The sequence below is a fragment of the Pituophis catenifer genome, unplaced genomic scaffold (genome assembly GCF_029215685.1).
Source record: "Pituophis catenifer annectens isolate HBS135680 unplaced genomic scaffold, rPitCat1.0.hap2 SCAF_7, whole genome shotgun sequence".
Classification (NCBI taxonomy): Eukaryota; Metazoa; Chordata; class Lepidosauria; order Squamata; family Colubridae; genus Pituophis; species Pituophis catenifer.
Genome location: NW_027256887.1, coordinates 27,413,924 through 27,558,102, shown reverse-complemented (window position 1 = coordinate 27,558,102; position 144,179 = coordinate 27,413,924).

The window sequence follows — 144,179 nt, the reverse complement described above, 5'->3', positions numbered from 1 at the left end:
AAACTCAAGCCGCAGATTGCCAAAAGCCACCTCAAGCTGCTACAAGCGAAATTGGTGGATTTTGGAGGCCATCCAATTGGAATCCTGGGAAGGACCAAGCTCAGAGTCCATTACAAAGACTTCTCCGGGGACCTACCCATCTCAGTCGTCAAGGAGACCCGACCAACCCTTCTTGGAGTGGAGTGGTTCAAGCCTCTAGGGCTCACCATTGGCGGGATTAATCAGATTAGACAGAGCGAACTCGACAAGCTCCTAGGGGACTTCCAGGATTTCTTCAACGGGAGCCTAGGTAAATTTTTGGGGAAACCCATTTCATTCAATTTAGATCCAACAATTACTCCAATTTGGCTAAAGCCCCGCAGGGTTCCCTTCTCCCTCCGGCCTAAAGTTGACACCCAACTGGACAAATTAATCGCCCAGGGCATATTGGAGCCGATTGATCATGCTGCATGGGAGACCCCCATTGTGACCCCAATGAAGCATGATGGATCAGTGCGCATCTGTGCTGATTATAAATGCACCATTAACAGGGCATTACAGCAGAGCGCATACCCAGTTCCAGTGGTGCAACATCTGTTGCATTCGCTAGGGAGTGGAACCATATTCGCAAAACTGGACCTGGTCCAGGCTTACCAGCAACTGCCAGTTGATGAAAAAACTGCAGAGGCTCAGACTATTGTCACTCACTGGGACACATTCAAATGCAACCGCCTCCAATTTGGAGTCAGCGCTGGCTCAGGCATTTTCCAATCGATGATGGAACACCTTCTGCAAGGCATTCCAGGGGTGGTGCCATACTTCGATGACGTCTTGGTCTCCGGCCACTTGGAAGCCTAACTACTGGAACGTCTCAGGCTTGCCCTGCAGTGGTTTCAGGCAAAGGGTCTAAGACTCAGGAGAGACAAGTGTGTCATCGGGGTCCAGGAGGTCGAGTTCCTGTGCTACCTAATTGATAGCAAAGGCATCTATCCCACCAAAAGTAAAGTTAAAGCAATTCACGAAGCTGCAGCCCCCCAAAACAAAGCAGAGCTTCAGGCTTACTTGGAACTACTGAACTTTTACAGTGTATTTTTAAAACAGAAAGCCACAGTTGCTGAGCCGCTCAATCAACTTTTAGGGAAGGCGATTCCTTGGAAATGGGGAGAGGAAGAAGAGTCAGCTTTCCGGAACATCAAAAAACTACTCTCTTCGGACAGCGTCCTCATGCAGTACCATGAGACACTCCCCCTGTTTCTGACCTGTGATGCCTCACCATATGGAGTTGGGGCTGTCCTCAGCCACCAACTTCCCAACAGATCAAAAGCTCCCATTGCATTCTTTTCGAAAACAATGTCCACGACTGAGCGCAACTACAGCCAGCTGGACAAGGAAGCCTTGGCCATCGTAGCTGGCATCAAGTGCTTCCATGAATACCTATACGGAAGACCATTCACCATCGTGACGGACCACAAGCCGCTGCTGGGACTCCTCGCAGGAGACAAACAAACGCCCACCTACATGTTGCCCAGGATGACATGCTGGGCCATCTTCCTCTCCGGCTACTCATATAAGCTGATACACAGACCTGGCAAGTCCATCTGCAACGCCAATGCCCTCAGCAGATGCCCCGTCCAAGAACCAGTGGAAGACCTGGCACCCACTCTCGGACTGTTCCATATTGATGACGACCAGTTGTGCCCAGTTTCATCCACCACCGTGGTGAAGCACACCCAAAGAGAAAAAACCCTCAGGCAAGTCATGTCCTGGATCTTGAGGGGCTGGCCAACTGGGAGAGTGGGCGAAGAGTTCAGTCCGTTCGTGTGGAAATAAGAACTCTCTACAATGCAAGGATACCTCCTCTGGGGTGACAGGGTGGTGATTCCCCACACCGTACAGAAAAAGACCTTGGAGACAGTGCACAGCGGGCATCCTGGCATCGTCAGGATGAAGGCCCTGGCATGGAGTTGTGTCTGGTGGCCAATGCTGGACAAGGACATTGAAAAATAGATCGCCAGATGTGACCCGTGCCAGGAGGTGAGACCGGCACCTCACCGCAAGCTCAGCCAACGGGGTGGGAGATGCCCAGCAGCCCCTGGTCAAGAATACATACCGACTTCACAGGACCAATAGATGGCAAGTCTCTCCTCATCGTGGTGGACACGTTCTCAAAATGTCTGGAAGTAATCGCGATGCCCACTACCATGACGGAGGCCACCATCAGGGCACTCCGCCGGCTGTTCGCCACGCATGGCCTTCCAGAAGTCCTGGTCTCAGATAACGGCCCCCAGCTCACTTCCAAGACCATGGAAGACTTCTTAGCAGAGCTGGGCATTAGGCACGCCCTCATCGCCCCTACAGGCCAGCAGGAAACGGGCAAGCGGAGAAAATGGTGAGACTCACCAAAGATACACTTGCCAAAATGGGCGCAGGAGACTGGCAGGAGAAAATTGATAAGTTCCTGTTCGCCCAGCACATCACTCCGCACACCACCACAAAGAGCCCAGCAGAGCTCCTGATGGGGAGAAGACTACGATCACCTTTGGATCGGCTACACCCCCAGTACAATCCGCAGTGCCAACAAAACAGTGCCCAGCCGCCACGGACTTTCGGAATCGGAGATCCGGTCTTCACGCTAAATTTCCAGGGCCCTCCAAAGTGGCTGAAAGGACTGATCGGGAGAGTGACCGGCCCGAGGTCATACGAAGTGGAGCCGGAAGATGGACGAACCTGCAGGCGTCACATCGACCAGCTCCGGAAAAGGTGGAGGGGAGTTGAGGAAGACCAGCCAGACGAGGTAGGCCTGCGCCACCCCAACGAGGCAGGCTTACACCACCCCGACGAGGTAGATCTACACCACCCAGACGAGGTAGGCCTGCGCCACCCCAGCAAGGTAGACTTCCACTACCCCAACGAGGTAGGCCTACACCGCCCAGCCGAGGTAGGCCTGCGCCACCCCAGCGAAGTAGGCCTACACCACCCCAACCGAGTCGACCCGCATCAACCACAACCACAGCCGCAGGGACGCCCCGCCACGACAGTCCACCAGGGGCTCGGAGCGCAAGCCGAAGAAGGGAGAAAGAACCCAAGGACCTACCGCGGTTCAGCTGCCCAGCCCGGGTCCAAGGTGAACTTCAGCAGCTGAGTCTCCGTCATCCCGGCCAGGGAGAGAGATTCCACCACCCGCAGGACAATCCAACAAACCCAGCTGGAGATGCTAGGCCAGACCCAGCGCACTCCACGGCCGAGTTCCAGACAATTCCACGTCGGGAACTGGAGAGGGCGGGAGCCCTACCCGTCCGGATCAACAACAAAGCAAGGACTGAACCATGTAGGTCAAATAGGGTTAGTAGACGCCCGCCTACCTGCATGGCTACGTGACCTACGTCGGCCACGGATTGACAGACTGAGAACTAGGAGGGGAGGGGTGTTGTGTCCTTATATGGGCATCCGCCGGTGGTTGGCTAATCCACCGGCGGGAAGTTTAAATGAATGTCATTGGCCAGCTGGCTTGCCAAAGCTGTATATAAGGAGGGCTCGGCAGCTCAGCCGGCAGTTCTGCATGAGATGAATAAAGTGCTGAACGGACCTCTGCTGAGTCGCGTCTTCTTTTCCCTGCGCCAATCTAACACAAGGCACCATGGCCTGGTCCTTCACTGCTTTCAGGGTTGCCCCGTGGCCCAGATCTAACCACCTTGCACCCTGGATCCAGCCTGTGGGCCTTGAGTTTGACACCTGATCTACAAGGTCCCTTCCAATTCTGTTAATCTGTTAATCTAAAAATGTCCAAGTTGGTATTAATTTCAGGAACTGTATGGGACTAATCTATTTGCCTTTTAAACTGCATCCTTTCCATCTTTTCAAATACTTTACTTAATTAAGGAATAGTTTAACTAGTGTTAAGGGGAAGAAAACAGATTAGGAAAAATAGCAAAAGTATATATGAACTGAGTGCCAGAAGCTGAATAATTACTTACTTGTAGAGTCAAGTAAGTAAGTATTCAATGTCAATTTATTGTATATGTTGTCATTTTCACTATGTTTTCTTTAGGCCATGACCTATTCACTTTTTTTGGATTTACTTCTTGTTTTTCTTGATATCATGAGTATCCCCGGGATTGCCAAGGGGGTGGGGGGGGGAAAGGTTCCAAATATGACATCATTGACCAAAAGGAATGAATTACCATATTTTTCAGAGTATAAGACACACTGGAGTACAAGACGCACCTACCTTTTTTGATTATTTTTTTAAAAAAGTTTTTTTTTTATTTTTTAGACAAACACACATACAAACATACAATGTATTTTCTTTGAACAGAGTATTTGGCTGGTTCACAAATTTAAACAGTGTTTAGTCATTTCAATTAAATTTACAATTTCTATATTTCCTTTTTGCCATATTTATTCCTCATCCATTTTTTTAAAAAAAAACCAATATTACCCTTCAACCTCATCTCTAATCTTTATCAAATTCAATTTTTCCCTTCTATTCTATATTATACCCCTTCCCATTGTCATCTATTTTTATATCCATCCTCACATTGGTTAATTATGTAATATTCCAATTGTTTAATACAAATTCAACATTTTAATATAAATCAATTAGTTATATAACTATCTTTTTTGTATATTAATCAATATGAACATGAACATTCCAATTATTTCCATGCAATCCAATTTCATACAAATCAATTAATCGTATTTACCAATAATAATAAACCAAATAATTTTCCCCACTTACATTACTCATTTTCACATCTTAAACTGTCCCACATAGTTTTGCCCATATAATCCTCCAAATCACAACTTAATCATTTTACTTTCATCACAATATATAATTAAAAATATTTCAAACATCACAATTTCCCTAATTAAATTTAAAAATGTTCTAGCTGTTATCCAAGCTATAATTTAATCCTTTTTACTTTCACCACCATATACCATTAAAGGTATTTCAATTGTTACAGTTTATACTTATTCATATTTCTAAAAAAAATAAAAAAACAAAAACTTATCATTGTCTAGATTTCAAAAATACAAAGACAAATACTCCAATTATTATTCATTTCATTTTTACAATCATTATTTCCCATTTATTTCTTACTACTATTCATATTTCAATTCTAAATATGTATAACATTTTTATCTTTCAGTTCTTTTTCTTTTTCTCCCCATTTTTCTTTTTGCCTTTTTCTTTCTTCTTTTTTTCTTTTGTGTTTAAAATCTTGAACTCTCTTCTTTTGCCCTAAATTTCCCATTGTTTGCACCTCCTTTTTTTTGGTGAGGAAAAAGAAGAAAAAGAAATCTCCCTCTGCCTAATTTTGCCTCGTTGCAGCAAACAGCAAACAGCCTGCTTTACTTTCAGTTTCGTTTTCAGCATAGCTTGATTAGCACAAGGGGGAAAAAAATCTGCTCCAGCAATTTACCTCTTTGCAGCAAGCAACAGAGCCCCGCGCAAAACAGCTGAGAGCAAATCAGCTGAGAGTCGGGAGGCCGATCTAATCAACTTGTGCTAATTAGTCTATGCTGAAGCTGTTTTTTCTAGGAACTAGAAAGCAGAAGGATTAAATGGTTAAGGAATAAATCGGGCCATTTAATGGTCAGTAATGGGGGAAAAAAAGAAGTGGCGTATGAATTTTTTCAGGAGTTATATCGAAAAGAAGATACCAGTCGAAAGCAATTCAGTTTCCTAGAGAATTTTCCAGGGGTACCAGATCAGATAAGAGATATGCTAAACAGACATATCTCAGAAGGGGAAATAGAGGAAAGTCTGAAAAAACAGAAGAGTGGTAAAACCCGTGGAACAGACGGACTGCCTGTAAAGATGTATAGGGTAATTTGGGAAGTGATTGGGAACCAGTTGCGCGACGTCTTTAACGAAGTGTTGAATGATGGACGAATGCCAAAATCTTGGGAAGAGACGTATATCTCTCTCTTTTCTAAGGAAGGGGCCGATACAACTTATATTAAGAATTACAGACCAATAGCCTTGCTTAATGCTGATTATAAATTGTTTGCATCCATTCTAGCAAAAAGACTACAGGTTTTTTTAAATCAGTTTATACATAGAGACCAGAATGGTTTCTTACCACATAGATTGTTGAGAGATAATCTGAGAGTAATATTAAATGCTCTTGAGTTTTATGAACACTATCCGGACAGATGGCATTTCTCTTTTTAGATGCTTATAAAGCATTTGACAGCGTGAGTTGGGAATTTATGTTAACCCAGCTTCGTAAAATGGACCAACTTATTTGGTCAATCATGGCGAGGCCTGTTCTGAGTGGAACCTTTCCCATTAAACTGTTGTATGGTCTTGGCCACCATACTGCAGCTCAGTTTCAGGTCTTGGCAATCTTCTTATAGCCTAGGCCATCTTTATGTAGAGCAACAATTCATTTTTTCATGAAAAAAACTTTCATGAGAAAAAATTCAGAGAGTTCATTGCCATGTTGAACTTCAAGTGACCAGTATGAGAGAGTGAGAGTGATAACACCAAATTTAACACACCTGCTCCCCCTTCACACCTGAGACCTTGTAACACTAATGCATCACATGATACCAGGGAGGAAAAATGGCTACTTGGGCCCCATTTGGACATTATCACTTAGGGGTGTACTCACTTTTGTTGCCAGTAGTTTAGACATTAATGGCTGTGTGTTGCGTTATTTTGAGGGGACAACACATTTACACTGTTATACAAGCTGTATACTCACTACTTTACATTGTAGCCAAGTGTCATTTCTTCAGTGTTGTCACATGAAAAGATATACTTAAATAGTTAGAAAATGTGAGGGGGTGTACTCACTTCTGTGATATACTGTAGCTACTGTAGCTAGAATCTACTTAATTTCTTGGTGCTCCAGGCTCAGAGCCTCTAAAGAATGGGGCTGACTCAATTCTTCTTCCAGAATTACCATTCTGGAATGTTTGGAGCATCTGTTTGTAAAATCAAGTCACGAAAGTCTGATACAAATTACATATTTTTAGCGAGTGTATACTTATTTCTTGCCCATCCTATCATAATTAGTAAATTGGTTTAGTTCATGAGGAGGGTTATACAAATTCATTTATCATTTTGGAAATGTAACATTATGCAATTTGAAAGCCTTTATCTTTATCCATACTACTAGGTCTCAGACTGGTAAAGCACAACTTCTTTGTGCAATCATGTATTGTAATCTAAAAAACATGAATGAGCTGAGATGCCGTGCCTTTGAAATTTCTTGCAATCATTCTCATAACACAGTTGCAGCTCTTCATCAGAAGTTCTTCTAGAACACATTTTGATAAGTACATTATGACTCTTCAAATCTTCACCAAATTTACCAAATATTTAATGAAAGAGAGGTTGATTCTGAACAAGGGTATACAAAATTCTTGGTATACAAAATATGAAATTGTGTATGGGATCAAAATATTGGATATAAGACATTAAAATCAACCAAATTGCTTTCAAGTAAAAATGTCTGCTCCAAATTTGACATTTTCCTTGCAACATATTAAAACTAAGCAAGGAAATAATAAAAGTTTAATCTCCTACCAAAAAAAAAGAAATAAAGAAAAGGACTGTACAGTAGCATGCAGTTGTATTACCATTTTCATGATAGTATGATGGAGAAGTTACCATTTAGAATGAATTTCTGTGAATCTGTGGCTAATTCTGTCTGGGCTGCCCCAAGGATTAGACTTTTTTTTAAGATATAAAGAATTAGTGTCAGAATACAATATTTCTCATTGCAATTATTCTGCAGGCATACAATATTTACTTAAGTGTAATTTTCAAGAAATGGTCACTTGAAAGTCAGCAGTATGTGATAGAATCTGTTTTCCAGAAAAACGTAATATTTCTTCCAACAGATCAAAACAGTACTTCCATTAACTGACACCCATACAGATCTTTTTTATGTGTCAGATTAATATAAAAAATTCATGTGCCTGAACCAAGAAAAATCTGGAGGATAGGAGTGTCAGTTTTTAATATACCCAGTATAATTTTGTATCTGGTTTTTTAAATAGCTTTATATACCAAGTGTCAGATCCCTAAAAGTGATACTGCCAATCAATTGGGAGAAGGGGGAGACTTGGATTCGATTTACTAACATTGCCTGTGTCAACAGATATTTTACACCTATATCCTGGTGCCAAAGAGCCCTGAGATCCTCTTAATGTGGAGGAATGTTTATGATAGCCATATGGGTTGTTTCACATTAAAGGGTAATGGTGTGAATGCATGGTTGCTCGGGTTGTCAGGGAAACTAGTAAAGAAAACATCTTCATACTTGTGTATTGGCTAAAATCTGCATTCTGACTTAAAGGGAGGGGACTCTACTGCTTTAATCCTACTTGTCTTGCCTAAGGGTATTCAGATCTTGCTTTAACTGGGTTGCTATCACTTCTGCTTAATAAAAGGATCCTTTTGAACTATCACATTTCAAGAGTCTTTACTTTCTTAAGTTGGAAGGAGAGGCAATCATTACACCAAGCATTGTACTGATGTTTATGTAAATGTTTGTACACGTTTCAAATGACAGGAAAAAGATGGTAAGGTGGAGATATTTTGATAAAGAATTGAAAATTGAAACTACAGCCCTTCAGTTTAAACAATGATCCTTTTTCATCTTCCTTTCACATTCCTGTTTTAACTTTTACCACTGATGTAAGGAGGTTGGGTTGCTGAGAGGCAATTTGAGAGATATTAGGTATAGACTCTTATCTAGGTGAAAGATCAGGCACAAAAGTAGTGAATAACAGATTGAATTGGTTGTCTTGACAAACTGATGAGTCAGATCAACTGACTGTCAACAATCAATGTTTGTCCTACTAAATTCAACATGCTAAAATCTAGAGGATCATAACTCCTCTTATATTTCTCCAAATATGTTTAAAATATTCAAATTAGTCTATCACAGTTTCTCCCCAGTTCCTTTTTTCCACTTGGGATTTTCAGATGGTGGTTTGGAATCCATACTACAAATATTTAGTAGGTTAAACCATACTGACTGTGATTTCTTGAAAGTATAGGGCTATAAGATTAAAGGCAATATTTTTGAGATTTCATTTTGTATAAAGTTCACAAACTAAATGAGCTAGAAGGGTTTATAAGGAAGCAAGCTTTTTTTTCTAATTATTTTGTTGTTATGCTATGACAGCTGATCAACCATTTTGCTATTGTTGCTAACCATTAAGAACTTATCCTATTGGATTAGACAAAACATGTTGCCATGCTTGACACATTATCATTTTACTTCTGTATAATTTAGTTTACTTCAGTAGCATTTTTGTCTTATTAATTTACTACATTATTGTTCTTTGCAATGGAAGATACTCAGGAAATATAATATACAAGTGCACAAACGTCAATCAAATAAGGAAAATGCCAAAAAATATCATATATATATATATATATATATATATATATATATATATATATATATATATATATATATATATATATATATTCTGAGGTTTTCGCAGGTGTTTGTATGAAGGTCTTTGGTTATTTGGGTTTTCTTCCAATTTTACGCGGGAGAAATCCCGAATAACCAAAGACCTACATATATATATATATATATATATATATATATATATATATATATATATATATATATATATATATATATATATAAATTTTTTATTCATTTTATATTTTAAATTACTAACATTACAAACAACATATACAATATTTCACCCTGTGCTATACATAAGAAAGGAAGATTTGGTTCTTCGGATATATCCTCATGATCGCCAAAATCCACGTTCTCGGGGTACAGGTACCGAAGCATCCAATTTTCCCAGCGCATAGTCCACAAATGGTTTCCAAATTTTCCAGAAAATATCTTCTTTATAGTCACCATTTCTAATTTTAATATCACATGTCATTTTATCATTTAAAGCTAATTTCCACATTTCACAATACCATTCTTCTATTCTAAAATTCACATCTAATTTCCAATATCTGGCTATTATAATTCTACCCATTATAATCATAATTCTAATCAATTCTTTCTCATATTTTGTTGGTTCTATTTCCTTAATTATCAACAGTAATATAGTTTCTGGTCTCAATATTATTGCTTTCCCCATCATTTCAAATATAATTTCCTCCAATTGTTGCCAAAACTTTTTAACTTTATCACATTTGTACCACATATGTTCATAAATCCCTAATTCCATGTCACATCTCCAACATTGTTTACTAATTTTATTATCCATCAATGACAATTTTAATGGAGTCAAATACCATTTCCAAACAACCTTATAATTATGCTCTTTAATCCTTACAGATAAAGTCTTCATAATTCTACTCTTCCAATTCACGTTCCAATCTAAATCTGATATTTTAATATTAAGTTCTTTTTCCCAATTCATCTTCATCACCCTTTGTGGTTTTCCATCAAAATTTATAATCTTATATATGTTACTAACGAGTCCCTTTAGCCCAATTTCATCTTTCATAATTTGGAATACTAAATATTCAAATTCAGTTTTACTTCTACTTATCGAACAATTGTCCCTTACCTTCTTAGTCCATTTTTCTATCTGTATTTTTTCAAACCAGCCTAAACCCAATTTTTCAATGATTTCTTTTTTCCTCCTTTCATTTTCTGAAGTTTTTAACCAATCTATTATAGTTTGTATATTTTCATCTTCCATTACCCTATCACGACTTATATTAGTTTTAATCGGCCAATTTTCAATTGTCTTCCCTAAGAAAATTATATCTGCAATTAAAATTTTAACAAATTTGTTCCAAATTTTACTCAGTCCCTTTAACCAATAGCTATTAATTACACATTTTGATTTTGCTTTATCTAAAAACCATGTTGAGCCAAATCTCTTGATGTCCTTTAATTCTAAATCTCTCCAATGACTATCTTCACCTTTAAATATTTTTACCACAGTCCAAATAGCATAAACCCAATAATAATTGAGTAATTTGGGGATTCCTAATCCACCTTCCTTTTGATTTTGATACCACATTTTCTTCACTAATCTAGGTCTTTTCCCACCATTGCAAAATTTATCCAATTTCTTCTGATATCCTTCAATATCTTTCTCTGTCAAGTTTAACGGTAACATCTCAAATAAAAAATTAAACTTTGGCAACAACATCATCTTACACATTGCAATTCTACCAAACTAAGACAACTTTATCATTTTATATTTATCTATCTTTTTCTCAATTTCATTCATCACCACATCATAATTTATTTTTTTCATTTCTTTAACTTTGAGTGAAAGTGTTATGCCCAAATATTTCAATGTTTTTTTAATCCTTATCCCAAGTTGTTCTTGCATATTCTCCCACTCCTTACCATTATTATTCATTAATAATTCAGATTTTGACCAATTTATTTTCAAACCTGTCATTTCCTCAAATTCTTCCAAATTCCAAATCCGTCGGTGAGGCGTCTGAGGTGGCTCGGGAGTTCATGGCTTCCATGAGGGCCATGGACCTGACCCAGTTAGTTCATGGCCCTACTCACACGGGGGGAAACACGCTAGACCTGGTTTTTGTCTCTGGTCAGTGGTTGAGTGATCTTGAGATAGGGGATATAGTGATCGAGCCCTTGTCATGGTCAGATCACTCCCTCCTTCGCTTTGACCTTCGAACCGCCGCACCCCGCCGCAGGGAGGCGGAACCACTGAGGTGGTACCGCCCCAGGCGCCTGATGGATCCTGATAGGTTCCAGACGGAGCTTGGGCCATTTCCTGAGGCTCTGGCACACGGCTCGACTGAGGAGCTGATGGCCGCCTGGGATAGGGCGGCCGCTGGAGCTTTGGATTGGGTCGTGCCTTTGCGGCCTCTGACCCGGCGTCGATCTCGCCTGGCTCCTTGGTTCAGGGAGATGAAGCGCCGGAAAAGATGCCTGGAGAGTGGTTGGAGGGCCAGCCATTCTGAATCTGACCGAACACTGGTAAGGTCTCATATTAGGACCTACCTGGTGGCGATAAAAGTGGCGAAGTATAACTATTTTGCCACTCTTATTGTGTCATCAGATAATTGCCCGGCTGCCCTGTTTAGGGTGACCCGCTCCCTGCTCCACCAGGAAGCGCGGGAGGACCCCTTGGAGGGTAGAGCCGAGGATTTTGTACAGTATCTGTATGACAAAATCGCTCAGATTCGGGAACATCTGGACTCTGACTGGGTAGATTCAGCGGGGAGGACAGAGGCAGGTCTTGTGAGTATTATCTGGGAAGAGTTTGATTCTGTGACGCCCAAAGACGTGGACAGGATACTGGGCAGACTGAGCGCAGCCACATGTTTACTGGACCCGTGTCCCTCCTGGTTGGTGCTGGCCTCTCGGGAGGTTACACGAGGCTGGCTCCAGGGGATTATAAATGCTTCCTTGAGTGAGGGTGTCTTCCCTGCCGCCTTGAAAGAGGCGGTGGTGAGGCCTCTCCTCAAGAAACCTTCCCTGGACCCGGCAGTGTTGGCAAATTATCGTCCAGTCTCCAACCTTCGCTTCATTGCGAAGGTTGTTGAGAGTGTGGTAGCGCGACAGCTCCCCCAGTACCTGGATGAATCGTCGTATCTGGATCCGTTCCAGTCGGGCTTCAGGCCTGGGTACAGCACGGAAACGGCATTGGTCGCGTTGGTTGATGATCTCTGGAGGGCTCGGGACAGGGGTTGTTCCTCTGTCCTGGTCCTATTAGACCTCTCAGCGGCTTTTGATACCATCGACCATGGTATCATGCTGCACCGGCTAGAGGAGTTAGGGGTGGGGGGCACCGTCCTACGGTGGTTCTCCTCCTTTCTCTCTGACCGGTCGCAGTCTGTGTTGACAAGGGGGCAGAGGTCGACCCCGAGGCCCCTTGTATGTGGGGTGCCACAAGGGTCGGTCCTCTCGCCCCTTCTGTTCAACATTTATGTGAAGCCGCTGGGTGAGATCATCCGTGGTTTCGGGGTGAAGTACCACCAGTACGCTGACGATACTCAGCTGTACATCTCCACCCCGGACCACCCCAATGATGCCCTTGAAGTGATGTCCCGGTGCCTGGAGGCCGTGCGGATCTGGATGGGGAGAAACAGACTCAGGCTCAACCCATCCAAGACCGAGTGGCTGTGGTTTCCGACATCCCGATATAGTCAGTTGGCACCATCACTGACTATTGGGGGCGAGTCATTGCCCCCCACGGAGAGGGCTCGCAACTTGGGTGTCCTCCTGGACTCACGGCTGTCTTTAGAAGAGCATATGACGGCCGTGGCCAGGGGGACTTTTTATCAGGTTCGCCTGATTCGCCAGTTGCGTCCCTTTCTGGATCGGGACTCGTTAAATACGGTCACTCATGCTCTTGTTACTTCCCGCTTGGACTACTGCAATGCTCTCTACATGGGGCTCCCCTTGAGGAGCACCCGGAGGCTCCAGCTGGTCCAGAATGCGGCCGCGTGGGTGGTTATGGGAGCAACGTGGCGCTCCCATGTGACCCCCCTCCTGCGCGAGCTGCACTGGCTCCCGGTGGTCTTCCGGGTGCGCTTCAAGGTTTTGGTTACCACCTTTAGAGCGCTCCATGGCATCGGACCGGGGTATCTACGAGACCGCCTTCTGCTACCAATAGCCTCTCACCGACCAGTACACTCCCATAGAGAGGGGCTCCTCAGGGTGCCGTCGGCCAAACAGTGTCGACTGGCAGCCCCCAGGGGGAGAGCCTTCTCTGTGGGGGCACCTACCATCTGGAACGAGCTCCCCCCAGAGATATGGAAGATCCCGGACCTGCGCATGTTTTGCCGTGCTCTCAAAACTTTTCTATTTCAGCAAGCTGGCCTGGCCTAACTCCCCTCTTTTAAATTCTTAAATTTTAAATTTTTGAATTCGTGATTTTATAAATTGGGTGTTTTAATCTGTGTTTCGGCCGAAATATTTAATAATTTTAAGGGATTTTTAATATTTGTATTGTCTGTATTTTATCTTGGCTGTTCACCGCCCTGAGTCCTTCGGGAGTAGGGCGGTATAGAAATTTGATTAATAATAATAATAATAATAATAAATGCTTATGTATCTTTTTCAAATCTTTCTCTATATCTTTCAAAATAATCAAAGTATCATCCGCATACAGATTTATCTTATATCCCTTATACCCTTCCAATTCTTCATCTTTTTCTATCATTTTAGTCAAAATTTCCATAACCAATAAAAATAATGTTGGAGACAGGGGACATCCTTGTCTTGTACCCGCTTCCAATCTTATCTCTTCTGTCAGGCTTCCATTCATCTTCACTCGTGCACTACTTTTTTGATACAGTTTTGAAATAACATGTATAAACTTATTACCAAAACCTAGTACCTCAACAATTGTTTTAATAGTTTCCCATTGTACAGAGTCAAAAGCTTTAAAAATATCTAATGATATTATGCCTATTTTATCAGCATTATATTCAGCAACATCTATAATATTTAATACTCTTCTGACAATATCACTCATGTATCTACCCTTCACAAAACCTACTTGGTTATAACTTATATATCTATCTATAAATATACTTAATCTATTACTTATAATGGCAGTAAATATCTTTGCATCTTGATTAATCAAAGAGATGGGCCGATAGGACTCAATCCTTTCTAAGTCTTTATCTGGTTTAGGGATTATAGATATCACCATTCTGTTCCATGACAACAGAACTTCTCCACCATGTAAAATTCCGTTAAATAGTTTTTGCAATTTTGGTATTATTATTTCCTTAAATTCTTTATAAAACTCAGCAGGTAATCCATCTTCACCTGGAGCTTTCCCTAATTTTATTTTTTGTATTACTCCATTAATCTCGTCTTGTGTTATATCTTCTTCCATTAAATCTTTATATGTTTGGTCAATTTTCACAACATGTTTTTCCAAATAGCTTCTCAGTTTTCCCCAATCAATTAATTTTTTCGAATATAAATTTTGAAAAAAGTTCCTGACCACTTCACATTTTTCTAATTTTTTTATAGCGTCTTATACCCTTATCATCTATCAAGGCTCCAATTTCTCTCTTCTCTCTTTTATTTTTTGCCATCCTTGCCAATAACTTAGAGTTTTTATTGCTAAATTCAAAAAAATTCCTATTTAAATATCTCATATTCTTTTTTACCAATTCTATATCTTCTTCTATCAATTTATTTTTTAGCAAATTTAATTCCTCAAAAAAAATTTTTTCTTTAGTAAGCAAAAATTGATTTTCCAATTCCTTAATCTGGCTTTTATCTTTTTCAATTTTATTTTTATAATTTTTATATTTTCTGCTTGATAACTTGATACTTTCCCCTCTAAACACTGCTTTCATCACATCCCAAACAATTTCAAATTTAACCTCTCCATTATCATTCAATCTCCAACATTCTTCCCATTTTTTAAATATCCATTTTTTATCTTCCTCATTTTTATACAGTTTTTCATCATATCTCCAACAACTTCCTTTTTTCTCAAAATTAAAATCTATTTCCATCGTAACTTCTGCATGATCAGAATCCTTAAAAATTCCCACATCTATCTTATCCACATTATTCAACAAATCTTTAGAAACTAAGATATAGTCAATTCTTGAATATGTATTATGTATCTTAGAGTAAAAAGTGCACACTCTTTCAGTTCCTTTCACTTCTCTCCAGACATCCACCACACCGTTTTGAAACATCCATTTATTTAAGGTCCCCATTTTATTTGCTCCTCCACAACGAGTGGGGTTAGTACTATCTATTTTATCTCTAATTAAATTAAAATCCCCAGCCACAATTACTTTCCCTACACTTTCGATTTCCAAAATTTTAGTTATTTTTTCAAGAAATTCTTTTTGCTTCTCATTTGGTAAATATAAATTAACCAGTGTCACTTTTTCCTCGTTAATATTTCCCACAATTATTACATATCTTCCTTCTTCATCCACAATTACTTGTTCTTTTTCAAAATATACTCTATCTGATATCAATGTAGCAACTCCTCTAGCTTTTGAAGTTCCAAAAGATTTTTCATAAATTTGCATACCCTTTATATACATTTTATTTGAGTCTTCAGATTTCTGATGGGTTTCTTGCAAAAATAATATATCTGGTAGATCTCTTTTAATTTTAAGTTCCAATCGTCTTCTCTTGATCTGATTCCCTGTACCCTTCACATTCCATGTCATTATTTTTATTAAACCCATTTAAACTGTAACTTTTTAAATCCTTTCTCCTCCTCTTCCTTTCTGTGCCCAGATCCCAACACCAATCTCCCACATTCCAAACAACATTCAACATAAAAGAAAAAAAACAAAAAAGGACAAAAAACACATCAAACATTGAATAACAAACAATCTTCGTCCCCCACATCCTCAATTGGTTTCTGCCTCTATAAAGAGAGTGGGGGAGAGGGGACGTGCCAATGGTCGGGTCACTTCTTTCGGGTAGTCTACTTAAATTCATCTCTCAGAGAAAAGGGTGGTAACTTCTCCCCGCACTCAGCTTCCTGCAATTCTTTTTCAAGATCCTTGAATTTCTTATCCGCTCCATCTCCCATTATATCATCACGACTTTTCTTTTGTTCAAGCATCGCAGGTGAGATTTCCTTCCGCTTTAGTCCTTTAGGATCTTGTCCTCCAGCAGCCCCTTTTTCTTCTGGTGTTGATGTTTTTGTATATGTTCCACCCATCTTGAGCATTTGATCTTTTATCTCTGTTACGTCCTCATACTTTACAATCAATCCAAGTTCATGTAAGTATAACACTGCATCTGTTTCCAAAGTAATTATTTGCATTCTTCCTTTATAAAAAAAATTTAGTTGCTGTGGCGGTCTCCAGTTATATTTAATTCCATTGTCTCTCAGAACTTTTGTGATTGGTTTCAAAAAAAATCTCCATGCCCTTTCTTCTCTTGATATATCCGGAAAGACTTGAATAATTTTCTCCTCAAATTTCATAGCTTCACCCATCTCTCTCACTTTCACCATCACTTCCAATTTGTCACTAAGATTTGCAAATCTGACAAGTACATTTCTATTTAAGCCGTTTTGTCTTTTAAACCCAATTCTAAAAACACTTGCCAGATTTGTTGCTGTAAATGTGATTTGTGTATCCAAGTCATTGAGCCATTTTAAAACTTGTTGTTTCAAATTGTCCACTTTTTCTTCTTGAATTCCACGAATAACCAGATTATATTTTCTCGCTTCTTCTTCCAAAAGACAAATTTTTTTATCTTGTTGTTCATTTTTAAAAAAGATTTCTCCAATTTGCCGATCTATCTTTGCATCATGTGTATGAATCTGCTCAATTTCATCTTTAATTATTGTCATTTCTACTGTTTGCTTTGCAAAATTTTCATTCATTTCTTGCTTCATTCTTTTAATTTCCAATGTCATATTATCCATACTATCTGACAGTCCTGATATCTTTTCACTAATTTTGGTTAAGGCCACAGCAACTTGTTGCATTTATAAAGATTGTTGGGTCGCCACTTTTTAATAAGTTTTAATTATCCACTTTTGCCAAGAGGGTCTGTAATGAAGATTAAGGGACAGCAATCCAATATTGAAGCTGAGACAGCTTATTATTGCACTCAAAAGGACCAGCAATAAAAGTTTATAGTTCTCAATTCACGTAATTTCCATAAAAAAAAAAGCTAACAATCGTTGGAAGGCACTGCCCAGAAATGCGTTTTGCTGCTTCAACTCAGGCACTTTCACAAACAAAAGATCAACTTAAAGTTCACATATTCTTCCAAGAGAAAAAAAAAAAACAACCCTTCCACCAGTCTTTTGATGTTCCGTGCCTTTATCCCACAGCAAAAACAAACACAGATCGCGGTAATAATGAGAACAAAGGCAGCTATTTACTCCAAATATGCAATCGCGACTGCCTATCTGGTCACCCCTCACTCCTTCCACTTTCCCACGCTATGAAAAGCTTCAAAATTTGAGTCGTTCAGGGTGACCTACCGATTCCAAAGTCAGTCTGCTGGGCCAGTAGCTCTTCCGATACAATTTATAAAATTTTGGTCCTTATCGGTGCATTTCAAACACTTTAATCCACATTTATCTTCCGTAAAATGCCCTGCGAAGTGGAGAAAACGTCCTCACACCACCACGGCCATAACCACGCCTATATATATATATATATATATATATATATATATATATATATATATATATATATATATATATTAAAATGAGTGCCAAGACAATTAAAAAAAAATTGAATTGAATTTAGCTCCCCCCCTTCTTTTGGCTAGAAATTTCAGAGTGTAAGAGCAGTTATTGGGAAGACCGAAGTCCATCAGAGAAAATAGCTCTTGAAACATGAAGAGATACTTCCACAAAAAATAGTGATGCCACATTTTGTTCCTTCACTCATTTTTAGAGGACATTTGCCCAATACTATTTTATTATCATCTTTTATTCTGTGTTCTTTTGGCTTCCCAAATTAAAGAAATATCAGATTTCTCCTAAAGAACAGAAGAATTGGAAATTTCTATAACTGTAAGGGCCTCTAATACTTTTTAAAAACCATTTAAAATGTTAATGTTAACATTAATGTAGATACAGTTGACTTATTACAGCAATATAGATTGATTATAAACTTTACACTTTAATCTTCCCATTTTTTAAAAAAAAATATTTTAATTATTTAGAATTTTTTAATAAAAGGTTAAACCCTAACAGTATGGCAAGGGGCTAGGTTTCCAGTTGCAGCTAACAATGGAAACTAATAGTTCTATGAGCCAAATTTCTAAAAGAAGAAATTTAACAATGATCTTATTTTCTTTTATTTCTTGACTTGCTATAAAGGTATTAGGCTATATCAATATGTATCCATAATGGAATATACCATTAACACTGTTTGGATATAGTCCATTCAAAACACCTTTATATAGGTTTAAAGTTGGTGTTTGACAAGATGAGACAAAAATGTAGAACTCCAAATTATGATAAATAGAAATTATAGATCTCTTTGACAGCAGATAAAAACCACATTAGAGAACACCTTTTTATTCACTCTAGGCATGTAAATGTTTTTATACCCATGTTTTAATTCCATCAAACTACCGTTGCCAATTGATAGAAGCTCAAAGAATGGATTGGTATATGCACATTCCTGATTTTGCTCTTTCTGTCCCTCAGACAGAAGGGACATACACAAATATGCACTTAAATGTATCTAAATAATGATTTTCAATTCTTAGCTCTGCAAAGGTAAGTTTTTATTTCCAATATCTCTCCCTGTGTGGAATGCACACTTTCAAATACAGGTAGACATAGATGATTAGTTTAACTACGATTTGTACTTAGGCAGTATATACATAACAATTACTGTATTTAGTAAGGGAGGGGGTGGGGCTGCTGCTGCTGCCGGAGCATGTTTGCAGCAGTTCCTTTTGGTTTTATTTTATTTTATCAATTTTTAGTATATTTATTGGAGCCTTTTTATTTAAATAATATTTTTCGGAGACAATAACAGCATAGACCACAACACAGATAAAGTTTTGGCTGATGAGGACTAATAAGACATGGGGAAAAGAAAGAAGCACCATGGCACCAGCCCGGGAGCCCTCCCACCAATGAAGAATGCAAAACAACCAAAAATTGACAAGCACTTTACTGACAAGAGATTTGTAAGTAAAAATATTCCCCCATTTATTTCCAACAATCTGGAGAGGTTAGAAGGGGACCGGCAAAGAGATTTGACAAAACAGCAGATACTAGACTTTCCCGATCTGGGGGGAGGGGAGCAAAATGACAGCCAGCTGTTTTCACAAACAACAAGTCCAGCTACAGCTTGTATGGAGACTGAGATAAAGTCTAAAATGTTTAACAACAAACTAATCCAGAGTGTGGAGAGTTTACCGTGGGAGAATACAACAGAGTTTATGGCAAAGCAATGCCTTCTTACAGCACAAATGGTGGTTTCAATATTTGAGCAATTAATAACCATCCAACATGATGTAGAGACACTGAAAAAGATATAGTTGTTTTTCTGCAAGCACAACATCAGGTTACAGGCACCCCCACTAAAGTCCATTCAGCAGACTTGGTTTAATCCCAAACTCAGGATAAAGAAGAGAAAAAAGAGCAAAGACTCAGGGAAACAGTTAAAGAGCCTGCCAAAAAGTGGCAGCCCACTCGGAAAAACAGTCCTTCTCCAGACAGGCATCAAGAGGAGGAGGTATTAATAGAGGTATTAATAGAGAAGTTTCATTGGAAGACAGTAAAGCATCTCCCCTACAATTACAGCAATCACATTGCTCACTACAAACACATCAGATTGTGCTTAGAATCCATATGAACAGAATTAATCATGGATGCTGGATTACCAAGAGTGCTATACTAAATTCCCTAAGCCAGCTTCTTCACTGTCACTGGGGGCAGATTGATCTCCGTGCTACAGAGTGGCTTCCTGAGGCCCCAAATTGGAAGCGAATTCTTCTGTCTTTCAAACAGCCGACCATACCACTGATGATATTCAAGATGAAGGCACATCTAGCCTCCTTTCAAATCTTTCCCGTCAGAGTTTTCTGTGAGGAAAGGGTTTTCTGGATCTGATTTTTGTCTCTGGTCAGTGGTTGAATGATCTAGAAATAGGGGATATAGTCACCAAGCCCTTGTCATGGTCAGATCATTCACTCCTTTGACTAGACTTTCAAGCCGCTAACCTCCACCGCAGGGAGTCGGAACCGACCAGGTGGTTCCGTCCCAGGCGCCTGATGGACCCGGATAGGTTCCTGATGGAGCTTGGGCCATTCCCTGAGGCTCTGGCTTAGGACTCGACTGAAGAACTGGTGGTCGCCTGGGATAGGGCGGTCGCTGGAGCTTTGGACCATGTCGTGCTTTTGCGGCCTCCCTACCCGGTGCCAATCTCAATTGGCTCCCTGGTTTTCCGAGGAGCTGAGGGAGATGAAGCACCAGAAAAGACACCTGGAGAGTGATTGGAGGTCCAGCCGCTCCGAATCTGACCGAACACTAGTGAGGTCTCACATTAAGACCTACTTAGTGGCGGTAAGAGCGCCAAAATCAAATTATATTTCCGCTCTTATTGTGTCTGCAGAGAACCACCCAGCAGCCCTGTTTAGGGTGACCCACTCTCTCCTTCAATTGGGAGCGAGGGAAGACCCCTTGCAGGGTAGGGCTGAGGATTTTGTGCAATTCCTGCATGATAAAGTCACTCAGATTTGGGATGGCTTGGACTCTGATTGGGTAGATTCAGATGGGGTGACAGAGGTGGGTCTTGAGAATGGGAGGGGTTTGACCTTGTGATGCCTGACGACGTGGACAGGATTCTGGGTAGGCTTAGCGCTGCCACATGTTTATTGGACCCGTGTCCCTCCTGGTTGGTGCTGGCCTCCCAGGCGGTCACACAAGGCTGGCTCCAGGGGATTATTAATGCTTCGTTGAGTGAGGGGCTCTTTCCTCCCTCCCTAAAAGAGGCAGTGGTGAGGCCCCTCCTCAAGAAGCCTTCCTTGGACCCGGCTGTATTAGCGAACTATCGTCCAGTCTCCAACCTTCGCTTTGTGGCGAAGGTTGTTGAGAGTGTGGTGGTGCGACAACTTCCCCAGTACCTGGATGAAGCTGTATATCTAGATCCGTACCAGTCGGGCTTCAGGCCGGGGTACAGCACAGAAACGGCATTGGTCGCATTGGTTGATGATCTCTGGAGGGCCCGGGACAGGCGTTGTTCCTCTGTCCTGGTCCTATTAGACCTCTCAGCGGCTTTTGATACCATCGACCATGGTATCATGCTGCGTCGATTGGAGGGGTTGGGAGTGGAGGGCACTGTGTTGCGGTGGTTCTCTTCCTTCCTCTCTGATCGTACGCAGTTTGTGTTGACAGGGGGTCAGAGGTCGACCTCGAGGTGCCTTGTTTGTGGGGTGCCACAAGGGTCGGTCCTCTCGCCCCTTCTGTTCAACATTTATGTGAAGCCGCTGGGTGAGATCATCCGTGGTTTTGGGGTGAAGTTCCATCAGTACGCTGATGATACTCAGCTGTACATCTCCACCCGGACCACCCCAATGATGCTCTTGATGTGATGTCCCGGTGCCTGAAGGCCCTGCGGATCTGGATGGGGAGAAACAAGCTCAGACTCAACCCTTCCAAGACCGAGTGGCTGTGGTTTCTGGCATCCTGATATAGCCAGCTAGCTCCATCACTGACTATTGGGGGCGAGATCCTGACCCCCTCAGAGAGGGCTCACAACTTGGGTGTTCTCCTGGATGCACGGCTGTCTTTAGAAGACCATATGACAGCTGTGGCCAGGGGAGCTTTCTATCAGGTTCACCTGATTTACCAGTTGCGTCCCTTTCTGGACCGGGACGGCTTGCGTACAGTCACTGATGCACTCGTCCCGTCCCGTCTGGACTACTGTAATGCTCTCTACATGGGGCTCCCCTTGAAGAGCACCCGGAGGCTCCAACTGGTCCAGAATGCGGTCGCGTGGGTAATTATGGTGCGACACGGTGCACCCATGTAACACCTCTCCTGCGCGAGCTGCACTGGCTGCCGGTGGTCTTTCGGGTGCAATTTAAGGTGTTGGTTACCACCTTTAAAGCGCTCCATGGCTTAGGACCTGGGTATGTACGAGATCGCCTTCTGCCACCGGTAGCTTCCCACCGGCCAATACGCTCCCACAGAGAGGGACTCCTCAGGGTGCCGTCGGCCAAACAATGCCGACTGGCGACACCCAGGGGGAGAGCCTTCTCTGTGGGGGCACCTGCCCTCTGGAATGACCTGCACCTGGAGGTTCATTTGATCCCCGACCTTCGTACCTTTCACCGTGCCCTTAAGACCCTGTTGTTCCAACAGGCCAGGCTGGCTTAGACTACGAATTTTAAATTGGGTTGTTTGTCAATTTTTAAATTGTTTTTAAATTTTGTGAGTTTATGTGTGTTTTAAGATGACTGTACACGGCTAAATCCTCTTACCCTGAACAATTTAACCAGGAGTCGACACAGAATTTAGATGGGGTACCCCTCTTTTTAAAGAAGGCCAATTTCGTGCATGACGACACCTCAAGTCATTGCAACAACCATACAACTTCCCTTTGTATAAATCAAATGTCCTGATGAGCTGCAAAAGAGGATCCACTCTCCTGGAATAACCTGGAATATAGCAGGTTGGACTGTTCCATCAAAAGACCAACTTTTTTTTGACTATATATCACAATTTGACATTCTTTTCATACAGGAAACCTGGGCTTCCGCAGAGATACAATTAGATGGTTATTGGGTTAATTCTATCCCAGATGTCCCAAGTAAGGATGTATTCACTAATGTCACAATACCCTCCTTGCGATTTAAATGTGTATCACTGCCACCTTTGCAGCCACGGGTTGTGATTACCTTACTCTTATTTAAACAGGTGGAGATTTTGCTTTTCAATATCTACATTCCCCCACTCAATAAGAATAATTTGATCAACAAGATTTGGGACGGCATAGAAGATTTTATCCTGGGCTGCTTAGATAAATACCCTACAGCAGCAATAATTATTGGGGGGGCACTTAAACGCTAGGATGGGCCCAAACGATCAAGCATTATTTAATCAATTTAAGATCCATTATGATGAGAATGTACCAGGAGAACCCCTGCATCCCAGACAATTTAAAGGCACTAAGGCAAATCAGGCAGCGTACAGATGACTGTACGCTTGGACCTTTGTATCCTGAACGGTTCCATTTGGGGTGACTACCGAGCAGACTATACCTATTGAGGAGCAGGAAGAAAATCCACAGTTGATTACTGGATAATATCATATGACCTCCTGAAGTTCTTGCAGATGATGGAGGTAGACTCGTGTCTAGAAAGCGATCACGATGTACTTATCCTTACTCTTACATTACACCAGAAATTATTAAGGGTTGGCTCAAACTACCTACCCAGATTAGAGAGCCAAAATACCCAGGTAAAAATTAAATGGACTGAGAAAAATGCAAAGGAAGTTACTAAATGGATGTTAGTTCCAGAAACCATAGAATTACATACATCTCTACTAAGAAATAAGTTTGAAGGACCATACTTAGAGGAATTTGAAACTTTAATTTCAAATTTGAAATCAGTTTCACTAAGAGAATACTAGCTCACTCCAAAAAGCCAGTTTTAAAGAACAAAAAATGGTTTAATAGAGATTGCGTGCAATTAAAAAGGATATATAATAAGGAGTACAGAAGAAGTAAAAATGATCCTTCTGAGGATCACACTCGCTTCTTAAAACAGTTGAAAGCACAATATAAGACCCTCCTAAAAGAAAAGAAAAGTGCGGCTTTGAAGGAGTCTTGGCAGAGATTAATTACATCAATCAGGACAAAAAATATATCCCTTTTTTGGTACATCACCAGAGGATTGGGAATCACCCCTACCTCCAACTAATCAGGTACCGATTCAGGCCTGGGAAGAATATTTTATAGAGTTATATACAGACCCCGACTATGTAACTAAGGAGAGCCACATTAATTTGGACCAAACTGCTTACTGCCCCCCATCACACCAGAAGATGTATCCTGGCTGATCGAATCCCTTAAGGCTAATAAGGCACCTGGTGCTGATAATGTCCTCCCAGAAATAATCAAAAAGAACACCAGTTGGTGGGGCCCACTTTTAGCATCGCTGTTTACATTTATAGATAAAACGGGCCATATGCCAAGAGATTGGGGATTAGCAATTATTATACCAATCTATAAAAAGGGTAATAGAAATGATCCAGGAAATTATAGACCCATTAGACTTTTGAGTGTTATTAGTAAATTGTATGCTAAGCACCTAAACTATAAACTCCAGGATTGGCTAATTTCAGGGGGGATAATCAAGGATGAACAAGCCGGTTCTAGAGAAGGAAGATCTATGGTGGATCATATCCTGATACTTCACCATCTGGTGCAAAAATATACATACAAAAAAAAAATCTTCTCTCTACGTGACAATCCTTGATTTTAAGCAGGCCTTTGATTCAATATCCAGGAACACCCTATGGGAGAAATTAAAATGCACTACAATAGATAAATGCCTCCTTTTCCTCATACAAAAATTGTATGCCAATTCCACCTTGAAAGTGAGATGTAATCCCCAAGGGACTTTAACTGGCCTAGTAAGGGTTCAAAACGGGGTACGGCACCGCTGCATCCTGTCCCCCTCCCTTTTTAACTTCTATATTAACCTCCTGATTGATCTCTTACAGAACCCTGATCTACATCCTCCTAGCATAGCACAACGCAAAATCCCGTAATAAAGTTTTATTCTATTCTATTCTATTCTATTCTATTCTGTATTTAGTAATGGGTTCAGTGTTCATAGTTTTGCTTCATTTTTGACTAAAACATGACATAAAGCAGATAAGCAATCCATCCTGTCTACTTCTAACTTAATTTCTCAAATTTCAGTAAGACATTAAAAAAAGATTGTGAAGAGGGAAGAACCATAGTTGGAGTTATAAAAATAGCAAGCATTATCTCTCACTGTCATCTATTTTTAATACAATATTTCTTCTTTACTTAAATGGGAAAATTAAATTGTTACTGGAGGAAAAAGACTTTTTTACCCTAATTGAGAGTTTAGCGCATGAAAGAGTTTTGCCAATGTTGTTACAGTGGGCTTTGGCACTTAGATCATTTGATATGAGTACTCACTCTATCAAGGATCTTGGAGTACTCATATTTATTTATTTATTATTATTATTTATTAATTCAATTTGTATGCCACCCCTCTCCGAAGACTCAGGGCAGCTTACAATGCATTTAAAATCATTATAAAAAACATTTAAAAATTAAAAACATTAAAAACACTAAAACTCATTCACACCATTCATGGCCGGATCTCGCCGGATCACAAGAGCCAGATCAACAGCCACAGGCCTGCCGGAAAAGCCAGGTCTCCACCACTTTTCGGAAGGCCAATAGGGTGGGGATGGTCCGGACCTCAAGAGGTAACTGGTTCCAGAGAGCTGGGACAGCCACAGAGAAGGCCCTCCCCCACGGGCCCGCCAGCCGGCATTGTTTAGCTGATGGGACCCAGAGGAGACCAACTCTGTGGGATCTTACCAGTCGTTGGGAGTTATGTGGTAGAAGGCGGTCTCGAAGATACCCTGGCCCTGAGCCATGTAGGGCTTTAAAGGTAATAACCAACACCTTGAATTGTGACCGGAGACCAATAGAGAGCCAGTGCAGCTCGTGGAGAATTGGTGTAATGTGGGTGTACCTAGGTGCACCCACGACAGCTCGTGCGGCTGCATTCTGGACCAACTGTAGTCTCCGAACACTTTTCAAGGGTAGCCCCATGTAGAGCGTGTTGCAATAATCCAACCGTGAGGTGACAAGGGCATGAGTGACTGTGAGAAGAGCCTCCCGATCCAGGTAGGGTCACAATTGGTGTACAAGGTGAACCTGTACAAAGGTCCCCTTAACCACAGCTGCCAGGTGTTGTTCTAATCTCAGCTGTGGGTCAAGGAGGACACCCAAATTGCAAACCCGTTCTGAGGGGTACAGCTTCTCCCCTCCTCCCCAGGGCTAAGGATGGACAATCAACATGGTCCTTGGGAGGCAATACCCACAGCCACTCGGTCTTGTCTGGGTTAAGTGTGAGCCTGTTAACTCCCATCCAGACTCTCACAGCCTCCAGGCACTGGCACATCACATCCACTGCTTCACTGAAATGATGCGGGGTGGAGATATACAGCTGGGTATCATTGGCATACTGCTGATATCCACCCCATATCATCGGATGATCTCCCCCAGCGGTTTCATGTAGATTTGAATAGAAGGGGAGAGAGGACTGAGCCCTGAGGCACCCCACAAACGAGGGGCCTAGGGGTTGACCTCTGTTCTCCTACCAACACCGACTGTGACTGACCAGAGAGATATGAGAGAACCACCGTAACCCGGTGCCTCCCACTCCCAGCTCCCTTAGTCGTCCCAGAAGGATACCATGGTCAATGGTATCGAAAGCCGCTGAGAGGTCAAGTAGCACCAAGATGGAGAAATGACCCCCATCTCAGGCTCGCCAGAGATCATCCATCAGTGTGACTGTGAGAGTTAGTTCCTCTCAAGGTTTGCTGTGATCTATTGATTGGATCCTGGCTTGAACATTTGAATGAGCCAATCAGACCACAGCTTTTGGCTCTGAGTTTTTCCCGGACCTTTTCTAACTGACCATCAGCATTTAAGCAGCTGCTCGTTAACAGCACATACGGCCATTCTGAGCAGAGCAGAGCAGAGCAGGCCTCTGATCTACTCACCTTACTGAGATGCAAGCTGAGCTGAGCACACACACACGCTTGAGCTGAAGTCACTCCGGACTACTTCTGAGGAAGGAAGGAAGAGCTGGGCTCAAACCGCATGGAGAGAGACTCCAAGAGAGTTGAATGGACCTTTGCTAAGAAGAGAGATGACTATTGGTATTTTTATAGGCTTTGTTTTATTTGTTTGTTTGTTTCTATTAAACTAGTTTTAGTTTTCTAAAACTCCTCTCTGGCTTGTTTGTTTGTTTGATGTGTTTGTGTTAGGAAATGGGGTTGAGGGGTACCCCAGACCATGAACCAGCTCATGAGCAAACACACTGAGACTGAAATAAATCTGACAGAGGCGTCCTGTGTAAAAATATAATTTTTAAAACATTTAAAAAGCACTATGTCTTTTAAAAAACACATTAAAAACAAAGTCTTATCTCGGTTATGTGAAACAAGGCTATCTCCCTAGATTCCTCTCCACAATACCGAAACAGTTCACAAGAGAATAAAGCTAACATGAAGATAAGCAGAGGTTTGGCTTCCATCGCCGCCAGACGGTCTTTCGGGACCGCCAGCCTCGTCGCCCGTAAAAGCCATCTCTACAGTTGAGAGACGGCTCGAAAAACTCCGTCTCATTGAGGAGACATGAGAGAGAGCCAGCGAGAGCAGGTAGAGCCCTCTGCGAACTCCCCAGAGTTTTCTTTTTTACTCTTGGGGAGGAAGCAGAATGTGGCTCCCTATCCAGCTCGCCGCTACTCCGGGCTTCAGGGGAACTCTGCGCCTTGCAGAGCCAGGCGATGGGACCAATCCAATCAACAAAAACTAACAGATTGCCTGAACAAGCAGAATGAAATATGGATTTGGGACTCTAAATTGCAAGTATTTCTAACAACCCTATGAGTGATTTTAAAACTGAAGAAAGAGTGAAAGGGGGAAGAAAGAAAGTTTAAAATGGCGACTGGCTGAGGCTTGAGAAGAAAGCTGAAAGTGAAAGTCCTTCCATTTGAATAGTTTAATACGTTACAAAGTATCTGAAGCAATAGTGCTGGCTAGAAGTGAAGAGAAAAATTCCTATTTCATGCTTCTTCCTTCTTAGAGACTTGATATTGATATTGTTTGGAGAGAAGTCTTTTTCTTTAAAAAGAGTCTGTTTGTGTGGCAGGATGGCGTTAAAACTGATAAAGCCAGACAACCAAGCTGCGGGGGGGGGGGGGGCTCCCCCATTTACAAATCACATGAACAAGTTTTGAGCTTGCAAATGCAGAAGAATGGCTTTAAAGACCTAAAGGAATTTGTTTTGGAGGAGATGGCAAGACAGGATGAGATTGTGAACCAGAATCTTGAAAAATTTAGACAGGAAATTAAAGAGTTGGTACAACAAAAGTATGATAACCTGAAACGATATATTGTAACAGCTTTGAAAAGCTTTTCAGAAATAATTATAAAGATGGATAAAGATGGATAAAGATATCAACTCAGAAATAGAGTCTAAAATGAAGGAAGCTGATTATAAGATTCATAATCTGGATAATAAGATACAAAGAATTGAAAATGATTTGATAAATATTCAAGAAAATAGCTCAGAAGTAGAGTCCAAAATAAAGGAAGCTGATCACAAGACTTATAATGCAGATAATATAAAACAAAGGATTGAAAATGAAATCACAATGATGCAATTTAGATCCATGCAATTTGCAGTCAGAATAAGGGGATTACAGGAAAACAACAGAGATGATTTGAGAAAGATGTCTGCTGAAGTTCTGGCTGTGATTTTAAAGGTTAGTCCTGAAGAGGTATCCTGTAAGATTGATAAGGCCTACAGAGTAAATTCTTGGGTGGCAAAGCAAAGGCAGTTGCCTAGAGATGTGGTGATTTACTTTACTGATAAAGGAATAAGAAATGATATTGTGCAAAAGTCCTTTAACTCCACTCTAGAAATGAATGGAAGGAAGATTTGGATATACAAAGAGCTGCCGTCCAAGATGTTAAAAGATAGAAAAGACTTTGGATTTTTGGTGACTGAGTTAAAGAAACAAAATATCCCATTTAGATGGGATGCTCCAGTTGGTATAATATTGAGATATCAAGGAAAAAGATATCAACTAAATACTGTTGAAAAAGCGGAAGAATTTTATCACAAGGTTTTTAAAATGGATCCAACATCTCCACGTATGTCATCAGTGTTAGGAAAACAGGAGGGGGATAAAGAAAAGCAAAATGAACAAGAGATTGAAACACAGGCTAAACAGATGGAGATGGAGGTAATGGAAAAATAACAAGTTACAGAGGCCTTTTTGGATGAGCCACTTTTGGATTCTCCTTCAGAGGCTATAGCTGGATTACCTATAAATATAAGAGAGGCAGCTTTGGATTTCGATTTGATGTCTTACCAAGTTACAGACCAGCATGTAATTCAATCAGCTGATATACAAGTCCTAGAAAGGCAACCAGGATGGAGATCTAAACCACAACAAGTTAAGAAAAGAAGAAGCAGGTTCTACAAAACTAAAAAAATTTAAACTAAATAAAAAACTTTTTTTCTTTTTTTCTTTTTTTAGCCAACAGACTAATGCCAGTTATATAAGAGATGATTAAATATAATAAGCGGGATTTATAGAAGGCTGATACATGAAATATAATTGAGGCAAATTACAGACTTATACTATTTTGAGAAGAATAACAGATTTCTGCAGTGCTGGTGTTCTTGGGATGTGGAAGATGGCCTTTAATTGAGCGGACTGGAACTTTCTATTTTGGACTCTTTGAAAAATGGATTACGTATATGTTGAGTTATAAGGCAAGAGAATTATGGAATTGGGGCATGCAGAAGATCTGGTTGTTACCCTAACGTGGTGGTTGGAATTAATAATCTAGACAAAAGACACTACAGAAGATACTATATGGAATATAAATATAAAGTCATTCGGGTGGTTTTTTATATATGAAAACACTTATTATTGATGGGGGCAGATGGTAATTGAAGATACTGAATATACTGTTGGAAGCAGAACTTGATGTTACCCTAACATGGGCGATGGAATTAACAATCCAGTTGAAAGACATTACAGAAGATATTATATGGATTACAAACTTAAAGTCATTTGAGGATTTTATATATATGGAAATATCTTTTAGTGGTGTGGGCAGAAGAACAAAGATATTAAAAATATTATGTATGGTAGACCTGTAGGAAAGTGGGTGGAGATAGGTCAGGCTATTGATTGTTTAGTTTAGGAAAAGGGATGTTATGGGGTGGAGGAAATGGGTAGATTATGAGTTGAATAAATGCCAAATTAGGATTTATTATATAATTTTATAGCAGAATGTTGCTTTGAAATGTATAGTATAGAGGGGATATAATAATAATGTTAGAAAGAAATGGTTAGCATATGGGGGGTGGTGTAAAAGGATGGTAAAGTATTATACAATGTGATATTAATTTGGATTTTATTTTAGAGAAGCCAAGGGGGGAGGGGAGGGGGAGGGGGTCAGGGAGGAGGGGGGAAGGGGGAAAAATCTGTATTTGAAAAACTTTTTCAATTAAAAAAAAAAGATAAGCAGCTTCGGCGTCGATACATCATCGAGGTAATAGAAGGGGCGCAGCACAAACTTCGCAGCTAAAAGTCACCTGAAGTAAAAACAGTTCAAACAGCAAACATTGCTTGAAGTTTGTGGGAGGAAGAAGGTCCAGCAACAGCAGTCCCGATGATAGCTTGCATGCTACAAAACAGCAAAAGGCAAGCATCCGTGGGAGTTTCTCTGCAACAGCATCTGGAGTCCTTATCTGCATTCTTCTCCCATCTGCGGCATTTGCACTGAGCTTCCTGCAGGAGCTGTGCATTTAGGCCTAAACCAGGAGTCTAGGCCCGAGTAGCAAGCAAAAGGTCCTTGCTTATATGGGGAGTTAACCTGCAATTAACTAGGGCGGGGAAGGCTTGCAGGTAATTGCAAACAGGAGATGGCTTGATTGAAACCATACTGTTTGTGAGTAGGCAAGTAGCCACAGCAATCCTGGAAAAACTCGTGACAGTTTGCAAGCGAGTTAGGGTCACAATCCAGAAGGAACCTCCTAAATTTCTTGACAATTGGTAGCAGAGGATGGTTCTGGACCCAATTCATGTTGCAACGCATTAGACAAGCATGTCTACGATTAAGCCAACCCAAAAAGGGAAGATTGTAACACCAGGCCTCCACCAGAAGCAAGGCACAACAAAGCAGACCAATGGAAGCCGAAATCAGGAAGATATCGACTGAAGTGCTCCAGGCACCAATTCAGCAGGAGAGCAAAGGGGCGATGGCTTTGGAAGCAAACACCCTAGCTCTTGAATTGTTTGCTGTTAAATGCCTTCCATCCCCAGAAGATGAGACCAGAGGAATGCCCCTGTTGGCCTCAAATGTGAATTTGGGAGGAAAGGAAGAAATGAGAACAGCGATACTTCAGTTCTTTGGCTTGCCAGAAACAAGTGAGGACCCAATTGCTGATATTAGTGCCTTATTGCAGTTTGTGGCCACGAAAACAGCAGCAAGGGACAGGAGAGAAACCCAGGATGGTGCTAGACTGGTAAGAGATACCCAATCCTGTCCTGCAACCCCTTTTACTGACTCTAAACCAAGGGTCTGAAACAATAGACTGTCCACTTTAAATTTAGCGCCCGGTCAAACCCCAGTTCAGGGTGACCAAGTTAATATGGCGCTACCTATTGCCCGACCAGCTATTGATGGCTTAAGAAGTTTGCCCACCGAACTGGAAATCGCAAATGCGATAGAAGTTTTAACAGCGGCTTTTGGGGCTAATTTCCAGCCACCTTTTATCCAGTGCATGACAATGGACCCCTCAATGATTGCGACTCGCTCCTTGCCTGTTTCAGGCGCAGCGGATTCTTCTGTGACATCTCCAGCCTTTGCGGCCATTTCCGGGGCTGCACCAACTGAGGTTGAGGTCCCAGAGGCCAGCCAGAGGCTTTCTGCTGAGGAGCAACTGGGGAGATCTTCACATTTTGGTGTCCAAGCAAGAATGAGTTGTGAGCATGCTCAGTTTGGTATTTTGACCCCTCCCACTAGGGAGGAGCAATTGTTGAACAGCCAGCAAGTAGTTTTCAAGCCAGCTGCTTCAATACCAATGCCGTATTGTTCCTTTCGAAATTTGCAACATCATGAGCAGCAGCAGTTTTCTGTCTCCATGCTAACCAGTGCCAGCATTTTGCCGCCTGGTTTTAAAACTCTGAATATTAATGGTAAAATTTTAAAGGAATGGGTAAAAGGTATACAAGTAATATTAATGAAAGAAAATGTGTTATCATTGTTATTAGAGCCTCCTCCTAAACCTTGGACTCTGGAGATTGACTTGTTGCATCATAAGGCCTTTTGTATATTGTTATTGTCAATTGTTCCAGCACTGTACCCGAGTATTCCCAATGACTTAAGCATATGTGAGGTTTGGGAAAAATTGTTTAACCTCTTTTGCTGTAAAAACTCAAATGCAACTAGCAGGATTTCCAGGGAGTTTCATTCTGCTAAGTTGAAACTGGGTAGGGATATGAATGAACATCTTTGTGAGCTTAACATGATGAGAGAAGAATTGATTTTGAGGGGGGAACCTGTATCTGAACAGAGTTTAATTAGCATCATAATCAATTCTCTAGATTCTAGCTGGGATAACTTTGTTTCCCAATTGGATAATACCAGCTATGAGGATATGTCCCTGGAAGTCCTGTCTGGTAAACTCATTGCAGAGGATAATCTAAGGAAGGACAGGATGGCCTTCCATAGGAAAGGGAGACCATCAAGAAGGTCTAATAGTCCTGATAAGGTATATACTGTTGGGGAATGTTTTAATTGTGGATCCAGGGATCATTACAAAAGAGACTGCCCATGTAATGCTAACGCTAGGGCACGCCAGAGGGCACCTTCGGGTGACAGGTATAGAAGGAGATCACCTACCCCATATAGAAAGCCACAAGGTAACCCTTCCAGAAAGAGAAGGGGTAAATGGCCAGAGGAAGGTGACAAAAGGGATAAGTTTAAGTTTACTACTAATTTTGCTGCTGTAGTTGAAACTGTTGAATCAAAACTCTCTAGAAAGCAACATGAGCAATTGTGGCTATTGGATAGTGGGGCAAGTAGACATATTGTAAGCAATCAGAAATTGTTTACTGAATTGGAAGAACATAAGTCTATGGTCAAAGTTGCCAACGGTAAAAAGGCAAGGGTTACTGGTATTGGGAAGGTTTTTATCCCTGGGCTTGGGGAGGTTGGTGGTGTTTTATATGTACCTCAGATTGATCATAATTTGCTCAGCACTATGAAGATAAGTGAGGATACCGAAATAGAAGTGTTGTTTACAGGGGAAACTGCTGTTGTTACCAATGATAAATGTGTGGTTGGGGAAGTGTTGAAGATTAATGGTTTACCCTATTATTCCCCCATTATAAAGGCTGAGTAATTTGATGTTAGTAACCATGTCACCACTTTTGACAGCGATGATGAATCCGAGTTGGAATCAGATGGTGATTTCAAAGGTACTCAAGAAAAGAGGAGTTTTAACGATAATTGCAGAAATGTTTTAAAGTGTAAAAAGTATGTACATTTTAATATTGAACAAAATGGTGAGGAGCCTGACAACGCCAATTCAATTTCTATTGGCAAGTGTGCTCACCTTATGCATCATAGAATGGGTCATATGAGTTTCCCTATAGTACAAAAGATGTCTGAATGCTCAAATGGAGTTAGAATTAAGGATTGTAACACCTTTTTGGATTGTTCTATTTGCAGGAGTGCAAAATCCAAAATTAAACCCACACCCAGGAAGTATCAGAGATACTCTGAACACATATTCCAGTTGGTACATATGGACTTGGTAGGTCCTTTGAAACCCTCCAATGATAAGAATTGTTACTTCCTGACAATTGTTGATGACCATAACAGGTTTGGATTTGTTTACCTTCTTAAATCCAAATATCAGGCCTTATCTAAGTTTAAGGAATTCTGCAGTTTGATTGAGAACCAGCACAAGGTCAACATCCAGAAGAACTTGACCGACAGAGGAATTGAGTTTAACTCAGCTCAGTTCTCTGACTGGCTGAAGGAGAAGGGCATAGTCCATTTATGCACCGCACCCTACTCAGCCTTTCAGAACGGAGTGGTTGAAAGGAGGAATGGTGTACTGCAGTCAATGATGAGGTGCACTCTTGAGGATGCTGACCTAGACTATTCATATTGGACGGAAGCAGCTCTGTACACAAATTACACTCTCAATCGGGTATGATCCAGTGTGGTGCAAAAGACCCCATATGAGATAGTGTATGGCCATAAGCCAAGATTGACGCATCTTCATGTATTTGGAGTGATGGCCGATGTCCACATCCTAAAAGAACTTAGAAAGAAGGGGATAGAGTCTCAGTCCAACTGAGGTTCGTTGGCTATGAGACAGGTTCTAAGGCCTTTAGGTTTGTGGACTCAAATAGGAGAATAGTAATATCCAGGTCAGCTAACATTTATGAAAGCACAAATTGGAGTAGGATTCACGCTAACGAAATCCTGACTCAAAGCCCTCCTCGTGATCTGGACCAGCAGGTGGAAGATGTGCCAGGAAATCTATCTAGTGATAGTGACACATCTGGTTTTGAGGATGATGAGGAATGTGTATCCCCCACACCTTTAAAGGGTATATTAAAACAGAGAGCGGGAGTAGCCTGGAAAGAAGGACACTCCACTTTAAAGGTTCAAAATGATAGCAATGAGGAGGACAACTCATCAGAGAGTTCTTTTTTTTTTTTGAGAAAAAGTTTTTATAATTTTTTTATAATCAAACAAATAACATTTTCACTTGTCTATTTAAACATTTATAAACTCAAACTTCCACCCCCCCCTTCACACACCCCTCCCCCGACTTCCCAGAAGAGAAACAGGGTATAAATTTTACCAAACATACGCTAAAATATACTAAGTTAATGCAAGACTTAAAACTCCCTAGACCCCTTAACTCCCCTTCTACAGATTATTCATCAACCTCCCTAAACTCAAAATAACATATAATCCTTTAAGCCTAAGAATTTTAAAAACATTAACAAACAGTAATAGATCATTCAAAGCCTAAAATTCTCGTAATGCATCTGTAAGATATTCTTAGTTCATTTGCTTAATCATTTTACTCTCCCTCCTACTTTTATTCTCAAAATTCAAATATTTTTTCTTAAACCTTAATTAATCATTAATTGAATTCTTAATTCATTTACTTAATCATTGTAGTTAGTCATTAATACATCAATTATTAGACCAAAGAAAATTAATCTTCCATTCTTCCTTTCTTTCTGTATTTTTTCCAATCTTTTTTCCTCCCTCTTACTTTTATTTTGAGGAGGTTTTGAATTTCAACTGGGGGTTGATGTATCTTTAAAACTTGTCCCTTTCTTGGAACCATTTCCTCTGATTTGGAGCCCCCATATCGACTCTTCTTGCTTATATAGTCAGTTCATAGAACGAAGAGTTAACTTGATGAGTTTGCAAAGAAATGTCCAGTTGTTGCATTTCAATTAATTGTGTGAAAGCCTCTGCCAAATCTTCCGAAACCTCGTAGGGCTGGTCAGTTTCTTCTTCTTTCTGCTCCAAATTATATTTTTGAAAAGTTCTGTCAGTTAATTCCAAAAGAGCAGGAAGAAAGTTTGAAGATTCTTGAGAGTCAGCCAAATCCAGCTTCTCTGTTTTAGTCAAAATGTCTCCTACATTGTCATTGTGCTTTCCTTCAAAAACATCCTCATTTGCTTTTATATCCTCCACCAGTTCTATAAATTTTCGTTCCATGATTGCTGTAAAGTTATTAATAATTGCAATTTGGTTGTTCATGGCTTCCTTTATAAATTCTGTAAGGTCTCTAAAAAAATCCTCCTGGCTCTGTGAGTCAGTTCTCTGTGTCATTTCTGACGCCATTAGAGAGCTTCCCCCACTTTCAAGAACTCCTTGCTTGGAAGCGATATTATTTTAAAAGAATTTTTCTTTTCAAAGCCATAAAATCTCTTGAGCAGCTTTCTCAGATTTATTTGTAGTTTATCAAGCAAGATAGTCTTTTCTACACCCAGCTCTCAAATCCCAGCAGCTTAAGTCCAGTCTCTAAGCACAAATCTATTAACAAGCACTTAACTTTCACTTTTCCAGCCACAATGAAGACACCATTTCCTCCTCCAGCTCAGCAAAATCAAGTAGAAACAATGTATCCCAGGAGTTAAGCAACATACTTGCAAAGGCTTGTTCTCCTGCTTCCGTTCTGTCTGCTTTTGGAATCAATTAATCTTCTTGTTGAAAGCAGAGTCGGTTGCCGGCGTCTGGCTCCATTTAAAATGGAGTCACCACGGATCCAGAGCTTCAGTGGGCTGAACGGGGAGCTCTCAACCTCCAAGCCCCTGGAATTGCTCCCGGGGCTCCCAGGGAGCTCTACCCTCGCCCACCGGCTCTCCTCTCCTTCTTCTCCCGAAGAAGAGGTTTTCAAGCCGTCTGACAGCTGATTAGCACTGTCAGAATGGCTCCAACGGAATCGCGGGGCTGGCGGTCCAAAAAGACCGTCCGCGACGCCAACGGTGCCAACCGGAAGACCCCTCATCAGACAGTTCTGATGTAGATGAAGAACCAGTAAGTAGGCCAGTTTGGTCCACTAGGGGCAAGAAGCCAAAGAAGTATGAAGGTTTTGTCACTTCTGTTGACCAGTCATACCCCAGAGGTATGAAGATGTGTTAACGCTATCTGACAGAGAACAACAAAATTGACGTGCTGCAATGGATACCAAATTGGTAAGTTTGAAAAAGCTAGAGGTATTCACACCAACGGAATTACTAAAGGACAAGAAAGTAATTGGCACTAGATTGGTCTTTAAGAAGAAACCTATTGATAATGGGAAGTTTATTTATAAGGCGAGGTTGGTTGCACAGGGCTTTCACAGAGGTTCCCTGATGACTATGTTGACACCTTCTCGCCCACAGTGCACCCAGAGAGTGTGAAGACAGCACTCACCATAGCCGCTATCCAAGGAGAGAATGTGTATCAATTTGATATACAGACTGCTTACTTGCATGCTAAGTTAGATAAGAAACTATATGTCAGGGTTCCTCAAGGTGTAAATCATCAGGAAGGTGATGTTTGGCTTTTGAACAAAAGTCTATATACTACCAGGAGGTGATACGAATGTCTTACCAAAAGTTTAAAACAAATGCAAACAAATTTACAGCTTCATTGGCTGATGAATGTATGTTCATTAGAAACCACCAGGGTACTAAGGAAACAGTCTTGGTTTACATGGATGATATCTTGTATATCTGCAAGTCTGAGAACAGATGCAAGGTGTTCTCTAATGAGTTAAGTAAGAATTTTGCCCTAAAGCCTCTGGGTCGAATTGATAAGTTCTTAGGAGTCCAATTTGTAAAAACTGAGAAGGGGTTTGAACTTTCTCAGCAGGATAAGATCATGGAATTGATCGAAAGATGTAACATGACAGAGGCCAAACCTTGTGACACCCCTATGCAAACAGATTTTCTCAAGAATATGTACGTTGAGAGTGCAGCTTTTGAACAAAAGACACTTTATAAATCAGTGATAGGGTTGTTGTTGTATATCGCAGGCTGGACAAGGCCAGATATTAGCCTGACCATAAATGTTTTGTCCAGACATTCTGAGAATCTGAGACATTCTGAGACAGCATACGCTGTCTACGAGCGATTGCGCACTCCAGCCCCCAATGCGCGACTCGGGTCCTGGGTTGCACAGAGCCTCAGGCCCTGGGTCCGCGGCTGATGTTATGTAATGCCAGGTCTGTTGTTAACAAAGCCCCCCTCATTTGTGATCTTACTTTGGAGGGGGGTGAAGACCTGGCAGGTATTACGGAGACCTGGTTGGGCCACGAGGGGGGGTTCCCCTCATTGAAATGTGCCCACCAGGTTTCTGTGCATTTCATCAGCCAAGGGCCGAGGGGAGGGGTGGGGGAGTGGCGGCGATTATTAGGGAAAGTCTTAGTCCGAGGGAGACCACTGTTCCTCAGACAGCCGGATGTGAGTTCCTCCTCGTGAAGTGGGGCCATGGGAGGCAGATGGGTTTGCTGACTACGTATCTGGCTCCCTGCCACGTGGCAGCGACCCTGCCCGAGCTGCTCGATGTTGTTGCCGGGGTGGCGGTTGATACCCCCAGACTTATTGTCATGGGGGATTTCAACCTGCCATCTGCAGGTGAGGCATCAGAGGTGGCTCGGGAGTTCATGGCTTCCATGGCGGCCATGGACCTGACCCAATTAGTTCAGGGCCCCACTCACACAGGGGGACACACTCTGGATTTGATTTTTGTCTCTGGTCAGTGGTTGAATGATCTTGGTAGAGGGGATTTAGACATTAAACCCTTGTCATGGACAGATCATTCTCTTCTTTGCTTGGACTTTCCTGCCGTTTCCCCCCACCACAGGGAGACGGAACCGATTAAATGGTTCCATCCCAGGCACCTGAGGGATCCCGAAAGGTTCCTGACAGAGCTTGGGCCATTTCCTGAGACCCTGGCACACGACTCGACTGAAGACCTGGTGGCCGCCTGGGAGAGGGTGGCCGCCAGGGCTTTGGACCGCGTCATGCCTTTGCGGCCTCTGACCCGATGCCGACCTCAATTGGCTCCTTGGTTCTCCGAGGAGCTGAGAGAGATGAAGCATCAGAAAAAACGCCTAGAGAGCATTTGGAGGACTAGTCAATCCGATTCCGACCGGACACTGGTGAGGTCTTATATCAAGACCTACCTAGTGGCGATAAAAGCGGCAAAATCTAACTATTTTTCCGCTCTTATCGCATCTGCAGAGAACCGCCCAGCCGCTTTGTTTAGGGTGACCCACTCCCTTCTTCGGGGGGGGAGTGCAGGAAGATCCCTTGCAGGGTCAAACTGAGGATTTTGTGCATGATAAAGTCGCTCGGATTTGGGAAGGCTTGGATTCCGACTGGGTGAGTCCAGGGGAGGAGACGAGGGTAGGTCTTGAGAATATTATCTGGGAGGAATTTGATCCTGTGGCTCCCGAGGATGTGGACAGGGTTCTGTGTAGGATTAGTGCCGCCACATGTTTATTGGACCCGTGTCCCTCCTGGTTGGTACTGGCCTCCCGGGAGGTTACATGAGGCTGGCTCCAGGGGATTATAAGTGCTTCTCTGAGTGAGGGTGCCTTTCCTGCTGCCTTGAAAGAGGCGGTGGTGAGGCCCCTCCTCAAGAAGCCTTCCTTGGACCCGGCTGAATTAGCCAACTACCATCTGGTCTCCAACCTTCGTTTTGTGGCGAAGGTTGTTGAGAGTGTGGTGGCACGACAACTGCCCGGGCACCTGGATGAAGCTATCTATCTGGACCCGTACCAGTCGGGCTTCAGGCAGGGGTACAGCACAGAAACGGCATTGGTCGCGTTGGTGGATGATCTCTGGAGGGCTCGGGACAGGGGTTGCTCCTCTGTCCTGGTCCTGTTAGATCTCTCAGCGGCTTTTGATACCATCGACCATGGTATCATGCTGCAGCAGTTGAGGGGGTTAGGAATAGGGGGAACCGTTTTGCGGTGGTTCTCCTCCTTCCTCTCCGACCACTCGCAGTTCGTGTTGACAGGGGGGCAGAGGTTGACTTTGAGGCGCCTTGCATGGGGTCAGTCCTCTTGCCCCTTCTGTTCAACATTTATGTGAAGCCGCTGGGTGAGATCATCCGTGGTTTTGGGGTGAGAGTCCATCTGTACGCTGATGATACTCAGCTGTACATCTCCACCCCAGACCACCCCAACGATGCCCTTGATGTGATGTCTCGCTGCCTGGAGGCCGTGCGGGTCTGGATGGGGAGAAATAGGCTCAGACTCAATCCCTCCAAGACCGAGTGGCTGTGGTTCCCGGCGTCGCGATATAGTCAGCTGGTGCCATCGCTGACTATTGGGGGTGAGTCTTTATCCCCCACAGAGACGGCCCGCAATATGGGCATCCTCCTGGATGCACGGCTGTCTTTAGAAGAACATATGATGGCCATGGCCAGGGGGGCTTTTTATCAGGTTCGCTTGATCCGCCAGTTGCGGCCCTTTCTGGACTGCGACGCCTTGCGCATAGTCACTCACACCCTTGTCACCTCCCGACTGGACTACTGCAATGCTCTCTACATGGGGCTCCCCTTGAAAAGCACCCGGAGGCTCCAACTGGTCCAGAATGCGGCCACGTGGGTGGTTATAGGCACAACTCGTTGTGCCCACGTGACACCCCTCCTGCGCGAGCTGCACTGGTTCCCAGTGGTCTTCTGGGTGCGATTCAAGGTGTTGGTTACCACCTTTAAAGCGCTCCATGGCCTTGGACCTGGATACCTTTGAGACCGTCTTCTGCCACCAGTAGCCTCCCACCGGCCAGTTCGCTCCCACAGAGAGGGTCTCCTCAGGGTGCCATCGGCCAAATTATGTCAGCTGGCGACACCCAGGGGGAGGGCCTTCTCTGTGGGAGCCCCTGTCCTTTGTGAATGATCTGCCCCCAGAAATTCGTAAAATCTCTGATCTCCGTGTGTTTCGCTGTGCCCTCAAAACCATGTTGTTCCGCCAGGCTGGGCTATCAATGTAAAGATTTTAATTGGTTTTAAATGGGATTTTAAATTTGGGGTTTTATAAATTGGGCCTATTATTTAATAATTTTAATTATTTTTAAATTTTGTCTGTCTTTGTGTTTTTAATTAGGCTGTACACCGTCCTGAGTCCTTTGGGAGAAGGGCGGTATAGAAATAAAATTAATTAATAATTAATTAATTAATTAATAAAATCCCACTCAATATCACTGGAATGGAATTAAAAGGGTTCTGAGGTATTTAAAGAACACTGTAAACCATTCCCTTTTGTTAGAACCAGACATATCAGACAAACCGAGTTTATACTGCTATTCAGATGCAGACTGGGCAGGAGACGTTAAGTCCGGAAAGAGTACCTCAGGTTATGTCATATTTTTGAATGGAAGTCCTATTCATTGGTACTCAGGTAAACAGAAGTTAATTGCTACTTCCACTGCCGAGGCAGAATGTGCATGCTTATCTAAAGCATCTAATAATTTGATATGGTTTGATGATCTCTTAACGAACTTGTGGAGAGAATCAGTATATCCCATAGACATTCATGAGGACAACATGGCTGCTATCAACATATCACAGGCTGATGCTGTGGGACAAAGGTCACGTCACATTGACATTAAGTATTAGCATGTCAGGCAATTGTCAAGGACAGGTTTCATTAGGATAGTTTTCTGCGAGACCAAGGAACAGGTAGCAGACATACTCACAAAACCATTACCCTGGGATCAACATCAATATCTCCTAGATAAGATATCTATGGTTATATGAAAGTGTACTATTTATCATTGTGATGTATGTATCCAATGATTTGTATGTATATGTATTTATAATCAATAGCCACAGAGAAGGGGATTGTGAGAGTAAGTTCCTCTCAAGGTTTGCTGTGATCTATTGATTGGATCCTGGCTTGAGCATTTGAATGAGCCAATCAGACCGCAGCTTTTGGCTTTGAGTTTTTTCCGGACCTTTTCTAACTGACCATGACTCAGCATTTAAGCAGCTGCTCATTAACAGCACATATGGCCATTCAGAGCAGAGCAGAGCAGAACAGAGCAGAGCAGGCCTCTGACCTACTCACCATACTGAGATGCAAGCTGAGCTGAGCACACACACATGCATTTGAGCTGAAGTCCGGACTACTTCTGAGGAAGGAAGGAAGAGCTGGGCTCAAACCGCATGGAGAGACTCCAAGAGAGTTGAATGGACCTTTGCTAAGAAAAGAGATGACTATTGGTATTTTTATAGGCTTTGTTTTATTTGTTTGTTCGTTTCTATTAAACTAGTTTTAGTTTTCTAAAACTCCTCTCTGGCTTGTTTGTTTGTTTGATGTGTTTGCAAGCGAGTAAGGGTCACGGTCCAGAAGGAACCTCCTAAATTTCTTAACAGTAACCAAAGAAGTTTTCATGCTGTAGCCAGGCCTGAAGCCAGACTGAAAAGGGTCTAGATAATCCATTTCCTCCAATGACCGCAGGAGCTGAAGTGCCACCACTTTCTCTACAACCTTTCCCACAAAGGGTAGGTTGGAGACTGGACGAAAGTTCTTTAATTCTGCTGGATCCAGGGAAGGCCTCTTGAGGAGGGGTCTTACAACCGCCTCCTTTAATGGTTGCAGAAAGGCCCCTTCCCTCAAGGACGTGTTAACTAAAGCCTGGAGCCAGCCTCGTGTCACCTCCCTGCTGGCCAAAACCAGCCAGGAGGGGCACGGGTCCAACAAACAAGTGGAGGAACTCCTCGCTCCTACAGCCTTGTCCACTTCCTCAGGAGTCACAGGCTCAAACTCATCCCACACAATAGGACTAAGACCTGCCCCCATCATCTCGATGGGAATTGCCCAATCAGAGTCCAGGTCCATCCGAATCTGAGCAACTTTATCCGACAGAAACTGCACAAACTCCTCAGCTCTACCCTGCAAGGGCTCCTCCACTCCCCCTACATTAAGAAGGGAGCAAGTCACCCTGAATAGGGTGCTTGGCACGAATCCGTGGATGCAATAAGTGCGGAAAAATGCGAACATTTTGCTGCCCGTATCGCCACTAAAAAAGTCCTAATAAAGGCTCTTAAGAGTGTTCGGTCAGATTCAGAGTTATTGGTCCTCCAGCGTCGCTCTAGACGTCTCTTCTGGTGCTTCATCTCCTGGAGCTCCTCCATAAACGAGGGAGCTTTCCTGGATCCACCACCATGGAGAGGTCGCAAAGGCGCAATCCGGTCCAGTGCCCCAGATGCCGCCCTATTCCAGGCAGCCATCATGGACTCAGCTGGACTGTGGACAAGGGAGTCAGGTATCTCCCCAAGCTCCTTCTGGAACCCTTCAGGGTCCATTAGGCACCTCGGGCGGAACCACTTAATCGGTTCCGCCTTCCTGCGATAGAAGAATAGCATCCTGAAGTCTAACCTCAGCAGGAAATGATCTGACCACGGCAAGGGAGAAGCATCTATACCCCTTAATTCCAGATCATATCTCCACTGCCCCAAGAGAAACACCAGGTCAAGTGTGTGTCCCCACCCCTATGAGTCGGACCCTGAACTACTTGGGTCAGGTCCATGGTTGTCATGGAAGCCATGAACTCCTGAGCCGCATCTGAGGATTTGCCAAGTGACGACAAATTGAAGTCCCCCAGTACCATAAGTCTGGGGAACTCCACCGCCAGCCTAGCTACCACCTCTAGCAGCATAGGCAGGGCTGTTGTAACGCAGATGGGAGGCAGGTACATCAGCAACAAGCCCAACTGAACCCCTGAGTCCAACCTGAAAAGGGGAGACTCACACCCAACAATCTCAGGGGCAGGGATCCTGCGAGGGCAAAGAGTCTTCCGGACAATGGCTGCCACTCCTCCACCCCTTCCCTGGAGTCGTGGCTGATGCAATATCTGGAACCCATCTGGGCACATCTCTGAGAGGGGCACACACCCCTCCTGGCCTAGCCAGGTCTCAGTTATGCATGCCAGGTCAGCCCCCTCCTCCAGGATTAAGTCCCAAATGAGGGGGGCCTTGTTAACAACAGACCTGGCATTAAACAGCAACAGCCTAAGGCCAGGGCCCTGACATCCCAAGTCACCAGGTATATGAGGCAAGCCCAGTGAACCAGACCCAGAGGGGCTGGAACAAGTAATCGCTTTGAGACAGTGAGTCCTAGTTCCCCAAGAGCGGCCTATCCCTCAGCTCCTGCCATATCTACCTCTCCCAGTCATAACCACAATACTCCGGCTCTCCAATACCCCAGAGATCCCCTCTCCCACCTCAATGGCCTCCCTCCTCCCCAGCAGGCAAGGCACCCCACTCATTCCGAGCCAAGGGTCATATCTGAGCCCCCATTTGCTTCTGTTTGCACACTCAGCAGAGGGAGCTCCATTCCTTGCCCCCAGCTCCCTCATTCTCTCCAAATTCAGCCACTTCAAACCCATTCCTTCCATCCCATCCATCCCAATACCCTCACACATACACACACACACACCCTCCCCAAGATAAAATTAATGTATTAAGCCAAAGGTGTTAAGTGGATTAAAACACATCTAAAACTAAAGTCTAAAAAATGCTCCTTCTGAGATCCATGGGTCTCCAGCTCCTGGATGGGAAAAGAAGTCCTTTGGTATCCTGGGAGCAGAACTAGATCTCCCCCAGGCATCCTTCCTATTGAGATCCATGGGTCTCCAGCTCCCTTCTCCAGTAAGAGTGCAGCATGCCTGGATGTGCCACTGGTGATCTTTAATAGATGTTAGTTTCAGGAACTGAGAAATTTCAGCTACTGTCATGCAGTTTTTAACATCAACAAATGATCTAAGTGTCAAAGCCCACTGTAACAACATTGCCAAAAAGTCATTAAGGGTTGTAAACCTAATCTTGTGTAGCTTCTTCTCCGGTAATATTACACTACTAACCAGAGCATACAAAACATTTGTTAGACCAATTCTCAAACACAGGTCATCTGTCTGGAACCTGCACTGCATATCGGACATTAATACAATTGAATGTGTCCAGAAATATTTCACATGAAGAGTCCTCCACTCCTCTGCTCGCAACAAAATACCTTATGTCACTGCGTTTTTTTTTTTTTTTGTATTTGTCAGCTGTGCTCCCATTCTAAGACTTACGGTAGATGCAGAGCTTCTTATCTCTGATGCTACCGCGCATGTCCACATTCCTTCTTCCACATTCTTTCACTTTCTTCTAACTTTCTTTGTTCGCCTGCCAAGAGGTCCGGCAGGAATGCTGCCAAGATGTAATTAATTAGCTAATAAGATGTTTTTACTTTCTTTATAATGAAATGTGTTTATTAGAATATATCTCGGGTTTATTTTCTTAAGGTATACTTGCAAGGAAAGGCCATGATCCATTCTCTAATCAAGGTGCAATTACCCAAAAGCAGAATGGGATTAATTGACACCCTGACACGTGGTAGCAGAGGATGGTTTGGATTAAATTATGGCTTTCTTCCTAGCTTGTTACTTTGATGATAAGCAAATAGGCTATTTAGGCAATTATTTTTGGCGACTGAGGAACGCTGATTATTTTTTGCAAATATGCCGAGAAAGAAAAAGATCAAAACAAAGTTCAGAAAACAGTCTGCTGAAGACATAGATATCTCTGATGAAGCCATGGAAAGAACCACAAATAGGTTTTCAATTCTTCAAATGCCACTTCCTTCAGCCACACGCCTGGAACAAGGAGCCATGGGAGGAGAATCAGATGAAATGCTCTTACAGACGCTTCAGGAGGAAGATAACAGAAAAGCTGCTTTTGAAGGCAACGTGCTGCAACTGAGGTCAGTGACATCTCCTTCTGAATATGCATGCTCTCAAACAGTCCTCCCCGAACCTTCTGAATTTGAAACGCTTGGTGCAAGGCCAAAGTTTTCACAAACTGCCGAGCATTTTTCCTCCCATGCAGAGAGAGAAGTAATCTATTATTCTCCTCAAAGCTCTGAGCTCACCCAGCGTGAGAAAGCTATAAGAAGCTATCATGACCGTATAGAATTTTTTGAACGTGAGCTATCCCAGGCAAAAATGGCTTTATTTATGCTTGAGCAAGATAAGAGAGAGTCTCGTGCTTTTAAAATTCCTGAAACCGCCATCTTAGCTTCTTCTTAGAAACCTAAGACACACCCCCTAGAGGATATTGTGCCAGGCCAATCAGAACAGAGAGCTATACTCATGTCACATTTGCCCCATGATCTGGTGTCTCCTCAAATTACACATGCCACGAAGGCAGAAAAATTATCTGAGCTGCCCGAAACTAAAGGTGCAGCACCATCTGCTGGCAAAAGTAATTTACTAGATAAAGCTGAAATGTATTGCAGCTTGCAAGAGCGATTTCAAGTATTGCAACGGACTTTATCAAACATGTCCTTAATTCACTCAGATATTCAGACTGCAATGCCACAAGTGTCTCCACAGGCCCAATCTTCAGCACCCCCTGGTGGTGCTGATGTCCTTTTAGATGGAGCACAACAATGCTTAATGCAGCAAAGGCAAATGACTGTGTCTCCAGCAGGCCATGTTAATATTGTAGCTCAAATGCAACAGCTCCAAGCTCAAGCACAAATAGCAGCTGGAGCACAGCAGATCCCAATGCAACAGCCTCAGCCACAAGTGCACGCACAAGTGCCTCCAGCCGTGTAACCAGGACCATTTGTTGGTCCACAACAAGCACAGCAAATACCACAGGTATTTTTACCGGCACAGCCAGCATACCAAATGCATGTTCCACACCAGGCATTTTCTGTTGCTCCACTAGCTGGTGAGTCCAAATTAAAGATGTCAGGACAGAATTATAAGGCCTGGGTCAGTGAGATTGGATTGTTACTTCGCAGAAAAGGTACTCACTGTATGGTTTTTAATCCTCCTGCTCAGCCATGGACTCCTGCAATAAGAGACTTAGAGACTAAAGCTTGCACAACATTATTGATGTCCATGGATACTGAACTGCAGGCTACCTTTTCACCTGATGCAACAGCCCAACAAATTTGGGCCCAATTAGAAAATTGCTACAGGCCTCTTTCAATTGAATCTTCATGTTTGCTCATGTCTGAGTTCCATGGTTCGAGATTGAAACCTGGTGAACAAATTGGAGGACATTTAACCAAACTGAAAGGAGAGAATTGAGAGAAAGAGGCTATCTTATTGATGATATTCAAATGATCAGCATTATTATTAACTCATTGAATTATGAATGGAAAGATGCCATTACAAAGATTAATCTAGTGCCTATTGCTCAATGCACAGTGGATCATATATGCAGACTTTTAATTGAAGAAGAAGCACTTATGTTAGCTACTCCACATTTGAGAGGACCACCCGCATCAAGAGCTCCAGCGAGGCATCCCTTCCGAGGAAGAGCCTACGTTCCAAGGATGCCAAGATGCTACATCTGTAATTGTGTGGGACATGCCACCTGGGATTGTCCCCAACAAGTTCTAGCTCCCGTCTCATACCAACCCAGAGGAACAGATTCCAGAGGAGGCAGAGGCAGAGGCGGAAGACAAGGTCGTCGTGGTCCCAGGCGTGATCCGCAAGCTCCACTCGCCACATTGGCGTTAACCTATGATCCACAACCTCAACCAGAGTTCGACAGACGACGCCTGTGGACTTCGGACAGTGGTGCAGCGTTGCATGTTACCTACAGAAAGGAACTTTTCACAGAGATGCACGAGCCTGAATCTGAACTATGTGAACTTTATTCTTTTTCCAATCATCCTTGTCAGGTCAAAGGAAAAGGAACTGTTTATGTTGAAGAGCTCGATGCATTCATTCCTGATGTTTATTATATACCAACAGCAAATAGTAATTTGCTTAGTCAGAGTCACTTGTCTAGGGCATTAAAGTTCCAGGTTCACCACCTTGAAAAAGCAAGTTACTTAGTTAAAAATGGAGATATTGTTGCTGAAACCATGCTAATTGGTGGTGTTTATTACCTAAAGCCAAAGCCTAAATTGCAAATACAGGCAAGTATACAAGCGCCAAAAGAGGAGAGCACAGGCCCAGAGAGAGATGTCCCAGTGAGAGATCCTGTTGCTACTCCAAAGGCTCCTAAAGCCAAAAAAAGAAAATTAGAAAACAGGTTGCTCAGAGCAAGCCTGAGGTTCCTCATAGAACTGTTAATGTTGAGAATTCACTAACTGGTAAACCTTTGCATTCCAGGTGTATCCATAAATGGCATAGTAGATTGGGGCATGCCAGTTTCCGTGTTCTTAGGAAGATGCCGGAGTTCGCAAAAGGTTTGGATCTAAAGGGGTGTAAGGAGTTTTTGGATTGTGCTGTATGCAAAAAGGCCAAATCCAAAGCAGCAGCAATTCCCAAATGCGCTACACGCCTGTCAACAAGCATTTTTGATTTGATTCACACTGACATAGTTGGTCCTTTTCTGCCACACTTGGTGGTAGAAAATATTTTCTAACAATTGTTGATAATTACTCTAGATATGGATATGTATATCTTATGAAAGAAAAATCTGAGACTTTTCTTGCACTATGCAAGAAATGCATTATTAGAGGCAGAAATTCCTAAATCCTGGACTGAAACCATCATTACACTTATCCCTAAAGAAGACACAGACCCCACACAAATTAAAAATTATAGGCCGATTTCACTGCTTAATGTAGATTATAAACTCTTCATGCTGGTCATAACGCAAAGACTGAAAACAATTATTCATAAATACATACATACGGATCAGAACGGTTTTGTTCCAAGAAGACAGATCAAAAATAACATAAGAACAATTATTAATGTCCTGGAATATTACGAGAAAAGAAACGATAAACAAGCAGCCTTACTCTTCTTAGACGCACAAAAGGCCTTTGATAATTTAAACTGGAACTTCCTCATATCGCAATTAGAAATTATGGACTTTGGTGCTAAATTTTTACAAATGATTAGAAGAGTATATTCCCTCCAAATGGCCAAAATTATGATTAATGGAGATATGACTGGAAACTTAGATATACAAAAAGGAGTGAGACAAGGCTGCCCCTTATCCCCACTATTGTTTATAATCTCTTTGGAAATATTATTAAATGAAGTCAGGAAAGACCCCAAAATAAAAGGTTTGAGAGCACGGAAAGAGGAGTACAAATTGCAAGCCTTTGCTGATGACGTGGTGTTTATAATGGAGCAACCGGAAACAACAGGAGCCAAACTTTTAGCGAGGATAGAGGAATATGGAAGAGTCGCAGGGCTTAAAATTAACAAACAAAAAACTAAAGTGTTAACAAAGAACTTGACAAAGGTACAAGAGATACAACTAGAAGACAAATTAGGAATACAAATTGTAAAGAGAATAAAGTATTTAGGAATCTGGCTTACTGCCAAAGCAATAACAATCAGAGAAGATAATTACAATAAATTAATGAAACAAATTAGAAAAGACCTGGAAACGTGGAATAAATTACAACTGTCATTCCTAGGGAAAATTGCATCCATAAAAATGAATATACTCCCTAGATTACTCTACCTTTTTCAAGTAGCCCCAATCTGGCCAGGAAAGAATTTCTTTAAGGACCTTACTAAAATAACAACAAAATTTATTTGGAATGGGAAAAGGGCCAGAATTAAAATAAAATGTATGCAAGATACCCGGGAAAAAGGAGGCCTAGGCCTACCGGACTGGGAGCTATACTATAAAGCAGCATCGCTAAACTGGATAAGGGACTGGATAGATCTTAAGAATAAAAGAATGTTAACACTAGAAGGCTTTGATTTACAACGCGGATGGCATGCCTTTCTCTGGGAGGGAAAGGATAAGCACCATGGGTATTTTCAGCAACATATCATTAGACAAGCATTGTACAAATCATGGCAAGAGGTTAGGAAACATTACACCAAGATCCCACGATGGTTATCGACAATGGAAGCACAAATATACCCCAATGCCATGGACATAGCGAAAATGAGGACTTATAAAGAACTACTGAACAGTGAAGGAGAATTACAAACAAGACAAGAATTACAAAATCAGGGTATAGACATTGATTGGTGGCCATACATGCAAATAGAATCAAGATACAAAACTGATCGGGCACAATTCGGATTCCAAAATGAACCAAATGAATTGGATAAAATATTACAAAGTGCAGATGAGAAAATGATTACCAAAATTTATAAGTACCTATTACAATACAAATTGGAAGAGGAGGTTGTCAAAGAAAGCATGATAACATGGGCCAAAAACATAGGAAATACTATTGAATTGGATAAGTGGGAGAATTTGTGGAAGATAAATTACAAGATGACATTGTCCATACCCTACAAAGAAAACCTTTATAAAATGTTCTACCGATGGCACCTCCCACCGGCGCGTCTAGCCAAGATGTTCCCAAATACATCTCCGATGTGCTGGAAATGTAAATCACAGAAAGGGACATATTACCATCTCTGGTGGCTATGCCGAAGGGCAAAACAATACTGGCAACAAATCAAAACAATGATTGAAGAAATTACGAAACAAAAACTTGAAATGAGACCGGAAATCTTTTTATTGGGAATTATCACAGCAAATTATACCAAAGAAATAAAATATCTAATCATTCATATCCTCACAGCAACACGTATACTCTTTGCCCAACATTGGAAATCCGAACAGTTACCTACAGAAGACAAAATAATAGCTAAAATTACAGAATGCGCAGAATTAGATAAGCTTACAAAAGAAATACAAGAGAAAGATGATACTGATTACTATTTAGTATGGCAAAGATGGTACGGCTGGCTGGAGGCAAAAATAGGAATACAAAGATAATTTATGACTAATCAATAGAAATGTATAGTTGTAAATAAGGAATCAATTATATATATATATATAAAACCATGTAAACAGATGATTATAGACATTGATACAAATAGAAAAATGGAAAATATCCCACCGTTATAGTAACTTCTAAGAGTCAGTCATTGGACTGAATCGATGTTTGTTAGTTTTGTATGTCATTTTATGTACTTATGTTGGTTTTGTTTTTTCTTTTTATTATTAATAAAAATTTATAAAAAAAAAAAATCTGAGACTTTTCAGATCTTTAAAGACTTTGCAACCCTTGTTTCTACCCAACACCAAGTTCGCGTTGCCAGAATTCAGAGTGATCGTGGTGCTGAATTCATGTCTCAGCGTTTCCAGGACTGGATGCATAAGAATGGAATTCTTCATTAGACGTCGGCTCCTTACATACCAGCTCACAACGGGGTCATAGAAAGACGACAAGGGATACTGCAAACCATGATGCGTTGTCTCCTAGAAGACGCCAACCTTAGTATGCCATACTGGGATGAAGCTATCAAATATGCAAATTACATTGTCAACCATACTTGGAGCAGTGTAATAAATCAGACTCCTTTCTTCATGTTGTACGGGTACAAGCCCGATCTCAAAAACATCCATATTTTTGATTCATATGCTATGGTGAACATTCCCTTAGCTCAAAGAAGAAAAGGAAGTCCAGCAGCAAAGAGACTGAGATTCATGGGTATTGATGATAATTCAAAATGGAGCAAATTTATTGACTCCAAACATGTAATTATGATTTCCCAATCGGCTAATATTTGAAGAAGATGTTGACTGGTCCAGGATTCATTCCAATGATCCTGGAGTTTATTTTCCTAGAGATGATACTGCTGATGCCGCGCAGATCGATGATCAAGATTCCACTAGTTCTTCTCAACCTGATATTCCGTCTTCGCAAGCCACAGATGCTGATGCTAGCGACGAATGTGAGGATGAGGACAAAGCAGAAGAATGGACTGTTGTTCCAAGACGTTCCAAGAGGGTCACAAAGGGAATCCCTCCGCAACGATACTCGTGGCAACTGACAACAACACCCTTGCCTTTGATTTGCAATGTTATACTTCCACCTGATACGTTCACACAAATCAAACATCTTCCTGATTCAGAGCAAGACAAATGGTATGAGGTAATGCAGATTGAAATGGACAAACTAAAGAAACTTAAGGTGTTTACACCTGCAAAACCTCCAGCAAACAAAAGGGTCATTGGCACTCGATGGGTCTACAGAATCAAAAAGAAGCCAAATGGTGAGTCATTGTACAAGGCCAGACCTGTAGCTCAGGGTTTTGCTCAATGTTATCCTGAGGACTACACAAATACCTATTCACTGACAGTCCGGACTGAGAGTGTAAAAATTGCTTTAGCCACAACTACTATTCTTGGTTTAAAAGTTTTCCAGTTCAATGTTGACACGGCTTATCTACATGCTGACCTAGATGAAGAGATCTACGTGAGAGGTCCTCCAGGGTTCCGACAGCAAGAAGGGGATACCTGGTTTCTAAACAAAAGTCTTTATGGTCTGAAACAGTCTGGTTTATTAAGTCCAAAACTGATGAGTGCGTGTTCACAAAAAGATCTAACAATGCATATGAGATAGTTCTTGTTTATGTTGATGATATTGTTTACATTGGTCCAAATGAGTGAAATTTTTGCCAAAGCTTTGCAGATAGATATTTCACATTGAAATCTTTAGGTCATATTAGCACTTATTTAGGTGTTCAGGTTGAAAAAACACAGAAGGGGTTTAGTTTTTCACAAGAAGATAAAATTGAACAAATTTTGCATCATTGCAACATGAAGGATGCTAACACAACAAAGACACCCATGCAAACAGATTTTCACAACTTGACACATGAATCAAGTCCTGAGTTTGAGGATCAAACACTTTATCATTCAGTTATTGGGTCACTATTGTACATTAATAGTTGGACCAGACCCGACATTGCACTTAGTGTTAATTTTTTATCTCGACACGTAGAGAAGGCAAAACAGTTTCATTGGACATGTGTTAAGAAATTATTGAAATACCTAAAACACACTAAACATATGAAGTTATTGTTAGAACCAACACATACTGATTATGCAGAATTATGTTGTTATGCAGATTCTGATTGGGCGAGTGATAAGAAATCACGTAAAAGTACTTCAGGTTATATGATGTTCTTAAATGGATGTCCTGTTTATTGGCAAGTGGGTAAACAGAATTTTGTTTCTTGTTCATCTACTGAAGCTGAATATGCTTGTATTTCAGACATAATTCTCTAACATGGTTTGATGCTTTGGTCACAGATATCTGGACATGTCCGATCCAACCGATTACCGTGATGGAAGACAATGAATCGGTAGTTTATATTTCTGAATCACATTTCACAGGTTCTAGGTCCATACACATTGACATCTGTTATCAAAACATAAAACAATTAGTGAAAAAAGGTTTTGTTAAATTGCAGTATGTATCTACACATGATCAAATTGCTGATATGCTCAACAAACCGCTTCCAGCAGCTCAACACGAGTATCTGCGTAAGAAGATGTGCCTTATCTGATGATGTACCTGATGTCCGCTCAACTGACAAAAGAAGGGGATTGTCACTGTGTTTTTTTGTATTTGTCAGCTGTGCTCCCATTCTAAGACTTAGGGTAGATGCAGAGCTTCTTATCTCTGATGCTACCACACATGTCCACATTCCTTCTTCCACATTCTTTCACTTTCTTCTAACTTTCTTTGTTCGCCTGCCAAGAGGTCTGGCAGGAATGCTGCCAAGATGTAATTAATTAGCTAGTAAGATGTTTTTACTTTCTTTATAATAAAATGTGTTTATTAGAATATATCTCGGGTGTATTTTCTTAAGGTATACTTGCAAGGAAAGGCCACAATCCATTCTCTAATCAAGGTACAATTACCCAAAAGCAGAATGGGATTAATTGACACCCTGACACCTTATGCCACCAGACTTGAAATTTTGGGCTTAGAAAATTTAGAACTACGCCACCTTCGGTGTCACCTAAGCATAGCTCATAAAATCATCTGCTACAATGTCCTACCTGTCAATGGCTACTTCAGCTTCAACCACAACAATACACGAGCACACAATAGATGGCTTATGTTTAATTCTTGAATATTTACAACCAGCATCTAAATCGTTAATTCACTTGAGTATTTACAACCAGCATCTAAACAGTTAATTCACTTGAGTATTTACAACCAGCATCTATGTTTTTTAAGTCAGCGTACTCCACAGGGAAAGCCAACCCCTCTCCCCCCTTACATGCGGTCCTATGCTCCTACCAGCTGGGCCCCCGGCATGTGGATGGCTTTCATGTGGGGGTGGATCAGGACCTAGCCCTATCCGTAGATGCTGACAACCGCCTCCCCACCATATGGTGGGGCCCCATTTATCCAACCAAGCCAAACTGAGGACTATCTCCTTGGTGATTCTGGGTATTACAATGAAGCGTATTTCCTCCCTATGTCCTCCCTATTTCCATTATCATTTTGCTGGTGACATGGGTTGCTGTCTGACCCACCCAACAAAGACCCATCCATCTGTTCAAAACGGATGGGCTGACCTAATTGATGTAATCTGACTCCTAGATCAGCAGCCACCCTCATGCTTATTAGACACCGTGTGCAACCTGAGTCAATGAGGGCTGCACACCTTCTACATCACTCAGCCTCTAAGACGAAAGGCACCACAAATGGTTTTATGGACATATGCACCATTGGATCGATGTCACCCTCACTATCACTGGTCTCCAAGTCCTCGGTGGGAGGGGACCTCTTCTCCAATGGGGTTACTGGGGTCTTCAGTACCTGTTGTGTTCCCCGGGACCATTCTGGTGTGGGTCGGATGGTTTTCCTAGCAGACCTCGGTTTGTACTGCTAAGACCCAGTGTAGTCTTGGTTCCATCCTGGCAGTCCGTGGCTCTGTTTCCTGGTTTTCCACACATCATTACTGGTCTCACTGGTTGTACCATTGATGTTTGGGAAACCTGAGCCGGAGAAGGTGGTACTAAGGTTTGACTAGGTAGCCTAGGTGTTGAACATTGGCCCCTGGAACCCCACTCTCTCCATTGGCGATCGTCTCGAAATTCAATGTCCAGTTCAGTGGCCACTTGGAACCAAGCGGCCAACTGTGGAGCCAGGCCCCTGCATGCACAAGCCTGATGTAAGGTCTTATCTAGGCCCACCTTGAAATGGTGTACAACCAGTCTCTCAGGCCACCCCCGTACTTTACCAGCCAACCTTCTAAATTCCCTGATGTACTCTGCCACAGGTCTCCCCCTCTGTTTTACCTTCAGTAGAGCTCTCTTGGCCTGTTGTGCTCCAGTACAGTCTTCAAACCCCTCCTGGAGGCCAGATAGAAACAGGCCTAAATCATCCAACTCGCCACATGGTCTCTATATAGATCTGCCACCCAGTCTGCCACCTCCCCTTCCATGACTGTTGTCACTGAAATAATCATGTCCCACTGGGAGGTGTACAGTCTGCCGTAGTGGTCAAAGTGATTGAGGACCTGGCCTAGAAACAAAGGCACCTTCTCGGGTCTACCATCAAATGACGCTCGCAAAGGTGGCAGGTCCCACCTGCCCATATATACAGGAACTTGCTGGGCTGGTTGGTCAGCTGGGAGGTTGGGCAGTTGACCCATGCACTCCTGTACCCCTGGCACCTACAGTTCATATTGATGTCCTGTTGGCCCAGCATCCTCTGGGACAGGTTTTCGTGGGACCCCTAAAGCCCCTGGGAGGTCATATGGCCTGCCCTTCCCAGGCAGTCTGGATCGAAGCAGAGGACCTTCTATTCCTTGGGTCCTGGGCGAAGGAGGAAGTCCCACTCCTGGCCTCTGCCACACATTACCTAGGGTCGGCTCTCGGAACCCAGCCGCTCCATACATCTCCTGGAGCACTTCAATGGTCTGGTTTCCCAGCGCTGTGGAGTAACTCCAGTCATTGTCCTCGGAGATTCGTCTTTCCCGCCATTGAGTGAAATGTTGTCCCAAAGGTGTGAGTAGTGGCCCAGGAAGTGGCCTCCCTCGTTGGTCTGCTATCTTGATTTCCAGCCACCAATCCCTGGAATCACCTTGCTATGCCTCTACTGCTACTTGCAGCCTTCTGTCCAGTGAGCTCTTCCTACCTGACCTGTCCTTTGGCCTGACCATGGCCACAGACTTCTCTGTAGGAGAAGAGGTCTCGAGCACAGTAGCTTCGGTTGGAGCTACTGACTCTTCAAGGTCAGCTGCCTCTAACCCTGGCACCGTGCTCTCAGCCATTGAAAAGAAATTAGCTCTAACAAATCTGTCAGGTTCCAAACAGAAGGAAATAAAAGGAGACAAACCTGGAGGGCTGCTACCTTAGTTTAATCACTTCTTGGCACTCACTGACAACCACAGATGAAAATCTTGTTAGGGCTACTGCCGTGTGCTTCCTACCACCATTTATCCATTAGTTATTACTACCCAACCAATCACACGCGCTGCTCCCTCCCATGTGACCCGGAAGTTGGCTTATGTTTAATTCTTGAGTATTTACAACCAGCATCTAAACAGTTAATTCACTTGAATATTTACAACCAGCACTTAAACAGTTAATTCACTTGAGTATTTACAACCAGCATCTAAACAGTTAATCCACTTGTTATTTCCGGCTGGCCATGATGATGTCATCCCCAGCTATTCTCTCCTGTCAATCCTATCAGTTCCTGGGAGGCTTGACGAAGCAGATGCTGGGCTGAAATGAGGTTTGTGCATTTCTCCCCCCAAGAATGGCAGCTCCATGCCGACAGCATATTGGAGCTGACACAAACATTATTTCTCACTGTCATCTATTTTTAATACAATATCTCTCCTTAAATTAAATTGTTACTGAAGGAAAAAGACTTTCTTGCCCTAATTGAAAGTGTTTAGTGCATGAAAGAGTTTTGCTGATGTTGTTACAGTGGGCTTTGGCACTTAGATCATTTGATACTCACTCTGTCAAGGATCTTGGAGTACTCATATCAAATGATCTAAGTGCCAAAGCCCACTGTAACAACATTGCCAAAAAAGCATTAAGGGTTGTAAACCTAATCTTGTGTAGCTTCTTCTCCGGTAATATTACACTACTAACCAGAGCATACAAAACATTTGCTAGACCAATTCTCAAATACAGCTCATCTGTCTGGAACCTGCACTGCATATCGGACATTAATACAATTGAACGTGTCCAGAAATATTTCACATGAAGAGTCCTCCACTCCTCCGCTCGCAACAAAATACCTTATGCCACCAGACTTGAAATTTTGGGCTTAGAAAATTTAGAACTACGTCGCCTTCGGTATCATCTAAGCATAGCTCATAAAATCATCTGCTACAATGTCCTACCTGTCAATGACTACTTCAGCTTCAACCACAACAATACACGAGCTCACAATAGATACAAATTTAAAGTGAACCGCTCCAAACTCGATTGCAGAAAATATGACTTCAGCAACAGAGTGGTCAATGCCTGGAATGCACTACCTGACTCTGTGGTTTCATCCAAAAAAAACCCCAAATTGTAACCCCAAATTGTAACCTTAGACTAGCTACTGTTGACCTCACCCCATTCTTAAGAGGTCTGTAAGGGGCGTGCATAAGAGCACCAGCATGCCTACCGTCCTAATGTTCCCTTTATTTGCATTCACTTTATGTATTCAATTAATGCTTATACTTATATATATTATCTAATACGTACTCGACAAATTTTATGTGTGTGTGTGTGCGTGTGTGTGTGTGTGTGTGTGTCTGTCTGTGTGTCTGTGTGTCTGTATGTCTGTGTCTGTGTAAATATGCATGTCAAATAGTTCAAACATGTCAAAAGTTGTTGCAATAAGTCTTTCTGACATCTCAGCACATATCAAGTCCTCTCTTCTGCCAATTTTCAGGTGAGTCATGCAGAAATATTTTAATTAATGTTGAACTTCTTAAAGTTGAAGCAAAAATACTTTATCTCCTCTTGTTCATCATATTCCTTGCCTCCTCCCTCCCTGTTAGAGTGCTTCATTTCACAGTATCTGAACTGTAACGATGTATTTTGTAAAGTTATATGCATGTATATGTTTATGTATATCTGAAAATGAAGAGGTCAATATGACCTTGTTTTTCTCTCCAAATCCAAAAGCTTCAGAAGGACAAGTACTTATCCTTCATTGAATTCTACAACCACAGTGACTTCTACCATTAACAGTTCATTCCCTATCTGTGACCCACACACACATGCACAGAGATTCTGCAAATGGACTCCATCACTCCCTTAACATTTGTTTGTGAATGGACTTCCTGTTGGTTCCGCGAGCTTTGAAGACGCTCTTTTACGAGCGCCCGATCCCCGGTTCCGTAAAAGCCCCAGAACAGCCAAAAAACAGCTGTCTGGAGGTTTGGAACCCTCTCCCTGGGCAAATGGGAGAGAGAAGAGTCAACAGGCAGAGGTAGAGCCCCCCAAGTGTGCTAGGAGAAATCCTGGAGCGCAAAGGGTGTGGACTCCCTATTGAAGCCTCTCAAGCTGCTCCGGACCAGGGACGACTCCGCCAAAGCGGAGCTAAAAGCTGTGACCAAAATCTGCTGAAAATCAATAGGGGGACATTTAACATCTTTACTTTGATTGCAGACAGAGCAGATCAGGAGAAAACAAAAAGGAAAACTTGCAAGTAACACTTTAACTCTGTTTTAAAATTCAGAAAATGGCGCCTGAGGGCAGGAGGAGGAAACTACTAGGGAAAGTGCTTGTTAAGGCTTGTTAACGTTTGCAACAGTGATACAGCTACTGGATTACACCTTAAGAGAAAGTTTTAAAGTGGAAGCAGCCAGGAAAAGAATTTGGTATTGAGGGAAAGAATTTGGTACTGACTTTAACTAAAATCTTGTTCTTATACTGTATGGAAAAGAGTTGAATTGTTGTCCTGATAGCTGGATGAATACAAAGTGGCTGAAATATGGCTGACAATAGGGCTGGGGAATCAGCAAATTCTCAAGCCGTGACTGCTCAGGCTTTTCAAGAACTTCTAGACTCTTTTACTTCTGCCCTGTTGGATACAATTGAAAGGGCTTTTTCAAAAAACAGCTTGGGAAAATATAAGCAGTTGTTAGAGGAACAGCAGGAAATTATTCAGAGGAATTTGTTTTTGGAAGATCAAGAGATGGTCAGGATTAAGAGACAGGCTGGCACAGTTGAAACAAAGGTTTTGCTGGACGTTTCCATTCAATTGACAGAAAAGCAACAAATAGTCTCTTTATTGCAAGTTGACAATCTTTATGGCAACAAATTCTGGCTATATGGACAAAGAAAAGGATTGAATGATTATACAAGCAAGAAGAGACGGAATGGGGATTTCAAGTTAGAAAACGCAACCTCAAGAAGAGAGCGAGTATTTCAGAAACATCAACCTCAAATCACCATTTTAAAAGTTTCAAAAATAAAATTGGGGGGACTGTTGAAAGAATTTATAAAAAAAAGGATTGGAAAAAATATAGAAAGAAGAGAAGAACAGAAGATTAAGAAAGATATCTTCCTGTGGATTTTGAAATTGGCTTCGGGCAAATATGTGTTTTAATGGTATTAAGAGATTTTTTAAAATGTTTAACATAAGATTATATTATTTTAAAAGATATATGAGATAAATTGTATAAGCTTTTAAGATGCCTAACCTTTTGAAGCAAAGAGGATTAATGTTAAATTCAGAATTTTATTGCAAAATGATAATTAGTTTTGGATAGTAAAAGGGCTGCTCTCTAAAAAGGTAGAGGTATTAAGACGGTTAATTGAAAATTTGAAAGACATCCTCCTGTAGATTTTGAAATTTATATTTGGTAAATAAGTGTTTTAAAGGTATTAAGAGATTTTTGAAATGATTAACATAAAACTTTATTATTTTAAAAGATATATGAGATAAAATGTGTAAGATTTTAAGATGAAATTTTTTTCTTTTTTTTTTCTTTGAAGGAAAGAGGATTAATGTTAAACTCAGAATTTCACTAGGGAGTAATTTTTAAAAAGAATGATGTTCGAGGGTATAGAAATGGAATTTATTCATGATTTTTACTGTTTGAAAGACTGCTAAAGTATCGGATTATACATTAAGAAAAAGGTTTTTTTTTATAAGTAGGAAGAATGAATTTAATTTAACTGGTTTTGAGAATTTATAAAAGGGAGGTTGATGAATTGGAGCAAGGGGAGTTAAAGAACATGTGGGAGTTTTGAACTTTATAATTAGTTAGTTTATTTTAGCATATGTTTGTTAGATGCTATACCCTGTTTTTGCTCTGGGAAGTCGGGTGGGGTGGGGAGGGTGGGATAAGGGATGGGGGGGTAAAAAGGGTGAATAGAGAAAGTTTTAGCAGAAGAAAGTATCTACGAGTAGAATACAGGAGTTGCTCAGACACTAAAGGAGGAAAATATTTCACAGCAAAGAAGTTAGAAAGGAGAGAGGAGGAGGGGGTAGGAAGAGGAGAGGGAGGGTGAGGAATGGAAGAAAGGAGAGGAGGAAGGGAAGGGAAGGGGACAGGAGTAGGAGTGAAGGTGAAAAGGGGGAAAAGAAGAGAGAAGTGGGGGAAAGGAAAGGAAAGGAAGTAGGATGAGGTGGGGAAAGTAGGAGAGAAGAGGAGGGAGGGAAGGGAAAGAAAGGAGGAGAAGAAGAAGGTTTGTTGTGGAATGAGGGAAGAAAGAGAAGAAGAGCAACTCCGAATGTAATTAAAATGTCTTATTTTAATGCTTTCTTTTGTATAAAAAAATGTACAATTTCTATTATGTGAGGAAGGGGAAAGGGTGGGGGGAGAAAATTGTTTGTATTTCTTATAAAACTTTTCAATAAAAAAAAAAAGAAGCAAGACAGGAGTTTTAAAAATAACAGACCACAAGCAATATAGATTTTAAGCAGAGATGTAAGAATAGGAAATGCAAATGGGGGGGGGGGGAAATCCCTGAATGTGAAATATGATGTATTTGTTCTCCTCCAACTTGGGAAACCACCTGTTCCAAGACACTGATATTAAAGCAAGCATAATTATGTGTGTGTGTGTGTGTGTGTGTGTGTGTGTATATATATATATATATATATATATATATATATATATATATATATATATATATATATATATATATATATATATATATAGAGAGAGAGAGAGAGAGAGAGAGAGAGAGAGAGAGAGAGAGAGAGAGAGAGAGAGAGAGAGAGAGAGAGAACATTTGTTTGTGAAGAAAGTTCATAGCGCACATCACATGTATGTTAGATCTGTAAGTGAATAGATCTGCAGTGCTGCTAATTAGATCTAAATTCTTGATTTACTATTTATAAAACAAAATTGATTATTACTTCATCAACAACATTTAAAGCATCATTAAGAGAGGTCTGCTCTAGCAGCCTCAGGTTAATTTTTTTAACAAGCACTTTAGTTGCTAATCTGTGTTATTGCCAACATATGTAAACTTCCTAATGCTAATTGCATTCAGCTGTGAATCAAACAATGTCTAATTCTCCTCAGGATTAATTATGCACATGTGCTGCCTGCATTCCTAAACATGGTTCTCATAAATAATAAGAGATATATCTGGGCAGATGGGGTTTTTCCAACTAAATGATCTGTTTACCATGAATAAAATAATTGACATACAGTAGACTCTGAATACAAAGGTCTCCACAACATTCACATTTCCCCCATAAATAATTACCAAGACAGTTGTTTGTGTGACTAGACATTAAACTCAGGCTCTAAAAAGCATATTTGTAATCTCAACTGCTTGCCTCTTTTTTGGTGTCAAGTGCGGGTACATTATAAAGTAGTCTATATTGTATAGTAGACAAATAAAGATACAGTAGGTGGCTTTAAAGCAAGCATAAATTTGGTAAAGCCAAAGAAGCCAGAGTAAGTGGACTTCAGATGAGACCAATTCTAAAACAAATATTATGCTTGTACAGGCTTGAAAATGCATAGAAAAAAAGTCAACCACATTTGAGCCCAAAATATCTGTTGCTAAATAAGACAGTTGTTAAATGAGTTCTGCCCCATTTTATGACTTTTTTGCCACAGTTGTAAGCAGTTGTTAAGTGAATCATGTGGTTCTTAAGTAAATCTGGCTTTCTCCATTGGCTTTGCTTGTCAGAAGCCAGTTGGAAAGGTTGCAAAATTTTTCCTGGGATGATTGCATGATCCCAGGAAAATGCAATGTCATAAATACATGCCAGCTGCCAAGCACCTGAATTTTGATTACATGGTCAGTCATAAGTCACTTTTTTCAGTGCTGTTGTAACTTTGAACAGTTACAACAATAACTTTGAACCTGCTTTTTCAGAAAAAAAACACCTTTCCCCTTCAAAAAACTATCATTTTCATTTAATTTTTTCAGTTTTTAGGATAGTATTGCTAGATCTCCATGTGGACTCATTATAGACCAAATCTGTTCCCCATATGCTTGTTGGCTTATTATTTATATCTCTATGTTTTTCCCTTTTTCTGTGAAAATCCCTATGTACATGATATTTTCCTCACTTCATCCATTGATAACACAAATCCTGTGTGGTAGTTGGATGTAAGAAAGTACATAAGGACATAACTAACTTATGAACTGCTTAACTGAATGAGGACATGTAGCTTGATTGCCACAGTTAAATCCAACTAATGTAGCCAGTAAAATTATGAATTGTGCTGATTTTAGTTAATGTTGATCTTAACTTTGGTGTCTTAATATAGATAATGTGAATTTTTTTCTAACTTCTAATTGGTTAGAGTGCATTGTTAATAGAGGCTGTATAATGTCATAAATGAGAAAATAAATAAAATCTCTAAAAATATTCTATTTGCCATTACTGTTTAAATAGTACCATTTTGCCCCTCTGTCAGCCAGAAAAGAGAACAAATCTGAATAATTAAGTACTAAGGGCAGAAAAAAAGATGGAATGTTGATGAAAAGTTGAAACTGCTTAGCAGCAACAAGCTAGTTCTCAATAGGATAGAATAAGAATATATAGTTAACAAATCAAGGTACCATATCACAGTTTGAAATAATAAAGCAGATGGTAGAATATTTTACCCTGGAGTGAGGTTATATCCTCCAAGGAATGATACGTGCTGAATTATGGTGTGTATCTGCTGAATTTTTTCCAAATTAAACTTTATTTGTGGAATGTGACGCAATTAAGTGAGCCAGATTCCCAAGTGGTATTAATTGTCACAACAGCATTTGTTTTGAAAGATTTTGCTGGTTTGGTTCCTTTGGGTTTATGACCAAGTTTTTTTTCCCCCAAGAAAATCATTGCCTGTGGCTAATTTTTGCAAGCAAATGAAATTGTTCTTACTGAGATTCCCTTGTTTCGAAATGGCATCAAACCAAATAACTAGATTGTAAGGAACTACTTAAGCATATTTGTGAGAAGAGCAATAGTAATAGCACTTAGACTTATATACCACTTCACAGTGCTTTACAGCCCTTTCTAAGCAGTTTATAGAGTCAGCATATTTCACCCAACAATCTGGGTTGTCATTTTATCAACCTCAGAAGGATGGAAGGCTGAGTAAACCTTGAGCTGGTGAAACTGGAACTGCTGACAGTTGGCAGAATTAGCCGACATTCTAACCACTGCACTGCACTGCATGGTTCTTCTTGTAGAAGCTTTCCACCATTTTTTCTGCCTTTTTAGGGGGGGAAACCTCTCACATGAGATAATAAAGGTCATTATTCTTTTCCTCATTTCCTTAAGTTGGTGTTGTTGTCATCATCATCTTAATGTATGTGCTATGTGATTGTTTTGAATTCCTGTTCCTTGTCTTACTAATCTGGACAATGATCAGGGGTAAAGATCACAATCTTGGGTAAACTGAAAATATTTGAAGAGCTCAAGCCATCAAAACCTTTTTAGTTATCCATCTTTAGTATAAACTCTATATGTTAAAGGTGGGAGTGAGAATAAGCATATAAATTCTGCCTCCATCACTGTTCTCATTGTCAGCATCCTTCCGCACTTCTGAGCATTGCAAAATGACATCCATATACACACATGTCCAAACCTGTAGTCATGTAATCTTGATCTGGTTGCTTGGGTATCTATTTGTACTTACGACAGGTTGTCATATGCCCTGGAATCATATGATCCCCACTGCCAACTTCTCTGCTGGCTCCCCCATGAAATCAATTGGGAAGTTGGGAGAAAAGGTTGCAAGCTGATGCCGTTGGCTAATAGGACTCTCTCTTGTCTCTGGGGCTGGTTGAATGAACTCCCTGCCGAAATCCAAGAAGGCATGGAATTGAAATCCTTTGGCAGAGATTTCTTTCAGCCAGTTTCCATAGATGAAAGAGAGCCAAAACCCAGGAAGGATTTTTCAGCCCCTGAGTGGAGAGGCAGTGCAGAAAGGTAAGGAGTGTGAAGTGGTTCAGGTGGGGTGGGGAATGCATGAGTGTCTCTCTGCTCAGGAGCTGAAAATCCTGCTTGGATTTTGGCAGGAGGATTTTCAGCTCCTGAACAGAAAGAAACTCTTTCATGGCTTGTGCTGGATCTCCCAGGGTCTCCCTAACCCCATACAGCACATCCACTCCTTACTTGGGAATCCATCCACTTAGCAGCCCATGAGATCATTTAACAATTGCTACTAGGACTGCCACAATTGTGGTCATTGAACAAGGCAGTCATTTGATATCTAGCTTACAAACACTTTGCTCAACAACCAAGATTCTAGTTCCAGTTGTGGTTGTAAGTTGAGATCTACCTGTAGTTGTTAGATTATTAAAGAGTCATATGCTTGTTTCCTTTGGTTTCTGATTCACTGTGATCTTGGCGTGCTCAGTGGGACACAAATAAGGGATTTAGGGCTTAAATATAGCCTATTATTTTTTTATTATTTATTTATTTAATTTCATCAAGCATGTATTAGATTAGGGGCATGCATAAGCGCACCAGCATGCTTATCGTCCCTGTCCTAATGTTTTCTTTTATTCGTATCCTTTTCATGAATTTATAATTATGTTTACACTTGTATCTGTCATAAAATATATGCTTGACAAAATAAAATAAATAAATTAATTAAATAAATAAATAAAAGAGGAGGAGGAGAAGAAACAAAAGGAAGAAAAATCATAATAACAAATTTAAGTATAGACATAATTATGAATACATGAGATGGATACAAATAAAAGGGAACATTAGGACAGGGATGGTACACGCCCCTTAAAGACCTCTTAGGAATGGGGTGAGGTCGACAGTAGACAGTCTAAGGTTAAGGTTTTGGGGATTTGGGGAAGAAACCACAGAGTCAGGTAGTGCATTCCAGGCATTGACCACTCTGTTGCTGAAGTCATATTTTCTGCAATCGAGTTTGGAACGGTTTACCTTAAATTTATATCTATTGTTTGCTTGTGTATTGTTGTGGTTGAAGCTGAAGTAGTCATTGACAGATAGGACATTGTAGCAGATAATTTTATGTACTATGCTTAGGTCAGACCGAAGGCGGCGTAGTTCTAAGTTGTCTAAGCCCAAAAGTTCAAGTCTGGTGGCATAAGGTATTCTATTGCGGGTAGAGGAATGGAGGACTCTTCTCGTGAAATATCTCTGGACTCTCTCAATTGTATTAATGTCTGATATGAAGTGCGGGTTCCAGACAGATGAGCTGTATTCAAGCATTGGTCTAGCAAATGTCTTGTATGCTCTAGTTAATAGTACAATATTACCAGAGAAGAAGCTACACAAGATTAGGTTAACAACTTTTAATGCCTTTTTGGCAATGCTGTTACAGTGAACTCTGGCACTTAGATCGTTTCCCTGAGTTTCCACTCTTACATTAAATAAACAAAAAATAACAATTGATGAAATTGGAATTAAAATATAAATAGAACAAAAGGATGAAACCTGTCTCACATACAGGTCATATCTATATGTATGCTGGTTTACCATTCCATGTGAAATATAGGTGCTACATATTAGAGATAATGATTAGGGTGATTTGTGGTAAATAAACAACCGTGTAGACTTTTTATGAGTAAATTACAATAACAGACTGCTAACAGAATGCTTTGTATTTTATTTTTTACTGTTTATCCTCTTAACTACTTTTCTTTTATATATGTATTGTATGACAGGTCAGTTGGGTTGCAAATAGATATGTAAGTTTATAAACTTTAGACCTGCTTTGCAAGGGGAGAAGCTATTACTGTTGCAATAGATTTGTCAATATTCAGCTGGGGGGGGGGATAATATGTGTTTTTGTTCTGGTTGTTTCTTTGTTTAAAATTCACATTTCTTTTTAATGTTTTCCTTCAGTTTTGTTTTGTCTGTTTTAATTTTGAATTTTAATCTTATGAATGAAAAATAAAATTATAATAAAATATTTATAATTAAAAAGAACGAATTATTGGTAGCTTTGTTTAGGGCATGAACTCAATTCACATAGTTATAATCTAAGACAACTGAGTGCAGAAACTATATTAATACATGGCTGTATTAGAACTGCTATTGCAGAGGACTTCCAGCAGTGACATCATCGCGGAGTGGGAGAGGGAATGGAAATCCCGAAAATTCTCCACCAGGAGCCGGTTAAGGGCAGTACCAATCCCATGGAGATTGGAAAACTAAAGAGGAAGCTCTGAAGATGACGGACTAAAAGCAATTGCCTGAGCGGACAGGAGCAATCCTCTTAAATCTGGCGAAGAAGGAGTTGGCCTTTAAGGTGGATCGGGAACGATGGCTGCTGCATAAGAAGGAAGCAAAAAGTAGAAAATGACAGCTTTGTTTAGCAGACAAGAAAACCCCAGTAGGAGGTGAGGAATATTTTGTGAAATGGAGGCGCGGAAAGAGTAAAGCTCTAAGGAGAAGGACAAAATGTGTCTGGAAGAGCGGCAACTAAAATGGAGTAGAGCAGAGAGTGGTGTGACAGATCGGAGAGAGATTAGCGCAAAACAGTGAAGAGCTCAAAAAGTGGATTTTTAAAACGTGAGGAATTAACACTAAATGTGACAGGACTCTAAGGATTCTGAGAAGCGGAGATTGGAGAAGTGGAGACTGGAGAATATGAGGATAGCCAGTAGGAGATTGATTATTATTAAAACCCTAAAGTATATACATTTTTGAAATATTATAATAGTGAACAGTAGAAAATTGGAATATTGGACATATAAAGGTAAAGAAAGAAAGAAGAGGCGACATCGTGTGGATTAGAGGACTTGATTAAAAGACTGAGTAAGACTGATGTAACATTGCTTCATAGAGGTATAAGCAGAGACTGAATGACAGGAAGTAACGGCTTGGAGAAAGAAATGACCAAAAAAAAAAAAAAAGAACATTTATAACCATTGGAGTGATAAAAGGCAATGAATTAATATATATTTGAACACTGATAATAATTATAAAAATAAGTAATAGATTTGAGAAAGTAAATTGTAATAGATTAATGAATTATAGATTAAGTAGATTATTTAATGTTATTTATAAACGTATATAGGATTGATATTGATTGAGATTTAAAGTGGTGATAAAATTCCAAGAGATAAGAATTGTATATTGATACTAACTGTGGACAGATAAAATAATTTAAGAATATTAATAACTATATTATACATTATATAACTCTAGAGTAAGCTTATATATAGAATCTATAGATATATATATTGTTGGGCAATTAGATATATCTATATAAATAAAAATGTAAATGTCCGTTTGTACATAACCGCACATCTCTGAAAGTTCTTCACTGATTGCTTTCAAAATTTGACACAACGTTGCATTCGACTACGGTCATGTTTTTATATACATATATTATATACATGTCACACCTGTAACAGGTAAAAACATGAAAAACATTGGAAAACATTGAAAGACATTGACAAACATTGAAAAACATTGAAAAACATTGAAAAACATTGAAAAACATTGAAAAACAGCGCCACCTGCTGGATGTAAAACCAACACACCAACATTTTACCATATGACTTTTGAAAATTAAATCACAAATTTTTTACTAGGTATAATTCCAAAATATATCAACAAAAAAATATCAGCAGTCCAGATACAGAAGACTCAGGTAGCACATACATTTACACGTTTAAAAATGCTATAAAAATTGTTGCTCTGTTCTCTGAGGAAACATACTACACCACAGCTGCAGTTGTGTTTTTACTGAATGAAATGTCTAAAAATGGGCATTTGCACATATATATCTGAATACTTATAGGAAGCACAGATGAAGGGAATTTTGAGGAAAAGCAGACTGGTTATGAAATGTCACTCCATCAATAATTTCCAAGGTAGATAAATCACTTAGTAACAAATCTTGGCAATGCCATTAAAAAAAATGAACATTTTACCACATGAATTTTGAAAATTAAATCACAAATTTTTCTAGGTATAATTCCAAAACATATCAACAAAACAATATCAGCAGTCCAGATACAGAAGACTCAGGTAGTCCTCGATTTGCAACAATTCATTTACTGACCATTCAAAGTTACAACAGTACTGAAAAAAGTGATTTATTACCATTTTTCATGCTTATGACCATTGCAGCATCCCCATGGTTATGTGATTTACATTCAGCTGCTTGACAACTGACTTACATTTATGATGGTTGCACTGTTCCTGGGTCATGTGATCACTTTTTGCAACCTTCTGACAAGCAAAGTTAATGGAGAAACCAGATTCACTTAACAACAGGGTTACTAATTTAACAACTGCTGCGATTCACTTAACAAATTTGGCAACAAAAAAGGTGGTAAAATGGGGCAAAACTCACTTAAGAAATTTCTCACTTAGCAACGTAGATTTTGGTTTCAGTTGTGGTTGTAAATTAAGGACTACCTGTATTAAAGATTGATTGGATTCAATTGGAAAGATTTAAAGAGCTCAAAACCAGTTAAGAAAAATATAGTGCTACAAACATAGCAATAGAAACTTAGATATAGAAATTCATAATTCTATAAAATATAAATAGTTGTAAATTAAAGTAATGGGCTCTAGCTTAAGATAGGTAGGAGAGTAGAAATAAATATATTGTTAACATAACATGCTGTGGTGCGGAGAGCTGCGAAGGCCTGGCCTAAAAAGGTAAGGGCAATGGCGGGGGATGCAGAAGAGGCCGGGCCAGAGACGGAGATAAACAGAGAGAGAGGGAGAGAGATACATAGAGAAATACAGAGAGATGGGGGGAGAGAGAGACACATACAGAGATACAGAGAGAGAGGGTGGGAGAGAGAGAGACAGAGAGAGATACAGAGAGAGGGGAGAGAGAGAGAGAGACATAGAGAGATACAGAGAGAGGAGGAGAGAGAGACACATAGAGAGATACAGAGAGAGGAGGAGAGAGAGACACATAGAGAGATACAGAGGGGTCGGAGAGAGAGAGACAGAGAGAGTTACAGAGAGAGGGGGGAGAGAAAGAGACAAAGATACAGAGAGAGGGGGAGAGAGAGACACATAGAGAGATACAGAGGGGGGAGAGAGAGAGAGACATAGAGAGATACAGACGGGGAGAGAGAGAGACATAGAGAGATACAAAGAGAGAGGGCGAGACAGAGAGGGAGGATTTTGTGGTTTCCATTGTTTTTTAGCAACTGGTTCTCTGCCCTAATCACCAGCTGCGTAGGCGTGGCTCGGGAGCTGTCATATGACTGATGAAAGTGAGTGACTTCGAGTTGGCCATGCCTACCAAATGTTTGTGGAGAGTTTGGAACTTCAGCCTCACTCTTTTAGCCCAGCGGAAGCACCAGACTGGGCCATAGCAACGCATGGCTGGGTACAGCTAGTATAGAATACATTTTTCTAGAGGGTACTGATAGAATAAATAACTAGTATATAATAACGTGTATATAACGTGCTATTATTTGTTATATGATATTGTGGAAGAATATTGCCCAAGCGATAAAAATGTCGAACACGGCAACTATAACCAAAGCAGGGAAAAAACCAGTCACAAACCCTATCTCCATAACAGTGTCACCCTCGAATCAAAGAACGATAGAGACCATGCTGGGAAAAGAAAAATCAGAATTGACATTGAACATTCAGAGTATACTGAGTATGCTCCAAATGATCCAGGAAACAATGATGAAGATGCAAGAGAAAATAGCTGACAATCATGAAGAGATGAAAATACATCACAAAGAAATTAAAAATGAAATTGGAGAAGTGAAAGATGATATTAAAAACATGCATGATAAAATAGGGAGCATTCAACAAGCAATGATGGAAAACGAGCAAAGAATAAAAAAATGGAAACAAAAATGGATCAAGTTGATAGTAAAATGGAAATGATGGAACAGAAGTCTCTGCAAGTAAATAGGGAGCTGGCTGAGTCAATTGAATTCCTGGAGATGGAAAAAGCGTCATATTTTCTATGATTTCAAAATATTCTGGAAGAAAAAGATGAGGACTTGGGAGAGAAAATGGTGGAGATATTGGCAGAGGTATTACAACAGGATAAACAAGAACTAAGAGGACATATAGACAAAATTTACCGAGTGCATACAAATTATACACGAAGGCATCAACTGGCGAGGGAGGTACATGTAAGATTTACTAAATGAACAATTAGGGACGAAATATATAAAAAATCAAGAGAAGAATCGATAATGTATAAGGATAAAGAAATTATAATACTGAAGCAAACACCACGTAGAATTCGAAACCAGCGATGGCAATACCAATTCTTGACAATCCAATTAACAAGATATAAGGTCATGTTTAGATGGTTGATACCGGAAGGCATACTTATAACTTGGCAAGAAAGAAAATATAAGGTGGATACATTGGAGAAAGCGCAGGAATTTTACAAACATCATTTTGCACAGGAAGAAGACTAAGAAAGTAGGGAAGAGCCAGAGAGTAGAAGTCAAGACAAAGATCAAATAGAGGAAATAGAACGAGAAAGAGGAAAAAAAGACACAAGAAAAAGAACGAGAAGACGAGAAGGCACGAAAGGAAGAGTATTGAGAGACAAGAAACACACACACACACAAAAAAACAACTTAAGTAAGAAATGGGAGAGGCAATCAAACTCTTCTCTGTAAATATAAATGGCCTAAACTTACCAAGAAAAAGAACACAAACGTTTGCCAAATTGTGGAAGTTAGAAACAGACATGATATATCTACAGAAAGTACACATTAAAAAGGAATATAGAAAACTGTTTGAGAACGCAAAAATAGGAACACTGCATACAACACTAGTACAAAAAAAGAAAAGAGGAATTTCTATATAAGTCAAAGAAAGAATAAAATCAAAATTAATATACTCGGACGAAGAGGGTAGAATCTTAATGATAGAATTAGAAGTTGAACAAAAACAAACTTTATTCACGACAATATATGCCCCAAACAAAAAACAACATGAATTCTTTAAAAAGGTACACAATAAAATAACAGAATTAGAATATGAAAATACCTGCTTAATCGGAGATTATAACGCAATTGTGGACATCAAAAAAGACTATAAAAGCAACAAGAAAAATAAAAAGAAGAAAAATACACTACCAAAATCATCTTTCGATATGTCATCAGAACTAAACCTTCAAGATGTATGGAGTGAGACACACAGGACAGATAACCAATACACATTTTATTTGCACCCGCACCAATCCTAGTCCAGCATCAACATGGCCTGGATGACAGCAGAATTACGAAATGGGATAGACAAAATAGAAATAGGAGTTAATGACTGGACAGATCATAACCCAATAATTATAAAATAGAAAGGACAAAAACAGTTTAAGAGATGGACAATGAATCAAAGCATGTGTAAGGATAAAGAATATAGACAAATGCTAGAAAAAAGAGTTGACACTATTTTTCATGGTGAATAAAAAGGAAGACACCTCAACACAAAACCTATGGGACACTGTAAAAGCATACATCCGCGGATTGACAATAGCATATAAAGCCAGGAAAATCAAGGAGAGGAAATACCAACAAGAAAAACTACAAGAAGAACTTGGAAAAGTAGAATGCAAACTATAGGAAGACTCTCAAAATAACAAAATAAAAGAAGAATGGAATATTATAAAACACAAAATTAATTTGACAACTCAAAAGGAGATAGCTCAGAAAATAAAGATGGTAAAACAAAACTATTTTGAACATGCGAATAAAACTGATGGTAGAATTTATAAGATGGTTATCTTATAAATTAAAAAAGGAAAAGGATAAAAGAATGATATACCATCTACAAGACAAGAGCGGGATAATGCAGTATAGAAGGGAGGAAAAAAAGAAAATAATTCAAAAAAATTTTTCAAAGCTATACCTTGAGGAGGACATAGCAGAAGATAAAGTTAAACAATACATAGAGGTAATAAATATGAGCAAAATTACTGAAAAGCAAAAGGAACTGTTAAATAGACCAATAACCACGATAGAATTTGAGACTGCATTAAAAAACGAAAAAACAACAAATCACCAGGCCCAGATGGGCTCCCCGTTGAGCTATATAAAAACACACAAGATGTATTAAACGGGATAATGCTGGAGATATTCAATGAGGCTCTCAAGGAGGTGAAGATACCGGTAACATGGACAGAAGCAATCATCACTCTTATTCCTAAAGAAGACAAGGACCATCAACAAATTCAAAATTACAGACCAATTTCATTATTAAATACAGATTACAAAATATTTGTATCAATAGTAGCAGAGAGAATTAAAAAAAATTCTGAATAAATATATCCATCCAGACCAAAATGGATTCCTGACAGGACAACAGATAAAAAACAATATGAGGATTATATTGAACACTCTGGAATTCTATGAAGCACATCCTGAAAGACAAGCTACACTGGTTTTCCTTGATGCCCAAAAAGCATTCGATAATTTGAATTGGACATTTATTATGCAATTGAAATTTATGGAATTTGGGACAAAATTTGAAAGGATGGTTGAAAAAATTTATGCTAAACAAACAAAGCAAGGGTAATTATGAATGAGAATATTATAGAACAATTTGATACAACCAAAGGAGTAAGACAAGGATGCCCATTCTCTCCGCTCCTATTCATTTTAACACTAGAAATACTTTTGATAAAAATTAGAGAAGATCAAGAAATAAAAGGTTTAAAAATCAAAAAAGAAAAATATAAGATCCAGGCTTTTGCTGACGATTTGGTATTTATATTGGAAGACCCGTTAGAAACCGGGCCTAAACTGATTAAGAAAATAGAGGAATTTGGTGAGGTAGCAGGACTTAAGATCAACAAAAATAAATCTAAATTAATAACTAAAAATCTCACAAAGAAACAAGAAATAGAATTAGAAAATAGAATAAAAATGCAAATAACCAAGAAAATAAAATATTTAGGGATTTGGCTTACAGTTAAATGCTCTTCAATTAAGGAGGACAACTATGATAAAATTCTACAGCAAATAAAAAAAGACCTAGAAAATTGGAAAAACTTACAGATTTCATTTTTAGGGAGGATCACTACGGTCAAAATGAATATATTGCAGAAAATGTTATTTTTGTTTCAGGTTATCCCAATAAAATTAGGAAAAATATTTTTTGAAGCCCTAAACAAATTAATTACTAAATTTATATGGCAGGGGGAAAGGCCTAGAATTAGACTAAAACTTCTACAAGACACGAAAGACAAAGAGGGATTAGCACTTCCAGAATGGGAAATATACTACCAAGCTTCTATCTTGGTTAAAAGACTGGATGGAACTAAGAAATAAGAGTTTTAGCAATAGAAGGACGTGACCTACAAGTGGGTTGGCATGCATTCCTATGGGATGAAAAACACAAACACATAGCTATTTTAGAAGGCATATACTAAGGAATGCATTGCTACAGATTTGGATAAAAATAAAAATAAAAAAATACTATACAAAAATCCCAATGTGGATATCCACAATGGAACCACTGAAAACACCCAAATTTAATTGATATAGATATTAGACATAAGAATATATTTAAAAAACAAGGAAATTTGAAAACAAAACAGGAATTAGAACAAGATTTAGGCAGGGAAATTGCTTGGTGGACATATACACAAATCCAGTCTAAATATAAAGAGGACATAAAACTATATGAAATGCAAAATGATCAGCAAGAGCTGGATAAAATTATACAAGGGACAGAGGAAAAACTAATCAGCAAGATATATAAATATCTATTGAGATACAAGATGGAAGACGAGGTCATTAAGGAAACAAATGATTAAATGGGCAAAAAATTTCAGATATAACATAGAACTGGAGAGATGGGAAAAATGTGGCAAACAAATATAAAATTGACTATGTTTGCAGCATTCAAGGAAAACCAGTTAAAGACTTTTTATAAATGGCACCTCCCACTGGCAAAACTTGCTAAAATGTTCCCGAACAGCTCCCCAACATGCTGGAAGTGTAAAAAGGCTTACAGAATATACTACCATCTTTGGTGGACATGCCAGTCTGCAAAAAAGTATTGAGCCAAATTTAGGAAATGGTTGGAAGAGATAATTGACCAACCCATGGATTGGAACCAGAGACATTTCTGTTGGGAATATTCACTAGAAAATACACTAAGGAAATAAAATATCTAATCCTACATATAATAACGGCTGCAAGAATATCATATGCACAGAATTGGAAAAAAGATTATACACCAACTGAAGAAGAACTGATAAAGAAAATCTTAGACTGTGCTGAGATGGACAAATTAACAAAGGAAATTAAAGAAAAGGAAGATACAGAATACTACGTAGTATGGAACAAATGGTACAACTGGCTGGAAATTAGGAACAGTAAATAAGAATATTATTTCTTATATATTTCTTATATATTATATTTCTTTAAATCTGCTTAGGTCACGCCTCCTCTGCCTTAGAGACCCTCAGTTGTTTCGCGAATGCCTCGTCCACCAACGTGACCTATGAAGGAAAAAACAGGAAAACACTCCCCGGCCCCAAGCCCAGGCAGCCAGAAGGGAGGGATGAATTGAGATGCAGCACAATGAAAAGGGACGTTCAGATAAGCCAACGCCCATTTTCCATTGCGCTGCTTACTCAATTCGTGTGTGGGATATACCCAAGCAACACACCCTATTGGGAGGGTGGCTGACTGGGACCCATGGCACAATCAGAATGTACTCACTGTAAAACTCTACGCCCAAAGGACGCGTCAGCTGATGTCTAGTTTATAATGTCTTACAAATGGAGTCAATGAAGTCCATGTAGCCACTTTGCAAATGTCCAGGACTGATGCCTGGATGGCCCAGGCCGCCGAGGTAGCCACACTTCTCGTAGAGTGAGCCCACACCCTACCTGGGACTGACCTACCCCTGGAACTATAAGCTAAGGAGATGCATGTCTTAATCCAACGGGCAACTGTCCTAGAGGAAACCTTCTGGCCCATTGAAGCAGGGGTAAAGGAGACTAAGAGACTCTCTGTTCTACGAAAGTGTGCTGTTCTAGCTATATATCGCAAAAGAGCCCTTCTGACATCTAACGTGTGCCATTGGGTCTCCAACTGATGTTTGGGTGAAGGACAAAAGTCCGGCAGCACTATCTCCTGGGCACGATGGAAAGCGGAATTCACCTTAGGAATAAATGAAGGATCTAGCCTAAGGACTACCATATTGGGTCTAAAAATACACAAATCCTTCCTGACTGACAAGGCAGCCAGTTCTGAAACCCTCCTGGCAGATGTAACAGCCAGGAGAAAAGCCACCTGAATGGATAGAATCCGAAGACTAACTGATGCCAGGGGTTTGAATGGGGCATCCGTGGAGGACTAAAGTTAAATCCCATGTGGGAAACCTGTGGATGACTGGAGGTCTCATATTGGTGGCCCCCCGCAGGAACTCTCTAATCTTGGGATCCTGAGTCAGAGAGTGAGAAACATCATGGGTCAAGACGGTCAATACGGCCACCACCTGCCTCCTCAGCATTGCTGGTGCCAGCCCTTTGTCAAGACCATCCTGCAGAAAGGTCAAAACATCAGAAATAGAAGCCGATGTAGGGTCCACATGGTTGTGGGAGCACCAAACACAAAAAATCTTCCATATATTCATATATTCTGGTGGTGGAAGGCTGCCTGGCGGCCTGGATGGTGTCAATCACCTTCCCTGGAACATTGTCTTTCCTCAGGAGGATCCTTTCAAATGCCACATGGTTAATTGCAGCCACTGGGAGTCTGGGTGTATGATGGCCCCCTGGCTGAGAGAGATCTGATCCTGAGGAATTCGCCAAGGACATGACATGGACAGGCCCACCAGGTTGGCATACCAGGGATGCCTCAGCCAATGAGGGGTGATTAGTAATAGTTCCGCCCTCTCCAGCATCAGTATCCGAATTACCCTCGGAAGGAGGGGTATTAGAGGGAAAGCGTACAACAGGCCCTGATGTCCCGTTGCTTGTCTGGCAACAGAAAAACCTGGCCCATTGTAGAGTCGATCAATGCTCCAAGGTGAGCAATGAAAGTCGTGGGCTGCAAGTGACTTTTCTTCCCGTTGATGGAGAAGCCATAGCGACAGAGGATGTTGCTGACAATCTGCAGGTCCAGCTTGGCCTGATGATGAGAAGGGGACAGGAGCAGTATATCATCGAGGTAGCATAAAACCCTGACCAGGATTAGACGTACGGAAGCAGCAACTGCTGCCAGCAGTTTGGTAAATGTCCTCGGGGCCGATGATAGGCCAAAAGGCATGGCCCGGTATTGGAAGTGCCGGTTGGCATAGGCAAACCTGAGAAATTTGCGATGTTCCAGGTGAACAGGCACATGCAGATACACCTCCTGCAGATCTAGGGATGTCATGACATCCCCTTCCTGTATGCAGCCTAAGATAGTCTTTAGGGATTGCATCTTGAACCTCTTGTATAGAATGAATTTGTTGACAAATTTTAGGTTCAGAATGCCTCGCCAGCCTCCCGATGATTTTGTAACCAGAAATAGTCTGGAATATACCCCTGTCTTTTCCTGCCCTGTTGGAACCTGTTCTATGGCTCCTATGTCTAATAAATGTTGTATTTCCATGGACATAGGGTGACGTTTCATTGACTGTCGGGAAACTGGACATTGGATGAAACGGTCAGGAGGGATGGTGCTGAATTCCAATTTGAGACCCATCCCTACCGTCCGACCTTCTCCCAGCACCCAGACAGACCTTGCTGAGAAGAGAGAGGAATGATTTCCTCTAGTGCTGCCTCTCACATTAGCCATCAAATCAATGGGTTCAAACAAATGAAAACCCTTCACTCCGTTTTGGGCTGTCAAACCTTGCCACCAAGAGGCTCTCAAAGCAAGTTCTCAGTTCCACTCACTGTCCAGAGCTCCAATCTCCTCCTCAGCCGACCAGCGTGAAGTGGCAATAAACGCTAGAGCTAACGCTCTTCAAGCACTAAGAGGCAATTTAATTTCACCGACTTTGCCTTTGAAATGCGATCTTCGCAATAGCTCAGAAGCACGAGGTGAAAGGCACTAGAGCTAAACGCTCCTGCAATGCCCAGAGGCAAGTCGATTCCACAGAGTTTGTCTTGGAACTCCGAGCAGTGACTCTGGAGCCGTCCTAGTCTAATGGGAGTGAAAATGGTGGGGCAGTTATCCCAGCAAGCCGGTAACCAACTCTCCCGCTGGCGGCAATATAAGTGGCAATAAAGCCTTTGTAATTGCTCAGCCGGGACAATCCACAAACATTGGAAAGTCTCTGGGAAGTGAAAGTGAACTGGAGCCCCAGAATCACTCACCCCCACCAGCAGCAAAGACTCAGCTGCAGCCGCAAGCTGTCCTATAATTATCTTCTGCTCCCCCTACAAATTAAAACCCAAATAAGGAAAATGAATGCCTACAAAAACTAAGAAGTAACAAACTACAAACACAAACTGCCAGAGCCGTTGCTGAACAGGTCCCTACAATTAGACCGAGCGAAACAACTGAGGGTCTCTGAGGCAGAGGAGGCGTGACCTAAGCAGATTTAAAGAAATATTATGCTCAATCCCCGACAATCAACCGAGGAAATCCCACACATGAATTGAGTAAGCAGCGCAATGGAAAATGTATAGAATTAATGTCAGGTGTGCCTCCTTTCAGTACTCAAGAAAGAAAAACCCCGACTCCATTTTCATAGAGAAAGGTACTTTTACTGAGTATGAACTGAATGCAACCAAAGAAAAGCAAGGTCTGAGGCAATAGGCGCAAAAATCACATATAGAAAGCATCCCTAAAACCCTTCCCTCAATCGTCCAGTCAGGATTATCCAATCCACATCCCCCCCAAGAGTCATGTGGGGTGCAGCGTTCGATGATGCCCTCCTCCTGGTATGCCACGAAAGTTGACCTTGAATGGTTATCAGCGCTCTTCTCAGCTTCAGAGAAAACGCTGAGGAAAACTTTCTCTCCTTTTCTCCACCAGCTCACTTCCCCCCTCCCAGACATTCAAACAACTCCCCCCTCCCCCCGTTACAATGGTAGCCGAGGAAGCAAGCAATAAAAAAGTGGAGGCTGACATTCAGCCCTCCTGCAGAAGAGACATTATTCCTACAAGAAAAACAGAATAAGGGAAAATAGATAATTACAGAACCAGGAACATGACTACAGCTCCAAGATTAAGGTTTATCAGGATATTTGGAATAAAATAATTGCAGCTGCTTCAGAGCCCGAACATCTCACTTATTTTCCTATTCAGCCTGAACTAACGGGAAATGTTTCCAGGCCACCAAGTACTGCACCTTACTGCGATGTTTCCTCGAATCCAATATTTCTTTGACTTCAAATTGCTGTTCCACTTCAATGAGTACGGGGACAGGAGGAGATTCTTGGTCTGGACGCAAAGGGGACAAATGCTCAGGTTTCAGCAAACTGACATGAAACACCGGATGAATCCTTCGCAAGGTTTTAGGCAACTCTAATTGCACTGTAACTGGGTTAACTATGCATACGATAGGGAAAGGACCCACGTATTTGGGCCCAAGTTTTTTTTACTTTTGGGTAGTTTGCAAGTACTTGGTGGAAAGGAAAACCTTATCTCCTACCTTATAATCCCTACCCTGAAATCTTTTCTTATCAGCTTGGACTTTATGAGCTTGGTGAGCCTCGTCCAGGGCCTTACATGTTACTGACCAAGTACCACATAGCTGTTCAATCCATTCAGCCAAGAAAGGTATCTGTGGGTTTTCCTGAGGCAACTCCATGATGGGCACAAAGTCTTGGCCGGAGGCTACCTTAAAGGGGGTAAACCCAGTACTGCTGTGTATAGAGTTACTATAGGTGACCTCTGCAAACGGATAATTTATATAACATCTGAGGTATTGTTCCAACACTGAGTTAGTTCTTTCAAGCCCCATTGATCTGAGGGTGGTGAGCGGAGCTTAACCCCTGGGCGGAGCCTAACAACCCCAGGAACTCCTTCCAAAAGTGGGAGGTGAACTGGACCCCTCTGTCCGAGATTATTCTCTCTGGAGCCCCGTGTAGTCTGTACACATGTTGGAGAAACAATTTAGCCAGAGTTTTAGCTGAAGGGATCTTGGGACATGGGATAAAATGTACTTGTTTAGAAAACAAATCAGTAACCACCCAAATGACTGTATTCCCTTCACTTTCGGGCAACTCAACAATAAAATCCATGGAGATTTCCTTCCATGGGGCTCTTGGCCTGGTTACACTCTGAAGCAGCCCAATATTTTACAAATTTTACAAATTTTATAAAATATTACAAATTTTGACAAGAATAAGGAGGAGGAGAAGGATGATGATATTCCCAAAAGAGATTATATAAGAGAAGGGTGCATGTAAATTTCTAATTTCACTTCCCTAATCAGCATACAAATGGCATGGAAAAATATTTTTCCAACATGTCGTCATGAAGTGCCTTTCATGTCATCCTTGGTTCAACCTTTATTTTATGTACACTGAGAGCATATGCACCAAGACAAATTCCTTGTGTGTCCAATCACTCTTGGCCAATTAAAAAAAAAAAATCTATTCTATTCTTTGGTGGGATGACAGCAGAATCTAAGGGCCATTTCAAGCTGATACAGATCTGTTTTCAAATTTATTTGTTAGTGTTCTGTTGTTGCCTTCTAAACAGCTGGTTACAATAGCAATAGCACTTAGACTTATATACTGCTTCATAGTGCTTTTACAGCCCTCTCTAAGTGGTTTTACAGAGTCAACATATGGCCCCCAACAATGCGGGTCCTCATTTTACTGATCTCGGAAGGATGGAAGGCTGAGTCAACCTTGAGCCAGTGAGATTTGAATTGCCGAACTGCAGCTAGCAGTCAGCTGAAGTAGCCTGCAGTGCTGCACTATGCCACCTTGGCTCTAACAGTGTTGTGCCAGTGCTGTGCTAGAGTATGTAATAGTTCTAGACAGCTCAGCTGGCAGTAATATAAGTGCTTTAGTTCTATGGTCCTGACTGATTCAGAGCATGGCTGAAATGATATAATGAATTAGGATTACAATGACATCCTATTACAGTAATAGTATGATAAACTGAAATGGAATAATACTAAAATGATGGGACCAAATCCTGTTCCAAAATGAAACAGAGGACTCTACATTTGAAGCCATATTATTCTTCCCTTTGCTTGCCCATTGTAAGGATCACCTCTCCTTCCAACTTAAGAAAGTACGAACTCTTGAAACGTGGTTGTTCAAAAGGATTCTTTTATTAAGCAGAAGTAACAGCCATCCAGCTAAAGCACAATCTGAATGCCCTTAGGCAAAGCAGTAGGATTAAAGTGGTAGAGACCCCTCCCTTTAAGTCAGAATGCAGATTTTAGCCAATACACAAGTGTGAAGATGTTTTCTTTACTATTTCCTTTGAGAACCCGAACAAACATGCATTCCCACCACTTCCCTTTAAAGTGAGACAACCCACATGGCTATCATATAAATTCCTGCAGGTAAAGGGAATCTCAGGCCTCCTTGGCACCAGATATAGGTTGTAAAATATCTGATGACACAGGCCATGCTAATAAATTGAATCCAAGTCCCGCCTTCCTCCACTTGAATGGCAGTATCACTTTTAGGGATCTGACATGCTACCCTCCTTAGAAAACAAAAGGGTCCACCTGTAAAAAAAACAAATATACACAAGATTTCAAGATTTTCTGATAGTATATCAACAAGGTTTGTTAGGGTGTTGGGAGTGAAATTTTTTCAGTAAGATTGGAGCCCTAACATGGTGTTTAGCGACCCATTCATTGTGTGCTGATGGTAAATGTTTCCAAGCAACTAAGTATTGGACTTTCCCTCTGTGGATCCTAGAGTCAATGATTTCCTTGATTTCAAAGTGTTGTTCGCCTTCAATCATGATGGGAACAGGTGGTGTAGATGCAGGTGGTCTGAGGGATGAGATTATTTCTCGTTTGAGTAAACTGATACGGAATACTGGGTGGACTTGCCTGAGTGTCTTTGGAAGAAGTAGTTCAACTGCTACTGGATTGATGATTCTAGTGATGGGGAAAGGTCCAATGAACTTTGGCCCTAGTTTTTTCAATGGTTGTAATGATTTCAGGAATTTTGGAGATAAGTATACTCTGTCTCCAACATGAAAAGGTTTGGGTTCCATCCTTTTCTTGTCAGCTTGAATCTTAAAAGCTTCTCTAGCTTCCTGTAAGGCTAATCTAACCACTGGCCACGTGTTTTGCAAATTATCCATCCACTCCTTAAGTGAGGGGATGGTGGGTTCTTCCGTGGGTAGTTCAGGCATGGGACTGAAATCCTGGCCTGTTGCTACTCTAAAAGGGGTAAAACCAGTGCTTGCATGTACAGCATTATTAAACGCAACTTCAGCAAAAGGCAAAAGTTCAGTCCAGTTATCCTGTTGAAAATTAATGAAACATCTTAAATATTGTTCTAACACTGAGTTTAAAATTTCAGAATTACCATTAGGACAAGGATGAAAAGATGTGCTCAACCCCTGGCCAGTACCAAGTAAGCCCAAAAATGCCTTCCAAAAGTTGGAGGTGAATTGAGCCCCTCTGTTGGAGATGATCCTTTGTGGAGCACCATGAAGTCGATAAATGTGTATTAGGAATAATTTGGCTAAACTTCTAGCAGTTGGGATCTTTTGGCAGGGTATAAAATGTGCCTGTTTTGAAAATAGGTCTGTCATGACCCAAATAACAGTATTTCCCTCACTGTTTGGCAATTCCATGATGAAATCCATAGCAATCTCTCTCCAAGGCACTGAAGGTTCAGCTACTTTATGCAATAGACCTGGGGATTTCCCCTGGCGTCTTTTTGCTGCTGCACAAATGGGGCAGCTAGCTACATAGCTTTCTATGTCCTTTTTTAGTGATGGCCATCAAAATTGTCTTTTAATCAAGTGTAAAGTTTTCACAAACCCAAAATGTCCAGCTAATTTGGAGTCATGGCACCTTACCATTAAGCATAGTCTTTGGCTTGCAGGACATACAACTTCCCACCCACCCACCCAAGCCAAGTCTTCTTTCATCAAATAGCTGGATTTGTTGTTCAAAAACCATTCATCAGTGGCCAATGCTTGTTTAAAATTTTGGGTGGTGTCATTGCCCATCAATGTCTCTTGTATTGTCTGGGATCTGGTGACTACTTTAGCAGCTAGTTGATTGTTTTGTACTATGGGTTTGATTACATCTGACTTTGCACTATGGTATTGCAATTTTCTGGATAGTGCATCTGCCAGAAAGTTTTTTCCCCTTGGGAGATATTTCAGAGTAAAATCAAACTGTTTAAAGTACTGAGCCCATCGTACTTGTTTTGGGGAGAGTTTCCTTGGGGTCTTTAGGGCTTCTATTTATTTATTTATTTATTTATTTATTTAAATTTCTATACCGCCCTTCTCCAGAATAGGACTCAGGGTGGTGAACAGCCAGAGTAAAAAACAATACATACAAAATTTAAAAACAATTTAAAATAATTAAATATTATTGGCCGTAAATTAAAATAACCCAATTTAAAATCAATTTAAAATTAACTCAGGCCAGCCCCGCTAGTTGAAATAAATGGGTTTTCAGGGCCCGACGAAAAATCCGGAGGTCTGTTATTGTACGTATCTCTGGGGGGAGGTTGTTCCAGAGGGTGGGCGCCGCCACAGAGAAGGCTCTCCCCCTGGGGGTCGTCAGCCGACATTGTCTGGCGGACGGCACCCTGAGGAGGCCCACTCTGTGCGAGCGTACTGGCCGGTGGGAGGCTATTGGTGGCAGAAGGCGGTCTCGTAAGTACCCCGGCCCTAAGCCATGGAGCGCTTTAAAGGTGGTCACCAACACCTTGAAGCGCACCCGGAAGACCACCGGGAGCCAGTGCAGCTCGCGCAGGAGAGGTGTTACGTGGGAGCGCCTCGTCGCCCCCATAATCCCCCGCGCGGCCGCGTTCTGGACCAGCTGGAGCCTCCGGGTGCACCCCAGGGGGAGCCCCATGTAGAGAGCGTTGCAGTAGTCCAGGCGGGAAGTGACGAGTGCCTGAGTGACTGTGCGTAGGGAGTCCCGATCTAGAAAGGGGCGCAACTGGCGTATCAGGCGGACCTGATAAAAAGCTCCCCTGGCCACGGCCGTCAAATGATCTTCTAACGACAGCCGTGCATCCAGGAGGATGCCCAAGTTACGAGCCCTCTCCGTGGGGGCGAGTGTTTCCCCCCCAATAGCCAGCGATGGCGTCAGCTGGCTATATCGGGACGCCGGAAGCCACAGCCACTCGGTCTTGGAGGGGTTGAGTCGGAGCCTGTTTCTCCCCATCCAGGCCCGCACGACCTCCAGGCACTGGGACATCACTTCAAGGGCATCGTTGGGGTGGCCTGGGGTGGAGATGTACAGCTGGGTGTCATCAGCGTACTGATGGAACTCCACCCCGAAGCCACGGATGATCTCACCCAGCGGCTTTACATAAATGTTGAACAGAAGGGGCGAGAGGACCGACCCTTGTGGCACCCCACAAACAAGGTGCCTCGGGGTCGACCGCTGCCCCCCTGTCAACACAGATTGCGACCGGTCAGAGAGGTAGGAGGAGAACCACCGCAGAACGGTGCCCCCCACCCCCAACCCCGCCAACCGGTGCAACATGATACCATGGTCGATGGTATCAAAAGCCGCTGAGAGGTCTAACAGGACCAGGATAGAGGAGCAACCCCTATCCCGAGCCCTCCAGAGATCATCCACCAACGCGAACAATGCCGTTTCCGTGCTGTGCCCAGGCCGGAAGCCGGACTGGAGCGGGTCTAGATAGACAGCTTCATCCAGGTACCGGGGAAGCTGTTGCGCCACCACACTCTCAACAACCTTCGCAACAAAGCGAAGGTTGGAGACTGGACGATAGTTAGCCAAAACAGCCGGATCCAGAGAGGGCTTCTTGAGGAGGGGCCTCACAACCGCTTCTTTCAAAGCGGCCGGCAGGACCCCCTCACTCAAAGAAGCGTTAACAATCTTCTGGAGCCAGCCTCGTGTCACCTCCCGGGAAGCCAGTACCAACCAGGAGGGGCACGGGTCCAATAAACATGTGGTTGCGTTCAGCCGTCCCAGGACCCTGTCCATGTCCTCGGGAGCCACAGGATCGAACTCCCCCCAGATAACACTCTCAAGACCTGTCTCAGTCATCCCGTCCGGACATACCCAGTCAGAGGCCAGCCCTTCCCGAATCTGAGCGATTTTGTCATACAGATACTGCACAAAGTCCTCAGCTCGGCCCTGCAAGGGGTCATCCCGCACTTCCAGATGGAGGAGGGAGCGGGTCACCCTAAACAGGGCGGCCGGGCGATTATCTGATGACACGATAAGAGCGGCAAAATAGCTAGATTTCGCCGCTTTTATCGCCACTAGGTAGGGTCTTAATATGAGACCTCACGAGTGTTCGGTCGGATTCGGAGCGGCTGGTCCTCCAACTACTCTCCAGGCATCTTTTCCGGCGCTTCATCTCCCTAAGCTCCTCGGAGAACCGAGGAGCTAGGTGAGTTCGGTGCCGGGTCAGAGGCCGCAAAGGCACGACACGGTCCAAGGCCCCGGTAGCCGCACTATCCCAGGCGGCCACCAGGTCTTCAGCCGAGTCATGAGCCAGAGTCTCAGGAAATGGCCCAAGCTCCATCTGGAACCTATCAGGGTCCATCAGGCGCCTGGGGCGGAACCACGTGGTTGGTTCCGCCTCCCTGCGGCGGGGTGCAGCGGTTAGAAAGATTTTTATGATCAGTCCAGACTTCAAAAGGAGTCTTACTACCTTCTAGGAAGTGCCGCTAGGTTAACAATGCCCAACAATGCCCAACTGCATAAGTCTCTTTCTCCCAAATGGCCCACCTTTGCTCAGTCTCATTCAACTTTTTGGATGTGTAAGCGCAGGGTTGTAGTTGGTCTTGCTCATTCTTCTGAAGCAGGACCACTCCTATTGCCACATCGCTGGCATCTGCTTGTATGACAAATGGTTTCTCCATGTCTGGGTGTTTTAGAATTGGTTCTGCTGAGAACAGTCGTTTAAGTTTTTCAAATGCCGCCTGGCATTCCAGTTTAATGGCTGCTTTGGTTTAGGATTGTCCTCCCCCTTCATTTTTAAGAGCTTGGTGATGGGGAGGGCAATCTGAGCAAAAGCAGGGATAAACTGGCGGTAAAAGTTGGCAAACCCCAGGAAGCTCTGTAACTGTTTACGTGTGTGTGGAGGGTCCCAATCAAGTACAGCCTGCACTTTTAGAGGATCCATCTCAACTCCCTGGTGTGAAATGCGGTATCCCAAATAGTCAATCTTCTCCTGGTGGAATTCACATTTGGAAAGTTTGGTGTAAAGTTTGGCAGCACAGAGTTTGTTTAAAACTGCCCTGACTAGATTTATATGTTCTGCTTTGGTCTCAGTATAGATTAAAATGTCATCCAAGAAGACCAGGACCCCCTTATATAAATGCTGATGCAGCACTTCATTTATTAACTGCATAAACACTGCAGGAGCTCCTTGCAACCCAAAGGGGAGCACCTTGAATTGGTAGCAGCCGAGGGGGGTGTTAAATGCCATTTTCCACTCATCCCCTTCCTTAATTCTGACACCGTAGTAAGCCTCCCTTAAGTCCAGCTTTGAAAAAATTTTCCCTTTAGTGAGGTGTGCTAACATATCTTTCGTAAGGGGGAGGGGATACATGTTCTCCACACTGATAGTATTCAAATTATGAAAATCAACACAGAGACGTTTTGAGCCATCTTTTTTCTCTCTAAATAGCACTGGCGCTGCGATTTTTGGTCGGGCTGGCTCGATGAAACCCCTTGCTAGGTTTTTCTCAATAAATGTTCTCAGCTCTTCCAACTCCCTTGGTGACATGCTGTACATCTTGGGTTTAGGGAGTTTCGCACCGGGTAAGATTTCTATTGCACAGTCCGTGGCGCGGTGAGGGGGGAGCTCATCTGAGGTTTTTTCGCTAAAAACCTCAGCTAAATTCTTGTATTCTATGGGTATGCCCTCAGTTGGTGTGGCGTGGCCAGGCATGGCTGTTTCTCGATTCTCTGCCCCCTCAGTTCCTTTATGTGGATTCTCAGCAAAAGTCACATTCCTCTGGAAATTTATGATGCCTTGTTTCCAATTGATTTTTGGGTTCCATTTTTTCAGCCATGCAAGTCCCAGAACTAACGGCCATTCCATGCCAGGTGCCACTATAAATGTAAGCCTTTCCTCGTGGCTTCCGATGCCTATATGTAGAGGCTCAGTGGCAAAAGAAGCTGGCTCCCCTCCTGCTATTGACCCATCTAGTTGGCAGAAAGCAATGGGGGTTTTCAGCTTTCTTACATTAATCCCTAACTTCGCTACTAGGGTTGGGCTGATCAAACAACGAGTGTACCCTGAATCTACTAGAGTGGAGATACTTATCTCCCTGTCCTGGTTTGGGATAAATAGTCTTAAGGGGAGGGTAAGCGGTTTAATTGGTTTGCTTACCAGTGGCTCATCATCTGGATCGCTTCCAAAAGAGTGTGATTCCTCCTGTTCAGATGCCAGGGTTTCCTCCCCAAAGGGAGGAGGGGATGGAATCTCTGTGGTCTGCCTGCTCCTCATGGCAATCTCCTTCCCATGCCGATCCGGTTTTGCCGGGTTCTCCCCTGGTAGGTGGTTCCAGCCAGGTGTTTGCGAGTGACACCCTGCAGCTTGGTGCCCTTCTTTTCCACACTTGAAACAGGTCGAAGATCTCGGGGAGAATGAAGTTTGTGATTTGATGGGCTCTTGCTTCCATTGGGGGGGGATTTCTTCCTTGCTCGCCCCGCTCAATACTGGTTTCTGGCCATATCAATCTCAGCTTCTTCGGTAGTGACATACCATTCATGTAGGTCATTCAGTGCCGCTCGGGCTACGCAGGCATTGTATAGATCATCACTCAGCCCGTCCTTGAAACAGCTCACCAAAATATCTTCCAGCCAGTGCACACGACATGCGAGGTCCCAGAATTCTTCAGTATACTCTGGTACTGGCCGTCGCCCCTGCTTCACCACCTTAATGCGGTCGCGTGCTTTGCGATCTGTCACGAGTGTTTCCAGGATTGCTGTGGCTATCTGCCTACTCACAAACAGTATGGTTTCAATCAAGCCATCTACTGTTGCCAATTACCTGCAAGCCTTCCCCGCCCTAGTTAATTGCAGGTTAACTCCCTATATAAGCAAGGACCTTTTGCTTGCTACTTGGGCCTAGTCTTCTAGGCCTAAATGCACAGCTCCTGCAGGAAGCTTGGTGCAATGCCGCAGATGGGAGAAGAATGCAGATAAGGACTCCAGACGTCGTTACAGAGAGACTCCCATGGATGCTTGCCTTTTGCTGTTTTGTAGCACGCAAGCTATCATCGGGACTGCTGTTGCTGGACCTTCTTCCTCCCACAAGCTTCAAGAAATGTTTGCTGTTTGAACTGTTTTTACTTCAGGTGACTTTCAGCTGTGAAGCTCGTGCTGCTCCCATTATGATGGCCTTGATGATGTATCGACGCCGAAGCTGCTTACCTTCATGCTAGCTTTATTCTTTTGTGAACTGTTTCAGTATTGTGGAGAGGGATCTAGGGAGATAGCCTTGCTTCACATACCCAGATAAGACTTTGTTTTTAATGTGTTTTCTTAAAGACATAGTGCCTTTTAAATGTTTTAAAGTAAATTATATTTTTACACAAGACGCCTCTGTCAGAATTATTTCAGTCTTAGTGTGTTTACTCATGAGCTGGTTCACGGTCCGGGGTACCCCTCAACCCCATTTCGTCACAGTTGGTAGCAGAGGATGGTTTAACGAACTTACGCTCATGTGGTAGCACGCTAGACTGGAATGTCTGCAGTTGAATAGATGTTGACTAGGGCAGCAGCAGCAGCACAAAGTATGAAGTCACAAACTGGACTGTCTGGGGCTCAGGCCAAAAATGTTTTGGCTGAAAAACCCCAAACTCTAATTGATTTAGAGAATAGTGGAGCTGTAAGTTTTGGAGCAGAGGCCTCAACTGCTGAAGGACCTACGATAGTGAATAAACCATCATCACCTAAAGAAGTAGAGATTGGAAGAACACCAGTTCAGGTCTTGAAAACAAATACAGAGGTGGATGATGAGTTTAGGAAGGCAATCCTTCAGTTTTTAGGTTTGCCCACAGTAAGTCAGAACCCGACTGCTGATTCTAGCGGATTATTAAAGAATCCAGCCGTGAAAGGAAAGAAGATCGAAGTCCTAGAAAACACCGGATTGGTAAGAGACTTTCAATCTTTTCCTAAAACCCCCACCTCAGACCATAAGTGGAGAATGGGGATAACAGACTGCCTGATTCGAATGTTCCTGCTTCTTTGTTAAACCAGCATGGCCAAGTTGATGTTGCGCCACCTGCTGTTGAAGCCATCATAGATCAGGCCATAAAGACTTTAGCTCCCTTGATGACATCAATGACTTCTGCTAAAAATTTAAGAGACTCTCATGTTGAGTGTAAGGTTGCAAGTGTGATAGAAACTTTGGCAACCATTTTAGGTGATGGTTTGCAGGCACCATTGGCTCAACAAGTAGTAGCTGCACATACCAAAGTACCCCTGATGTCTGCGACTAATTCAGCGCACGCCACGAGTGGGATATATCCATCCGTGATGACATCGGCATCCAGGACGGTTCCGGAGGCTGCCTCAACTGAAGATAGGAATTTGGGAGCGCGTCCAAAAATTCCTAGAGATGTGCACCAGAGAGGACCCTCGAGCTTTTGTGATCAAGCCAGGATGAGCTTTGCATCCGCACAACCTGAAGTTTTAATCCCTCCCATTGGGGAGGAACGATTGCCAGAATGCCTGATGGAAGACACTGTGCTGTGTGCTTCCATTCCAATGCCTTATTGCCCGTTCCAGGATGGGCCACATTTTGAACATCAATTAATGTCTGTTTCCATGTTTAATAATGTACAGGTCCTTCCTCCTAATTTTAAAAGTTTAAGTGTGGGTGGAGGAAATTTCAAGGAATGGGTTAAAAGTATTCAAGTAATTTTAATGAAAGAAAATGTTTTATCGTGGTTTTTAGAACCCCCACCTAGACCATGGTCCTTAGAAGTTGATTTTTTACATCATAAGGCCTTTTGTATTTTATTGATGTCTATTGACCCTGCATTATATCCCAGTATACCTTGTAACCTGACCATAACAGAAGTTTGGGTGAAACTGCATAAGCTATTTTGTTCAAAAAGCTCCCATGTTACAAACAGAGTTTATAGGGAGTTCTATTCCGCAAGGCTGAAGGCGGGAGTAGATATTAATGAACACTTATGTGAGTTAAACAGGTTAAAGCAGGAATTGATGTTGAGGGGGGAAACAGTGTCTGAACAAACCCTCATTACTGTTATACTCAATTCCCTTGATCCTAGCTGGGATAATTTTATATCGCAATTGGATAATGTTAGTTGTAATAACTTATCCTTAGAAGTGTTATCTGGCAGATTGATTGCAGAAGATAACCTGCGAAAATTCAGGGCGGCTTTTCATAAAAAGGAAAAACCTTTAAGAAGGCCCGATAGTTCAGATAGATCATATGCTATCGGAGAATGCTTCAATTGTGGTTCAAAAGAACATTATAGAAGGGATTGCCCACAAAATGTAAATGCTAGGGCAAGTGTAAAGACACTTTCTGATAATAAATGTAAAAGGAGATCACTTCCTCCAGGCAGAAAGCCAAGTGGAGACGTTCCTAACCACAGAAGGGGTAAAAAGCCAAATGGAGGCAACAAAGGGAACAATCCCAGGTTTAATGATAGCTCTGTAGGTATAGTGGAAACTACTGAGTCAGAGCTTACAAGGGAACAGCGAGAACAACTATGGTTAATGGACAGTGGAGCCAGTAACCATGTTGTCAGTGACCGAAGGTTGTTTGTTAATATGAGAAGGCATCAATCCATGGTCAAAGTTGTAAACGGTAAAAAGGTGAATGTTGTTGGCATTGGAGATGTTTATATTCCTGGGATAGGAAAGATTCATGGAGCATTGTACGTACCAGAGATAGATCACAATTTGCTAAGCCTAATGAGGATATGTGAGAACCCTAGAATGGAGATTCTGTTCTCAGGAGGAACAGCTGTGATCAAAAACAACAAATGTGTGATTGGGGAGGTTTTGAAGATAGGTGACTTGCCTTATTATTCCCCCAATACGAATGCTGAGTCCTGCAGTGATAGCAATTATGCTATCTCATTTGGTAGTAACAATGAATCACAGTTAGAACTAGGTGATGAGGATCAAGACTTTCACCAGAGGAAGCCTTGTAAAGACAAATGTAAAGTTAATAAAAAGTTTTTAAATTTTAACTTAGAGTCAGATAATAGGGAACCTGAAAATGCTAATGCAATTGCTACAGGTGAGCCGCTGCATAATGAATGTGCTCACTTGATGCATCGTAGATTAGGTCATGTGAGTTTTCCTATAGTGAAAAAGGTAACCGAACACTCAAGGGGAACCAAGATCAATGATTGTAACACATTTCTAGACTGTTCAATTTGTAGGAGCGCAAAATTGAAGGTGAAATCTGCGCCCAAGAGGTCTCAGAGGTACTCTGAACACCCGTTTCAGCTCATCCACATGGATTTGGTGGGTCCATTCGCACCTTCCGTGGGTAAGAGACGGTACTTTCTTACCATAGTAGACGACCATAGCAGATTTGGATTCGTTTTTCCCCTAATGTCTAAGAGTGAAACGTTGACTAAGTTTAAGGAATTTTGTAACTTAGTCCAGAACCAGCACCAGGTCAGAGTTAAGAAGATCTTAACGGACAGGGGGACTGAATTTAATTCCAGGCAGTTCTCCAGCTGGTCAAGGAGTAAGGGCATAGTCCACTTATGCACCGCGCCTTACTGTAAGTTTCGAAATGGCGTTGCAGAACAGCACAGCGACGTATTACAAATAATGATGCGGTGCGCCCTAGAAGATTCCGGATTAAACTTCGCATATTGGGTAGAAGCAATTAGATACGCGAACTACACCTTGAACCGAGTGTGGTCTAGCGTGGTGCAGAAGACCCCATACGAGGTGCTATATGGCCATAAGCCTAGCTTGGCACACCTCCACGTTTTTGGAGCAATGGCCAATGTTCATGTCCCGAAGGAGCTCAGGAGAAAGGGAGACCCAATCTCTGTTAAACTGAGATTCGTTGGTTATGAGCAGGGCTCCAAGGCATTTAGGTTTGCCTACCCTAACAGGAAACTAATGATATCAAGGTCTGCCACCTTTCATGAAGGGGCCAATTGGAGTAAGATCCATGCCAATGAGATTCTTACTCGGAACCCTTCCCGTAGTTGTCATAGGCAATCAGAGGATGTATGGGAAAACCTATCTGAGGATAGGGATACATCTGGTTCTGGGAAGCGTGCATCCCAGGCACCCTTGAAAGGGGTATTGAAGCGTAAGATGGGGGTAGCCAGGAAGGATAGGCACCCAGCTTCTGAGACGCATAGTGATAGTCACAAGGTAGATGACTCATCGGACGACTCTGATATGAGTGACTCTCCTAAAGGCAGACCAGTTAGGGTTACCAGGGGCAATAAGCCTAAGAGGTACAATGACTTTGTTACCTTAGTCGACCAGGTTTTGGCCACCCCTCAGAGATATGAGGATGTGTTGGCCTTACCTGACCATGAACGACAGAAGTGGCTGGCCGCTATGGATACAGAATTAGATAGCCTGAGAAGGCTCGATGTATTCATGCCAACAAGATTGCCCAAGGACAAGAGGGTGATCACCACCAGGTGGCTTTTCAAGCAAAAGCCCATTGAAGGTGGGGGCTTTATCTATAAGGTGAGACTAGTGGCGCAGGGATTTTCGCAGAGATTCCCTGACGATTATGAGGACACCTTCTCGCCCACGGTGCACCCTGAGAGCGTGAGAACAGCTCTCACCATCGCTACCATGCGAGGCGAACATGTATATCAGTTCGATATTCAGACCGCGTACCTGCACGCCCAGTTAGACAAAGAGCTGTACGTGAGGATTCCTCAGGGAGTAAGCCATCGGGAAGATGATGTGTGGTTGTTGAATAAGAGCCTCTACGGCTTAAAACAATCTGGTAAACGATGGTATGAGTGTCTCACAAAAGGCCTGATTGAGATGGGCTTTTTACCATCGTCGGCTGACGAGTGTGTTTTTGTCAAGGAAGATCAGGGCATTAGGGAAACAGTACTGTTGTACGTCGATGACATACTATATATTTGCAGATCAGAGAACAGGCATAAGAAGTTCTCTGAGGACCTAAGTAAGAGTTTCGCCTTAAAACCATTAGGTCACATTAGCAAATTTTTAGGGGTGTAATTCGTAAAAACCGAGAAGGGGTTTCGGCTCTCTCAGGAAGATAAGATTCAGGAATTGCTTAAAAAGTGTAGCATGGTAGAGGCGAAGCCATGCGATACCCCTATGGCAACAGACTTCCTTAAGAATATGTACAATGAGAGCACGGAGTTTGAAGATAAGACCCTTTACAAGTCCGTGATTGGGTCATTGTTGTACATTGCAAATTGGACTAGACCGGACATCAGTCTAAGTGTAAATGTGTTATCTAGACATTCTGAACATCCCACACAGTACCATTGGAGTGGAATTAAACGACTCCTGAGATACTTAAAGGGTACTGTGAACTATTCATTGTTATTGGAACCAGAAGCAACTAGAGAATTGAGATTGAGTTGTTTTTCGGATGCCGATTGGGCAGGGGATGTTAGATCTAGAAAAAGTACCTCGGGGTACATTGTATACCTAAATAGTAGCCCCGTGTATTGGTACTCTGGGAAGCAGAAGTTAATTGCAACCTCCACAGCGGAAGCTGAGTATGTGAGTTTGTCCAAAGCTTCCAATAACCTAGTTTGGTTTGACAATCTTCTGGTAAGCTTATGGAGGCAGCCCATGCAACCTATAAAAGTTTATGAGGATAACATGGCTATCATTAACATATCGGAAGCTGATGCTGTAGGCCAGAGATCACGCCATATTGATATACAAAACAAACATGTGAGGCAATTGGTGAAAACAGGTTTCATTAAGACTGTGTATTGTGAAACCAAGGAACAGGTAGCGGACGTGTTTACCAAACCGCTGCCCCGTGACCAACACCTCTATCTTCTGGGTAAGATGTCGATGGCTATGTGAACGTACTTACCATTGATGTATATATGTACCCAATGTAGAATGTATGTTTGTTAACCAGTCAAATAGCCGCAGAGAAGGGGATTGTCACGAGTGTTTCCAGGATTGCTGTGGCTATCTGCCTACTCACAAACAGTATAGTTTCAATCAAGCCATCTACTGTTGCCAATTACCTGCAAGCCTTCCCCGCCCTAGTTAATTGCAGGTTAACTCCCTATATAAGCAAGGACCTTTTGCTTGCTACTTGGGCCTAGTCTTCTAGGCCTAAATGCACAGCTCCTGCAGGAAGCTTGGTGCAACGCCGCAGATGGGAGAAGAATGCAGATAAGGACTCCAGACGTCGTTACAGAGAGACTCCCACGGATGCTTGCCTTTTGCTGTTTTGTAGCATGCAAGCTATCATTGGGACTGCTGTTGCTGGACCTTCTTCCTCCCACAAGCTTCAAGAAATGTTTGCTGTTTGAACTGTTTTTACTTCAGGTGACTTTCAGCTGTGAAGCTCGTGCTGCTCCCATTATGATGGCCTTGATGATGTATCGACGCCGAAGCTGCTTACCTTCATGCTAGCTTTATTCTTTTGTGAACTGTTTCAGTATTGTGGAGAGGGATCTAGGGAGATAGCCTTGCTTCACATACCCAGATAAGACTTTGTTTTTAATGTGTTTTCTTAAAGACATAGTGCCTTTTAAATGTTTTAAAGTAAATTATATTTTTACACAAGACGCCTCTGTCAGAATTATTTCAGTCTTAGTGTGTTTACTCATGAGCTGGTTCACGGTCCGGGGTACCCCTCAACCCCATTACGTCACACGATCTGCCAGTGGGTCCTTGAACCGACGTCGCAGGGCCATCATGAAACGGTTGAAATTCTGCAGTTTTGGTGTGTTGGCGTTATGTAGGGTCACCATCCATCTGGCTGCAGCACCCTCGAGGACTAGGGTCACAACTCGCACTCGGGATCCTTGGGTTTGGAAATCCCACCCATACTCTTGCACATGTGCCACAAAGAATCCTAATTGTTGCAGATTCCCATCAAACTTCTCCCCAAGGGGGGGGGAGTTTCTCTTTCCAATTGCGGGACCCGGGGCTGGTTGAGAATGGGTGCCGGTGTGTGTGCTGCCTGGGGGGGAGGGTTTGCTAGGTCTTCTCCCACTTCTGCTGCACCCTCTGCTCAATAGGCGGGCTCCAGAAGGCGGGTGCCTCCTGTGGCATCCTCTGCAATGGCTGCCCCTTCCATGCCCTTTGATTGTTGTCCTGGCTCCCTTCGGATGTTGAGATTTTCCAAAGTCTCCATCACCAATTGGGTTATATGCCTCTTCGGATAATCCTCCCTCAGTGGTGCTTCGGTCAGTCGCCCTTGGTCAGCAAGGGCTTCTAGTTCCAGTTTCCACCCCGGTTTTCGGTTGCCACAGTTGAGGGTGACTCCCCTGGTTCTCTCATCCCAGCTGTCTTTCTTCCCGATGCCCATTGACCAGCGGGGCTTTTCAGGATTCTCCAGGGTTACCTCATCCTCTCCGATGAGGTGCATGAAACTGGCATCCAACTGGGTGGTGGTTGCTGTCTCTCCCCAGCAATCGGTTTCTCCCAGCTCTCTGCTTCGTTCAGACATGGTTTGCAGGGTCCCCTCAGTAGAGTGAAGATTGCTTCTCTGGGTTGACCATTTTGCAGATTGTGCTTTCTGTAAGGATCGCCTCTCCTTCCAACTTAAGAAAGTACGAACTCTTGAAATGTGGTTGTTCAAAAGGATTATTTTATTAAGCAGAAGTGACAGCCATCCAGCTAAAGCACAATCTGAATGCTCTTAGGCAAAGCAGTAGGATTAAAGTGGTAGAGACCCCTCCCTTTAAGTCAGAATGCAGATTTTAGCCAATAAACAAGTGTAAAGATGTTTTCTTTACTATTTCCTTTGAGAACCCAAACAAACAAGAGCCTTGGTACTACAGTGGTTTAAAGCACCCTGTTATTAACACAGCTGCCTGCAATTTACTGCTGGTTCGAATCTCTCCAAGGCTCAAGGTTGACTCAGCCTTCCATCCTTTCTAAGGTAGGTTAAATGAGGACCCAGTTTGTGGGGGCAATAAGCTGACTTTGTATAAATATACAAAAGTATGAAGGCTATTGCTTAACACACTGTAAGCCGCCCTGAGTCTCCGGAGAAGGGCGGCATATAAATCAAATTAAAAAAAAAAAAAAAAACATGCATTCCCACCACTACCCTTTAAAGTGAGACAACCCACATGGCTATTATATAATTTCCTGCAGGTAAAGGGAATCTCAGGCCTCCTTGGCACCAGGATATAGGTTGTAAAATATCTGATGACACAGGCCATGCTAGTAAATCGAATCCAAGTCCTGGACTTGAATGGCAGTATCACTTTTAGGGATCTGACACCCATAATAGCTAATATTCTATCCAGCTAGGCAATGAAATAATGCAAAGAAGAAAAAGATAAAACAGACATCTCCATCCCATTCTTTTTTTCTCTTACCATGTTTTCTCTTCAGAGTGAAAAGGAAACCGTTTTTTAAAAAATTAATTGGGAAGCAGCAAAGCTGGATCCTCAAAAAAACTGGGGTGGATGATGCCTTATTTGAAAGGAAGGAGAAAATCTCAGGAGGAAGAAGGAGGCAGCAGTGGGAAACTCCAGAGCCAATGTTGAAAAACTGCACAGTGTCTGCAGTATTGCCCTGAAAGTGGAGTCCAACTGACATATAGTAGCTACTTGACTCAGCTTCAGAGCAAATGATTCAGCCTTGTGTGATGGGACCTTGGATCTTCTGACCCTTGTACATTCATTAATATCTGTCTAAGGAGATTCTTAGTCATCCAGGTCATGGTTGTCCCAAAGGTACTTTTTCAAGAGGTAACTGGACTTTCTGGTTTTTCTTTGAAAACATTTCACTTCTCATCCAAGAAGCTTCTTCAGCTCTGACTGGATGGTGGGGGATGAAAGGATTTATACTCCTTGCAGACAGCTGGTCATTTGCATTATTTTAGCCAGTCATTAAGGCCACCTGGAGGATTATCTCTGTCATTGGTATAGGTATGTGAACAATACTTGGGTTAAGATCAAAACACAGGAATTGGAAGCGTTCACCAAACGTATCAAGTCTGTGGACAGATACATCAAATTCACATGGGAAAATGTTAAGGAAAATAATTTAGCCTTCATGGACTGTGCAGTACACATTAAAGAAGACAGAAGCCTTAGCATTGAAGTTTACAAGAAACACACACAGAGAGATCAATATTCACATTTTGATTCCCACCACCCACTGGAGCACAAAATGGGAATCATCAGAACCCTACACCACTAAGCTGAAGACCTGCCTACCAGCAAAGATGAGAAAGAAAAAGAACTAAAACACATCAAGGAAGCACACAAAACGTGTGGCTATTCCAAGTGGGGCTTCATCAAATTTCAAAAAAGACCCTACAGGAGCTCCTCCATAACAGACAACGAAGTGAACAATAAATGAAATAGTGTGGCATTCCATACATTGCAGGAATATTGGGAAAGCTCTGGAGGATCTTCAGCCAATACAACATACATGCAAACTTCAAACCCAAGAATACACTAAGGCAGAAGCTTGTTCACCCCAAGGATAAAACACCCAGACACAAACTGAGCAGCATGGTATATGTAGTACAAAGCATATCTGTACATTGAGGAAACAAAACAACCACATGGCTCAACGTAGGAGAACAAACCCATCAGAACTAGATTTAGCAGTCTGCCTGCATTTAAAAGTTACAAAGGCCATTCTTTTGAAGACAGTCAAAGAGGCCATCTATGTCAAAATTGAACAGCCCTCTCTCAACAGAGGACGAGGCATGCAACATCATCTATATCCAGTCTACAACACAGTCCTTGCAACAGTTCCAAAAATGCTCCACACTCATTTCCACCACTCAGTTGACCCTCAGGATAAATCTTCAGGTGGCTTTAACAACTTGCTAAAAGAATGCAAATGATCAGCTGTCTGCAAGGAGTATAAATCCTTCCATTTCCCACCATCCAGTCAGAGCTGAAGAAGCTTCTTGGATGAGAAGCAAAACATCTTTTTTTTTTAAAGCAGAAAGTCCAGTTGCCTCTTGAAAAAAACACCTTTGGAACATTGAGTGACATATTTTATAATTTCTTTTACAATTCTTCTAATTGCTTTAATGAGGGAAAGCAGCAGTCAGTCTCTCCTTCTCATTTTCCTGGAATCTATATGTATAAATTCATAACTTCTTTTTTTCCTTTTTAGCCATTCTTTGTTTGGTTTCTTTCTCTGGTTTCTTTGTTTGGTTTCTTTCTGTTCTCCCCATTAAGATAAAATTCTCTTTCAGCTGCCAAACTCTTTTCTCCCCCTTTCTCTATTTTATTGCTATTTGAGGTTTTTTTAAAAGGAGGAAATCATTATCTACTGTTTTTAATTCCATTTACTGTTTTCTTAAACCTTGATAACCTACCTTAGAAATGGTATTGCAATGTCAAGACAGTCTGTTCTATGTTAAATGTTAGCTATGTCTGATTTCTTTTCTTTAAAGAGATTTAAAAATGGACATCAAGCAGAGTGAATTATGTTCTGCTTTTAGTGTTGTCATCCAAATTGCCAAATAGGAAAAAGTAAGGACTCTTGTCTGAAAAGGTTCATTTTTCATTATGAGCAACTCTACCTCTACTAATTTAATGTTATCCCTTGGTATCTATTATCTATTAGCAGTCTAGCTGTCTCTTTAAAACAAACACAAATCTTAGGCAGAAGCAAATTATTTCCATGCTTTGTAAATCAGATTTTCCAATTTAACTATGTGTTTCAAATTTGGTCTGTATGCTCTTTTTAGTTTAACTGAAGATATAAATTCATTTCAGAACTGTACTAGTTAAGTAATAATAAAAATGTAAGTATCTGAGCTTAATTTAACTACTCTTAAAACTCAATTAGAGTTGTGGTAAACAAAGTGGTTTTTGCTATTTGCAGCATCATTTATTTCTTAAGAAACCCATTGATTCTGAAATTCAGTAAAAGCATATAATTACAATAATTATTTTAGCTATTTGAGGGATAAACTGGACATTCTTGATTATTGATATTAGTCTAAAAATAATTTTGTCTTGGCCGTTCCAACACTGTTTATCTTCAGCGGTTGCTTAAAGATGAAGGGATCATAGTCAAAGCCTGGGTAGCTAGATTCTGTGCAGCAGCATTGATGAATAATCCATTGTAGCCATTTTATACAATTAATGTACTAAATCTTGTGATATTATCACTCTGCTGTATTTTAGTATCTAATAACTACAGGCAATCACAATTTAAGGACTAATATTACATTATACCTTAAACAGAAATAAAACAGATGATGTCTTCTGAGACCCATGAGTTGTCAACACTTTTGTAAAATAATTGAAATTCGTAGAATTTAGTGGTGGTAGGTAAATAGCATGAGTGAGCTGGATTAGGAGCAGGGCGTACTTCATCCTCAGTTATGGAAGTATGCTGGGTAATTTAGGACTGTTCGCTGTTTCTCAGCTGAAACTTATTTATTTATTTAGCGTATGGCTGGTCACACACAATATTAAAACACTTCAATTTTACAGGTTAAAACAATTAAAACAATTAGAAAAAGAGCAGTAAGAAAACCTAAGAGGAAAACAGAAATAACATTTCAGAGTTTAATGTCGAGTTTGGAGATCCAGTCAGTAGCTGTCATTGTTACGCAGAGGACATCCCTAAAATCTCCTGGATACCTTCTGTTAGAGCATTCCCTCACTATATGTTGGATAGTCTGTCGGGAGGGCCCGCAATCGAATTGTGCTGAAGGTGTCTTTCCCCATTTATACAAGGAGTCAGCACACACCCCATGAGTCGTTCTAATTCTATTGTATGTCACCCATACGTGTCGGGGTAGATTAAATCCTGGAGGTATACTATTAGGATTAATATGCTCAGAAATATCTTGGGGGGAATAGCTACTCCACGCTTCCATCCACTTTTGTGTGGTGTTCTGATGATCGGCCAGCAGCTTAAGCGCTGTCAAGAGTGGTGGGTTTCTTGACTTTAATCGGCATCTTAAGAGATCAGGAATGTAGCCATGAATGGGTAGAGAGGAATTTAACAGGATCTTACTATACTCCCGAATGAGAGCTTCTTGTCGTCGTAAATGCGGGGGAAGTATGTGACTAAGAACTGGTAACCAGTAACTAGGTGTAGATTTTATGAACCCAGTAATTAGCCTCATCGTATGGTTGAGTTGAACATCAATAAGTCATGTGAGCTGTTTATCCATACAGGTGCACAGTATTCCGCTGCAGAGTAGCAAAGCCCGAGGGCTGCACATTTATTTATTTATTTATTTATTTATTTATTTATTTATTTATTTATTTATTTTATTTTTTATAAATTTATATACTGCCCTTCTCCCTGAGGACTCAGGGCGGTGTACAGCCAAAATTAAAAAACATAAAATACAAATATTAAAAAACAATTAAAATATATATAAATTTGGCCCAAAATTAAAAATACAAACCAATTAAAACATTTAAAATTTTTTCTTAAGCCAGCCCGGCTTGCTGGAAAAAGTGGGTTTTAAGGGCACGGCAGAAGTCACTAAGGTCTTGGATTCTCCTTATCTCTGGGGGCAACTGATTCCAGAGGGTAGGTGCCCCCACAGAGAAGGCCCTCCCCCTGGGGTTCACCAGCCTACATTGATTGGCTGATGGCACCCTGAGGAGGCCCTCTCTGTGGGAGCGCACGGGACAATGGGAGGTCGTCGGTAGCAGCAGGTGGTCTCAAAGATAGCTAGGCCCGATGCCATGGAGCGCTTTAAAGGTGATAACCAGCACCTTGAAGCGCACCCGGAAGACCACTGGGAGCCAGTGCAGCTCGTGCAGGAGCAGTGTTACATGGGAGCGCCATGCTGCTCCCATCACTACCCGCGCTGCTGCATTCTGGACCAGTTGGAGCCTCTGGGTGCTCTTCAAGGGGAGCCCCATGTAGAGAGCGTTGCAGTAGTCAAGGCGAGAGGTGACGAGGGCATGAGTGACTGTGCACAGGGAATCCCGATCAAGAAAGGGCCGCAACTGGCGAATCAGGCGAACCTGACAAAAGGTCCCCCTGGTTACAGCTGTCAGATGTTCCTCCAAGGACAGCTGCATATCCAGGAAGACTCCCAGATTGCGAGCCCCTTCTGTGGGGGCCAAAGACTCGCCCCCAATAGTCAGTGATGGAGTCAACTGACTATATCGGGATGCCGGGAGCCACAGCCACTCAGTCTTGGAAGGGTTGAGCTTGAGCCTGTTCCTCCCCATCCAGATCCGCACAGCCTCCAGGCACTGGGACATCACTTCAAGGGCATCATTGGGGTGGCCTGGGGTGGAGATGTACAGCTGGGTGTCATCAGCGTAGTGGTGGTATCTCACCCCGAAGCCACGGATGATCTTGCCCAGCGGCTTTACATAAATGTTGAACAGAAGGGGCGAGAGGACTGATCCCTGTGGCATCCACAGATGAGAGGCCTCGAGGTTGACCTCTGCCCCCCTGCCAATACAAACTGCGACCGGTCGGAGAGAAAGGAGGAGAACCACCGCAACACGGTGCCTCCCACCCCCAACTCTTCCAGCCAGTGCAGCATGATACCATGGTTGATGGTATCAAAAGCCGCTGAGAGATCTAACAGGACCAGAACAGAGGAGCAACCCCTGTCCCGAGCCCTCCAGAGATCATCAACCAACGCGACCAATGCCGTTTCCGTGCTGTGCCCAGACCTGAAACCTGACTGGAATGGATCTAGATAAGATGCTTCCTCCAGGAATTGTGGGAACTGTCGCGCGACCACATTCTCCACAACCTTCGCCATGAAGCGAAGGTTGGAGACAGGACGGTAGTTGGCCAATATTGCCGGATCCAGGGACGGCTTCTTGAGGAGAGGCCTCACCACCGCCTCCTTCAAGGCAGCGGGGAAGTGGCCCTCACTCAGCGAAGCGTTGATAACACCCTGGAGCCAGCCTCGTGTAACCTCCCGGGAAGCCAGTACCAACTAGGAGGGACACGGGTCCAGTAAACATGTGGCCGCACTAAGTCTCCCCAAAATCCTGTCCACATCATCGGGAGTCACAGCGTCAAACTCCTCCCAGATAACATTCTCAAGACTATTCCTCATCAAAGAGTTGGGGCTGAAACTCCCCAAATTGTTCCACATAGTTTTTGTAGAATGTTATTTCTGCTGTTAACGTTGACAGCCATATTCTGAATATGTTTTTTAAAAGACAGAGTTCTGTCTAAGGTGACCCCCAGGTATTTTGGTGTTGCCTCATATGGGAGCAATTTGTTGTTTAGGTATACATTGAGTTCTCTTTTTGCCAATTTGTGTTAAGGTGAAAACATGATGTAACTGTTTTACTTACGCTTGGGATTAACCTCCATTGGTGGAAGTATGTACTCAAAGTTGTAAGGTCGGCTGTAAGTAGAGCCTTGATAGTACAGTGGTTTAAGCACCCTGTTATTAACACAGCTGCCTGCAATTTACTGCTGGTTCTAATCTCTCCAAGGCTCAAGGTTGACTCAGCCTTCCATCCTTTCTAAGGTAGGTGAAATGAGGACCCAGTTTGTGGGGGCAATAAGCTGACTTTGTATAAATATACAAAAGTATGAAGGCTATTGCTTAACACATTGTAAGCCGCCCTGAGTCTCCGGAGAAGGGCGGCATATAAATCAAATTTTAAAAAAAAAAGTACGCCTTCTGTAGTTTCAATGTCCTTGTGGCTATATGCTAATGCAGGTCATCACCATAAGAGAACTTTGTTGATAGTGTGGGTGGCATATCGGAAATATATAAGTTAAATAGAGATGGGGCCAGCACGGAGCCCTGAGGCAGTCCATTATTCAGGTGTCTTTGCTTGCTGATTTTGTCACCCATGATGACTTGAAAGGTCCTTGCTGAAAGCATGTTATTTATTAGGTGGCCCATAGTCCTACAGGAGACAGCATGGAGGAATTTGCTTAATAGGCCCTCCCTCCATACTGTATCGTATGCTGCTGTGAGATCCACAAATACAACAGATGTTTTCAATTTATTCTGATAGCTGCTTTCAATATGGCTTGTAAGACTAAGGACCTGATCAGCACAGCTCTGATAAGATCTAAACCCAGCCTGTTCAACCGGTATTTGTTCGTTAATTTTCTGTCCGATTCTGTTAAGTATCAACCTTTCAAGTAGTTTATAACAGACACTTAACAGAGTAATAGGGTGTTAGTTTTCTGACTTAGTGCTTTCTTTTCCAGGTTTTAATATGCCGATTACCTTGGTTCTTTTAAATTCTTGAGGGAGCTTACTGGAAGTTAGAATATCTATATAAAATTTTGCCAGCCATTCCCTTGTGCGAGGTCCAGAATGGATGATAAATTCTGGCATTACTCCATCAAAACCAGGAGATTTTCCAGCTTTGACATTCTTTAAGGCAGTGTCTATTTCAGTTGCTTGGAAGGGTCGAGCGTATTCCTGGTTAGGCAATCCCAGAGTTTTTAGATGCTTTAGTTCTCTTTTCACTAGTTTAGTTTGTTTCTTATCATGGGGTGCTCTAGTTAAGTTGACAATTTGAGTTGCTACTTGATCTGGAGTAACCTCTTGTTGTTTACGTTGAGCTGAAACTAATTCATAGGATTGCAAAACATAACAGAAGGAAGCATTATATATGGTGCTTTGAGCTACTGAGTAGAAGGCAGTATATGTGTATCCAGTGGTGGGATTCAAATAATTTAACAAACAGTTCTCTACCCTAATGACCAGCTGGGTAGGCATGGCTGGGTGGTCATGTAATTGGGTGGGTGTAAGATTTAAAATGACAAACTTCATAGAAAATAAGGCAGAGACCATGAACAAGTAAAAAGCAGATTTATTATATATATATATATATATATATATATATATATATATATATATATATATATATATATATATGTGTGTGTGTGTGTGTGTGTGTGTGTGTGTGTGTGTGTGTGTGTGTGTGTGTATAGTTAATATTTCGGGTTTCTTCCCGTGTAATTGTGGATATATCCCTAAAAGGGTAGAAGCGACGTTTCGGCAGAATCCCATCTGCCATCATCAGGCTTATGCCAGTAGTCATTTTGCACTAACTGACGTTGGAATTTCAAATCTGGTGCTGGTATTCTGGGATGGCTCCACCTTTTCATTCTGATTGGTTGGGAGTCCCAGTATGTGTTTATTGGCTTGGCTTCGGGTGTATGGTCGGTTTTTCTCCACTAGGTGGCAGGGCTTTATCTTTGTGGCTGGTTTGAATATGATTTGGTTGGGATTTTTTTTGTGCAATGTTTGGTCCATGTTCCACATATGGTGTCAAGATTCGTCTATCTATGAGAGCAGGTTTCCAAATAGTAGGCAGACGTGAAGTGTCATCCCGTTTATTCATGCAATATGGTCTTTTTTCCATTTCTATTGCTTCTCTGATTATCCTGCCATTGAGATGTTCTATTTTTGCAACTGTTTTTGTTTTATTAAAATTAATGTTGTGTCCTGTTGTATTTATATGTTGAACTAATGATGATGTGTGTTCTTGCTTTTGTATTGAGTTTTTGTGTTCCTCGATGCGCACACTCATTCTTCTGTTGGTCTGTCCAATGTATGTTGATGGGCAGGAAGCACATGGGATTTCATATATGCCTTGATCTTCTAATTCTATTTTGTCTTTGGGGTTTCTCAGAATGGACGATATCTTTCTATCTGTGCAAAATATGGTTTTGATGTTGTGTTTTTGTAGTACTTTGCTAATTTTATCTGTTGTTCCCCTTATATAGGGCAAGATGGCTTTCCCATTGTTTTGTTCCTCTTGTTGTTTTTTATTCTGTCTTGGTGTTGTATGTTTGATCATATTGATGACTTTATTTCTACAGAACCCATTTGATGTCAGTACATTAGTTAGTGTATATAATTCAGTTTGTAAATGTGCTTCATCAGCCAGACGTTTAGTTCTTGTGGTTAATGTTTTGGCAACAGAGTTTATTTGTGCTGGATGGTGGTGTGATTTGGCGTTGAGATAGCGGTTCGTATGTGTCTTCTTTTGATAGATGGTATGTCCTAAGGTGCCATCAGATTTTTTATAAATTAATACATCGAGGAAAGGTAACTGGTTTTCTGATTCTATCTCCATGGTGAACTTTATTTTGGGATGGAGGCTGTTCAAATGTACTAAGAAGTTTTCCAATTTATCTCTTCCATGTGGCCAGATCACAAAGGTGTCATCAACGTATCTGAGCCATAATTTTGGTTTGTTAACAGTTTTTTCTAAGGCATTGGATTCGAATTCTTCCATGAAAAGATTAGCGATGACTGGTGATAATGGTGATCCCATTGGTGCACCTTCTACTTGTTTATATCTCTGTCCTCTGTGTATGAAATATGTGTTGGATAAACAATGTTCTGTTAAGTTTGTGATATGTTTTGGTAGTTGATATTTGTTTTTAATTGATGACAAGGCTTCTTTGACAGGTATTTGTGTGAATAGTGATACAACATCAAAGCTTACAAGAAGGTCACTTTCTTTTATGTGTTGCTTTTTTATTATTTGTATGAAATGGTATGAGTTCTGTACATATGAAGCAGCAGATTCTGCATAAGGTTGAAGATGTTTTGCTAAATATCTGGCTAGATTTTGTAAAGGTGAGCCTATGGAACTTACTATGGGTCTGAGAGGTATTCCATCTTTGTGTATTTTTGGGAGGCCATACAGTTTTGGGCATTTTGATGATTTTTCTCTGGGGATAATTTTTTGTTGGATTTCTTTACTTATAGTACTTGATTTTATCTTTATCTTCGTGGTTTTTTCTAGATATGTTGTTGGGTCTGTGTTTATGGGTTTATATGTGGCGTCTTGAAGTAAGTCAGACAGTTTCTTTTCATAGTCCACTGTGTTCATTACTACTGTTGCATTGCCTTTATCTGCTGGTAATATCATTATGCTATTATCATTTTTTAAAACTTGCAGTGCTTTTTGTTCTTCTTTTGATAAGTTGCTTTTAGGTGGTTTACTAGTACATAGAATGCTGTTCACTATTCACACAAAAAAATGTATATATATATATATATATGTATATATATCATAAGCTTTTGCAAAAGGGTTCTCCCATGAAAGAGAGAGAACATCTTATAGGTCCGAATGCATGGTTTAAATACATTTTCGAACAATCAGCAAAACAATTAAAATCCCCCAAACGCCCCCTCCTATCATTGTTTATAGGACGTTACATAAAGTTTTGTCTTATTCAGCATCATATTCCCGGATTAGAAATTCCCAATGGAAATGAGAAGCGTGAATATGGAGTCACTTAGGCCATATTCTTTACAGGAATAACTCTATTTCTCACAATCCAGCCTTTCCTTTTTGATCCATCCTTATTCCTGTAAACCATCATGTATGTTTTGTAACATAATACATACTTCCTGTCTACTTAATCTTTTTCCTTTTCTTCTTTTCTTCTTTGGTTTAGTTACCTGATAACAATACTTACAACAATTACAACATACAGGTGCAAATTTGATACAAATACAGGAAATAAGCCATATGATTATAAGAATAATGATATCTACAAACAGGTCCTTTAACCAAGCAAAACTAGGCAACCAGGAGGTTAACAAATCCCATATTCTTTTAAAGGCTGTATTTTCAGTTACATGTGTTAAATGTGTAGTGATATTATGTAAAGCTTGTACCACCTCATCACTACATCCTGTAGCATATGTTTCACTTAGTGTAGCTCTTATTTCTCTATATACCTTTTCCTCCATATGATAGAAGTGGTACTCCACTGGCATTAAAGGCCATTTTACAGGTTTTACAGGTGCATAAATAATTAGAAGTGGTTCTTTTTCTGGCTTAGGTATTCCCACATGTCCATGTTCATGCACATATGACTCATCCACTGTGTCCTTTACAGTAACGTCTTGTGTAGTGTCCTTTGCAGCGACCATATATGGTACTCGGTTACTATGATAGAGACTAGCATTCATCATTTCATAGTAAAATTCTGTTTCCTGATTAATGTCTTTAAAATGTTCAACTGCCATAAAGGTTCCTGCCATAAAGATGTCCAATTGTACAAGAGCCTCCTACTGCATTAGCAGGTATGTAAGCTTAAGCATATAACCCACAAAATAAACACCATCCTCTAAGCAGGTATAACACCTGTCCTATAGCATCTACCTTTTCCACCTCAGAACAGGTAAACATATGCTTAGTAGGCTCAGGAACATATACCACCTTTTCCTGTTTCTATAATCCTAAACTTCTTATAAGATGGTGAATAATTACCATATTGATTAGTGCATTGATTGTATAAGAATTCCATTCTATTTAATAGAGCTTTGTACTGGGTAACTGTTTCATACATATGATTGCACCTTGGGTATTTACCCAATGGTACACCATCATTGAAAGAGAATTTAATACAAATCCCAGATTCAGCTGTAGTTTCAATCAGTGTCAGTGGTGTCTGCACCAGGGAATATTCTTGCTCAAGTTCGGTATGGAAACACAGCTGTTGCCATGTTATAGGATAACTAGGCACTACAGCAGAAGTCCCCACTCCTACTTGCATATGTTGCCCACAAGGCAACAACCACCACCACTCCAAATCTCATCTTCCTAGTGGACTAGGCCCCCTATCTAGAGTATGTTTTAGGTGTGTAAAAGCTTACAAGCTTACCATCAGACTTCAAGTCTTTCAGCCGATCATTGGGGAATTACATCCACAGCATCGATTTACCCCATTCAATTATCTCCTTTCTTAATACAATCAATAACACAATAAAAATGTTTATTACCCCCAACCAAATATTTAAATCAACTGCCCAATGTTCGATTAGTCAGATATCTGTCTTCTGAAAGTTAAATTCAGAAGACAGATATCTCATCAAACCACTTGGGTTTGATGTATCCGTTTACACTGTCCATCCATAAGGTGAGTCCACTGGTCCTTTAACTCTGAAATAGTGTATCCAGCCTTTTTCCTTGGTCCTCACAGCCAACTCAGTGGTCAACAACACCTGGAATGGTCCTTCCCACACTGGCTGTAATTTCTTTTCCTTTATTGATTTTATCAGGACCCAGTCACCACTTTTGTAGTCACGTACTTGAAAATCAAGAGATGGAGTTTGTCTCCATAGTCCTTTAGATCTTAAACGAGAAAAACACTGGGGCAGTCCCTGTATATTTTTTCTAAGAAAGACATCTTTAAGCTTTATTCTAGGCAGTCCCATACTCCCAGTATAGGGTAATCCAAACATCATATCATATGATGAAACATTTTTCCTTTAGATAGAAAAGAGATAAAGGCAAACATTTCGTCCAGAGAACCTGGAGCTCCAACATTAACCTTTTCACTGAATGTTTCTATTGCCAATATTTTTTTTTATTTTTTTTTTAATTTAATTTATATGCCGCCCTTCTCCGGAGACTCAGGACGGCTTACAATGCGTTAAGCAATAGCCTTCATACTTTTGTATATTTTATGCAAAGTCAGCTTATTGCCCCCACAAACTGGGTCCTCAATTTACCTACCTTAGAAAGGATGGAAGGCTGAGACAACCTTGAGCCTGGGGAGATTCAAACTTGCAGTAATTGCAGGCAGCTGAATGTTAATAACAGGCTATTAGTCTGCTGCGCCACCAGGCTCTTGCCAATCAATCCCCAATTGCTCCATTACCCTTCTTACCACCTGGACAGTGAAGTGTGTACCTCTATCACTATCAATTGTCTCAACCAATCCATATCTAGGTATTAATTGCTCCAATATGATTTTAACAGTCATCTGAGCATTTGCCCTTGCACAGGGAAATGCTTCAACCCATCCAGTTAGATCAGTGGTTCTCAACCTGTGGGTCGCGACCCCTTTGGGGGTCGAACGACCCTTTCACAGGGGTTGCTTAAGACCATCGGAAAACACATATTTTCAGTGGTATTAGGAATAATTTTATGGTTGGGGGTCACCACAACATGAGGAACTGTATTAAAGGGTCACGGCATTAGGAAGGTTGAGAACCACTGAGTTAGATGATCCACTATTACTAGCAAATACTTCAGTGTTCCCACCGCTGGCATCTCAGTGTAATCTACTTGGACAAATTTCTACATGTTTACACATAATCTTCATATTTATTCGTACACAATGTATTTATATAGTTGTACACAATGTAAACAATATCTCTCCATTTGTATGGCTATCATATACATGCCTCTACAAATATATTTCCTTTTATAAATTCTAGTAACGCTTGTATTCCCTCTCTATCATATTCCTCATAACAAGTGTATTTACTATTTGTAATCAATCCATTTTCCATCCATCTTTTCCACACTCTTGTCTCTCATCTGTGTCTCTTCATCATCTGGGAAGTCAGGTTTTACATCACATTCCAGAATAGGAATGAAACCCTTTAACTACTTTTCCTCTCCCATTCATACAGCTTCTTTCACAGTTTCATCTGCCAATCTAAATTGTATTGAGTTTCCCTTTTAATGTGCTCCTGTATGTATTATAGCTATTCATTCTTTATTTCCTCTTTCCACTCACATATTTTATGAATAGAGTATTGACCATATCATATCTTATACAACTTGTCATATCCAAATACATTTTACATAGTTACAAATTCTGCCAAGATATTCATTTTCCATATTTTTAATCATATTTTGATATTTCTATGCTTATTATATAAACATCATCTTTTTCTGCCCTCTAATTCTAATTTCTCCTTTTTAAATCATATATATTCTCTTTTAACTTTCATAGTAGTTCATTCTTTATCCTGATAAATTTAAATGTATTCAGGGTTGCCTTTCTTCCATTTCATCTTTTGTTTTACAGCAATCTTTCTTCTCTCTTTCCTCTCTTTCCTTTCCCTCCCTTCTTTTATCCTTCCTACTTTCTTCTTTCCTCTTCTCCTACTCCTTCTCTACTTCCCCTTCCTTTCTTCCCCTCCTCCTTTCTTCCCCCATCTAACCTTCTCTCCTACTCTTATTTCCCCTCCCTTTCTTCCTCTCCTCTTCCCTTTCTTTTATTTCTCTCCCTCCTTCCTTTCTTCTCCCTTCATTCCATCTCTCTTCTCCTTCTTCAACTCACTCTCTATTGCTGTATTCATTTTCAATTCAGTATTTTCCACTATGGTGTCCAAGCAACCCTGATTTTTCTTCCCTTTATTGAATATATTTCTTAGAATTCCCATCACATTTTTAATTATTAACAATATATTTCAATTAATTCCATTTTTACCTTAAAACCTTTTAATTTAAATAACCTTCCACCTCTTATTTTCTTTAGTTCTTAATTTCTTATTCCCACATCAATGAATTTTTTTCTCTTTAACTTGCATTTCAATTTTATATCTCATTTTCAATTATTTTCACATATAAACCATTGTATCTTTCACGTTGCATCTGCTGATCTATTTTACATTACACAGTATATTTCTTCTTTTTGCTTCTTACATACATTTCAATTCATCCTTATTTGCATCATTTACTGACATTTCAATTTTGTATCCTAATTTCAATTCAGTATTCCATTTTACAATAATCTGTATATTTCTTCTATTTTACTTCTTACATACAATTTCTACTATTAATACCATTCCCTTAAATCAATTAATGCTTTAATTCCCTTTCTCCTATTCATTATTCTTCCCCTTTTACCCATTTTCTTTTGGTCTCTCCAGAATTCCATTTTTTAATATTTTCCTCCCTTTCTCCCATTCTCTTATTTCCTTCTTTTTCTTTTTGTATTTATTGTATCTTCTCTCCTGCATCCTTTCTCTAGTTTTTAAGATTGTTACCCTCTTAATTCTCCCCCTCAATCTTTTCCCATTTCCTTCTTTTCTCTTCTTTTTTGAGAAATATTTCCCCCTCTCCATTTTTATTTTGTCACTGTAACTCCCAGTGTAATCATGTATTTTTTTATCTTCAATTATTTTCTTTCCAACATTGTGTTCTTGCTTCACACTTGTATTTTCTTATTCCTTTTTTTTTTATTCTAACCAGTCCTTCGCTTTTTTATTTCTCTTAAACACTTCTTGCACCTTTTTTAACATCTCCCTTAGTTCCTCATACTCATACTCCTAATTTTTCATTTTGTCACTTCAAGGAGAAAATATTTTTTAGTTTATTGTTATTTTAATTTATGTATGATTCAAATTCAAGTCCATATGTCTCTTTTTCCTTTTTTATTTCCAAGTAGGGTCCAATTCAGATATTCATTTAGACCATTCCAGTTTTAAACTTTATTCTTTCCAGTTCTTTTCGAAGTCTTGCTCCAGCTGTTTAAACAAATGCTCCTTAAAAACTTCTCATGATAATTCCCTTTGTTCTTTCAGTCTTTAAAACACTTATTGCAATATTTCTTTTCCACCAGCAGATGTCTCTCTCCAATCCACAAATCCCCAGGCAACAAAATATCAATTATAAATCCACAAAGACAATCCTTTCTCTTTTTCTTTTAATTCCTTTTATTGTTAAAGAATGTTTTCCCTCAGTTTTCTTTTTCTTACATTGTTTCCAATTTTAAGTCCAAGTAGAAAGTTTTCCTTTTAGGGCTTTAGTTTTAAAGTTCCACTTCCCTCCCACCTTCACTTTGAATTCCCAAGTGTCAATTAGCTGCTTATTTCAGATTAGGACTCCTTTTAAACTTTAGAAAGTTTTTCTACTTACCTGTGAGTTGGCCAGTCACTCACCTGGTAACAATACTCTATTCAATCACTGTTCCTGCACAAATCTTAGTCCGATTGCCCCAGCTTGTAGCGGTCATTTCAATGGCCAACGTCCCTGCCGCTGAATCAAAGAGCTGTCTCCAACCCTTTGAGGAACTTGTCTGTTCCTCTTGATCTTCCGATGCGCCTCTCTTTCTTCCCCGTCCCTCCAAGACGGTTCTGGTCCAAAGACCCCTCCCGACAGCAGTTTGTCTGGCTGGGTTTTCACAAAGCTCATTGGAGCTTTGCTATTTCCCAGCCAGTATTGCCACGACGCTTCCAGTTCTTCTCAGTTAGCAACTTCAAGACTTGTAATAAAGCAAAGACTTCACATACTTGTGCCGACCAATCAGATGGCAACCATCCAGCTTCCAGTACTTCAGCAGTTTCTCCATGAACTACTGCATATCCATTCATCCTCTTCCCATTCTCCACTGTGAAGACCCATCAATAAATAACACACAATTATGTTCCACATTGTCCCATTCCTTTCTCTCCCCTGACAGGAATTCAACTGGATTTAAATTCCTATCAGTCGAGAGAACCAAGTTCTCTTGAGATAACAAAATAACCTCATATTTCAAAAGCCTAGCATTGGTCAGCCACCTTTGGGCTTTCTGCATCAGGATTGTCCTCACCTGATGTGGACTACTCACCACCAATGCCCCAACAAAAGATTAATTTTCTACCCTCCTCCACCAAAAGTGCAGTGGCAGCTAAGCCTGTATGCACAAGGGCCAACCTTGCACCACAGGATCCATCAATTTTGACAAAAATGCTACAGGTCTCTTCTTCCCAGCCCACCTGCGTACCTTTTGCCATACCCTGAAGACCCTTCTGTTCCAGCAAGCCGGACTGGCCTAATAGGAATTTTATAAGGGGTGTAGGTGGGTTTTAATTTTTGAGCCAAATTTTATATATTTGATTTTAATTGGTTTTAAATTTTGTAAATCTATATGTTTTTTTTTTTTATTGAAAGAGTTTTTCAAATACAAGTTTTTCCCCCTTTTCCTCCCTTCTTCCCTAACCCCCCCCTCACCACCCATCCCCCCCTGTGACTTCTTCTTCACAACAATAAACTAATTCATAATTAATTACATAATATTTTACCATACCCTTACTCACTCCTCAAAATACTGACCCTTAGCATAGTATTCTTATAACTCCGCTTTTCTCCGCTTTTCACAATCTACCCTTTTTCTCCTCCCCCAAACTTATAAAATATTATTATTATTACAACAACATAACCTTTACTTTTATATATATTAATTTAACATTTCAAAGCAGCCTTCTCCAAATTTAACATTTATTCAGTTCTATCCAATTCTTCCACTCCCCGAAATATATAACTTAAAAATCCTTTTTCTTAAACTAATCAATCACTAAACTAACCTATTTCAACCCAGTTTCCTGCAAGATTACCATGCACTACAATTCTAAATATAATCCACTGCCCACTCTGCTAAAATATACATATGTCTATATATACATTCCATTTTATAAAAAAAAGAAAAGACAATAACTTTAAGTTTATAATTCATTTAGTATCTTCTTTGATGTCTTTCCACTAGATTATTAAATCCGTCATCCATAATAGGGTAACATAGCATCCTGCTGCAACAGTTTATTCAAAATCTTCAGTCATCTTCTGCCCCCATCAATAATGAATATCCTCATGTATATATAAAAGTAAAAACAACCACCCGAGTGACATTATAATTATATTCCATATAGTTGTAATTGTGGTTTTCATCAGGATTATAAATCCCCATCATCTTAGTGGGTAACAGCCAGATCTTCTGCACGCCCCAGCATGACTCTCTTGCCTTGTAACTCAAAATAGATATAATATATTTATCGGTAAAAGAAATCCAAAATAGATAGTTCAAATCCAACAGTATAAGGCTCTTTCCACATCCCAAAATCACGGCATTGCAGAGATCTGCCACTTTCCTCAAGATAGTGTTAAACAATAATTCGCCTCCAATATCTTTTCACATATTCATTTATTTTTTTTAAAATCCCTGGCTTCACTGTTGCTTGGTTTAGAAACTACTATTTCTACGAGATCTGTTTCTTTTCTTTTTCTTTTGCGGGTTGCATTTCCATCCAGATTTCCTTCCTACAAGTTGTGTATCAACTGTTCGGTTGTCATTCTGCTTTGTAGATTGATCTTGTTGGTTTTGTTTTATTATCTCATATGTCTTTTCCATCACTTGTATATCAACTAATTGATTTGCGCACTTGTCTGTAAGTTGATAGTTCATCACATTAGAATCAAATGACACTGCTCTCAAATTTATAGACAGTCCAGCTGGGGTATCCAAAGAGTCCAAAGACAGTTTATCTACCACAGCCTCTGTAATTTGATGTTTTCCCTTTATTTCCAACTCCTTTTGCTTGTCCTGTATTATGCCTAAAGATGTTAAATTTATTTTTAAAATTTTTTGATAAAATTCTTCCGCTTTTTCGACAGTATTCAGTTGGTATCTTACTCCTTGGTATCTCAATATTAAACCAACTGGGACGTCCCACCTAAATAGAATATTCCTTTTTTTTAACTCATTCACTAGAAAACCAAATTTCTTCCTCTCCATTAACATCTTGGGCGGGAGTTCCTTAAAAATCCAAATCTTTCTTCCACGAAATTACAAAGCAGAATCATAAGAATTCTGGACAATATTATTTCTAATTTCTTTGTCTGTAAAATAAATCACCACATCTCTAGGCAATTGCCTTTGTTTTGCCAACCAGGAGTTTATTCTATAAATTCTGTCAATCCTGCAAAACACTTCATCAGGTTGAACCTTTAAAATCCCAGCCAGAATTTCAGAGGATATCTTCCTTAAATCATCTCTGTCATCTTCCTGCAAACCTCTCAGTCTAATTGCATATTCTGTAAAATTGTATTGGATCATTAAAACTTCTCTTTCAATCCTCTGTTGTACATTTGTACATTGTACATTTTCTTCATTAACAGACTTTTGATCAGCCTCCATTTTAAGTTTGTCTTCTGAACTATTATCCTGAATGTTTACCAAATCCTTTTTAATTTTTTGGATCTTGTCATCCAAATTCTCCTCAGTTTCTTTCATTTTAGAGTTAGTATTTGCTTCCAACTGAGTCATAAAGTCTGCTAAGCCTTTAGCTACTTTTAGAATCTTTCGATCCAAAAAGCCAAACTTAGATTTCACCAATTCACCAATTTCTTTGATTTCCAACTTAAATTTTTCAAGTTGCTGATTCACAATCTCATCCCTTCTTACAATCTCCTCAAGAAGAAATTCTATTATATTAAAGTCAGGTTTCTGAGACTGGAGAGTTAAAACTTGTTGATGTAATTTATTAATGGGGGAATCCCCCCCCACTGCCTGTTTGTCTAGTTTTATAAGTCTCAGTGCCATTTTTCCACGCAGACAAAATTTACTGGAAAAGAGAGAAAAAAAAAAACTTTTTTCCAACCAAGATCAATATCAGATCCTCAAGGAGAAAAAAAAAAACAGAAGTGAGAGTGAGATTTTGCCTCAGTTACAGCCAAAAATATTCATTCCGCTACTTTGTAATTGAAAACGGAAGGAGTTTCCCTTTCAGCCTCTCTTCAAGCCGCAGCAGCAATCGCCATTTTAAAAAAAAAACTTTTTTTTCCCTTCACTTCACTTCTTAGGCAAAATAGAATAAAAAGAATACTTGCGCTTCAGGATCAGAGGTCCAACTCATATCTTCTTTAATTAATTTATTTGACAGATTTACAGGCTTGCTTTTGCCCCCTAGCTCTGCGTGTAGCAGAGATTTCCCAGAGCCCGGAGCATCGGCTGGGGATACGGGGAGTCTCTTCCGCTCCCTCCCAAAAGTAAATAAAAAACTTTTGGGATTAGGCAGAGGACTCTACCCACCCCAGCCGGCTCTATCTCCGTTTCCTAATGGAAACGGAGTTTTTTCGAGCCGCCATTCCGCTGAAAAAGGCGGCTCTTACAGGCAGTGGGTTCGACAATCCCGAAGGAGTGTCCAGCAGGGACAAGCAGCAAACCGGAAGTTCCCAAATCTATATGTTTTAATATGGCTGTACACCGCCCTGAATCCTTCGGGAGAAGGGTGGTATAGAAGTCTAATTATAAAAATAAAATAAAATAATATAAATATGTGATATGCCATCTTCCACTGCTACAAACAAGTGGAATAGTTTCTTTAAATCAGGCAAGCTCAACACCGGAGCCTGTCTCATTGCTTTCTTCAACTCTTCAAACCTATCTTCAACACCTTCCTTCCAAACAACTTCCCATGGCTTTTCTTCCAGCAATTTCTCATTCAGGTATTTAACCTTTTTTCTTTTTCTTTCTTTCTTTTTACTGTATTTTACGTATCATCAATAAATACTTAACTCTCCCCACTTGAGTCACATCTCTATCACAAGTCAGATAAACTATTGCCTCAAGCTTCAGAGAAATGCAAAGCTTGATTTAATTCACAAGTCCCTATAGACTAACTTACAGGTAACTTCCTAGCTAGCCAGACCAAAAGTCCATCCCTTCCTTCTACTAGTAAGTAATTCTTCCCTCAAGGGAACATCCATTAGGGTAGAATCTAGCATTTTAGAGAAATATGTCCACTAGTCTTTTTCCTTCCCACCTCTGGGTTAAAATCCTCAAAATCCATCCCCTTATTTATTTATTTATTTATTTTATTTATTTGTTTCCATTTATATACCACCCTTCTCCAATAGGACTCAGGGCGGTGAACAGCCGAAATAAAAACAGAACATACAAAATTTAAAAGCAGTTTAAAATGATTAAATATTTTTTTTGGCTGTAATTTAAAACAACCCAATTTAAAATCAATTAAAATTTAACTTAACTTTAACTTATCTGGGTAACACTAAGCTAAAATAGCATGCTTATCTATTCACCAGGCTATTCAATATCCAGACTATCCTAGAAACCTCCTTAACTCCTTAGTATTCAAAATGCACAGATATAAAGACATAAAAGAGGGTGATAATAAGAACACCTTCAAAAAGTAAAAAATCACCTAAAGGAGGTATTTCGGGTCTCTGCTGCAAAAAATATTTGTCTCAAACTTCAATGTCACTTCTCTGTTATATAAGTTTATTTAAACACCTCAAACATTTCACAAAAAAAATAAACTCAAAATCACAATTCAGAGCAGGACAGAAAATATATCTGCATAGCTACCATATGCAGTCAGAAGCAATGCTGCAGGAGCAAGTCACCCATTTGCCCTGCCTCTTGCTCTCTCAGACAGACTTGGCAAAGGAAAAAAAAAATGTGTAAAAGGGTAAACAAACCGCACCTCCCTCCCCCCTTTCTTACTTCTCCCTTCCAAGACAAAAAAAAGGGGGAAATACAGGGAGGAAAAATATTTCTCCTTTCTCCATTCAACTTCACAAATAACTCTTTGTAACTCTCCTACATCTCCATGGTATCTCTCTCATCTCCCTTTCTCATTCGAACACTTGCTATCTTCACAACAACAACAAACCCTTGCCACTTACTGTTTCTTTGTATAAAACGAGATCTCTCAGGGAGGGTTCAGCACACAGGCATTCACAAGTGTCAGGATCACCTTATCATTCCTGTGTGAGGGCTTCCCACACACACTTACATTTGTACTTCAATCAGACTTTTTGTGTACACTAACATACACATATGCTTTCTCCCTGCCAATTGATCAGTATAATTATGTCAGGGAGCTTTTTTCACAAGCCAAGGAGCTCTATTGCCTAACCAAATTTTATTTTTTTATGATTATTATTAACGGGTCTCATCTTCCCAGCAGGCCCGGAAATGATTACAGACAGATGCTTTCACACATACATACCATTAAACAACATTTGCAGACCTAGAATAAACCCTGGGGAGGTTCTATCTCTTCAGATTCCCATTTTGTTCCCATCCTTGACGTCTTGTAGCTCATTCTACAAGCGGTGGGAAACCTTAGGACATGGTTTTTAATCAAAAACGTGATTTCGGGCCCTAACCACCACCTGTTTCCCACAGCTCCAAGCTCAAGCCAAGAAGTTATCTTAGGGTTAGCTTAGGTCATGAGAAGCATGAATATGGAGTCACTTAGGCCATATTCTTTACAGGAATAACTCTATTTCTTACAGTGGGTGTGGCCAACTTGATGTCACTCACATCGAAGAGCACCTTGCCTGGCTTCTCCTCACCACCCCTGGCCCCACCTCACCCTTCCCTTCCCAGGCACTCCTTGTCACGTCTGGCCACTCACCTCGCTGAAATGAGTACTTTTCAAATAAAAAGAATGCTAGCCTTGTGCAAAAAATAACAAACATCTTGACTTCAGGTTTGATGCATCTTGCAAAGTATTACTGCTCATTCTAGTCTCCTTTCCTATTAACAGGTCCATCTCAGATTGTAATTTGCTACAACCTCTCTTGTCTTTTGCATCATTCTATGGGAAATTATTATGAAATGTTATCTGTGATATTTGCAGCTTTACAAGTTTGTTTCCTCCAACCCTGTTTTCACATGCAATTCTTACAAGTTGGAGTCTTAGTGGACAATCAGCTAAATATGAGCCAGCAGTGTGCAGCAGCAGCTAAAAAAGCCAATGCCATCCTAACTTGCATTAACAGAGGGGTACAATCAAGATCAAGTGAGGTACTAATACCACTCTATAAAGCCCTAGTAAGACCACACCTAGAGTACTGCATCCAGTTTTGGTCACCACACTATAAAAAAGATGTTGAGACTCTAGAAAAAGTTCAGAGAAGAGCAATCAGAATGATTAGGGGACTGGAGACTAAAACCTATGAAGAACGGTTACATGAACTGGGCATGGCTAGTCTAGTGAAGAGAAGGACCAAGGGAAACATGATAGCCATCTTCCAAAACTTGAGGGGTTGTCACAGAGAGGAGGGGGTCTAGCTGTTTTCCAAAGCAACTGAAGTCCAGACAAGGAATAATGGATGGAAACTGACCAAGGAGAGATTCAACCTAGAAATGAGGAGGAACTTTCTGACAGTGAGAATAATCAACCAATTGAACAACTTGTATTCAGAAGTTGTGGGAGCTTCATCACTTGAGACTTTCAAGAAAAGATTGGACTGCCATTTGTCAGAAATGGTGTAGGGTCTCCTGCTTGAGTGGGGGTTTGGACTAGATGACCTATAAGGTCCCTTCCAACTCTGTTAATCTTTTACAAGTTATTTTGACTTCCTCCTTTTTAAACAAAGTAGTGGTTAAGGTGCTGGACTAGAAACCAAGAGACTCTGAGTTCTAGTCCCATTTTACGCTTGAAAAAATGGCTGAGTGACCAGTCGCTCTCTCCCAGCCCAAACCACTTCTTAGATTGTGGTTGTGGGGAAACTCAGGGAGAAGAAAGCTGAGACATCCACCTATCATCAAACTGGCACAACCTAGTCAAGTACAGAAAGGTAGGAAAGTCATCCATGCTTCTTTTATGTGCTCTTTCCATTGGAAAATTTGAGATTGTTTCAAACTGACAGTGCAAAAAGTGCCCCAGCTCTACAATACTGGTGATCTTTTTAATGATTTTTCACTTTTTATCTAGAGAAATGCTGACAGGATTTAAAAAGAAAATTCAAACATGCCCTTTTTTCCATTTAATCAATTTTGCCAAACATCTCCCCAACTCACAATAAAATAGCACTCACAACTCACAATAAAATAGCACAATGAAATATCACTGTTCCAATATTTGAAGGGCTCCTACAAAAATGAGGGGTTCAATCTATTTTCCAAAGCACCAAAAGGCACAAGAAACAATGGACTGAAACTACCCAAAGAGAGAAGCAACCTAGGACTAAGGAGAAATTTCCTAAGGGAAAATCAGCCAATGGAATACCTTGCTTTCAGAAGTTGTGGTTGCTCCATCACTAGAAGCTTTCAAAAAGAGATGGGACAACTATTTGTCTGAAATAATATAGGGTCTCCTGCTCAAGCAGGGAGTTGGACTAGAAGACTTCTGAGGTCCCTTCCAACTCTATTATTCTATGTTCTCTATGTTCTAAATTGGGTGCTTCACAGCAGAAGTAATACAGGTAGAAGGACCACATATGCATTAAATTCAGGGCCTGTATGATCAAGCTGCATCATTATCCCATCCTGTTCCCCCCCCCAAGAAACAAGAAGTAGCCAACACTATAGCAGCTATAAAAGTTATTGGGGAACTCCAGGGAGTATCAGCTGATCACAGAAGTGTTACTTAATACCTTTTATAATGAAAAAGTTTGTAATCTTGTCCTTTTTCCTGAAGGGAAGAGGTTAATCCCATCCCTAGATGGGCCATTGATGGTTTTCCTGGGTGTTTCCCTGCCCTAATCCTGTCAATTTCTATCATTTATTCAAGGCATGTGCCGGCTGCATTCCTGCAGTTTTGTTATCACAACTAAGTATTCACCTGTTAGGTGGTACTTGGCTGTCTGCCATGAGCTCTTAACTGAAGGGAGAGAGAAGAGGGGAAAAAACCTCTCTTGCACTTTATTTTCAGCCGGTTCACCAAACTGCACAAAAAGTTAGCTACTGGTTCAGCCGAATCGGTGCGAACTGCCTGAATCCCACCAATGCAGTTGATAACATGCATGCATTGTTATGTAATCATACAGTATATTTTTGTAGTGATGAAATAATGATAAATACTTCTCCAAACTATCCAGTGACTGCTTGTCAAATTGTGTCAAGTTAGGAATTTTTTGTACTGCATTTCTCTTTCTCTATATTTCTTTCCAATAGTTCACATATGTGTTCTCTTAAAAGTCATTACTGCTATCTGATCCTGCATAAATATGCAAGTGTATCCAGAATTATTGAAAAATACATAATTGAATATAGTGAAACTATATGAAATAAAAAGCTACAAAGTACATTTCAAAGTATGTTAGTTTGTGAGTGGTTCTCACTGCTATCTCTATTAATGACATTTCATTTGAAAATATGTTATTTCATCTAAGAAAAACACATTTTGTAATAAAGTTAGAAATATCACAAATTCAAAAGATTTTGTGGGTAAATTATCATTTAATGAATAGTTTAATAAAATCAGCTTAATTCATAAGAATGGGAAGTAATAGCAGAAAGAATGGAGCCCTAATCCCATTTACTCCTAGTCTCAAACCACTCTCAAATTTCATTACATTGTTAACAGGAAAATCATATTAGAATTAGCATAGTTTCAATGCTACTGATTCTTAAAGGAGATTTTTTAAAAATGATCTATTCATCATCTTATTACTCTCAAAAATATATCTGAAACTAGTATTTGAATGGCATATGAATCATGGTTAAACCAATTAAAATTAACTTATAAGAATTATCCTCTTTCAACTTTTTCTGTATTGATTTGTTTCTATGACATCCTTAATTTTATACAGAGAACTCTCAGAGACATCCAATAGAACCTTTGTCACTTGTAATAAACATGATCAGCTTTTGTACCTTGTCATCATCTCTGGTTTATCTGTTTTCCTTATGTAAATTAATATAAATATGTGTTTTAGGGGGGAAATCATTTCTAGATAGCAATAGCAATAGCACTTAGGTTTATATACCACTTCACAGTGCTTTTACAGCCCTCTCTAAGTGGTTTACGGAGTCAGCATATTGCCCCTAACAATCTGGATCCTCATTTTACCCACCTCAGAAGGACGGAAGGATGAGTCAACCTTGCACCTGGTGAAATTCAGTCTGCCAAACTGCAGTCAGCCGGCAGTCAGCAGAAGTATCCTGCAGTACTGCATTCTAAACACTGCACTACCGCGCCACTTATAGATGATTTAGTAATACTCATGTAGAGGTACAACTCAGCCAAATGTCATTTCTTTTACAGTTTAATTGACTGGCTCTAGTATTTTGGAAAGTGAGAAGCAAACCAATTGCAGTTGCTTGAATGTGTGGCAGAATATTAGCAAATAGAGTTTTGTGTGCCATGAATTTTTTCACGACACCCCATAAATTAGTCCTCAGTTAGAATGGAGGACATTGGCTACATTGAAATAAAATTCAATTACCAACCAAATTCAGAGAATATATTTGTGGCCACTATATAATTATTGGAATTTATATGTATCTAATACAACAATGCAAGTACCTCATGTTGCAAATCAAGTATTCCTCTAAAAATCTCTGCTAGAAGGTTGGGTAGTGATAACTTCTTGAAGAACCAGTCTGGTTATTTTGAGGCCTTTTGCATGGTGTCTGTGCGTCAATTGAAATGTATAGAAGATATTTCTGCTGGGATTCACTCCAAAAGGTTTGCATATTTCTATTATCTTTCCAATTTGATGGATGCAACATTCATTTTCTTGAAATGCATTTTCAGATACATGTAATAGAAATAAGTTCTATTCTGTCTATGCTGCTTTTTTAAAGAACTTAAAGAGAAAATAACTTTTGTTCTGGCATTTAATTTGAACAATGACTTCTTTCAAATAAGAAAGATATTAAAAACATGTTTGAAATGTGATATCTATTATGGCAAGCCAAAATTAGTTATCTAGGGAAAGGATCCTAGGTCCTTTTACATGTCTCAGCTATTTCCACATTTGAAAAAAAAGATATATATGTTCTAAAACAGGGGTCACCAAACTTTTGGACCTCAGGGACCACTAAATTCATAATTTTAAATCCCACGGACCACTAATATGATCTGCCTAATGACCGGCTGGGTGGGCGTGGCTAGGTGGTCATGTGACTGGGTGGGGTGGCCAACTTGATATCACTCATGTCGAGGGGCACCTTGGCAGCCTCTACTCGGCCCTCCCCTCCCAGCCACAACTTGCCTCCCCACCTGGGCTCCTTAGGGCCCCAAAAGGAAGCAATTGTTGAAGGTAAGCAGCCACCTTGAGAAAGAGTTGGCAAAACAGCTCAGTTCAAATTGGATCTGACCAAGAAGGAAGCTCAGTAGAAGCACCTCACTGAGGACTACAAGCATAGGCTTTCCAAGTAGAGGGAAGACCTGTGGGAGTGCAAGGCCAGGTACTGGCACCTGGAGGCTCAGAGAGCTCAGATGGTCAGCTAGTTCCAGGCCATGATGCAGTCCCACTGGAACAAAGTCCTCCGGCTCTTCGCCACCAGTGGCCTTCACCCAAAGCCCCGCACCAGTAGGCTGAAGCAGACCCTGAGTCGGAATTTCTGCCTCCCTCTGACCCACACAAAAACACCCTGAAGGGGGAGACTCTCTGCAGCAACACAAACGTTCATTGCACGTATCCAGCCCAGGGGCCTTAGTTTAAGGTGACCAGACGTCCCGCTTTTGGCGGGACAGTCCCGCTTTTGAGCAATTTGTCCCGCGTCCCGCGGCGTTTCAAAAAAGTCCCGATTTTTCTTGAGCCCCAGCTGATGGCTAGAAGAAAAAAAAACTGTTTAAACTCTTGCCCGGGGCTTCAAAGGGCCGCCCTATAGGCAATCAGTGTAAAGCAGTTTTTTTTTCCCCTAGCTAAGCTTCAGAAACGAAAACGAAACCAGGGTCTTTGGTGCAGCGTGACAAAATGAGGCAGAGAGAGATTTATTTTTATTTTTATTTTTCCTCCCCAAAAAAGGTAGGTGAAAAACTGCAAACAATGGGAAATTTAGGAGGAGAGTTCAAGATTTTAAAACACAAAGGAAAAAAAGCTGTATTTAACTAGGGAATTGTAATAATTGAGATACTATTAATTGTATATTGTGTTGAAAGCAGAAATGGTTAAGTTGTGGTTCGGAGGAATATATGGGAGAAATTATTTGGTTTATTATTATTGGTAAATATAATTAATTGATTTGTAAGAAATTGGATTGCATGGAAATAATTGGAATATTCATGTTCATATTGATTAATATACAAAAAAGATAGTTATATAACTAATTGATTTATATTAAAATGTTGAATTTGTATTAAACAACTGTATTACATAATTACATAATTAAACAATGTGAGGATGGATATAAAAATAGATGACAATGGGAAGGGGTATAATATAGAATAGAAGGGAAAAATTGAATTTGATTAAGATTAGAGATGAGGATGAAGGGTAATATTGGTTTTTTTAAAAAATAGATGAGGAATAAATATGGCAAAAAGGAAATATAGAAATTGTAAATTTAATTGAAATGACTAAACGCTGTTTAAATTTGTGAACCAGCCAAATATTCTGTTCAAAGAAAATACATTGTATGTTTGTATGTGTGTTTCTAATTATTGCTATTTATTCATATTTGTTCTCTTTTATTCTTTAAAGTTTAACAATTCATTCTTTATCTTAATATCTTTATATTTGCTTGGGGTTGGCTTTCTTCCCTTTCATCTTTTTTATTGTACAGCAATCTTTCTCCTCAAACCTACCACCTCTCTCTTTTCTTTCCTTCTTACTTTCTCTTCCCCCCACCCTCTTTTTCTCCTCCCTACTTCCTCTTTATTTCTCCTTCTCCTCCTCTCTTCCTCCCTCTCTTACCCTCACTCCTACTCTAATTTCCATTCCTTCATCCCTCTCTATTGCTGTAATCCTTTAATGCATATGGACTACTCAGAGGGCTGAAAAAGTTATTTTTGACTGGTCCTCGCACTTTTGACCAGTCCTCGAACTTATGACTGTCCTCACATTTTACATTTTTGCCCTATCTTGTCATCATGGTGAAGAGAAGCAGTTGTGAAATGAGTGACATGGTTGTTAAGAATGCTGCATGGGCATAAATGTGAGGATGGTCATAAGTGTGAGGACCAGTCAAAAGTGCGAGGACCTGTCAGAAATGACTTTTTTCAGCTCTCTGGTTAGTCCTTTTGTGCATATGGACTACTCAGAGGGCTGAAAAAGTTATTTTTGACTGGTCCTCACACTTTTGACCAGTCCTCGAACTTACGACTGTCCTCACATTTTACATTTTTGCCCTATCTTGTCACCATGTTGAAGAGAAGCAGTTGTGAAATGAATGACATGGTTGTTAAGAATGCTGCACGGGCATAAATGTGAGGATGGTCATAAGTGTGAGGACCAGTCAAAAGTGTGAGGACCTGTCAGAAATGACTTTCCAGCCCTCTGAGTAGTCCCTATACACATAGCCATGGCCACCCGGTCACATGACCAGCTAGCCATGCCCACCCAGTCACATGGCCTCCAAGCCACGCCCACACAATAAGCCACGCCCACAATGGTGTCCCTCTTACCAATGTTAAAATCTGTTCACCTTACCCTATACACATAGCCATGGCCACCCGGTCACATGACCAGCTAGCTACGCCCACCCAGTCACATGACCAGCTAGCCACGCCCACAAAATAAGCCACGCCCACAATGTCCCTCTTTACCAATGTTAAAATCTGGTCACCTTACCTTAGTTTGAGGACCCCTGATTTAGTGCAATATAAAAAATGCAAGCAATTTTTCTGTGGACCACCAAAATTTTCTCGCAGACCACCAGTGGTCCACGGACTACCAGTTGGTGACCATTGTTCTAAAAGACACAAGAAAAATAAAAAGAGGCAAGTCTCATTATGATAAGAAGCTATAGAGTTAGAAAGATAAGTAATATGCTTATGGTGGCAAATATAAAGTGAGGAGATGCAAGCTGTGCTTAGTTGATGAGCAAAAGTTTTCTTTATCAAGGATCATTTGAATGAAGCTTTAAGAGAAAGTATTCTTAAAGTGGAACTCTTTCCCCATTTCAAATCATAATATTGTTTTTATTCACTATCACAAAATAGAAAAGTAAAGGCCTGTATCCTTCGGAAATGGAGAGATCAAAACATATAGAATTTTCTGTACCAAATCTTTCCTATGATTAGTTCAAATCAGAAATAACAGGTGTCAAAACTTGAACATTCTGATTAAAGAAACACTGCTTCCAGATAGCAACGTCCTAATTCTATCAGTTGCTTTGTGGGTTAATTAAATAATTTTCTTATCAGATATAGTCTAGAAATAGAAATGATAGGAGATTTAATGTGAATAGGTAGAGTTGTGGAGGACAATAGGAGAATGAAGGACATTATATGAAATTTTGTAAAAATCTGAGATATTATGCAGTATAAATCATGTCTGGAAACACTCAGTGTTAGCCATTAAATGATACAATACAGTCCATCATTTCTCAAAGCCCGAATAAGTGAGAATAGTTTGTAAGGAACTTGGTTGCTTGACAGGTAAGTAAACACAAAGTTGAGAGATACTATTATTTATTGCTAATGTTAAAAACTGTAATTTAATCTACAATCTATATTCCTCTGCTAGTTCCAGCCTTAGTTCAAGGGTCTTCAAAAGTACTGATTTGCTGTAGAAACTTTGTCCTTATCTTGCATTTGCATTCATTTTTTTTTAATTTTTAAACTTTTATTAATTTAAGAAACCACATAATACATTTATAAATGCAAGTAAAACAATTTACAACAAGCATCATCTTAATGACATCTACCTATAATATCTGAATTGTTACAATATCAATATCCTATATTCTTCAAAATACATTATTTCTCTCACCTTATATAATGATATTATTTTATCGATATCTGGTATCTCTTTCTTAAATTTCATTTGATGTAAAAATTTATTTTACTCTATTGATATCTTTTCTTTTATTTAATTTTTCTTTCTTTCTTCTTCTCTTTTTTTTTCACTTCCCTCTAACCATTTATACCACTTTTGCCAGACCAGATAATATTCAGATTCTTCCTTTCCTTGGATCTCCTTGGTGAGTCTATCCATCTCAGCGCATTCCATAATTTTGGATATTAATTTCTCTTGAGTTGGGACCTCTTCTTGTTTCTAATTTTGTGCGTATATGATTCTTGCTGCAGTCAAAATGTGTGTTATTAAATATATTATTTCTTTTTCATATTTGCTTGTAGGTATTCCTAATAAGTAAGTTTCTGGTTTTAATGGTACCTTTTGAGTTATTATTTGTTCCAGTTGCATTTTTATATTGTTCCATAATTTTTTAGCTTTGGGACATGACCACCATATATGATAGTATGTCCCTTTATGCGCTTTACATTTCCAACAGAGTGGAGATGTATTGGGAAACATTTTAGAAATTTGCGCCGGTGGTAGATGCTACCTATAGAACAATTTATAAGCATTTTCTTTGTATGGTACAGATAATGTTAATTTATTAATACTTTTCCACAATTTTTCCCACTTACTTAATTCTATTGCATACCCAAAATTCGTCGCCCATGTGATCATATTCTCTTTAACTACTTCCTCTGCTAGTTTATATTCCAATAGAAAATTATAAATTTTGGTTATTAATTTCTCATTGGGGCCTAATAAAATTTTATCCAACTGATTTGGTTCCATTTGAATTCCAGTTTTTTCCATATCAGATTTATATCTGGATTTTAATTGCAAATATGACCACCACTCTATTTCCACATTTTGCATTCTCAATTCTTCTCTTGTTTTTAGTTTTCCTTCTTCATTGAAGATGTCCTTATATGTTTTTAATTTGCATTCATTTAATATTGTGACATTGTGTTATCTTATCTGATTCAGTTCTACTTACTATGCTCTATTTTTATTCCATGAACTTCTTGGTTTCTTGAATCTATATATTTACTTATTTGTACTTGTTTATTAATATATAGTAGCTATGTTCTGCAGCTCAATTTATCAAAACATCTGTTTATATAGGAATTCTGGATATTTTACTATAAATTGTATAAAAGAGATTTGTTATATCAGAACATTTTATTAGAACTGATTATTTTTGGCATATGGCTTAGGAAAGATGAGGACATTAGACAGTTGGGACTCAGAAATTTACATAAAGAATAGAATAGAATAGAATAGAATAGAATAGAATAGAATAGAATAGAATAGAATAGAATTCTTTATTGGTCAAGTGTGATTGGACACACAAGGAATTTGTCTTGGTGCATACGCTCTCGATGTACATAAAAGAAAGGATGCATTCATCAAGAATCACTTAATGGAAGTCATAGGGAATAAATAAGCAATCAAATCACATTAGGAAACAATCAATATAAATCTTAAGGATACCAGCAACAAGGTTACAGTCACACAGTCATAAGTGGGAGGAGATAGGTGATAGGAATAATGAGAAGATTAATAGTAATGCAGACTTAATAACTAGTTTGACAGTGTTGAGGGAATTAATTTTTTAGCAGAGTGATGGCGTTTGGGAAAAAACTGTTCTTGTGTCTAGTTGTTCTGGTATCCAGTGCTCTATAGGGTCGTTTTGAGGGTTTTGATTGTACAATTAATTTTGATTGTACAATTAATTAACAATTACTGTAAGCCATTATGAGAATGTCTGAGTTCAGTTTGACTATCAAATCACGATTGTCCAATAATGGACTTCAACCAATCATCATGCCAGAATTTTTACCTTTCTGAAAATACTTATCAAAATCTATTTATATTAGCTAGCTTCTTCTAAAGGGGTGCAAGAATGATGATTGTGAATGTCAACTTTTATTGTGTATAAAAGATAGGAGCTGTCTGGTAGCATATCAGAACTATTGTCTTGCTCAATTTCTGTGGGCTTTCAGGAAATTATTAAAAACCAAATTATTTTAGAGGACATAGTCTTAATCTCAGGGTTCCAAGAAACACCCCCAACAAATTGTCTTCCAAAACTGACACTTAATTTACTTGCTCCACTGTTATTTATTTTATATTTTATATTTTTATTTATTTTCATTTTTCTTGTCAGTTATGTTAATACTTTAATGGTTATGTTTTAACTATCATTAAATTGTACAGCTTGGAAATTTTCACCGCGGCAAGGTACAGATTCAATAAACTAAATATTGCTATGTTGCTATGTGATAACAAATATGTCAGTTCATATGATTCCTATTTTTCATGCATTCGTGTGAACATCCTTGTGAACAAGGAGTCCCATCAGTTTTAATAGCTACCTTTCCTATGTTGGCATAATGGATGAGAAATGAAAAGTATTTTGTGATGAGTTTCTTTTATTAATCTGAATAAATGTGCTCTATTGAGTGGGCATAGTAGCAGAGAGACCTGGGTCAGTATTGCTAGCATTTTCTTGGTAACATTAGAGGTTGGAGGTTGGAAATCAACACAGTTCATACTTATATATACAAACAGTACATGCATATTCATATACCACAGTTTTCTAAATAAAAAATGAGCAATGTGGTATCTTACTCACTGACTCCCCAAATTAAATAAAAATAAGATTCTGGAAATAAAATAGCTGAAAATTTGCAAAATGTGATGAATTTGGGAACATTTTTTAAACATACTTTTATTTTGAATTTGTTGATGATGACTTTGCTAATGTGTTTTCCCAAAAATAAACCTGGTCTTATTTTGGGGGGCTCCAAAATAAGCACTAGGGCTTATTTTTGGGGAAACATGATTTCAGAATAATCAGCCCAGCCCTCCAGTGTGCACATAAAAGGCAGAAAATGTGCTGGGGCCGATGTCCAGCAGCAGCTGCAGCCCACTGGTCCCTTGGTCGGTGAACTTTGGGACTGCGCAGCTAGTGCTGTACAGGTCAGTAGATTACCTGTCCTAGCAGCAGAAGGTGGCAGAGTCATCGGGGGAGGGGAGCACGCAATCTGGATGCGCTGCGTGGGCCATGGGAAAGCCGAGATACCGTGAGTCAGAGTGGGTGAGCAGCCACAGGAGGCTCATCTTCGTGCAGTGGCATCAGCAGCAGATGAAGGCAGAGGAGGCAGGGGAGGCAGGGGAGAGGCACACAATCCGGACATGCCAGCTGCAAGCAAACCAAGAGAAGGAATGGGTGGTTAATCGCTGGAGGCTCGTCTTTGTCTCTTTCAGCTTGCCTGTGGCCCAAGCGGTGTGTCCGGATCGCCTGCCCCCCCTACCTCTGCCTCCGCCTTCTGCTTGGACAGGTAATCAACTCACCTATGCTGCGCAGGCTGCAGCTACTGCCAGACACCATTCGCCTCCATGCCCTTGCCATCTCCTGTGATGGCCACACCCCCAGGGCTGATTATGATCTTCACCATGGCTTGTTTTTTGGGATAGGGTTTATATTAGGGGCATGCTTAAAATCAGGCTAGGGCTTGTTTTTCGTAGGTCTTATTTTCGGGGAAATATAGTATTGCATGTGATTGCATAATTGAGTGCCTGAATATGTTGCCAATATATTCCTAATCAAGCTATGGTTCATTGTTTCTAAGCAATACATTTTGTATTGAAGCTGTTGGATGTCCCATATGGACCTTCAGGTACAGAATATGCCTGCCTGTCAGGTCATGCCAATGAATAATATTAATATCATTAATAATTATAAATTGCAGCTATTTCTAAATTCTGTATGCAACTTCAAACTTCAACTTTGAAATGTCAAACATATTTTTTTCTCTGTCTAGAAAATTAAATCAGTTTTTATTATTACGTTGCTACATAAAATTAATTGGGGCTTCCCATCTAATAAACCATTTACTTTGATTATTTCAATTACATCCGGAAAAGTGCAAATCTGCCACATAAAAATCAATAATATGTATTATAGTTTATGGTCTAGGAAATGTTATTACAGTACTTTATGATACAGCTGTTTTGCACAGCATGATTTCAGTAACACAATATAACCACCACAAATATATTAACATAACAGTATACAATCAAAAGTCAATTACAGTATAGCAGAGAAACGGTTATTGGCTGTGAAAACTAAGTACCCAGCTGTCATAAACACAATGTTTATATACTTTGAGTCAAAATGTATGTATTCTATTTTTTTACTTATGGTTATTGACAAAACTCTTAAGGAGATATTTTCATAGGGTTGTACAAGCTTTTAACTGCATGACTTCTATTTAAGTCAATAAGCAGTATGTACTTAGAATCCACATGTAACATTTTGAAAAATTATTACCTAGTGGTTTGTTATTGCTTACACAAAATAATTTTATTCTTCACTAGATTTTGTGTATTATAGACTGGTTATGAGAGTTGATAGAAGTCTCTTTAAAAAATATCACTGGCTTCCAGACATGGCTGACTAAGAGAGTAATTCATGTAGGTCTCAAATGATAATGAAACAATTTGCACTTCTATAGCTTCTTTCATCAGGAATCTCACAATGCATTAGCATTAGTTAATTATGCCTCATAGCATTCCCTTCAATAGGTAAGTGTTTAATAGATGCAGTAAAAAAAAAGGCAGGTTAGATGACTTGCCCAAAGACACATATTAAGTAAAATAAAGAACTAGAATTATAATTGAAAGATCTGGTGTCATAGTTGCTACCAACTATGAGATGGGATTCCAAATCCCAAAAAACTAATCTTGAGTAGTTGAAGATGCATAAAGGAACTTATAATAGTTGTAAAAGTGGGTGTCACAATGTCCTTACAGAGATAAATTGGCACATGATGCCAATGAAGCCCCATAGTCATATCAGCCAACCAGTGTGGTATGTTGGTTAAATTGTTAGATTAAGAACAAGTAAATTGTTTCTAGACATTTTAAGCATGGAAACATTCACTAGGAGAAAGGGGTATTCTGTGAGGATAGAAATCTAACAAACAAGTTAATAACATCATACCAGTAAGCAACATTTATTCCCATTTTGTCTTATGTCTAAATGTACAATTCATTCTGGCTGTCTGGATGGTAGTAAGTTCTGGATTTCCTGAACATCAGTAGCCCATTAGGCACTGATGCATATAAAGTGACTACAAAGCAGTTTGTAGGAAAATATAGTTGGGCCTACCATTGAGAGGATAAAATAAATCTCTTGTATCTCTCTATAAAAGGAATCTCTACCACTTAGCTTGTGACAACACAAGGTCCTTGGAATTTAGCAGTGTTTGCAAGCAACATGGAATCTGACTTTATGAAGTCATGTCAAACACCTCCCCTTTTATAGCTTGATGTAACTTAAATTTGTGAACTAAATTTTACTAAATGTGTAAAAACAGGTTCCTTAGTGCCTCCAGTTAATCAACATCATTTATTCTGCTTCGATAATAGATTGTTTACAGTTTCTATTAGTTTATAGATAATAGATATAAGCACAGCAAGCGATAAAAGAGATTTTTCCCTACATAATTTATTTCTAAAAAAAGCTTTCAAGGGTGAAACTGTACTTCAGTCAGCCATATAGTATTTGACTCCAGTATTAGGGTTATGTATTGAATGTATATAGTTCTGTTAAGCCCTGCTAAAGTGAAACTAACCTTTAGATGACCCTGTTAACCCGGCTAAAGTGAAACTAACCTTTAGATGACCTTCACTGTTAACTCCAGCTGTTTTGGGGGAAAACTTTGAACCTTCATATTTGGGCAGGTTTTTCAAGCATTATGATTGGTTAAGATCCTGTGGGCCCAGAGTACAAATTACAGGCATTTGCCTGCTGTTCCTCAGTTCCAGTTTTGAGTTGTGAATCGTTGAGTACAACTGAACCTATATATGCAACCCTGTACAATACTGTAACTAATCTGGGACTTGATCAACTAGTAACTAACAACACTAGACTCAACAACTGCCTTGATCTCATCTTCTGCAACAGTTTAAACTCAATTTATGGACTACAAATAAAAAAAAAACATTCTCCAACAGCGACCACAGCATGATTGACTTTTGTCTCAACTTACGCCCTCACAAAAATCATCATAATGATGGGATTCCCAGTTATAACTTTAAAAAAACTCATGGCAAGATATCAGAAGGCAACACTATAGTAAAATCCCACGATGGTTGTCTCCTATGGAGGCGCTAATTTATCCAAACACTATAGAAATAGGAAAGATGCGGAAATATCAAGAATTGTTGAGTAGTGAGGGAGACCTACTTACGAGACAAGAACTGGAAAGACGAGGCATTATGATTGATTGGTGGCCATATCTTCAAATTGAGTCAAAATATACAGCAGACCGGAGACATTATGATTTTCAAAGCCAACCAAGTGAACTAGATAAAATTTTAAAAGGCACAGATGAGAAAATAATATCTAAAATTTATGGATATTTAATAAGGTATAAATTAGAGGAGGAAACAGTGAAAGAAAACATGGTAAGCTGGGCAAGAAATATAGGTCACAATATAGAGTTGGACAGATGGGACAAGCTATGGGCAGAAAATTATAAGATGACACTGTCAATTCCATACAAAGAAAATTTATACAAGATATTTTATAGATGGCACCTTCCTCCGGCACGTTTGGCTAAAATGTTTCCAAACACATCACCAATGTGTTGGAAGTGCAAGACACAAATGGGGACATATTACCATCTCTGGTGGTCTTGCAGGAAGGCACAATGCTACTGGCAAGAGATTAAGAGAATAATCGAAGAAACAATGAGGCAAAGTGTAGAAATGAAACCAGAATTCTTTCTATTTGGAATGACTACAGCACAGTGTACCAAGGAGATAAAATATCTTACCATCCACATATTGACAGCGGCACGTATAGTGTACGCTCAGAATTGGAAATCCGAGATAATACCAACAGAAGAAAAAATAATAACAAAAATAAATGAATGCGCAGAGATGGATAGGCTCACAAAAGAGCTCCAAGATAAAGAGAACACTGACTTTTATTTAGTTTGGCAAAAATGGTACACATGGTTAGAAAGAAGGATAGGGCCAACAACATAGGACATTAGGAGAACATAACTCAAGAATTGTAGAAATAGATACATGAGATGAGCCGTAGGATTGTATAAATAAATGGTTAATATGTTTGTAGAAAGATACTGCTGAATTTCAATGAATATATTAAGGTATAAGCAAGTAAATTTGTAAATAGTATGATTAAGGAAAATTGGTTAAATGGACATTAATCACCGATGCGAAGGTTTTCTAGAAGTTAGTCGATTGACTCTTTGTTAATGTATAAGTGTTTACATGTATTTGTGTTTTACGTTTGTTTATGTTAATAAAATTAAAAAAAAAAAAACCAACTACCGACAATGAACTCTCATCTCTTGATTGGCAAATTCTATTCACTAGCTGTAGTACTGCTGATGCCCATTACAACATTTTCTTGCATGAAGTCAAAAGAATCATTAAACTTTACGTGCCACTAATATCCCCCAAAACCAGAAAAAATAAACTATCAATAACAATAAGGAAACTACAATCCAGAAAAAAATCTCTTTGGCGAAAAAACAAAACTAACTAACTTCATAGCTAACTTCAAAAACCGCTTCAAAAACTTATGCCAACAAATAAAGACTGAATGCACCAATTATCACATCAAGCAAGAGGAACACCTTCTATGCACAAAGTCCACCCGTGCCTTCTATAATTTTGTAAACAACAAACTTAAAGACTCGAGATCCATCCCACCCCTAAAAGGACCAAACAATGAAGACTGTATTGATGAAACCATTAAAGCCAATCTCTTTAACACGTTCTTCAGCTCAGTCTTTGTAAACAGCAACAACACATACCCAATATTTCCCAGTCGTACTACAGACAATTACAATGATTACGGTGATCTTATACATATCGATTTTACAGACGACAATATTGAAAAGGCATTACGCAATCTAAAACCATCTCTATCTATTGGACCTGATGTACTATGTGCATACTTCTTTAAAAAGTTTTCCACTTCAATTACAGACCCTCTAAGAATAATTTTTGAAAAATCTTTCAGTACCAGCTCCTTGCCCTACCAATGGTCACAAGCCACGGTCATTCCTATCTTCAAAAAAGGGAGACCCTAGCCTAGTTGAAAATTACAGACCAATCTCTTTTTATTGCATCAGCTGCAAAGTCATGGAATCAATCATTAACCAATCTATTACCCTCTACCTAGAGATAAACAACCTACTCTCCAACAAACAATTTGGCTTCAGAAAAAATTTATCCTGTAATCTACAACTACTACATTGCAAAAATATATGGACTACACATCTTGATCAGGGCAAAGCAATAGATGCAATTTACATAGACTTCTGTAAAGCTTTTGATTCAGTGCTACATGACAAATTACTTCTAAAACTAAAATCCTATAGCATCTCTGGACTCCTACATAAATGGATAGCTGCCTTCCTGTCAAACAGACAACAAGTGGTCAAAAAAGGAAGCGCTCTATCAAATCCTGTTCCTGTTAATAGTGGTGTTCACCAAGGCAGTGTTTCAGGTCAACACTCTTCATACTTTACATAAATGAATTTGCGATCATATTAAAAGCAACTGTGTTCTCTTCGCTGATGATGTTGAATTGTTCAACACCACCAACAATGCAACTACCCTTCAAAAAGACCTTGACTATGTGTCAGATTGGTCTAACAAATGGAAACTTCAAATCTCAACCAACAAATGCTCTGTGTTGCACATTGGCAAGAAAAAAAAATCAAAACATAAAATACAAATTAGATGGAGATGACCTTGTAGATGACCCTCACTCTGTCAAGGACCTTGGGGTACTCATTTCTAAAGATCTAAGTGCCAGAACCTAGTGTAACAACATTGCCAGAAAGGCATTAAGAGTTGTTAACCTAATCTTGCGTAGCTTCTTCTCTGATAATATTGTACTATTAACTAGAGCATACAAAACATTTGCTAGACCAATTCTCAAATACAGCTCATCTGTCTGGAACCCACTGTCAGGTTCTGCAGAAAAAGAACCCCAGTGAAATGATGTTTAGGTTTGAAGCTTTTATCTTCTCCGGCACTCACTGACCATCCAAGCAATAAACAATGCAAAGAAAGGATTGACAGAGCTAACATCTGGTGCTCCCCACCACCTTTAAACAGTTCCTGCCACCACACTCCCTCCCCCACATGCCTGCCCATCACCCAGTGCTCGTGGAAGTGCTGAGTTACTCTGAGTTGTCTCGCAGTTGTAAGTTGTGCTTCTGAGGCTTGCCTGCTACTGGAGACATTCTGAGGCAGTTCTGGAGGTCCTGTAAGGGCCTCGACCATGTCCAGCTGTTTGCGGCAAGGCTGCCTCCCCTGGGATTGGCCCCTGATGGTCTTTTCTCCCCTTCCCCAAATGGCAGCTCCGAGCTGAGCATGCCAGAGCTGACACCCGCACTGCATATCGGACATAAATACAATTGAGAGAGTCCAGAGATATTTTACGAGAAGAGTCCTCCATTCCTCTAGCCACAATAAAATACCTTATGCCACCAGACTTCAAATTTTGGGCTTAGACAACTTGGATCTATGCTGACTTCGGTCTGACCTAAGCGTAGTATATAAAATTATCTGCCACAATGTCCTACCTGTCGATGACTACTTCATCTTCAACCACAAAATAATAGATACAAACTCAAGGTAAACTGCTCCAAACTCAATTGCAGAAAATATGACTTTAGTAATAGAGTGGTCAATGTCTGGAATGCACTACCTGACTCTATGATTTCTTCCCGAAACCCCCAAAACTTTAACCTTAAACTCTCTACTGTTGACCTCACCCCATTCCTAAAAAGTCTGTAAGGGGAGTGCATAAGTGCACCAGCGTGCTTACTGTCCCTGTCCTACTATTCCTTTTTATTTTTTACTCTTACTCTTCTAATGTATTCAAATTATGTTTATACTTTTACCTGTTATTTTATATATGCTTGACAAATAAATAAATAATAAATAAATAAAATAAATCCTGTTCTAGCTATGCTGGTCTAGTTCTTGCATACTGAAGCCCACTATACAATAGTGGTGATGAGGATGGGTTGCTGCAGGGGAGAGAGCTGCTTCTAACCAAGAGGCTGAATTCACTGGGTGATAGGCTGGGTAACGAAGCTCTGGCAGGACTAGTTCTCACCCCCACCTGCCAGTAAGCCACACTGGAGGCAACTGAAATCACTGGGTGTCAGACCAGGTAAAGAGCCCTGGTGGTACCATGCTCCCTGCCTTGCCTGCCAGTAAGACACACTGGAGGCACAGATGCACCTGAGGGATCTGTCCCCAGGACTCCTAAGTGCAGCCCAGCTCCGCCCGCAGTAGGACAGGAATTAACCAGCACCAAAAGGGCCTTCTCAAAATGGCTAAACTGGGAAGACTCAACAAGTTCGATATTACTCACCCAGAACAGTGGAGCTCATACGTCTCCCAAGTAGACAACTATCTCTGGGCTAACCAGGTCAAGGACGATGGCCTGAAGGCAGCAACCCTGTTATGTGTGTGTGGACAAGCCACATTTGATATTGCTGAAAACTTGGTAGTACCAGCAAGAGCATAGAGACAGTGGCCTACACAGACTTCAAGAAAAAATTAAAGGAACATTTTGAGCCTAGACTCTCGGTCATCGCCGGCACCATACATTCGAGCAATGAGAACAGAGATCCAGGAATCTGCAGCAGAGTTTGTGGCAGCCTTTCACCAATCTTCGTGCCAATGTGAGTTCCCTGTTCTAGAATACCGTCTCAGAGACAGGCTCGTTTGCAGCATGCGTAATAGTGAATTACAGCACTGCCTATTCGTCATGGAGAAACTGATTTTCCAAGATGGGTTGAAGGAAGTCATGGCTGATGAGGCTGCCAGAGGGGCCATGAAGATTCTCCAGCCATCAAAAACACACACCAGCCCCCCAGAGATCCACCAAGAGACTGCAGAAGGCTCGGGGGAGGTCAGTGAGAGCAACGAAATCAACCGCTTGCAGAGAGAGCCACCCAGATGGCCACGCTCCACAGAGCAAGCAACTCCCCCACAGAGCTGCATAAGCTGCAGTGGACAACATGAAAGAGCAGAGTGCAGATCCACACAGCTGTATGCCGTGCCTGTGGAAAACAAGGGCACATTGCCAGAGTTTGCAGAGGTCGTCAGTGGGAAACAAAACCTGCGACACAGCAGCACAAGTGGAAAAGGCCCCCAGGACAGAAGAGAGTTGAATACTGCTCAGAAAGGCTTAGCATCCAATGCACAGGAGCCCAACGCCCCATCAAAGAAAAGGTAAGACTCCAACTAAAACTTCAAGGGGTTCCATGCTCCATGGAGTCTGATATTGGATCAGCCCTGTCCATTATATATCCACAACTTTCGACCACATTTGCAAACGTAGCCAACGGTGAGTCCTGTTCAAATCATCAAGTTTAGTGCTAACAGACTTCCAGAGTTGACATGTTCCTGTAAGGGGCGAAGCTACCATTAGGGTACAATTTAGAGAGTTTGAGGGTCCCCTCAGCACGGTGGTCATAGAGGGGCCACTAGCCTCATAGGATTGGTCTGGTTCGAGGCCCTGGGCATCAGGGTAACGGGCATTCATCAAACCCAAATAGCCAATCTAGAAGCCGTATGCCAACAATATGCTGACGTATTCAGTGCTGAGCTGGGACAATACAAAGAGGCACCCATTTCACTCAACCTCAATCCAGCAGTAACTCCAATCTGATTAAAACTGCACAGGGTTCCCTTTGCATTGAAGCCTAAAATTGATGCAAAACTATACAAGCTGGTAAAGCAGGGAGTGCTCCAACCTGTAGCCATTGGGGGACTCCCATAATGACCCCAGTTAAGCCTAACGGGGACGTTCACATCTGCACAGACTACAAGTGCACGATAAACAAGGCACTACAGCAGCATGCTTATCTTGTACCAGTGATAAGCCACATTCTTGCCTCACTCCAGGGAGGCCGAATCTTTGCTAAACTAGATCTTGCCCAGGCCTACCAGCAGCTACCAGTAGACGACACTACTGCAGAAGCACAAACAATAGTCACACACAGAGCTGCATTCCGAGTGTGCCGCTTGCAGTTTGGGGTAAGTGTAGCACCAGTGTTGTTCCAAAGTATTATGGAACAAACACTGAAGAACATTCCTGGCATCTGCCCGTACTTTGATGACATCCTGATCGCCAGGGAATCAGCGGCAGTCCTGGCAGAACATCTCTGCACAGTCCTCCAAAGTTTCTGCGAGGCAGGTGTAAAACTCAAGGAGGAAAAGTGCCAGATCGGTGTGGAATCCACAGAATTCCTGGGTTTTCACATCAATGCTGCTGGAATCCACCCATCTGAAGCAAAGCTAAAGGCAATTCAACAAGCCCCCACACCAAAATTCAAGAGGGAGCTTCAAGCATTCCTGGGCTTGCTCAATTTTTACCTTCCTTCTTACCACATAAGGCTGCCCTGGCAGAACTGCTACATCACCTACTGGACACAAAAGTACCCTGGGTCATGATTCGACACATAACATTCACTCCATTCCACCCCGCGACCAATGGTCAGGTTGAATGAATGGTCAGGACCACAAAGGAGGCACTCAAGTGGATGATGACTGGGGACTGGCATCACCGCCTGGCGAATTTCCTCCTGTGTCAACACATGACTCCCAGTACAACAACTCGTCGCAGTCCAGTGGAGCTGAGGTGGGGCTGTCAGCTCATAACAAAGCTTGACCAACTTTACCCAGAGTAGCGGCGGAGGTGTCTCAGCCAACAACCCCCCAGGAACTTATAGCCAGTGTGGCAGTGTTGTGGTCTGCCAGCAGCCTGCGGAGCTGGCAGCAGAGTTGGACAGCGATGAGGCTGAGGAAGAACATGGGCCAGTCCTGGAGGTTGGGGAAGCCCTGGATGAGGGCTCTGCATTGGAGGCAGAGATGTGCGGACTTCGGAGCCTCCAGAGGCTGACAGTAGAGAGGCAGAATAACAGGAGGAGCCTGTTCCTAGTGCACATATGAGAAGAGCTGCCAGAAGGCAGGAGCGGCTCAAGCAGAGAGGGCAACTCGGGAGTAGGGCCAAGAGATGATTGGCCCCTCCAATAAGGCTTAAAAGACCAGTAATGGCTCTTGGCCTCTTTGCTGGAAAACAACAGTTGAGAGATTTGCTTCATGTTTGGATGTATTTCTTTCTTGTTAGCATCTTCTGTTCCTGAACTGTTGCCAAGAAAAGCCTTTGGCAGTTTGCATAATTATCCCAAGGTCAGAGATAAACTGAAGAATGGTGTTTTGAGGACTTTGCTTTCATTTAATTTGCATTTGGAATTAAATGCAAAACAGTTCCAAAAAACAAACAGATTTTATTAAAACAGCTGAGAATTAACACATTCTCAGCTGTTTTAATAAAATCTGTTTGTTTTTTGGAACTGTTTTGCATTTAATATTAACTACGTGGGCCTGGGTCACAATAGGCAGCTACAGTAACTAAGGTAACAGGTCCCTTGTCATATGAGGTTACTCTGGAGGATGATCATACAATCAGACACCACATTGATCAGTTACGGCATCGGCAGGCTGGGCCAGTCCCAGATGAGGATCCCGAGGTTTTATCAGACCCACAAGAAAACTGTTTACCTCATAGTCTGCCCACACCACAATAATCAGTAACATTATATCCAAGGCATAATCTTATAATAGAACTATATCCAAGATCAAAAGACACAAAAGAGTTGCAAGGCTGTATGAAGCATCTATAGATTGTTCTTTTGGAACAATGTATTGATGTATGAAGTTGCCATTATAATAAAGGTACTGGAAATGCACTTTTTGGCACCTTTTTTTATCCTATTCACCTCTAGGGGCATTAGGATTAGAAAGGACAAAGAAAAGGACAAGTGATTCCCTCTGTTATTTATCTGTTTGCCTCTTCGATTGGAATAATTATATTTTTTAAAGTTTTTCTTCAATCCACTTGCTAACTGAATAGCACTTCCTTCTTTCCTTTTTTTTTTCATGTGTGAACAGAACATTCAGAAATGTAGGGTTTTTTTTTTAATTAGAGCAGAGAAGTTGTTTTATCAATTTTATTTGTCCTTTTAGACCAGGAATATCTTCTATGAGGAGAATTGAAAGATATCCTTTTGGATGAGGTTTTAACCAACCAACCAACCAACCATGGGGTTGCTTCTACAGATGTATGCCCTGTTAAAAATGATTCATGGTGAATTAATTGGAGGATTCCAACCTAAATCAATTCAAAAATGCTCCTGCCAATGGGACATTATTTAATTCCTTGACCAACTGTAGCAATGTTCTAATTTCATATTACTTTGCTTTCTGTTCATGGTACAAATGAAAATATACTTTATTTACATCTAGTGAAGACAATGTTGTACTATAGGATCCAAACTGGGTTGGTCACCGGAACCAGAGGTTTAGTCTTCCAAGCTTTCAGATTGCAGTGGAATCGTCAATTTCTCTCTAACAGAAAATGTTGTTCTGTTAATGTTAGATATTCTGCTAGAGAAAAGATCCCTGAGGACTGGCTCCAGCATGAGTTTGAAAACTCGGAAGACTAAACTTCTGGTCCCAGTGACAGACCCAGATTGGATCCTGCAATATTATCCTGGGATAGGTATATTTGCCTTCATTCATAATTTGTGTTCTATTTATAGTCTCAGCTAGGCTAGAATGTCCAGGTACCCTTTTTCTTAAGCACTGCTTGTTCATCTTCCTTACAGTTGCTAAAAAGATGCAATTGGAAGAGAGCTAACGTTACATATATTTACACAAACTTCTTTGAAAATGGGTGGAGCTGCTTTCAGTAAATCAAACTAAAGGATAGAATATTTCTATGCTTTAGAAGTGCTATATAGTACACTGTCATCTAAATAACAATGAGGATTTTGGTTGATTATTGGAAAGTACTAGTCAATTAATCAATTGAATTAATCTTCATAAATTTAACACAATTTTGGAAAGCAAATAGCTAAGGATTTCACACAATTTTTATGAAGTTGAACTATCTTCCTAAAACATGGAATTTCATGAACAGCTTTAGGTGTATTGAATCTGGGACAAAACAAAGAAGATAATTTTACATAATTGGGAAGAAATGTACTCTCTTGACTTTAAAAAAATCTATCCAAAATATGAATTTGTTATCTATTTTGGAAAAGCTATGTTATAAAAGTACTAAGATGATACAATAAATTGCTATGTGGTCTAGATTTAATGATATGCTTAAATTGAATTAACTTTAAATAGTTAATTAGAGCTATTATATGGATTCCTTTTTGTTACTTAGGATTTTTGTCATATTTATTTTAGTCACTATTTTTTTCTTCACAGTATGATCACTACTGCCTTTTTTATCTGTTGGTAATGTATTTTTATTTCAACATTTAAAAAATAAAATTAAAAAATGAGGACAAACAATAGTTGTAACAGGAATTATTCTTTACTTTAAGTCAAAGCATGGATATCACCTATAAAAATAAATATTTCTTCCAAATAATCATTTCCTATGCAGCTGTCATTGCTTGTATTAAAAATAATTGAAATGTTTAGAAATCATATAGCCCAATTCATCACCAATTTTCAGGAGACCTGCATGCCTTTAACCAATTAGTGCATCAACTGAATTGGCTGAATCAGCTATTCTCAACTTGATACCCTATCACTTCCTATTATCACCCCACAACCACCCCAGAAACTGGGACATACTGGAAGACTTCATGCTGGGCAAGTTAAATGGTGCAGCTTTACTTAGAAATAGTGGGATGACTTTTATTTCTCCTTTCTGGGGTTCTTTTCTTTACTATTTGGGCCTCTTCACATTGGCAGAAGGAATATGTCTTGGGGAAAGCAGTTCATTCTAAAAAGTAACAATGTGCAGTTCTACCCATGCATTCTCAGAAGAACTTCCCACTGTATTTTTGAGTATAGGGTTGCCCTGAAAGAGAACAAGAGCACCACTTTTCTGTTATTCTAACAGCACTGCCCTTCTCAGGAGCCCATGAGATGCTGCCTCAGCTAAGTGGCAGGTAGGAACAAGCCATAAAAGCTGAAATTTTACTAGTAGATTATCCCCTTGCATTTCCATCACTTGTGCTTTTGTCTTTGTGCTCTACCTTCATTGCCCGTTGTTAAATGGTTGATAAAAATTGTTAAATAGTGCAAATTCTCTATATGCCTTGGTGTAATGAGGCCTGTCAAACATGAGACACAGTTCTCATCATGATATTAAAATTAAATACAGCATTTTAAAAATTTCTGACATAAATAAAGAAGTTATTTATCTGGACCAATGCCTTTTCTATATGCTCAGTGTTCTGTGTAAGTCACTGTCATTGTGCATATTTTATTTTGTGACATTGTGGTAATTTTTCTTCTTTTTGTATGCCAAACTTGCTGCCATTAATCCAAACATTATCAATAAAGTTTGAGATGGTTTTGTCTTTCTCCTCCACATTCCGTTCTTTCCTTTTTCTGTTCAGGGTTATTTCAGCTTCTTTGAGTGTAACTATAAAGACAGATTCCTATAGGCTTCATCTTTGACACCCGTTTGGATTTGGAGATGACATCTACAAATGTTCTAAGCAGCTAACTGCTATGACTAGGGTAGGTTCATACAACATACTAAAACTAAACTAAAATAGAATTGGATAAATTTTATAGTACTTGTGCTTGTGTTGTGCAAACGCCAGCTTTTGTCTTAGCATGTTATGTGAATTCAGCTCTTCTGTTGTTAAAACTGGATGTAAGTTCCCCGATCTAGATACATTGACCTACAAGAGAGTTGTTTCTGTTGAGCAGGTGGCCTGGTCTAATTTTCAGTAAGTCAATTGCAGAACAAGAGATGGAAGTAACCACAAGCAATCTACCGCCTACAAACTTGTTCCTGAAGTATTAGTATTTACATTGTATACAGAGATATATTAAGAGCCAGCAAAACATAGTAGAGTGAACTCTATCACTTTTAATTATTTGTACGGGTGACAGCCTAAGACGGGACTATAACTCATGGTCTCCCAGTTTCTAGCCTGGTGCCCTAACCATCGCATCAACGTGGTTCTCTTGCAGCAGGTAGTCTGCCTTTTAGTTTTGACTGTGACTTCAACCATAAACGTAACTCAAATTTCATTTTTTAAAAAATGTTTATTTGAACTAGCCATTTTTGGTCTACATCTTAGGAAGGAAAGCATCATTTTATCTTTAGAACCTTACACATTTTTATCACTGATATTTCTCCTTCTTTTAGGGCTTTTAAATTAAAAAATATTTAAGTGGATACATTAAGTAATTAAATAAATTACTTTTCAAGTGTGCAATCTTCTGGAAATGTATAGAGTTAAAGTCCATAGATTGTTAACTACATTTGGGTCACTGAAAGCAGTATATTTGGGGTTGGGTGTCTCTCTGATTTATGCAAGAATAGCTTATTATATTGAGTTTAAATTTTTTCGTGGACTGTTTAATGCTTGAGTGTATCAATATTTGTTGCAATATATATATATTGTATATTATATATATTATATATTGAACAGTATAAAGAACCATAACAGCTGCAAACTTGGTTCTGAATTCAATTTGATATGAATGTGTGTTTTACTTTTTTTAAAAAAAATCAAGCTAATTGCATAAAATCTACAATTACTGCTGCTTTATTCCAGAGGAAGGTGTTTGATCTCTGCTGGTGGCTTTTGTCACCTAGTCGCCGTGAGAGGACGGCTGCGGCTAACTCCCCTGGATAAAATTATCGCAGCTGCTCTTTTGACTTTTCCATCGCTGTGAGAGAGCAGTGGTTTTCCAGTTCTTCCATGCCCAGCTGCTCTACATTTGACTGTCCCCTGTCTTTACCATCTTCAACGCCCATAGTCTCCTTTCACCCGCTTTTTCCATATTTTCAACTGGCTGTGGACCTCCTCTCACTGCGAGATGCCCCCCTCTCGCGGACATGGCCTTCTTATTTATCTAAGGCCTACCTCAAGGATGGGTTTTGAAACCCCGAGTGGTGGCATGTTTCAAAGTGGGGCTTGAGGGTTTTTTTAACTAGGGTTTTTAATCAAATTTTAAGGGGACCTGGGAGGTGGGGGGTGAAAAATGAGTCAGGGGTGGCTCTCACAGTTCAGCAACCTAGCTCGACCGAAGTTGGTGGGGCGAGGGGGGGAGGGGAGGGGAAAGAAGAGGCTTGGTGGAGTGAGGGTCTTCTGATCCCTGTGATGGTTGGGAGGGGCAGGGGGTGTGAGAGAAGGGGATTTGGGGAGCGCCCCGCTGCATCCAGCCGGTGGCGTGCTCTGGCCCCCTGGCCTCATCCTGCTTCCCCAGGGGTGTAGGAGAGCGGAGCCCTGGACTCCAGCTGGTGTATTTGAATGCCAGTCCGTGGTGAACAAGGCCCTCCTTGTCCGAGATTTAATTGACAAGGAGGATGCAGACCTGGCATGCATTACGGAGACCTGGCTAGGGCTGGAGGGAGGTGTCCCTCTCATTGATTTATGCCCCCCAGGCTTCCATGTGCTTCACCAGCCGCGACTCCAGGATAGGGATGGGGGGGGTGGCGGTTTTATTAGAGAAAGCCTCAGTCCCAGGGAGGTCACTGTTCCTCAGATAGGAGGGTGTGAATCCCTCCTTTTGAAGTGGGACCCTGGCGTTCAGTCGGGCCTGTTGGTTACGTACCTATCTCCTAGCTGCGTAGCCTCAGCCCTGCCCGCACTGCTAGATGTCCTGGCCGAGTTGGCAGTTGAACTCCCCAATCTTCTGATTGTGGGAGACTTCAATTTACCATCAGCTGGGGAGACATCTGAGTCAGTCCGGGCCTCCATGACGGTCATGGACCTAACTCAGGTTGTGCAGGGCCCAACTCATAAGGGAGGACACACACTCGACCTGATTTTTCTCTCTGGACAGTGGATAAATGATTGTGGTAGGGGAAATTTGTCAATCTATCCCCTGTTATGGACTGATCATTCCCTCCTCAGGCTGAACTTTTTCTCCGTCATCCCCCGCTGCTGGGAGGCAGAACCAGCAAGACTGTTCCGCCCCAGTCGCCTGAT